This window comes from Patiria miniata, unplaced genomic scaffold (assembly GCF_015706575.1).
Source record: "Patiria miniata isolate m_02_andy unplaced genomic scaffold, ASM1570657v1 HiC_scaffold_17, whole genome shotgun sequence".
Lineage (NCBI taxonomy): Eukaryota > Metazoa > Echinodermata > Asteroidea > Valvatida > Asterinidae > Patiria > Patiria miniata.
The window spans coordinates 11,896,741-12,040,919 of NW_024037055.1; the positions used below are offsets into that span (position 1 = coordinate 11,896,741).

Here is a 144,179-nt window from a genome sequence, read left to right on the forward strand (position 1 = left end):
CTTCGTGAATTCGAAACGGAGCCTTTGCAACTGACGGGAGTTGAAAATTTACAAAAAAGATAAGTTTTACAGATTTTCCTACATTATTATGCTTTTCAACAAAAAAAGGGCGCCGCATTTATGGATGGGAATAAAAGAGTGATGAATGACACAGTCTTCGGCCGTTTCAAACCTTGCAGGGTCGTGGTCGTGATGACATGCAGGTCACAGGTCACGCAAAATCTATCCAATCAGAGCTCGTCAGCCCTTCCCAGTATCCTGTTTGCAGGGCGGGGGTACGAGTGGAAAAAAACGAACCTGTATACAATTCGGCCACTAGAGGGCGTTTTATACGAGCTAAAAGCACGGACATCATTGACATATGATAATTATATGATGGACATGCGGAAAACAACATGGCGCCCTGAAAACAGCTGTGAGTCAGTGTATAGGAAGCTATTGAATGTCCGTCCTCGGGTAGTGTTTTAGCAGCATAGAGCAGACGCATACAAGAACTTCACCGAACACCACACCATGTCTAAAGTCTCAGAGAAGTTCGAATTCACACAAGACCCTCAGGTAAGGCGCAACTCGCACAAAAAATGAAAATATATATAACGTTTAATATTTGATCCAGGCTCGGATTAAGTGTTTTGTATATGCCTATAGGCGCCAGTGTTCCGTACGCCGTACTCCGCCCGACACGAACGCTTAACTAAAGTACAAATCACTGTACAAATCAAGGCGGGTCAAACTGGTGTAGGTCCTAGCTCTAAAAGCCTGTTGGCACCAAGGGCGTCAATCGCTTCTCAAAAGTGGGGTTGGTACATGAACTAATCAGATCTAATGCGAGTGCGAAGCCCAAGTAGGGTTCGAGGCCCCATGATACAGAACAATACTTTAAACCCTGTTCAGACATTGCAAGCCAGGCTAGCTAGACGCGTTCAAATTTAAACAAAATGAAATTAATTCAATTTTTATAAAAACAATTTTTATGATTTTTGTTTGTTTAAGGAAATTTTGTAATGTGAGTATAAGTGTTTGTTATCTATTTCGTTTAGGTGATTTAGCAGATTTTTGTTAAATCTAGCAGATTTTTGTTAAATCTAGCAGATATTTGAAGTGCATCTAGCACAATTTTGCCATTACCTTACGGTAACACTGGTAATTGATGTGACGCACACAACGTGTATCGTACATTGACTGAAAACGACAGGAAAAACGTATGCGCATTACGTCGTGTCCGATTTAAACAACTGGTTTTTTTCTTTTTCTTCGGGAACGATAAGACCTTAGGTTAGTTTCTTTTCAACCGGACCTTTCAAAAATTAGTCCGAAATATCCCTTTAACACATTGGCTAAAAAAAAGAGAAGGTACCAGACAGGTGATTCCCCTCGTCCTCCCCGCTACCGCTAGGGAATATTGGAAAAGGAAACTTGAGAGTTACGGTCATGCATAATCCGGATATGGCTTCCTCTTTCCTGGAAGACGAGTATTTTAAAGGGCATTACGGCCTGAAATCCCCGAAAATTTCATGTTTTTGAATTGTTTACTTATACTATTTTAAAGGTCTAGTTTCAAGGGAACTAATCTAATGTCGTACCGTTCCTGAGAAAAGACGAAAAAAGCGGCCGGTTGTTTACATCGACGCGACGGAGTACGCGTAGTATTCCCTGTCGTTTCCATTCAATGTACGATACACGTCGTGTGTGTGTCACATAAGTTACACACATCACCCATACAGACATCACGCCACGCGATAAACACACATCGCGCTAGACTTGCTGACAAGTCGCTAGATAATCGTATTTTGTCCCTGAATTTCAGTCAAACTCCATCGGCACGGCTGGTATAGTAGTACGTAATCGATTAGTCTGGTTCCCAGACCTGACAATTATTCCCGACGCTTACGTTTGAATTGTTGGTCAGGCAGCCTCCGTGGCTACAAAATAAACATGATGACATCGATGGCCCTTTTTCAAAGCTCGGCTTCGTTTCCGATTTCGCTTTATCACTTTTAGCTTTTAATGCTCTGATCAAATTTTTAAATAAATCACTTGCTTCGTATTATCATACAGTTATGATAATACAGTTTGATGTTTCTGTCAGATAACATTGACTAATGTTGATCTGGAATCTTAAAATTAGGCATCCAAATAGCACTGTTAGCAGGCGGAGCCGAATGAAGACCGAGTTTGGGGAAATTTTGGTAACGGTCGTCAAATTCAAAATTGTTGCGGGCAGGTCCAATCGCGCACCGCTATGCAATACGTCGGGGGCATGTTTGTAGATCTGGCGACGTTTTAACGACCAATACATCAGCTAGGTCAGCATCATTTGGTCTGGGAACCAAATTACCGCATTGCATGCATGATGCAGCGATATATTTTGCGTGCGTGGATGGAGCCAGTATTACCGTACACAAAACAATTACCGACTTGGCACCAAGTCTAACATCGCGCCGCCGCATTAGTGACCATACCGCACCGTAAAAAACCACCGGCGTGTTAATCCTAGTAGTAGTTTCCATATCGAATTATAAAAACGCAAAGTGAAAAGCAATCAGGACCCAACTGCAAAGCAGACATAATGGAAACATTCCATCCGGAGGTATCGCCAACATCTCAGACAGACGCAAACTGCCTTGCATACGATCGACAAATTGAACCCATTTTTGGGGTGACCGTAAGGTCATTGCCAAATTCTGCTAAATGCAATTCAAAAATCTGTCAGATTTATCAAAAATCTGCCAAATTCCCCAGAATCACTCGAAAAGTCGAAATACACTATAAACACTTAAAATCATAAGCAGATGTTGTAGTATTGCTTTAATTAAGGTTCAAATTACATTATAAACGATGTATAGTCACATAAAGATGCTATGAAATCATCGAATAAATTTCCGGCAAAATGCGGTTGCGTCATGACGAAGTCCAGTTCCCTGTGAACCTTAACACGTACACCAGCCAACCTTTCCCATTTGTAAGAAGTTTTCGTGTATTTTCCCCCTTTTCGCGAAATGATATAGTCTCAAAAGTTTCTTCCAATAGCACTAACTGCATTTATCACAGAACCGGTCTTTGTTACTCTGTGCGCGTTATGTAACCGTTTTTTTGCAGCAAGCTTTTTCGGTAGTTGTGGGTTTTCTCTCCAGCAGCATTACAAAAGCCATGGTTGTGTGCAAATTAGGTGTTTGCAACACCTTTGGTGAATAATAGAATTCAGGTGTTTAAACAAAAGTTACTAGGGAGTTGCTTTGCCAACAGTGAAGGAACAGTGGAGTGATTGGGTGTGTGTGGGTTTCTGACGGAAAAGTGAGAGTGATCATGAAGGAATCAGATCAGAGCAGACCAGATCGTGGTAGAAAGCAGAGGTGATTTTGAAGAATTGTCTTGTGTGTGTCACTGCATGAACCTGAGCCAACAGGCATAGCAAAGCTATAGCAGGCAGTTTATGTTGAGTAGTTGAGAGCCTATTTGAGGCAGTAATATTTGGGCTTGAATTTCAAGGCCCCAGTGAGCAGTTTTGTGCTCAGTTAAACACACCAAGGAGATCTGGGATTTCAAGAAACCACACAACCATGGCTGTCTGGTGAAGGACAAGGGACGAGCTGTAGCCATTAGCCAAGGGCATCGAACTGGTGCGGCTGTAGGACACCCAACCCAGGAGGCGGTGTATCCAACGATCAACCGGCATCAGACGATTCAAGACAGTACCGTGGGCTGATATCCTTTAAACGCCTACTCCTCCCATTTAAAGACCCTTGTATAGAGTAAAATAATTTAAAGTAACTGCAGAGTGGAAGTTTGTTTAAAGATTAATTGCTATTGATTTAAAAGGAAACACGAAGGACATAATATGATCTAGAATGTGAATTAATGTAACAAGTGAAGAAATACCGGCCTACCACAGTTGTAAATAAGTGTAAATTGTTTGTAAATAGAACAGATATACTGAAGGAAAAGCTTATTGTGTTTAGTGTGTTTCTTTCGTTGTTGAGGAAATAAATAGTTGTAGACTATTGGACACGAATTTAGGGAATAATCCTAACACCATTATGCAATGATTTGTTTAAAAAGTTGTAGCATTTTTTCAACAAATGTACCATTTTTTTCAAATTTGCCAGAAATCTGCCAACAAAATCCATTCTGTCAAATTTTCTGTCAAACACGTTTTTTTTAACAAAACATCTGTCAAAGTTAGCCGAAAATCGGCTAAAACAGTCACCCTGCCCATTTCATCATTACATTCTTATTCGAAAAACAAGATTTGGACGTTATATTTTTCCATTTTCGCTGGGCACATTATTATTAGTGAAGTCGGTACAAGGGCGGATCCAGAACACTTTTTTTTTTTTGGGGGGGGCCCAAAAAAAATTTGGTCCCCCCAAAAAGTGGGTCAAAAAATTTCGGCGTGGGGTTCGGGGCCCGCTTAAGGGCCCCGAAATTGTTTTGGATTCTAGATGCTCTGTGGTGCGATCTGAGGCAATTTCTGACCACTTTAACCAATTTTTTTTGAGGAAAAGATGGTGGTGTACTCATTGCCTGCCTTTATTGCGATGTCACATTAAAAAAAATAAAAATTGGTTTCGTTTTTTTTTTTGGGGGGGGGGGGCATGGCCCCCTTTGTCCCCCCCCCCTGGATCCGCCCTTGAGTCGGTAGACCTGTCGGACGCATGCCGGATGTGAAACATATGGTGACACTGAAGGGCAAATATATATTGAAATATTTGCGATGTCGCAAATTTTATCACAAATATCTGTGCAAATATTTGTGATGTCCAAAATTTTTATATTTTGCACACTTTGTTGCAAAGAAAAAGACACTGTTTGCATGATTTGAGCCTGGCTATTTTTTCAAGAAAATGTGGGGTTCATAAAGTTGTTTGAGTTCCATGTGCATACGGGAGAGTAGTCGGGTACCGTACGTTATACGTACGTTTTGACGAAATGTTTTATGCATGATCAATAAAGTTTTTTGAGGTGAGAATAATTAAAAAAACCAAAGGATGCGGTTCTAAAAAGCATGCGGGCGGGGACGACAACTTATTTTGTTTAATTTGGCCTAGGAGTGTCACCGGCTGTACATGAAATATCCTGGTGTAAACGGTGCATACTGTGAGTTGGAATGCTGCGTGGATCAACGGCTCGACACCTTAGATGTCGAAAGGGTTGCAACAGGCCGTTTAGCTTATGATATCGGCTTGAGGTAAGAGACACGCTCATGGGCGTCGCTAGGATTTGTTGGGGGGGGGGGGGCGCTGGAAAAGTTGAAAAAGTCACAATGATAGTAGGCATAAATTCGTTAAGATCAGTGAAAGCTATAAAGTATACTCAGCTATATATCTCTTTTTTTTCATAATGTAGGCCACTAGGCCACGCGTAAATTTCAGCCGCAGGGCCAAATATGCCACTGCGCAATGAGGGCTGCCAATTTTACACCGACGCGAGGCGCTACTCAAATAGTTCCTTTGTATTTGTATCGTTTAGAGACCACTTTATTTGGAGCCATTGTTATTGTATCACTATATGTAGTTCAAACACTGTAGATTACGATTTTCCTAGAACGCGATCGTAGAAACGGTAATTTAATGAAACAACCATCTCAGTTTCTCAGATGTCGTTTGTTTACATTTGTTTCAGAGATTTCCTCGACATTCTTGTACCTAGCGGTAGAGGGGGGTATCAAGTAGTCAGATTTGTGGACACAAAGATCGTTGTATCTCTTGATTGAACGCGTTTGAATATTGTCCAAGAAGTGCTTTCAAAATATATTGAGAACGTAACTACGATCTGAGAAAATAAGTCAGCTTTGTTGAGGTCTGGTTTACCACGTATCGCAAGCAATACAAAACACTAACAATGTATACTAGTCAGATTTTAAAATTGCTCATTTTTATCAAAACAAACAAATTAATGTATTCTAAAGATCGCCTGGTGGGGTTTTATGTTCAGTATTGTATTGCTCCGTGATTTGTTTGCACCTAAGACCCCCTTTACACAGGCCTGCGACCTTTGGGCCTCCCTTGTGCGACCATAAAACTGGCCAGGTCGCTTTGAAGGCTCAACGGAGGCCGAATGGTTGCCTAGGTCGTTCAAAGGTGGTACACAGGATGTTCAGACATCGCCATGGTCGCCGTAAATTTTTGAACATGTTCAAAACAGTCGCACAAAGGTGAGGTTGGTTGCTCAAAGGTGGCTCAAATGAGGCAGAAGGGAGGCACAAGCATTGCCGTGGTTGCAGAATGGATGCACAATGGTCGGCCAATGGTCGCCACGTAATAGATCCGTTCTGTTGCAAAGTTTACCGTCAATCTGGGCGATGCTTCTGCCTCCCTTGTACCTCAAGGGTCGCCTAGGAGGCAGAAGCATGGCTGAATGGTCGACCAGTGATCGCCGTTAGTTGTCGTTGGTCGCCGATCATGGCACAGAAGAGGCACAGAGGAGGCTCAATGGTTGCCCAAACTTTGCTCGGGGTCGCCTATGTTGCCTATAATTGCGTTGGTTGCCATAGGTTGCACAGGGGAAGCACAGGGGAGGCAGGCAAGTGGCTCAGTGGACGCACAGGTCGCTCGTAGCTCGACATGAAAATGCCCGAAAATTGCAGTTTTGGTGGTTAGGCACAAGGATCGCTGGAGCAGTTACATAGAAACAGGATTTTCTGAGTTTAGGCGACCAGTGAGCGTCCTGGCCATGTTTTGGTCGCTCATAGGTGGTACAAAGGTCGCAGCCCTGTGTAAAAGGGGCCTTAGCAACCACCATTCAAGGGACAAATCACCACATGGATTTCCCCAAAATGAATTTCTAGCCATGGCTTGCTTAATACAAACACAAATATTTAAAGTAAATAATGATTTAAATTACGCGCGTAAAAACAGTTAAACTTGGCATCTAAGAGGAAGTGCCTGGTTGTCAGGGCGCATTTCGTATAGTTTCCCAGGGCCCAGTCAAGTTCCCGCCGCAGTTATATCTTATAAAAATCGTTCGTTCTATGGGAGTGAAAGGTACATGGCCTGCCGTCATTAAGCTTCAACTGAAATAGTTTTTGCATGCACACTAAACATATTGAGCAATAGGCCACGCATAACAAATTGTACGGCTAGAAATTCATTTCGCGGAAAAAATATGACAAAATAAACATAATTCGATGGTTTTCTGGTCACTGCAAGAAGTTGAGACAATTGCTGCCGTGTCATACGTAAACACACCGGGTTTGTGCAAAGAAACGGTGTTTGCAAAGTCGACCTTTGTTTTTTACTCTCTAACTGACGCTTAGTTTAACCACATTTGATAAACTACCACAAATATGCACAAAGACCACGAATTAAACCAAGTCATTGTCAGCTGACCGCCGGACCCCTCCCCCCCCCCAAAAAAAAGCAGTTGGAAAATAAATAGCTAGCCGGCACGGTCATTATAATCGTAACTTCGCCGGAGACAGAGAGCACAATGCAGCAACGCTTGCATTCTAACCATCATTATCATATGAAGTTCAACTGGTTCAGATTGACTGACCCTAACCCTAACCCTTATCCTATGGGGCGTCGGACCAATGGGACTTTGGACCAATGGGACTTTGGACCAATGGGACGTCGGACCAATGGGACGAATAGACCAATGGGACGTATAGAGCAATGGGCCGTCGGACCAATGGGGCGTACGACCAATGGACGTCGGACTAATGGTACGTTGGACTATAGAGACGTCCCCAATATGGTATACGGAGGGCTACTGATTCACATCCTCCCCCATTTTAGTTCCAGAGCTGGACGCCAAAAATGGGCAGTCATGACTGGCAATCTGATAACTTTAATACAGTCGCGAAGTCCTGCTTTAAGGTTTTAGCCAAGCCTTTTATACCCCTGAACGGATAAACTAAAGGGACCGACAATGATGGTTACTTTCCCTCTGCCTTATAGCAGAACAGAGGGGTTAGGCACTTTGCCCCCTCCCCTGGTGGATTTTTAAGAGATTTTTTTCACTATTTCCATAAATAGTCATAGAGCTCTGACATGAAAACAAAAGAAAACCCGCTCCCAATCCATTACAATGCGCCGTGAAAAATCAGCATATATTTTCTAGTATGCATAATAACGGTCAGTTTTGAAGAGCGCTCCCATTTGGAAGATGGGTACTAGCCCCCCCCCCTTGATTTTACGGAGGCCAAGTGACCGAAAAAAACCCATGTCTACATTTTGGCGCGGAAGTGGTGTTGCCCCCCCCCCCCCCACATCACATGAATGCTGGATACGCCACTGAAGCAATGTCAAATGCCGGCACAATTTGCCGACGGACCACTTCGTGCTTGAAGGTAGCCAGGGTTTTATCGATCACGCAACTGCTATGTTACGCTAGTATAGCTTTCGGTAACATAGCAATTGTTTCACTGTATTACAGGTGCCTATAAAATGCACAGGTAATCATTTTCTTTAACCAACTAAAATATCTTGCATTTGAGAACTGCCCATCCTGAGTTTTCTCTTTATAGGAATGGAGACATTCTACGTTCGATCAATCTCACTAAAGTGGAAAGAGTTAGTGTATCATCTATTGTGGAAACCATGCAATGGCTGGATGTGGACCGTCCCATTGTGATTGTAAGTAGGTCCATTTTAATATGAAAGAAATAACTCCAAATGTCCATTTTGTTCACAATTTGTTTCAAAGGATATTAATAAATAATTTGTCAAACTAATTCAAAAAAATATCACGGCAAAGAGCAAGCATAGCGCCATCATATACGCTACAGTCATGCACGTTCAGGCGGCAATAATCTGAAAGGTAATGTACAAGTTTACATATGTGAGTTTCGCAAGTTTACGAAATTGACCAAGTTTAGGGAAAGTAATTTACACCAGACATTGTTTAACTGATCTATTCAATGCTTCTTGTCCATTGGTGCTGGAAAAAACAAGACAAATGTTTATGTTTCTACCGTTAAATTGCAGCTTGCTGAATCTCTCGTGCGTAGAACCGAGGGTTGCAGACCAATAAATAGATTGCCATATAATAAACCTCAGTGATAATTGTACGCGCACTTCCCCAAATTATAGAAAATATTCACAACTCTACAAGGTCACCTTTTGAGACACACATCAAATTGAAGCTTATTTCATCATCTTTAATTAATTTCATTTAATTTGTTTTGGGTAAACCGATAATCAACCGTTGCAAAAGGGCCAACGCTCCATTGCAAAAAGGGGGCCATTTAAAGGACCGAATTTCACAGAAATACGAGCCGGTCGTTCTTTCGTTTTTTGTTTACAATTCCTCTCAATGCTCTTATACCGGATAATTTGAGGGCATGCAAATCGTGATTTGGCGCTGGCCGACGTAGACAATTTCGGGTCCCTTTACCTGCCTGCTCCCATAGATCATACGGCATACCGGCTGTGTAGTGTATGGGAAAACAAATCACAAAACAAACGGTACATACAGGCCTACCCTGCGCATGCATGAAGTGGCCGCAGCTAATCAGGAGATGTAGCATGAGTAACTTAAAACAAATCACAATACAAACAGTACATGCAGGCCTACCCTGCACATGCATGAAGTGGCCGCAGCTAATCAGGAGATGTAGCATGAGTAACTTAAAACAAATCACAATACAAACGGTACATGCAGGCCAACCCTGCACATGCACGAAGTGACTGCAGCTAATCAGGAGATGTAGCATGAGTAACTTAAAACAAATCACTATACAAACGGTACATGCAGGCCTACCCTGCACATGCACGAAGTGGCCGCAGCTAATCAGGAGATGTAGCATGAGTAACTTAAAACAAATCACTATACAAACGGTACATGCAGGCCTACCCTGCACATGCACGAAGTGGCCGCAGCTAATCAGGAGATGTAGCATGAGTAACTTAAAACAAATCACAATACAAACGGTGCATGCAGGCCAACCCTGCACATGCATGAAGTGGCCGCAGCTAATCAGGAGATGTAGCATGAGTAACTTAAAACAAATCACAATACAAACAGTACATGCAGGCCTACCCTGCACATGCATGAAGTGACTGCAGCTAATCAGGAGATGTAGCATGAGTAACTTAAAACAAATCACAATACAAACAGTACATGCAGGCCTACCCTGCACATGCATAAAGTGGCTGCAGCTAATCAGGAGATGTAGCATGAGTAACTTAAAACAAATCACTATACAAACGGTACATGCAGGCCTACCCTGCACATGCATGAAGTGGCCGCAGCTAATCAGGAGATGTAGCATGAGTAACTTAAAACAAATCACTATACAAACGGTACATGCAGGCCTACCCTGCACATGCATGAAGTGACTGTAGCTAATCAGGAGATGAAGCATGAGTAACTTAAAACAAATCACTATACAAACGGTCCATGCAGGCCTACTCTGCACATGCACGAAGTGGCTGCAGCTAATCAGGAGACGTAGCATGAGTAACTTGAAACAAATCACTATACAAACGGTACATGCAGGCCTACCCCGACATGCATGAAGCAGTGTTGTAGTCGAGACCGGATAGTCCGAGACCGAGACCAAGACCGAGACCTGAAGATTCGAGACCGAGACCGAGACCGAGACCAGCCCCTTCAAGGCGGACCGAGACCGAGACCAATATGGTCCGAGACCGAGACCGAGACCGAGACCGCTGATAATAAATAACAATGGTCGAAATTAAAAAAAAGACACGTTTTTATAGTTGAAAAATGTAACCTTTCTATTCACAAAGAATACAGACCAAAATTTTGACCAGTGGCAGTGTTGACAAATTGATACACATGGGCGTCGCCAGGATTTTTTTATAGAGGGGGGCAAAAAAAATGTTGCCAAAAAATGCTTGTATTTCTCAACACATTCTTGATTTATCAGTTTTAGAGGGGGGCAGGGACATTCCCCCCCCCCAACTCATTAAGTTTACACCACTTTGTCTTCGCGCCTCTTTTTCTTTTCTTTTTTTCTTTTCTTTTTCCTTCCTTTTTTTTGTGCTTTTCCAGGGGGGGGGGGGGCAAGTGCCCCCCCCTTGCCCCCTCCTCGCGACGCCCATGTTGATACATGACACCTTACTTGAGCAAAAAGTAGTTACACTTAAGAAATATGGGCTTTGACATGTTGTCTGCACCCAATCGTGACAAAAGTAAAAAGTTAAAGGTAGATGTTTCATCTGTTATAGGAACTCGGATCCTGAACTCCACAGTCACCCCTTGGTTTCAGCTATGACTTCTAACGGATATAAAAGATGCAATTTTAATTTTACATTGCCTCTTTTTTCCTAAAATAAATAAAGGACTTAACTTCTAACAAAATTTGTGTACTTGATTTTAAAATATGGGAGCTAGAAAATGTTGAATTAATTTTTAAATTTCTGTCATAGAATGTGGATTTGTACATGTAGACCCGCAAGTTGCGAGGTGATATGGATTTAAAAAAAAAAATTCTGAACGGGATTTTTATTTTTTAGGAATAATGGGGTACTTCAAAATGAGCAGCCAGGAAATGGGGTCTCATCATACACTCTCATGGCAACAGTGAGTGGTAACTGGTAAGAGTGTGTGAGTTCAAAGCTGGAAAATCAGGTAGAAAAATTGACTTTTTCTCCAAAATACTGTCCCAAATTAAAGAGAACATTGTGTGGGGTCAAAAATATAACTAATTTTAAGCACCTCATTTATTATCAGAATACAAAATGCAAGTGATTACGCCCACAGGGGTGGGCTAAACTACATCCCCGAAAATGGTTGACTCCTATTGCATAAATTGTTACAAGTTTATACTTTGCTTTATGTGGCCGACTCAACAGATAAATGCCGAACTTGTTCCAAATCGTTCAGTGACTGGTACTGCTGCAGCTTTACATGTACTTTGGGCACTTTCCAACGTGCAGTCGAGTCCAAACCGACCGCGATATATAACAAGCTTGATCTACGGGCTAGCAAATGTTTTAAATAACAACGGTACTGAACGAAGTGAACACAAAGTAATCGATCGAGCTGTAAAAGCTTCATATTGCCGGTCTCGACCCGAGACCAGCCAAAATATCGAGACCAAAGGGGACCGAGACCGAGACCAAGACCGAGACCACAGCTTCCGAGACCGAGACCGAGACCGAGACCAGCAAAAAGTGGTCTCGAGACCGGTCTCGAGACCGAGACCGGTCTCGAGACCTACAACACTGGCATGAAGTGGCCGCAGCTAATCAGGAGATGTAGCATGAGTAACTTAAAACAAATCACAATACAAACAGTACATGCAGGCCAACCCTGCACATGCATGAAGTGACTGTAGCTAATCAGGAGATGAAGCATGAGTAACTTAAAACAAATCGCAATACAAACGGTACATGCAGGCTTTGTACACCTTTCCCTCACCCATACACTTCGGCATTTTCGCTTACTATCCGCTCCGTTCACAAGTACCCCCTCACCGGCAAAGAGAGTACAGTTGGGGGTGACCGACCGACGCCATCTTGCCTGACTGCAATTCATTTGCCGCGCAGCGCGGCCACTGCGTGGACAAAGTGCAAATCCCCGGGTGTACGTGCGTCATACACAAGGAACGGTGCGCGTCAACCAGCGAAATGTCCCGCCCATGAGACGTCGTTGCTAGGTAAAAGGGCGCCCTCTTTTGTCGGCGCACGGAGCCCATAGGTAGAGCTCGCTTTTTGCCATCCAGACCTGAAGTATTAAAAGAGTATTAAGAGTTGTGTGAGGGCGCTATTTTGATTTGGGGCACATTTTCTTAATCGTACAACATGTACATTGTGTATAGACCTACACTAACCGTAGCCAAACAAGAGGGTTCTGCTTCCGATTACATGGCATATGAGGAAGTTCTTTTAATGGTCAGCCAACCAGATCATTGTAAAGTCATACAAAGTCGCATTTTTCTTGAAAATGACAGTCTGATGAGCACGACAGGTGCTTGTAATCATGGCAATGATTGTCAACTTTTAAGTCCTATCATGCAATTGGATTAATGCGTGGAAAATAATCACAATTTACTCTGCATTATACCTCACATTTAAGGGGCAAAATATTCCTGATTTTTAATCATTTCTTTTCTTGCATAGAAAAATGATAACCTGCCCTATAAAAGTACATCCAAAAGAGTAGCCTGTGGTTATGCAAAAACAAATTGAAGCCTCTCCGAACCGTGTTAAAACGAAGTTTAGGAAACTAGTTTACCTGAAGTTCGGCTTGTCTGATGACTTTAATGAGATTGCCACAATGTTGTCATCGCTTTCTTCTGTGGATAATGAGGAATGGTCATCAGAGGATATTTCTGGACCGCTATCCGCGAAAATTTCGTCGGGAATTTCAGAAGATGGTTTTCAGGTATCTGGTTTTTCTAACTTACGCCCGCGTGGGTTATCGTCCAATCAGAGGCCGATGTCAAAAATGAGGGCGCTGTTTACATTTCAGTTGCAGGTGTAATTGCCGTGTGCCATTTGGAGCTCTTGGCAACCAGAGAGTATTGAATTCGTAGGACAAAGGGTCAAATTGGTAAAGAAGCTACATGCCACTTTGAGCACAGGACTGGCACTCATGGGGCTGATGGGTGCAGGCCAGTAAATCGGTTCGAAATTGTCTAGGCCCAATCACGATTTGCATGCCCTCAAATTCTTTAGTATTAAAGCATTTTGAAGGCCGTGAACTTGATGATTTGTAAAAAAGAAGGTTAGTAAAAAAGGAGCTCGTATTTCTGTGAAATGGGGATGAGGTTAGGCCCTAAAATGGCTCTATTTTGCAATGGAGCGTAGGCGGTCATTTTCAAAATGGCGATGGGCTTCAGTACTGGTTTTAGGGGTGATCATCTTGATCATCTTTGGATGGGATTTTCTCCCAAAGGTCATGGGCTAACCTTCAGAAAATTGAACAGAAAATGAAAGATGATGATAGAAGCTTTAATTTGATGTACGTCTTGAACACCTCAGAGTGTTGTGAGTATTTTTCCTGATTTTTTTAAGCGGGGCCATTTACCATTGGGGTCTATGGAAATGTATTTTCTGGTCTGCAACCTGATGGGGTTAAGGGGAGAAATGCAATAATGGCGTGGGTCAGGGGTCAGTGGCAAAGGTGAGACGGTTCAGTCAGACCAATTAGGAGATCCATACTAAGAACAGCTGGGAACTACTGACTTCTATCCAAACTGGAGTGGTTGCTTCAAGCTGATTGGCTATTAACGCCCCTGGACGCAATTGATCCATCATCGTGGGTGCCCATATCGTCACGATAGATGTACATGCATACATAGTGCTGAGTTCAGGTTTTCCATTTCCCATAGTTATCAAATACTTTTTGGATTTTAGGAAGACTTAAGATAGGATTGCTGAAATCTTTTAGAATTCAATTCTTAATTAAGGGGTTAATTTGCTTTATTTTTTTATTTAAGGGAATAGAACGAAAACGCCAACAGCAAGTGGAGTTTTGGTGGTTTGTGTTCAAACTGGAAAACAAAGGTACGTTGAGATGCTTAAAGTCGATGAAGTCATGGGCGTCGCTAGTCCATTTTGAATGAATAGGGGGGTGTCATCATACAATGAAATTATCTCTTTAACTCCATTTCTAAATTCCTCCACAAATATATGAATGATAAGTTAAAAATTCAAAATTGAAATCGTCAAAATTTGGCCCTATCATATTGACCAGTTTTGGACATAAAAAAACTGCGTGTATACACGCTCAGTACGTGTGCTAATACCTTGTTTAGGCCCGTTTCCTGATCCCAGACTGGGAGAGAGGGAGGGTCTTTAAACCCTTGAAAAAAAAACTTTTTATTATGCGAGCGCAAGCGCAAAGCCCTGAAGGCGTGGTGCAATCTGAAGCATTTCCTTAACACTTTCACCTGACTTTTTGAATGAAATGTGCTCATGTTTAGGGAAATGGGGGTGGGTGATCAAAGTTGATATATTGCATCACAAACATCACATCAAAACTGTAGCTTGACACTCTTTAGCTTGATCCATAATTTTAAATCGTCACAAGAATCAGCTCAATTCGTAACTGCCTGCGAGGGAGTACGTGCTCGATTTCATGATTTTCTCTTTTTATTGGAAACCCGGTGGGAACATTTATGATTTTTACTCTACTATATTATTACCTTGTTTTAAAATGGCAGAAACACATACAATTATGCCTCGAATATCTTCAGTGAGGTCAACCATTGTCTGTAGAAAAAAATAAATGATTCACATTATTTCAGCGGCCCACATTGATTTGTGCAGAAATCAAAACAGTACGGTGACTTGTTTTTCCCACTTATAGGCCTGGGTAATGATTATCTTATTAAAACGGGGTTGCAAATTACGCAAGTCTTTATTTTGGAGTTCTAAATAAATAAAACTCAATCGCTATCCCCCAGTCACACAATTACACATTGCCATGATTGCCATCCAGCAATGAGTACTCAATCGCTATCCCCCAGTCACACAATTACACATAGCCATGATTGCCATTCAGCAATGAGTACTCAATCGCTATCTCCCAGTCACACAATTACACATAGCCATGATTGCCATTCAGCATTGAGTACTCAATCGCTTTCCCCCAGTCACACAATTACACATTGCCATGATTGCCGTCCAGCAATGAGTACTCAATCGCTTTCCCCCAGTCACACAATTACACATAGCCATGATTGCCATCCAGCAATGAGTACTCAATCGCTATCCCCAGTCACACAATTACACATAGCCATGATTGCCGTCCAGCAATGAGTACTCAATCGCTATACCCCAGTCACACAATTACACATAGCCATGATTGCCATCCAGCAATGAGTACTCAATCGCTTTCCCCCAGTCACACAATTACAAATAGCCATGATTGCCGTCCAGCAATGAGTACTCAATCGCTATCCCCCAGTCACACAATTACACATAGCCATGATTGCCGTCCAGCAGTGAGTACTCAATCGCTATCTCCCAGTCACACAATTACACATAGCCATGATTGCCGTCCAGCAATGAGTACTCAATCGCCATCACCCAGTCACACAATTACACAAAGCCATGATTGCCATTCAGCAATGAGTACTCAATCGCTATCTCCCAGTCACACAATTACACATAGCCATGATTGCCGTCCAGCAATGAGTACTCAATCGCTATCCCAAGTCACACAATTACACATTGCCATGATTGCCATTCAGCAATGAGTACTCAATCGCTATCTCCCAGCCACACAATTACACATAGCCATGATTGCCATTCAGCAATGAGTACTCAATCGCTATCTCCCAGTCACACAATTACACATAGCCATGATTGCCATCCAGCAATGAGTACTCAATCGCTATCTCCCAGTCACACAATTACACATAGCCATGATTGCCATTCAGCAACGAGTACTCAATCGCCATCACCCAGCCACACAATTACACATAGCCATGATTGCCATTCAGCAATGAGTACTCAATCGCTATCCCCCAGTCACACAAATACACATAGCCATGATTGCCGTCCAGCAATGAGTACTCAATCGCTATCCCCCAGTCACACAATTACACATAGCCATGATTGCCATTCAGCAGTGAGTACTCAATCGCTATCTCCCAGTCACACAATTACACATAGCCATGATTGCCGTCCAGCAATGAGTACTCAATCGCTTTCCCCCAGTCACACAATTACACATTGCCATGATTGCCATTCAGCAATGAGTACTCAATCGCTATCTCCCAGTCACACAATTACACATAGCCATGATTGCCATTCAGCAATGAGTACTCAATCGCTTTCCCCCAGTCACACAATTACACATAGCCATGATTGCCATTCAGCAATGAGTACTCAATCGCCATCACCCAGCCACACAATTACACATTGCCATGATTGCCATTCAGCAATGAGTACTCAATTGCTATCTCCCAGTAACAATTACACATAGCCATGATTGCCATCCAGCAATGAGTACTCAATCGCTTTCCCCCAGTCACACAATTACACATAGCCATGATTGCCGTCCAGCGATGAGTACTCAATCGCTTTCCCCCAGTCACACAATTACACATTGCCATGATTGCCATTCAGCAATGAGTACTCAATCGCTATCTCCCAGTCACACAATTACACATAGCCATGATTGCCGTCCAGCAATGAGTACTCAATCGCTTTCCCCCAGTCACACAATTACACATAGCCATGATTGCCATTCAGCAATGAGTACTCAATCGCCATCACCCAGCCACACAATTACACATTGCCATGATTGCCATTCAGCAATGAGTACTCAATCGCTATCTCCCAGTAACAATTACACATAGCCATGATTGCCATCCAGCAATGAGTACTCAATCGCTATCTCCCAGTCACACAATTACACATAGCCATGATTGCCGTCCAGCAATGAGTACTCAATCGCTTTCCCCCAGTCACACAATTACACATTGCCATGATTGCCATTCAGCAATGAGTACTCAATCGCTATCTCCCAGTCACACAATTACACATAGCCATGATTGCCGTCCAGCAATGAGTACTCAATCGCTTTCCCCCAGTCACACAATTACACATAGCCATGATTGCCATTCAGCAATGAGTACTCAATCGCTTTCCCCCGTCACACAATTACACATAGCCATGATTGCCATTCAGCAATGAGTACTCAATCGCTATCTCCCAGTCACACAATTACACATAGCCATGATTGCCATTCAGCAATGAGTACTCAATCGCTATCCCCAGTCACACAATTACACATAGCCATGATTGCCGTCCAGCAGTGAGTACTCAATCGCTATCCCCCAGTCACACAATTACACATAGCCATGATTGCCGTCCAGCAATGAGTACTCAATCGCTATCCCCAGTCACACAATTACACATAGCCATGATTGCCACCCAGCATTGAGTACTCAATCGCTATCCCCCAGTCACACAATTACACATAGCCATGATTGCCGTCCAGCAGTGAGTACTCAATCGCTATCCCCAGTCACACAATTACACATAGCCATGATTGCCGTCCAGCAATGAGTACTCAATCGCTTTCCCCCAGTCACACAATTACACATAGCCATGATTGCCATTCAGCAATGAGTACTCAATCGCTTTCCCCCAGTCACACAATTACACATAGCCATGATTGCCGTCCAGCATTGAGTACTCAATCGCTATCTCCCAGTCACACAATTACACATAGCCATGATTGCCGTCCAGCAATGAGTACTCAATCGCTTTCCCCCAGTCACACAATTACACATTGCCATGATTGCCATTCAGCAATGAGTACTCAATCGCTATCTCCCAGTCACACAATTACACATAGCCATGATTGCCGTCCAGCAATGAGTACTCAATCGCTTTCCCCCAGTCACACAATTACACATAGCCATGATTGCCATTCAGCAATGAGTACTCAATCGCTATCTCCCAGTAACAATTACACATAGCCATGATTGCCATTCAGCAATGAGTACTCAATCGCTTTCCCCCGTCACACAATTACACATAGCCATGATTGCCGTCCAGCAATGAGTAATCGGCGCCGTATAATAAGTCCGACGCCTCATAGGTCCGACACCTCATTAGTCCGAAATTTCGGACTTATGAGGCTTGGGGTAAGTCCCTTCAATTTATTTTTTTAAGAGAGCACTTTCCAGTTGCTACTTCTCAGGCTTCACGATGATACTTGAAAAAAATTGCAAATGAATATAATAATAGTAAGTCAAAAATGAGGATTTTTTTTTATTCATGCTGTCAAACAAGAAGTTATGATGAGTTGATACGATTTCCACTTCACAACCAACGAAGAGTTTTCTTTGCAAATTTCATTAGGAATGTTCACTGTTTCATATTGTTTTTAAATGGGAAAAACCACTAATAAATGCATTTAATATCACCTCTCATTATACAGCATACAAAAACTGCAATGAGGTATGCAGATTGATAATATTTTTTCCCTAAGGTAAATCATATTGAGCAACGTAGTGCCAATGTTTTTCAAGAGGAGTATCGGTTTCGACGCGGAAGTGCGCAGAGCGAGCTACATGTACTATGAAATGTGTAATTTGAAACACTTCAGGGACATCTTTCCGGTATTTCTTATGGGCAGGTTAATGTTAAAAACATTAGGTAAAAACTGTGCTTAACAAGGATTACCAGACCAGTACAAAACACCATAAATAAAGAAAATAGTAAAGAAAATAATAATATCGTCTGTATGCGGAAATATTAAATTCCCTTGCTAAACTGACATGTTTTCACCGTTCTCTTTTAGGAGGATATCCAGTGGTGGATGTCATTTTTAGCATTTCTAATGACTGTGGTGAAATTCCTGAATTTCAACAAGATTTCCAAACCGTTAGCACTTTTATGTACCAACCACCGCCGATAAAAATCAACATCGTACAAGCAACAAGTCAGCTATATCTGAGTGTTCAGAGTGGAAAGCTCGAGTTTCTCACTTTCAATCCATCTACAGGTAGGTATTCATTTGCCATGGTAACGCAAACGTGTTCTTCCAATCATTCCATTCCAAGCCCCCCAAAGTTAAAGTCAGATAACAGAGTGGTGGTAAACGATTTCTTTGTCACCTAATCATTCCTTGTTTTAAGATGAACGCAAAAGTAAAACTCGTCAGTACACGAAAAATAAGTTTTTTTTTTTTTTTGGGGGGGGGATTATTTTGCAATTCAAATATTTTTTCCCCTTTTCAGCCCAGTTTTACATGTACAGGTATGGTGGGTCAAATCCAGCAAGAGGAGTTCCAGTTGCACTGGTTCAGATGCCATTACAAGATGGCGAGTCTGATAGTTGTATCGAGACGGTCAGTTTGGACGAAGTTCAGCTTTCTTTAACTGTAAGGCCACTGGATTTTGGATTTTTTTGTCTTTACTGATATACTTTAAAGGACAATTTTGTACATAATTCTCCGCCGCCTTACATTGAATAACTAGATCTCTAAGCTTACAGAATCTGATTCAAGTGTGCATGTAACTGCGACATCATGATGATGTCTTAAGGTATTGATTTACAAGGAATTTCAAGACAAAAACCAAATGCAATCATTAATTACTAATGAAACAAATCAACTCTCAACGGTAGGCGGGCTCATCTTATTTAATGCATGTTTTGCAATAAGAGCCATTGTGGCTATAATTAGATCGTCCTCACATGATATCAAACTTTTAAGTCACGCGAAAGCTTAAATCACATCACACTATTTGAAACAACGCCATGTTGTTCTGCCTATTAAATCACGTCCCTTTCCATATAATATCTGAACCTTTCAAATCTCATCCCCGTCCCGTCCCGTCTCGTCCCATTCCGTCCCGTCCGGCCCGCCCCTCCCGCCCGCCCATCCCACCCGCCCCGCCCCGCCCCCCCCCCCCCGTCCCGTCCCGTCCCGTCCTGTCCCGTTCCGGCCCGTCCCGTCCCATCCCGCCCCATGTCATCACTAAGAGGAAAAGTAGTGTCTTTAACATGTTATCGTCTCTTGGATGGGAGAGCTAACCAACAGAAGGGAAACCCACCAGATGACTCAACTCTACAAGATCATCACTCACACCATTGACATCGATGCTTCAGACTATCTGCAACCAAAAATACAGAGATCTAAGAGAGGGAACAACAACCATTTCAACATATACTACAAACTTCCTGAACTGCATTCAAGAATCCATATTTCCAAGGACCATGAATTATTGAATGATCTGTCTCAGCACATGACTGACTCTGCGTCACACAAGACATTCATAGAGAATTAGTACAAACACATTGTAACCGAGACTTAAATGACCTCCTAGCCATAATCCCATAATCCCTCGCGACGCACATGAGGAGGAAACTCACTATAAAGTACCACGTAGTAGATCCCATCTCATCCAATCCCTTCCACCACATTCCAACCCGTTCATCCTATCCTTCCAATCCCATCCAAAACAATCCTATCCCATCCCATCAAATCCAATCAAATCCCATCTCATTGCATCCCATAGGCCTTATTCAGGAGTCAGCCATGTTGAATTGAAGGGGTAAAATCTTCATTTTTAGAACTTGCGAAGAGAAATGAAAACAAGTACATTGTACATTACTAAATAATTCAAATGTGTAATTAAACATTCCGTAAATGTTTTAAGCCAGATTTAAAAAGAAGTAAATTTAGGCTGCATAAAGCGCCATCCATTCAACAGTTAACAATTGATGAAATACATTCAGAGAACACGACAAAAAGGTCCATCCCATCCCGTCCCGTCCCGTCCCGTCCCGTCCCGTCCCGTCCCGTCCCGTCCCGTCCCGTCCCGTCCCGTCTCGTCCCGTCCCATCCCAAATCCCGTCCCATTTGAGAACCCTAAATGAAAAGGATGCCCTTACTAAACCCAAATAAGCAGGTTTCCTGTTAGATTATGCTTTAATTGAATTTGTCAATGATATCAATCTTTGGTGTCATTCTTCAATTTAAAATTCCAAGGATTTCCCACCCTTGTGTTCTGAGCAAGACAAAGCTAAAGAATCTCCCGTCCCGTCCCGTCCCGTCCCGTCCCGTCCCGTCCCGTCCCGTCCCGTCCCGTCCCAATCCCGTCCCGTCCCAATCCCAATCCCAAATCCCGTCCCAATCCCAAATCCCGTCCCACTTGAGAACCATAAATGAAAAGGATGCCCTTACTAAACCCAAATAAGCAGGTTTCCTGTTAGATTATGCTTTAATTGAATTTGTCATTGATATCAATCTTTGGTGTCATTCTTCAATTTAAATTCCAAGGATTTCCCACCCTTCATGACCAGTTCGCAACCCATCTTGAGCAACAGTAGATTCTTCTATCACCGGCAAGACGGTGACGGTTTCAGTTCGTTCGAAAGCGAATCTGAAAGTGGTGAGCTGTAGTAGTTACTTGTCACATTGTATTCATCAAGAGTATAATAAGGACTCAATGCAGGAGCTGTATGCTTTGCTATATCGCTATATCAAAGTACAAACATTTGCCTAATTTGTCCATATCTTACTACTTTAGATTTATTGTTGCAATCCCCCCTCGTTCAGCCGCTGACTAATTGTATAGTAAAATTGCACCAAAATAATAAATGGAATGCTGAAGTTCCTAAGTCTTTAATCGCCTTAAAATGCAGGAGATAGCGTAGTAGGCTGTTCCGGGGTTGGGGGTATGTCCCGGATCCCCTAATAAGGCCTTCGACACCACGTGACACTAGGGGACGCAGTTGACAGAACAAACGTACATGTACTAATGCTAACTTGCACGTTTATTTTACATACAAATTACCCAAAACATCAATCATCACTCTAGGTTGGGTTTTTGCAAGGATTACACGGTTGCTATATTTACAGTAAAACGTAAAAGATAGAAATCACCGTCTACAGTGTTTTTAACCGACGTTATTGAAAACAATGGTGTACTAGGATTGTAAGGTGTTATTGACTCAAAGTAGGTTCCCTACGCTATTTTCGACTTTCTTTCCGAAAATAAATTTCTTTTCTGAATTGCTATTTTTATATAGCAATACAAAAGTGGTTCCCTATTTGAATTTGACACCGACCGAAAATAATCGGCCCATGTGAAGTTGTTGAGTTCTTACTTTACAATTTGGAATAATTGGCCGCCAGACAATCATTCCGTTCTGATCTGGCGGGGTATGCTTGTTCCCACGCCACAATCAGTATCAATTCTCGATAATGTACGGACCGAGAGCCAGTCTACTCGCAAAACGAATGTGTTTGTTTGTCCCTCCCCCCCCCCCCCCTAAAAAAGGGGAGGGGGATAAGTTTTTTTGTTGTTTGAATTAGACATTAAAGTGGACAATTTATTAATAGAAAAACATCAAATTTGTTGAAGAGCACGGAGAACGCAAATTTAACTCGCTTGTTTAAATGGATCTGATGACGAAGAAAAGTAATCGTCATTTGCATATACGCAGGTTTATAGTTATGTGCAACATTTACAAGTTGCCTCAGTGATCTCTTCTTACCATCGTTACGCGTTATTTTGTTACTTTTATAATGACGTTAAAACGATACTGTTTTGTTAATAAATTTGACAATCATATTTTTTTTTTTTAATGATTTGGTGTCCATTGATTTATACAGGATATTACATCGCGAAGGATCCTGAAAGCGCAGACGCTATTGCTGAAAAACCGCCAACCAGCTGTTCAGCGATGCATGTCCATTCCGACGGACCAGCTATAAAACTTTAAGTGTTCAGCTGGGACACCTAGTTTGGGGTGTGCATCGTGGTGACGTCCATTCGCCTGCAGCACACGGGCGTTGTTCATACCGGTAACGATGGAAGAGCTTAAACTCGGGAACTTCTGTTGTTTGTGGAAAATATATGGTATATCCACAAACATAGTCAAGGTTTCTTATGCTTAAATTGATTGATATCTCAAACGGACTGAATCAGTGTAAAAGGAATGATTCAGGAAATCAATATCTGTTATAATAATATGTTAGTTTCATAAAATTAAAATTGTTGGATTATGAAATAATCACAGTGCTCCAGCTGGCAAAATGCAGATCCTAGGGCATACACATAATAGTCGTTGATATTTGTTCTTTTACTGTTGTTGTTGTTAAACTGCTATTTTTCTAGCAACAAAGGTTGTTCACTTTTATAAGTGAAACACCCACCGAAAACATGCACCTGCTGACGTTTAGTATACAATTAGTTAATTCAGTTCTTGCGGGACAGACTAATTTCCGCCCTCTTTCAGAATCGAAGTACATAGTATACTCACAGGGCGGATCTGTTAGTGCGTCAAAGCAATCCAAATAAAGAGGTTTTTTAAAGGATTTCAAACGTCCAAAACAGAAAAAAAGTTAAAATAAATATATCCAAGGTCAAAATTCCTTAAATAGGAGAAAAATAGTCAAATTTGTTTTAGTTTTAATTACATCTATAAACAAGTGGATGTAAAAAAGTGGAAGATGGTAAATGAAGCTGTAATTTTATCTCGTGGCTTGAACACCTTAGACAAGCATCCGTAATTGTTCAGATTTTTTTTTTTTGAATGAAGATAACATTTTCTGTGGCAATCACGAAGTAGCTTGCAACATTTACGGACATTCAGACCATGGCAATAACATGACTAATCGAATAGCTATCTGAATGTGAAGAATCGGCAACGTGAAAAGTCGTCGAGAGAGGGCCAGTATACCAGGCTATCGACTTTAAGTCCCTTTGTTGTTTACAATTGTTTACAACAATTATGGTAACGCTTTTAGGGATCAAAAACGAGAATCAGTCTTTCTTGGTAATTTCCATCTGCATTTTCCTTTCATTTTCAGTAAAAATTCGAAGTTAACTGGAAACCAGTGTTGCAGCACTCGGTACTCGTACTCGAATGTCAAAGTACGTACTCGAAATGACGGTACTCGTACTCGGGCAGCAAAGTACTCGTACTCGACATGTCGAAATTGTACTCAATCATCAAAGTACTCGTACTCGAATAGCAGTACTCGAAAAAATGGCATAGCTTTACTTCCGACTGCCTTATTAAATTTATCGATAATTTCACTTTGAAATGGTTTATTGGCTCGCGAGCAATCGACGTTTCCTGAGCCGTGAGTGGGTCTGAATAATCGGTCTGACTGGGCCTGGGCCAATTACGCACAATGAAACATTTGCCATATGGTCATGTTCGGAAATAGAAGTACTGGTACTCGTACTCGGGAGTACAAATGTACTCGTACTCGGGAGTACAAGTACTCGTATACTCGTACTCGGAAGTACAAGTACTCGTACTCCGGAAGTACAAGTATTCGCACTGGGAGACCTGAACTTGTACTCGGAAGTACAATTACTTGTACTCGTATTCGGTAACCTAAGTACTCAGCAGTACTCGGTACTCGGAAAAAAAGTACTCGACTACAACACTGCTGGTACTGCTTTGCGAGTGCACAGACTAACCGCCAACGGCATGGGCAAACAATGACATCACTATTGAACCTGGCCCCAATGCCATTCCTGATTGGATAGTTTTCCTTTGTATATAAACCGTACAAACATGCCGGGGTCGACAGCTCAATTTCTGATTTTTACTTCCGCTTCAACTTGTAAAATTCCACGTCATTGCTAGGCCATGATCACAGTCTATTTTGGAAGAAGTATAGCCAGACGCTATTGGATTCAATATCGCACCGCAGTGTTCATAACAGTGCCCATTTGCATTTTGATGTGCAGCAAGCCCATCGAAGCCAACATGACTCGCTTGTCTCATGTGTTTGTTGCTGTCCTGTTTTACTGCGGTCAGTATGTTTAAAACATAACAAACAATCAGTGACTTTTCCTGCTCTCCTGCATATCCCTATATAAACACTGTACAAGTTGTCATTGTGCAGACTTGCTCACATATCCTTGCTGTAATTGATTGGTACAGTTGTAATTGATTTTGTAAGTGTTAAATTCCCCTTTAACAGAAACGTGTTTATTTACATTAATTTGGTTGTAAATGTTTGATTTTTAAAATTAACTCGGCAAGAGTTACATGTGAATATACATTTATTGACGTTAAAATGCACGAAAAAGTGATTATTTATCAACAGTTTGTTTCATGTGCTAAAACAAAATCATGTCTATGTTGACCATAGTGAAAACAGAAGCAGATTGCACAGTGTTTGTAAAAGCACATCATTGTATGCCTGTTTTAGTGTGTATTTCACAGATTTATTCACCTATTGACGAAAAACATTCAAATCACACTTACTTTAAGGCAACATAATGACCGTTGACACAAAACAGCAGAATAGTTTTGTTACAATGTAAATAACAAAATACCGGACACACGGTCCATTTCCTTTACTTTTGTTTTGCAGCATTTTATACTAGCTGTTATTGCTTGAACCGTCCCAAGAAAGTTGTGTGAACTTTTCAAACAATTTCTGGCACACTCACTGCAGCACTTCTTTGGAAGCTATAATGGTCTGATAAAATAGGTTTTCCCGCCCAATTTCCTGAAATGTTCATTCACTTCCGAAAATAGGTCATTCGTTTTCGTCTGAATTTGAATGCGCGTCTTTAATCCCATTTCAATGCAACGAAAGTTCAATCGTTTTCATTGTCCGTGCATTCGGTTTTGAGAAACAGACGGCCAATTACGCTACCTGTGCATTCATTTACGCAAGCAAAGTGAACTAGAGGTTCGCCTTTGTTGAGTTACAAAAGCAGAGTGGTCGGGTAGGCAATTATTCCATTAAACACTGCCGAGATAAGTTATGAATATATTTATGTACGAACAAAAGATCACGAAATTAAATCCTTTCCATTACAATCAATTAAATGTATCTTTAAAGATGGGATAAATTTCAGTAAACATTCCATGTACACATACAAGTTATTTCTTGCTTGATGACGTCATTATTCAAAAACGGGAAGTGATACTGATTTGTGGATAAATATTCATTGTGAAGTTAAATAACGCATGAAAAAAGTGGAAAATATAAGTGTATGTATTCATAACACCTAACTTCCGGTTTGATGACATCACAGTATTTGGAAGCAAAAGGTGAACATTGTAATGGATATCGTTATTTGGGCTACGAAGATATACAACATGGATCAAATGATAGAATTTAATTCAAAATATGATCATTTTCAAATTCTCATAGAAGTAACTTCCGGCCTGATTACGTCATGAATTTGAAACCTTGCCAAGTTATCTGTGGTCAATCAGAGAATATCAAGGGGCGACTTGGTAAAATTTGAACGGATGGTTTTAAAATTAAAGAAAGCAAACAATATTGTATGTGCCGCTTGGGGCGCCCTTTTGAATGATGACGTCATCACACTGTTTTTTGTGACAGGCATTTCTCACTTAATACTTTCATAATTTATATGTGTGCAGTAAAATGCTTCCGCTTTTGAGTTATATTGTAATCGAATGCTATAGTAGCGAATATGAAACGCGTGTTCAGAGCGATTCTCAAATTCAGACGAAAATGAATGACCGATTTTCAGAAGTGAATGAACATTGTAAGAAATTGGCCGGTAAAACCTATATTAGCCTATTAACAATGCATATATATGTTTTTAAAACAATTTTACGTAAATAATTTATGTGAGTATTCCATGATAATTTATTATCAAAATGTAATCCAAGGAATTAAGTGGAATCTGTTGCCAAACTTTATTATGATCAAAGAGTTCAGAGAATAACTAAACATAAATGAGAAAGACGAATGAGAAAGACGAATGGTCCAAGAATGGATCCTTGGGGACCACACATGTTAATGATTGTATAAAGGCTCTAGAAAAATCAAGAAAAAAATCCAATTGTATGTTCAAAACGATCAAAACCAGGTGGAGTATACAGCAGGCGCAGTAAAGTGTTTTGCACGAAAGCCGAACCGAGCATTTAACAAGATTTGCGCAAGAAACTAAAAGTCCGAGCATGAACAATTCTTTCCAAATTTATTTTAGAAACAAGGTACTATTGAAGTTGGTCTATAATTGTTTACCTTGTCAGTTTATGAGCTCTAATGAATTGGAATGACTTTTGCTATCTTTAAGTTGTCTGGTACAACACCTGTTGACAAAATATGTCGATAACATATCGATAACATATGAAAGAGGTTCTAAGATATTAGGGAGCGTCTTGTTTCTGTACAAAAGCAGTAATATCGTCGAAGCCACTGATTGTTTTATTTGGTAACTTCTTGACAACATTATGGACTTCGTTTGAAGTGGCTTGCTCAGGGTATATAAAAAAAACGAAACCGAGATATTATTGGTAATAGGAACAGGAGTAGGGCATTGTGAATCAAAGGGAGATATTCTCTGTTAGGGTGGAATCTTCTCACCTTGACACCCTGATCATGTCATTACATTCAGGGTTTACTGAGCAGTGACCAATTTTATGGAAGGGTCTATTTAGAGAATTGCGCCACTTTTCATGGTGTAATCTCTTTTTTCCCCACCTGCCTTGATTGGCAACAATAGCCTCTCACTCTGTTACAAATGACACCACAAAAAACCCACAATTGATCAGCAGAGCCAGTATTCGACTTCAGCCTGCGACGACACCCTCGCCTCCTGTGTTGACACCGGTCAGATCCGTCGAGAGGACGACGGATGTTGGTGTCAGGGTGAAGGAGGCAAGGCTGGAGGAAGTGGATGAGATAGAGGATAACCAACGGGGAATGGTGACGGCTCAGGAACCTTTCCTGCATGCAGAAGGGAACAGTTGGGGAGTTGGCGGCACCTAGAGTCGGCACAGCAGAGTCTTCTCATCAGACAAAGTTCATGACAACACCAATGACATGGGAACCGGATCGGTAGAGCAACCTGTCTATCGGAGTTTAACAGATTTGGGCGATGTAGAACCAGCGAAGGTTCAGCGGCAGAGACCTACAGGAACAAGCGATGTTCTGGCGGAGTCTGGATGGCCTTCTGCCCGGCCAGGAATGCAAACTCCAGAGGAAATGCCGGGTAACTTCAAACCCCAGTCTGGGCGTATGATGTCAGGTGTAATCTGCAGCCGCAGATGGAGAGGCGCCTGGACATCAGACGTGTACAGCATCACTGCGGGTGGTGGAAGAAGTCAGGAGCACAGGGCAGCACCTGCAGAAACCAGTGGATCTGGGAGAAAAAGAATCAGTAGACAAGAAAACTCTGGCTAATTCACAAGGGCACGATCCACCCAAGAGTGCAGCGACTGGGGCGGAAGGAGCCAGCAGAATTCGTCGAAAACCAAGCCTCGTTCCTGATCGATTCGCCGGAGATGTACTATGGCGAGACTACAAGTCTCATTTTGAGTCCAGTTCAGTTATCAATGGCTGGACGGCAGAGGACAAAGAGCTTACTTCCTTGCAGCTAGTCTCAAGGGTCTAGCACAGCAAGTGCTGGGAGACAGGTGTACGGGAGAAGTGCTGACCTATGCGGAGCCCACAGCAAGTTATGGGCCTGGCGAGCAAGCCGAAACGTACCTAGCCGACCTGAGGAGCAGAACAAGGACAGAGAATGAAAGTCTGCAAGCGCTTGGGCAGGAAATACGTCGACTCATAGGGCTGGCGTATCCTGAACTGCCCAGAGATAGCAGAGAGCGTCTGGCACGTGGCTATCTGGTGGATGCCATACTTGATGCAGATTTTAAAGCGGGGATCTTCAGAAATCATCCAACGACGCTAAATGAGGCAATTAGAGCGGCGCTGGAGACCGAGTCTTTCTTGAAAGGCAAAGGCAGCGAAAAAACCAGGGTGGTCTGCCAGACAGAAATAACGGAGTAATGATACAAGTGGAGATAGTCTCAAGAGACGAGTTTGATCAGCATACATGGGCAGTGTCCGAGCAACTGATCTTGGTGAGTGGAAGCCACAACAGCCAACTTGCTTCAAGTGTGGAAAGACGGGACACTTCAGACGACAGTGCCCCGAATCCATGAGCAATATGTCGTCAGGAAATGAACCTAGACCAGCACAGCGGATTGTGGGGAAGGTTAATTGCGACTTCACAATCCAGCATAGAGCAGTTCGGGTCCATCAGAATGCCTATACGCTCTCTCGCATGCCATGCAAGCAGTGTAGAAGGGGTATGGCACGACGGGAAAATGACCAGTTGGAGATGGCTGGAAATGGTACAGGTTATTCTTCAGAGTATTCTTCAGTTGGAGATCCTCGGACTGAGGGAAAGCGGGGGAAGGCAGACGGGGGAGACCTTTGCCAGCAAAACGCACTAGAGGCAGGGGAAACAGCAGATCACGGCACGAGACTGATAATTCTCTCACTGAAGGAACTGAGGGAGAAACAGTTAGATGATCCTTCGACTGGGCCTATCTTGCGAGCTAAGGAGAAAGGAGGGAACAGACCAGAGTGGAAATCTCTCCACCGAGTCAGCACCAAGCAAAACTTATTGGGCCCTGTGGCAGCAGCTGAAGATACACTTTCAAAAAGATATGTAAAAATAAATAGGTCAAAAGGGTTATTTAATATAAAACACAATTTCGGTAAAATTCGCCGGAAAAAGTACCTTGAAAACACGTAAATTGTAAAATACATATTGAATAAGTAAAGCAGTCAGTTTACCATAATTATGTAAAAACGTACTGCAATTAGGTAAAACGTACTAAAACAAGGTAAAAGCGTACACGCGGTGACGCGATGCAGCACAGCACAGCACAGCATTAGTGAAGAGTACACCGTGATGTCTGTTACAACGTACGAAGGGGGTATGCCACAGCTAATTTTGGTCTAATTTTCTAAGCTCTTGTGATTGTGATACCGTCCCCAAGCCCAAGAAATGACTGGACACTTTGCACGGTCAAATAAAACAGGATATTCTTAAAGGGAATATACATCATTTGCTTTTGCTGTAATTTTCAGAAATGGATGGAATTGGGGGGTTGGAAATATATATCAAATATAGTTAGACTGACTTTTTTGAGGTTTTGGGTTCGAAAATGCTATAAAAACCAAGAAAAACAATCATTTTCCTGTAGTCTGGTTCCCTGACTCTATTTAAGAAGAAACAGAGCAGTTTACATATATTGGGGAATTGTAAGGTCAGGGAATCAGTCTAGCTGGCTTGTACCCGTTCATAGGTGTATAATCGATTGCCAACAAGTGCGATGGTCAACTGGGGCCAGTATTTGAAAAAAAAGCCAGTTTTTTTCCAACGCTGATCGGCCGATCAGCGTTGGAAATTGATACAAAAATACCACTTTTCTTGAAAATGACAGTACACCAGGTGCCATGATTTTACAGGATGCTTTACACTGTCATTCACTTACAGTCCAGCAAGGTATTTCAAAATGATTTGGTAGTTTTATTTTTTGATGTTTGCAAATGATGTATTTTCCCTTTAACATTAGTAGTGTATAACTCGGCCACTGCGCGTATGCATGCCACACGTACGTAGGCTTCCAACCAGTCCAGAATCAGCTGCCAATCGTCGGCGATTAAACACCATTATTCCTTGTTACATAACGCTTCTCTAAAGCCCTCGACATCATAAAAATGCATAACAGAGTGAGAGCGCCATCCTATGATATTGGTCCGATCTCGTTTGGGAAAAAAATCGCAAGCGAAGAAGAGATATGGAAATCAACCTCTTGCCCGGACTTGGGGCTTCCAATTCTGATCATTTTGGATGCTATTGGGCTCGAAAAGTGGCGTTATTTTGCCATGTTGTGGAGGGATCGTTTTTCAAGATGCTACTTTTCCACTTTGGGGAAAATTGGGGTCGTCTTCTTCCGTTGAGAATATCTCGAAAAGTCAATGTCAACCCACCAAAAAGATAAAAAGAAAATGAAAGATGACATGTTGATCGTCATCATTCTGTGCAGCTTGAATACCCGTGAGAGTTTTGATTATTTTAAAAGAATTTTGAAGTATGGGTATTGTTTATGGGAATTTTATTGCAGGGTTGCACCCTGTATAACAAAATGGCCGCGCCGCACATGCGCTATGCCGCGGCAGTAGTATTTTTCAGTGGGCGGAACCTATGGGGAGGGGGCAAAAGTATTTTAAAGGTATCAACAAGGGCTGTCCGGCAACGGATGCTCCCAAATCGTAAGGGAGCAGTAGGCTATCAGCCGATTACAGAAATTGCGAGTTGAAAAGGGGGGGGGGGATTTTGAGCTTCAAAGTAGCTGAAACTCAATATATTTTTGTTCGGGCGCTCTACAGATAGCCGGCGCAAAAAAGGCATGATTTGTGGGCCTAATATCGACCTCGGATAATTTTTTTCTTTAATTTGCTTTCAAAATAATGACCTTGGAGATATTCTGCTATTCCTGAATGTGGTTTTGTGTTAAAATGTGAAAGTTGCCTGCTATTAAAGGGTGCACGCCTGTAAATAGGCTTAAAGTCCGTCCGCCAAGCCAATGAATAAAAGTTATAACCTCAAAATATTCTATTTTAGAGATATCTGAGAGCCATAAATTTGGGGAATTGAAGAGATATGGTAATCAATCTCTGCATCTGGCCCGGACTTGGGACTTCCAATTCTGAGAATTTTGGATGCTATTGGGCACGAAAGGGCCATGTTGTAGAGGGATCATTTTTTTCAAGATGGCTACTTTTCCACTTTTGGGAAGATAGGGGTCGTCTTCTTCGGGTGAGAATATCTCGAAAAGTAAATGTCAACCCACCAAGAAATGAAAAGAAAATGAAAGATGACATGTTGATCATCATTATTTTGTGCAGCTTGAATACTTGTCAGAGTTTTGAGTATTTTAAAAGAATTTTGAAGTATGGGCATTTAGCACTAGTGTCTGTGGGAATTTTATTGCAGGGTTGCACCCCGAACCCCACGCCGTATTTTATTGGGACATACTTTTCGTGTTGCCCCCCCCCCCCCCCCGATGGAAACGTTCCCACATTCACAGGGTATCTTGCAGTAAACGCCACAAAACGTCCATATAAAAACGAAAAAAAAATATAGGCTAATTCTTAAGACTTTTGCTCAGAATAAAAAGGGCTCAATAGCGGCCATCAATTTTGCTTCAGCAGTTCTGTGGCACTAAATTGTGATGCTAAATCTGTGATGCTAAATCTGTGATGCTAAATCTGTGATGCTAAATTAAGTGCAGTAGTTCAGTTCGCGACTGGTGCTCTTGACGTTTTTGCGAAGTTTCGGTATTCAAGGAATGTGAAGCACAAAACACGTTTCACATCAAACAAGGCACCGGATACTGCAAAATTCTTTTTTACAAAAGCCAATTTTTGTAGGTTTTGATCTGACGTGTCACCGTCGGCATGTTAAGCTGTTTCTGAATACTCTGTAGACTTTTCCTGGTATTCATATCCTCATTGTACGGCTTTGACTGTGCCGGTACCATGCATGCATATGCAACTGAATTATTCAACCACATACAGCTTTCCGACTTTTCACTTCACCTGAAATTTGTGAAATGGAGAGCTTTCACATTTTTGATACTATAGAAGTGGTGCCCTTGCACGCTGAAAACTTGCCACAATACCATTGCTTCCTTGAGGCCGTTATAAGGCTATATAAGTAGACAGTCCGTTACTTTTCGTTTTTTTATCCTTGGAATCCTGTATCTTTTTCATTTGTCTTGAATATCATATAAAAACATGAAATTGTGAGTTGGAAATATGTGAGACAAAGTATTCAGTTTTTATGTTGGCTTGTGATATGCTGAAATTAATACTTTTAAACTTGAAGGTTATTTCTATGTTTGGCTGTTAATTAATAATATTAAATGGTTTTCTTCTGATATTGTTTGAAATCATGTAAAAACATTATTTTGTTCGAAAACAAAATAACGTTTCAGCTAATAAGGCCAAAAAAAAAACCGTCTCCGGTTTGTGGTATGGAGCTTGCCCAAACGTGGTGCGGCGACGCGGTTTGTTTTTTTACCTGTTTTTTTTTTGCTTCAAATTTCGGCTGATGACTGCAAATGGTGCCCGACTAAACTTAGTGCAAATATATGGGAGTCCAGAGAGGCCACATAAAGCTTATTCTTGATCATAACCCCATCTAAAAACACGTTAAAATTTTGTAGCAGCAGGATTCCAGTCAAACCAGTGAGTTTGGCGGTTTTGAGACATCATCTTTTATTGAAAAAAAACCCTTTTTCATTTTGCCGACGCGCATGGCTACGGCGACGCGCGCGCATACCAGAAACCGGAGACTTTTTTTGGGGCCTAATATTCCTTTTTTTTTAAGAATCGCATCGAGAGTTTTTGTTCAACACTGTAGGTTTCGAAAAGTACAACAGATTTATTTGGTGCTCTATTCAAGCACAATTCACGATAGTTGGACGACACCTTTAAAAGGTCATAGGTGAGCCATTGAAATGGTGCAGTGACTGGTACAATGAAATACTCTGGCTGATTAACATCACAATGGAGCAAACGTTTTATTGAGTTCAAAAACGACGCGATAATGCTGTATTAAAAAGAGTGTACTTCCATTTTCAAGGTTTAGTTTACTTTACTGTGTGAGGAGAGCAGTAAGCTATTTGCATTCAGCATTGCCACTCGTGAATCCAACAGTACGATTCTTCATATTACGTTCTTCGTGAACTTATGTGTCCGTCTCCAGAAGAAGAAAAGATCATCCTATATAGACTAACCACCGTTATTCCATCTGCTGGTAACTATCATGAAGCCCGGTGAAGCTGTGCCTCTGGTATTACTGACTGTTTTCGGTAAATTACTCCCATTTTTTTGCCCTTTGGTTGTGCATATATGTTTGGCATGTTTAAGAAACACATGTCTTGATATTTCGCTGGGTGTACATGATAACATTTATCCAAGGTCTGAGTCAAGAAAAAATAACATGATCCTTATTTGCAGCCGAGTAACAGCCACCATTTGTCATAATTCACACAAAATGAATAGTAAAGAAATATATTAGGTAAAGAAAGATTTGTGAAAAAACCGGACAATATAGCTAAATGTTCCCAAAAGAATCTACAGTGTAGCTTTACGTTTTTGTGTAGCTTGAAAAGAACATTGTAAAAATGTAATGACATACAGTTACACGAGTTATGTAAACCGGTTCGAGGTTTTACTTTCCAATTGTAAACTTTACAAAGTTGAAGCATAGGTTGAAGTGAAAGTTTTTATCCAGTCTGTAAAGATTACTGACTGCGGGTAAAGCCCGCCATGCGCGAGCAGAATGAATGTGTCTGCTGCGTACTTATCAGCAACAACGACAAGAGGATTGAGATAATGCAAACCAACTTGGGCCTTCAGCCTAAGAATCACATGTGTTCAAATGTTCTGATGGCTATCTCCTATCCGATACAAACGGCGGTAGGGATCACAGTAAGTCATTGATTTGGTTTGGCACAACCATCCCACGTGATGGCAGAAAGAGGACGTGGGGTAATCTCAATCTGTGTGGCGGTGAAAAGAAGACAGCAGCAACGCCCCCAAGTATTGTAAAAGGAATGAATTACATCCTCATGAAAGTACCGCATTCGGTAACTTTGCTTCAGATGTCTATAATCTACATTCCGATACAACATGGACAATTTGCCGGCTCCCATTTTTTAATATAGGTTTTTCCGGCTATTTTAAAAAGTTTCATTCCAAATCACCAATCATAATATTCAAATTCGTCCGAAAATAATTTCACATGCTTTCAATAAAATCAATTTAGTAATTTATCATTAAATTTTAAAGTTTAGTCAACTTTTTCAAGTACTTGGCCAAGAATTAGTCTCAATACAATTTCAACTGTCTCAACTATCCGCTCCGTTCACAAGTACCCTCTCACCGGCAAAGAAACTATAGTTGGGGTCGCGACGCCATCTTGCCTGACTGCAATTTTGCCGCGACGCGCGGCAGTACCACTGCGTGTACATAGTACAAATCCTCTGGTGTACGTGCGTCACTCACAAGGTACGGTGCGTGCCAACCAGCGAAATGTCCCGCCCTTAGGACATCGTTGCTAGGTAAAATGGCTCCTTCTTTCTTTGGCGCACGGAGCCCATTTCCCAATGACAGCATTCAGAGATCAGATGCGTTTTACATCCATTTAAAACATTATTTTGTGTGTGCCTTAAATTGTATGTTTATATGAAAGAAGATACATCAAAAGAAACAAACAATACATTGTAAAGAAACAAGGAAATAACAAAGTGAATCAGGATATAGGATTCAATTGTGTGGCATAAGACGAAATTGTTTTCTGAATAATAACGTTCGTCGTATACGTGACGAAATCGAATACTCCTTGACGAATAATGTGCTCATGGTTTTAATTTGCTTGAACTAAAATTGAAGTTGAATGAAAAAGGACGAAATTAGACATCGGATGTGCACTAAATCGATTTTGCCCGACGAATTTGAATATTAGACTGGTTGCATTAGAAAGGGAAACAAAAAGGAACATAGCCGACAAACCTTAAAATTACACAGTGTAACATAATGGAACATTTTTTTCAACGGATCGGGAACTACCCCCCCCCCCCCACACACACACCCCAGACACACACACGCTTACATAGGCATAGAAGTGGGGTACTTCCTTTGTTCTCGTGTACTAAAATTTTGCAACGTCGCACACTTATGTCAAAATGCTCTTATTTTAACCATAGTTAATTTCCTGGGCTGAAATTCGGACCTAATATCCCTTTTCTAAAACTCTTCCATTTGCGACAAATCAACCCACCTTGGAAATTCCTAGTTTTTGAGTAAAATCCATATATCTATTTGTGAAAAAAACTTGCGGGGTACCAAAACGGTACCCCGCAAGTCGGTGGGCATTCCTTGTGGGATACCTCCCATTGTTCCGGTACCCCATAAGGCAGTGTTTCTACACGCACCCACCCAAACACACCAACACGCACGCACAGTTTATGGTGTAAATCGAGGATTTTCTTTTGTTCCTCTTCCCTTTCCCTTTGTTTGTACTAACTTTTTGCAACAACCTTCACACGTTTTCTAATCGAGGTCGTCCTCGATTTAGTTCCTGTCCTCGATTCACTGATGATGTTGCATGTGTGTGTCCTCGATTTACACCATAAACAAACGCTTAATACGCACACACACAAAACACTGTTTGCATTTTCAGAGTTGGAATAAAATTCGGGTAAGTTTTGAAACACCGTTTTATGCCATCCCCAAATCACTTTTGCTGCACTTGTATCACTTTATGTGAAGAGGGTATGTTCGTTTTGTTAGAATAACAAATAATGATTTCCATATTATGACAGGATTCTGCTTGGCTGCCGCTGATGTTGCAACCACTACCCCGACAACAACCGGCACGCAAGTAACAGATAATGCCATGACAACAGTGCCGCCTTCACTTGTTACAACAGTGCCAGTTGATACTACCAAAGCGATCAAGGCAACTACCGGCAATTCGATGCTCCCAACAAATGCGACGCTGACATCCACTGCTATTACTTCTGCTGCACCTGATATTACCTCCCCAATTGCTACAACCATGCCAACTACTGCTCCTGCAACAACCCCTCCTCCTTCACGGGACAACAATTGGAATGTGACTGGAAAAAATGGCCTCATGTGTCAATCCATGCAATTTTGTGCTAACGTCACTGTTCCTTATTACAACACGTCTAATTTGGTAAGAAGTATTGATGACTTATTTACATGTAGGGAATATACTTACTCGTCTGGAACTCTTAAATTTATTTCTTTGTGTTTTAAAAAAGTAATGTTCAGATTTCGGAGTTTTAAAATGTCTTTGATGGTTTCGCTTGCGTGGTTTGAAACATTGGGAATCATCAAAGACATTGAACCATCAAAGACATTTTAAGATTGAAAATGACACTATGACAAACAAGTTCACCTTATTGATTTCACATTATTGTATTATATGAATTGTCTGTACAGCCCGATAGTGTAACAGTGTCTGTCCCTTCCTCGTCAAATGCCAATGGCACCTGTTCAATGAAGGAGAGAGAGTTTATCTTGGACTTCATTCCTGATGGTGGCAATGAAACCTGGACTCTCAAATTCGTCTTCACGGCCAATACTTCCAGTTACCAGTTGACATCCCTGAATGTTAAATTCAGTTATGAAGACGTCTTCTTTAACACAAAGAAACGAGGTTCGCTTTTGTCATTTTTTTGTCACTTGATTTAGTGGACGTTGTGTTTTTTTATTTTATATGTTGCACCATGTACGTTCAAAGGTACCAAATGAAGCATATCAAACTCGGAAGCACTCAGCAGAGAACACACACTTCCGCCAAGGCTAAACAATTCCCGCCATTACACACAGCACCAAATGAATGCGCAAATGTGCTTTCTCTAAAACAAATCCTTAAACTCAAACATTTGGTAGTTTACACGTATGTGCCTGTGTTGCCACTCCCCCATTGTATAAAATGGTCTAGTCCACTGACCTGTGTTGTTAAATTACAGCTTACCGGTGTCACGGTCTCACTTCTCCGGCGTGCTAGCTTCTCCGGGTGGATTACATAAGCACGATTCATGCTCATGTGTCCGCTGTGCTTACTTTTCCTCGGGCTGTATTCTGAATGTGTTATGGAACACTTCCTGTGGGTCAAGTCATTCCATGGTCTTGCAAGAATTCTCATTTGTGTTCCCAGCGTCATGCATGTGTGTGTTCATGGAGGAATAATTAAGAACGAACTCCTTGGTCCGTGTTCCTTTTTCCTTGCTCGTTCGTGGTCCATTTTGTCCTTATTTTTGCAACACGGCTTAAAATAAATGCACATTTCAAGTCTTATTGGGAGTTAATAGTGCGCGCCACGAAAATTCTGGATTGGACTGGTACCCTGTAACCATGCATACAAATATCTTAAGATCTTACGTACACAAGTACAAGTACAGCCCCGAAGAACTCAGCACACTAATACAGTGACGAAAATGTACACTACTGCACTGCGCAATTTTGTGCATGCTTGTTGAAGCGAAATTTCCATTTTGGAGAAGCTAGCACGCCGGAAAAGTGAGACCGTGACACCGGGTTAGTGCCAAGCACACGAAGCTGGTCCACACACTAGGGTGTCAGTTTTCCATATGATTGGTGAAACTCATTAGAAAAATCCTGCATCAAGACGCAGATCAAGATCACTTTCAAAATCTAATCGATTTGTAAAATCATGAAATCCATCCATAACCTTTTTGAGTTATCCTGTTCACAGGCAAGGCAAAACACTGTTTTCTTTAATTGATTAAAAACTGCATCTTATTTTTTACTGCAATTGCGTTCAATACCATCACTTTTAAGAATACAGTTACGTTTGTTTATTTGACATGCATTTCGTTTATATTGCCTTCCAGGTCAACAAAGTTCCACTTATATCTCGATGGATGGTCCATTGGCTGGACTCACTGCGCCCCTGGGATGCCCCTGTGAACGTGACACCGTGTTAATCCAGTCAACAGACAAACAGCAATTACATGCCGTGTTTTCCGACCTCAACATACAGCCATTTTATGACAAGGAACACCGTAAGTATAGACAGCAGTCAAGATATGGAAGTTTCAATGTGGAAATGCATGGAATGGTATTGGACAAACGTCATCTGCAATGTGGCCCAAAAAAATTTCGATGAAGTTCAGATTTATGAAAAGACCATAAAAATGCTACACCATTCTCCTTTTGGAAGGCGGTGTCCTGAATGATCTGTAAATCTATATTAACAAACGACTTACAGCCAGCTGAGTTATACAGTTTCATGTTACACAAAATCGTTTATATACAGCGCGTCCCAAATACCCATTTTTTTTGCGCGGCTCTAGCGTCGCCGCGGTACGGAAACACGTACCGCCATTATTTTAATAGCATTTCAAAGTTTGGAATCTTAACTTTATTCCTGGTAGGTGTGGGTTTGATTTTCAAAAGGGTTTTTAAATTATTCGAGTAAAGGCATGTCAAAAACAAACTAAACTGATTTCAAGGAAAATAAATCGTGCACATATTTTTTTCAATGGGGAAATGCTTTATCATGTTCATGATGTGACGATCTCGTTGCCTTTTACTTTCTGTGTTTCCTTTTCCTTCAATCCACCTAGACTACACCTTAAAAAATCACAATGGTGTTCTTAGTTTCAAGTTCAATGTGTCTTTCATATAAAGCAACTGTTTTGTGTGTGTTATTTCAACAGCTTGTTGATTGAGTTTGCGTCTGATGTCTCTGATGTACTGACTCATCGATTTTAAAATCGGTTATATTTGTTTTCGACTGCCTTTATTTGAAAACAAATTATTTAAAAACTCTTTTTAATATCAAACCAATACTCGTCAGGGATAAACTTGTGTATATATATTTCTAATTTCTGGTTATTTTCTTTTTAATTCCTGTTTTGTAGCGAAAATATGTCAACCACCCAAAACACCCAGTGATTCGCCTTCCAACGTGTGGAGGTCCGTGGGAGTCGCGTTCATCATCATGTTTGTTGTACTTCTGCTGGCGTCTGCTTTATACTGCTTTTATGTCAAAAAGAAAAAAACAACATACACCGGCGATCAAATTGATCTCGTGGACCCGGACCAATACTAAAACTAAAAAAAGGCGCAGAAGGGTCCTTCCATCCTATTGTCATTTAATACAGGCGCCATTTTCAGGTTGATTTGTTTGGTCGGGTTCAGGTCGTTGTTTTCATATTTAATCAGCAGCGTATCTTCGGTATAAGAGCATTTTGTGGGCCATGAACGTCAGGGTTTGTAAAATAGAAGGATGGAAGCCGTGCACAGGACTGTGATCTTGTAACTCGGTGACATTTGAATGAAAAAGGCGCTCTATTTTGCAATGGAGCGTAGGCATCGTTTTTCAAAATGACGATGGGCTTCAGGGCTATTTTTAGTGGTGATCATTTTCGGATTAAAATTTCTCGCAAATGTCATAAGATTACCTCAAAAATTGAACAAAAGATAAAAGATGATGAAAAAAGCTTTAGTTTGATGCATGTCTTGAACAACTCAGAGAGTTGTGAGTATTTGTAATAATTTTGGGAAATGCGCGTAATGCAGTATATATTTACCGGTCTGCACCCTGAACAGCGCCGCCGATGAGGGGCTCCGTGCGTGACCGGCGAAATTTGCCTAGCCTTCTTTGATGGGATGGTGGGACCACACACGCACACGAACGTGTGTTCACCGTCTATCGTGGACGTCCTATTGTCCCTCTTTTGTTTGAACTTAAACTTTTTAGGAAGACTCCCATAGGTTTTGTACACGACCCCAATCGCAGACGTATGCTGGGAATCGTTGTTCTCTTTTGTTCTCTGGTATTTTTCGTCTACGGTTTGAAAAGATGAACACGTACATACATTCCATGCACAGTGTGTGGATGGCGGTACAGTTATAGTCGCGAAGCAAGATGACGCCCGATTGAAAATCTTTCCAACCAGTGATGTACTTATGCACAAAGCGGTTCCTAAGTTGGAATCCACCCTCCTTCTCCACTTTTTGATTCCTGACTACCTTCCAGCAAATTACCTTCTGTCGGCAAATTCGTTTTCGCATCCCCGGACCGCATTCAAATTGGTCTGGGGATGCCCCACAGTGACCAAATTCTGGATAAGCTGTGTATAATAATTTTTCAAATCCGACGACTATAAACAATATATTACAGAATAGTGTAGAAATACCCCGTCACACTGTTTGGCTCTGACAACATTCTGTCTACAAGCGGACGTTATTAACAGTATAATTATCACGATTTGTTTAGATGTCAGAGCGGGGGTGGGGGTGGGGGGGCTGGGGGAGGGGGGGGAGGGGGAGGGGGAGGGGATGTCACATTTTCTTTCATGTATTTCCATGCAAAACGAACAATTGAGACACACACCCCCCCCCCCCCCCCCCCCGAGATCCGCGCCTGTGTTACCATGTTTTCATGAGGCTTTCTGTAGCATTTTCTTACAACACTGTTCATGTTCGCTGCATTTAAAAAGTTATTATCCTTGTTTGTAATCTTACCCTTAGATATTATAGGTTTTCCCGGTTATTTTAGCACTTGTATCACACATATTCCTCAAATCGATACTTTAAATTCGTCCCCAAACATGGCCAAGCTCAATTCTCGATTTGAATTTCAGAAGGCCACCACTAGATTTCATTTAAAGTTCAGTATAATTCAAATTTTTAGCACACCGATTCGTCCTAAAAATATGAAATTCGTCTCGTGTAGCACTCGGCGTTGAATTGAAAAAGCAAATTCGTTTTTTGTCATTCGTTTTAATGTTGTTGTCATTACATTTCGTTTCTGGCGACTTAAAACGTATACGATTAGAAAATGCGCCCAATCTTTAGACTTATTAATTTTGAAGAATTGTGCGAATTAAAACAATGATAATTTAACATATATTTCCTTATATGTACATGTACAAATATCAGTAGTTAGCTGCTAGGTTTGAATTTTTATTTCTGTGTTTCACAATTAACTTCGGAGTCAAGAATAGACATTTCACAATATGCACTTTACTTATGACATGGACACTAAGCATTAAGGTCAAACACCTTCTTAATGTTGCTCTTTGATAGACATATACCTTATTTCTGTTGTTTTATTCATATACATATATCAAAGAGCAACATTACGCAAGTGTTTGATCTTAATGCTTAATTTCCATATACTAATCAAAGAGCATATTGTGAAAGTTCTATTCCTGATTCTAATGTTAATTTTGATAGAAAAAAAAAATCAAAATTTACAGCTAGCTTCTTTCATTTATAAGGAAATATTTGTTGAAAATTAGAATTTAATTAATGCGCACAATTCTTTAAATAAGTCTAAAGATTGGGCACATTTTTAATCGTGACGTTTTAAGTCACCAGAGTCGAAATGTAATGACAAAAACATTAAAGCGAATGACAAAAAACGAATTTGCTTTTTCAATCCAACGCCGATTGCTACACGAGACGAATTTCACAAATTTAGGACGAATTGATATGCTAAAAATTTGAATTATACTGAACCTTAGATGAAATCTAGTGGTGGCTTTCTGAAATTCAAATGGAGAATTGAGCTTGGCGACGTTCGGGGATGAAATTAAAGTATGGATGTAAGGAATTCGTGTGATACAAGTGTTAAAATAACCGGGAAAACCTATATAATCATATAAGATTCATTGCTCATTCATGGCCGATGGCCAATATTTGGGTAATGGACTTCTGCCGGTGTGATGACTTCATTAAACACACATGGTAAGGCCCCTCATTTTAATTCAATCCATTACAGTATATTGTATATTGTACGAAGAAGACAGCGTATCAATTTGAAAACAAATTAGATATTCTCGTGTACTTTCAATGGATTTTTTTTTTTTTAAAGCAAAACCAGGTTTTCGAAAAACACAAACCTCCAATTGTGTTTTTTCGAAAAACACAATGGACATCTTGTCCAGGCTAAATACTGCATTTGTTAAGTGAACCTCAAACAAATTGTAACATATTTTTTTTTCACCATGGTGCATTTCTATGAGGTCCCTAGAATGACAAACTAAAAGTAAAAAAGAATGCAAGTGGTGGAAATTTGCCTAATTTTGCATAAATTGTTAATACACGTCGTGTAATGTATTTATTCCCATTTGGGTATATTTTCATTTTTCATTTTTTTGAATAGCTTTATTTTTGGGTGATTCTACTTTCACATGCTCACTTCAATGACATTTCCTAAAGCATATAAGTGACTGAATAATTATGAGGACATAGTAACGATTCAAAATGGCTACTATATAACCCTAAAAGTTAAGCGCATTTACCGTACCTTGTCTCCAGATATCATCAAATAGTCTTGCCAAACCTCATCATTGATGAGTTTCGACTTCGTAAAGTTCCACACTGACACAGTTTACCTAGCTGTTAGAACTTTACGGAAAGTCATGTTAATAATGACATTATTGTGATATTTAGCCCAGAAAACAGAAACGGGGACAAAATGAGGTGTCCGTAAATTGGGCTAAAAAGTAGGTGAAGGTTTGCGAAACGTGGGAGACTTGAACAAGTTCAAGAAAATTCCCAATTAAAGTAAGTGTAAGTAATTAAAGTGTAAGTAAAATCACCAAAATAAACTTTTCTAAAAATACAAAATAAAATATACCCAAATATGGGGACAAATATATTACACGACAGGTATTAACGATTTATGCAAATTGGGCGTATTTCCACTACTTGGATTTTTAAATTTTTTTAGTACGTCATTCTACGGACATTATGGAAAGGCCTATGCACTGTGGGGAAAAATTCTGTTGCACTTTGTGTCAGGTCAGACCTGATTTTGCCTGGACAAATTAGGAACTCGAATGAGCTATTATCTTGATACCAATCAATGGCTGGAATAGTATGTTTCACTTGTAAATAGGAGAACATGGGCGAAAATTTGAATTTCTTTGAAATTACTTTGTTTGCCATGTAGATAATAGTCGTCTTTAGGTAATGCTATGCATAAAACCATGTATCTCCTTGAGAATATAACATTAAAAGGGCAGCGGCATTTTATTTTTCTTTAACTCTAAGATATCGTACATCCAGGAAATGAATTAGATATCCTTCATTTAAATGTAGGCGCAGCATCGCCTTGACAATTGTATTTTCCTGAGTCTCAATGCGAACACATTCAGTAGCGGATCTGGCGGGGGGGGGGGGGGGTCGCACCGCTGACTTATGTTATGAAACTAGTAAAAGTGGGCCAAAATAATATATGGAATGGTAAAGATCCTAATTTTATTCTCGGATAAAATGCCAGAGAGAGCATCGTCGATCTCAAAATATTTCCCGGCCCCCTAGCAAGCACGCCTTTACGCCCCCCCCTTTCCTGAAAGCTAGATCCGCCCTTGACATTTTATTCTGACTTTAGGTTAAGTTGTTAAGGTCCATATAATACCATAAAGCTGTGATAATACCGGGCTCGTAGCCAGTGGGAGAGTTGGAAATTTGACATGTGTTCATTTTGTAACTGCATGGTTAGTTGTTAAACTTGTCAAAGTAAAATAATACATGTCTATATATATTGTGTTCTAATTGAAATTCTAGTAAGTCTTAATGTGTCATTTTATTTGATATACAATATCTAAACAAATCTAGACTTTCTTTAAAACTGAAGAAAGTGTAGCAAGAAAGGAGTCATTCGTGACGTCAGGGTGGCTTCTGGCCAACCATGCCCTGTACTTTAAATCAAGGAAACACACAGATGAGGCTTTTGTACTTAAAACTCGAATTAATCTTTTTAATGTTCGTTTACTCAGTATTTACAATGCTTTAAATTGCGCAGTAGTTAACATATTTTCCTCGCCGAATAAAGACAACATCATTTTTGCAAGTGAAATTAAAGCTGTAATGTTTAATTTTTTTCATTTGAGTGTGTTTTCCGAGGATAAATGAAATGAATTGATAAATAAAAATAAAGCATTGACAATGGCAATAACGAGTGTCCGGTCAGGACTATGTTCGAAAACCTGAACATTTTTAAATGCTGCATTTTAGCCGAAGGAACTACTCCATATCATCCCCAACAAATAAACAAATACGATAAACTAACAATACACACAATCACTCATGATATATAGATATCGTGACTGGAACTAATTTTTTTTCGGACAATTTGTACAATTGAGAGGTGTACCCCTTTCCTTGGTTCTTGTGTATTCATACAGGAGACTGTTTACATTAGCAGCAGTGGTAACTCTCACATGCACCTTTCGTCAAGTTCATTTCTTGACACTTCGGCAGGAGGAATTAACAATAAGCTACGAGCGGGTGGAGGGCTTGAGTAATATCACCCGACTACAGGAAGAAAGCAATCATTGGAGGTTGTTGATTAAAGATATAATTATGTTAAAGACGTATACCCTGATGTGCACTTACAACACAAATTATTTTTACGTAATTTTAATTTTTATGTTTTGTTTAACTGGGAAAAGAATAAGATTCCGATTTTGGGCGTCTGCAACCCTCTAAATTGGCGGTTCGTTTTGTGCACAATCCGCCCTGCGAGATCCAAATTATTGTCTGGCAGCCAATAATCAAACTTTTGTAAAGAACTTGTGATTCAACAACTAAACATCGCTGAAAAAGTAGCAACTGAAGAAAAAAATGTCGATGGAAACTCGACAACAGCAGGACGGAGAACGCATCTTTAAATACCGCAAAGACACGTCCAATAATTATGGGACGTTGGTGTCCAGAGTGCTGATTGTGGACTACATACCTACTATATGAACAGACAACATTTCAAATATGAATCACACTAGCAACGGCATGGTCAACCAAAATCTTTAGCTAATAGCAGGGAGCCATTTCAGATCAACAGACATGAGATGAGGAAGAGGATGTGGCTGGAGTGCACTGCACTCAGTTTGAATTTAAGGGTCATTTGCAAGATCACAAAGTTCAAAATGTGACGAAATCCTGGAAAAGTAATTCTTAAAGGACAAAGTTCTACGTGTTAGCTCCCCAAATCGGAAACATTTCCTTACCTAAACATTTCAGATTACTAGAAACGATATCGAATGACAACATCATCAAATTATTGAGCATCATCAAAACGAACTTACTTTTTTCAATACAACGCCGATCGCGCCAGATGAGACGAATTTACCCAAATTAGGAAGAATTAGAATGGTACAAATTTGAATTATACTGCACCTTAAATTAAATCCATTGGTGGTTTTTGAAATTGAAATTCAGAATTGAGCTCGACGATATACGGAGACGAAATTAATGAATCGTTTGAGGGAGTTTATGTTATGTTAGTGTTAAAGTATCTTGGAAAAGCTATACAGGCCTCAAAGGCGCAGTCACACATCCAAGACCAAGACCAAGATCCCGCCAAGACCATGAGATTTTGAAATGTCTTGAAAATCGTACCAAAATACCTATAGGCGCCAAATTCAAAATTCGTCTTCTGAGCTCCAGTCTGCAGACCATGATCAGAATGTGCTACGATGTCGTCCCGAATACTATGACTCTGAAACGACCTCAAACCGAATATAACGACTTCGCTACAGCTTGGATCCGTTCAATTGATTTTTTTCACGACTGAGTCCCGATCTCGTCACAAAAGAACGAGAACCGATGCCGAAACGACAGAGTGACGTAATCTTCGGAATTTCACGTCGTGATTGTCGTATCAAAGTCGGCTAAAAAATGTGGCGACCATGTACGACCTGTGCCGATCTCGTACAAACTATTGCAATTTCGTTACGACTTCGTTACAACACAACCGTTTGAATACAGAAAGAGAACAGACTCTGATCCGTTTTGGATTTTTTTTGCTGAGCATCACGATATGTTTCAATTGTTGAAACTAATCGAGGCTGCACTGCCGACCATGCACGATTTGAACAGCGCCCCCATCGTAAGTATGGTACAAGCCCCCCCCCCCCAACCTATTGATTTTTTTGAGGCCAAGTGTCCGGAGAAAAAAACCTGTCTACATTTCAGATTTTTTTGCCGATGAAAAAAAAACCCTCCCCTGCGAAAAATCCAGGATCCGCTCCTGGTCGTCGAGTCTTGCGTCTCCCATTTTGTTAGATGTGTATTAAATTAATAGCAAAGATGTCTTCAAACCTCCTTGTGTGTGTAAAAAGGCACAATTTCATCGGAAAAAATATGACTGTGGCGAACCCCAGACGATGCGCCACATGATCAATGACTGCCCACTCTCTCGCCTTACTGGTGGCATCGCAGTCCTTCACGTCACTCGGCCGAGGACCAAGCGAGACACTGGCTAATACTAGGGTCACACATTCCCGAATTATTGCCACGAATACCCCGATCTCTCCCGGATAAAAATTCTTGATGGCATCGGGAGAAATTAGCCCCGATTCGCTGTTTGTTAGAATAACTTAAAAATGAAACAGAAATAATCAAGATCTACAGGTACGAATTGGAAGCCGAATCAGATCGAACCAAGCGGAATGATTGCGATTTAGTGCAGAATAAAACCGAATTGTAGCGATTTTGCCAATAATAACTTACGAATAACTCAAGAATCATGACCCAGAATTATGCATAGTGTATTCGTAAGTTATTCTTATCATATTCGTACATTTCTTGATAATTGGAAGCCGAATCAGATCGAACCAAGCGGAATGATTGCGATTTAGTGCAGAATAAAACCGAATTGTAGCGATTTTGCCAATAATAACTTACGAATAACTCAAGAATCATGACCCAGAATTATGCATAGTGTATTCGTAAGTTATTCTTATCATATTCGTACATTTCTTGATACATTCATAATGATTCGGCATAATTATCAGGACTGTTTAACACCAAAAATCACTCTGCGAAACTTGTAAGGATGCTGTAAGAACATCCAGGAAACTGTAAGAATATCCAGAATAAGTTATAGTCCAGCGGATATGTGACAAAATTGTGCACTTTTGCATAAAAGCGTGAAACTTGGCACAGATGTTTATATTCATGCGAGAAAATGTTTTAGATATGGAGCCATCGCAAATTTACCCTTTTAGGGGCGTGGCATCCATTTAAAAAAAGGGGGGGCGGGACTTGTCATGCCCGCAGTAAAAATGTTTTTTCCCACTTGTTACAAAAGCAGGAAACTTCACAAAGACATAATTATATAGATTATTAGTGTTTTCCAGATTCGGAGCCACCACAAAAGTACCTTTTTAGGGGCGTGGCAGCCATTAAAAGAAAAGGGGGGGGTAATATTATGCCCACTTTGGAAAACATTGTGCCCATATTTCATGAAAGAATAAAACGTCCCACAGACGTTTATATTCATGAGAAAAAAAATTCCAGATGTGGAGCCATCTCGAATACACCCTTTTAGGGGCGTGGCAACCATATAGGAAAAAAAGGGGGGCGGGTTTTTTATTATGCCCACCCTGGAAATATTGTTCCCACATTCATAGAGAAATGGAACTTTCCACAGACATTGACATTCGTGAGAAAAACAATTCCAGATGTGGAGCCATCGCGACCACACCCTTTTAGGGGCGTGGCAGCCATATTGAAAAAAAGGGGGGCGGGGTTCTCATTATGCCCAACATGGGAAAAAATGTGCCAACATCTCATAAACGAATAAAGCTAATTCCCACAGATATTAAAATTCAAGAGAAAAAAAAAGTCACACATGAAGCCATCGTAAACACACCCTTTTAGGGGCGTGGCAGCCATAGTAAAATAGGGGGGGATAGTCATGATGCCCCTATAAAAGAAAGTTCTTATGTAGAGCCACAGCAAACTCATCCTTTTAGAGGTGTGAGGGGCCTATTCACTGTGCCCACAATTGCAATTTTTATATTTTGTTGTTGATTTCTTATAATGTTGATTGGCCCATAACCTATATTATTTGGTAATACAATGACTTACCCCAAAGAGCATGAGTAAGTACCGGTAGGCTAACCCGTGTTATATTGTTCAATGTGTGTACTTGCACCTATATTATCATGCACATCTAAATTCCAGAGTGATTTCATAATTACAAATACGCAGCACACAATGGCAGCCCTAAACTCTAACATTTAACATTAAAGGGCCATGGAAATCCTTTTTTTTACGGGGGGGAGGAGTATAAAATCCCCCTACCCCCTACCCGTTGCGCCCCATTGACAGCAGATTGGGTAACAACACGATGTTCTCGCCTCACAAAGTGGTGGACACGTCTACTATGACTTCACATTCAATGAATCTGTGTACCCCCACCACACAACACCTCTGTTCTCTTAAAAATGGTATATCAAGCTCTTATGAGTGTTTTTTCTTTACCCCGACCAAATCCATTAAAAAAAATTATACGTTATACAGGTGCGACACTGCATATGCCTTTTGGTTTGTCAGAAAAAAAGGCAGGGGAAACAATGTATTTGAAGAAGTAACACTAGTCTTTCCAGGACTAACTGAGGTACCCCAGTTTATACCCCTAATTCAGATATTGATGCAGTTGAAAGGTTATCAATAATTCTACAGACGAAAGAACCAGTAACTGGGTTAATATAGATGAGGCAAGAATGCATAGTGTAAGAAAACAAAGGGTTTGTCAACAGTAAATTCCAACTATAAAGGCGGCCCTACTCCAACACATTAAACAGCTATCTGAGGTGGATTTTATTATATGAAACGCGGTCAAAATTTTCCACGTTGTGCATATTGAGTACCCCCCCCCTTTTAGAAATGGATGCCGCACCTCTAAAAGGGTAGGTTTGTGATGGCCTCACATTAAAAAAACAACATTTTTATGAATATATTGTCCGAGTGGAATTTAATCCATTTATGAAAGGAAGGCACAAAGTTCTTTTATAGGGGCATCATGACTACACCCCCCCATTTTATTATAGCTGCCACGCCCCTAAAAGGGTGTGTTTGCGATTGCTCCACGTATGATTTTTATATCGTGAGTATTAATGTCTGTGGAAATTAGCTTCATTCGTTTATGAGATGTGGGCACATTTTTCCCATGTTGGGCATAATGAGAACCCCGCCCCCCTTTTTTTCAATATGGCTGCCACGCCCCTAAAAGGGTGTGGTCGCGATGGCTCCACATCTGGAATTGTTTTTCTCACGAATGTCAATGTCTGTGGAAAGTTCCATTTCTCTATGAATGTGGGAACAATATTTCCAGGGTGGGCATAATGAAAACCCCGCCCCCCCTTTATTTCCTTATATGGTTGCCACGCCCCTAAAAGGGTGTGTTCGAGATGGCTCCACATCTGGAATTTGTTTTCTCATGAATGTCAATGTTTGTGGAAAGTTCCATTTCTCTCTGAGTGTGGGAAAAATATTTCCAGGGTGGGCATAATGAAAACCCCGCCCCCTTTTTTTTCCTATATGGTTGCCACGCCCCTAAAAGGGTGTATTCGAGATGGCTCCACATCTGGAATTTTTTTCTCATGAATATAAACGTCTGTGGGACGTTTTATTCGTTCATGAAATATGGGCACAATGTTTTCCAAAGTGGGCATAATATTACCCCCCCCCTTTTCTTTTAATGGCTGCCACGCCCCTAAAAAGGTATTTTTGTGGTGGCTCCGAATCTGGAAAACACTAATAATCTATATAATTATGTCTTTGTGAAGTTTCCTGCTTTTGTAACAAGTGGGAAAACCATTTTTACTGCGGGCATGACAAGTCCCGCCCCCTTTTTTTTAAATGGTGCCACGCCCCTAAAAGGGTAAATTTGCGATGGCTCCACATCTAAAACATTTTCTCGCATGAATATAAACATCTGTGCCAAGTTTCACGCTTTTATGCAAAAGTGCACAATTCATCGATATTTTGTCACATATCCGCTGGACTATTATGAATACAACAAGAACAAACCAAGAATTATTGAAATTGGTTCCCGAAAAACCCCGACAATTTTGAACATGTCCAATATTGTCGGGTGCTTCCCGATCTTTAACGATCTTTCACCGAACTAACGGAATCATCCCGAGGCAGCCATTCCCCGATTTACTCAAGAATTGCTATTCGCGGCGGTTCGGCTTAAAAATCGGGAATGTGTGAACCTAGCATTACGGACAATGCAACGAGATCGCCATAGCACACGACATAATCATCGGGAAATTGACTCCCAAAATACCGCCAGGAAACAAAGGAAACAAATTGGATCGTGTTTTAGAGAAATAAATTATGTTTTGGCGGCTGTACTGATAATTAAAGTGCACTACGTTTAATTCCAAGCGGTCGTGTGCTAACTCTACTGCTGCATCTCATGTACGTACGTTGGGTGACCTTCCGTTGTTTATTAACTTATTATGGTGGGTAAAGTTCCAAATGGTATGTAGAGAATACGGTGCTAAAATTAATCCATTTTGAACTTTTTGGTGAAATTGGTAGCTGTACACAAATACGTAACAACCAGTGGCACAACCTTCCGTGAGGACCGGTCGGGGTTTAGGCCCTATTTGCCAATTAGACCACAAAGCTGTGGCTACACTTATGTCTCGTTTTGTTGGGTTGGGTCGCGTAGTAGGGGCAGTGACAATTTAAAGATTATGCATTATTTTATACCTAATTTGATGGAACTATCCATTAAATAGCTGTTGTTATCATGTGGATACACCTACTTTTTTTTTTTTTTTTTTAATAATAAGTTCCTATAAGTTCCTATCCTCAATTCATCGATGATGTTGCACGTGTGTGTCCTCGATTTACATCTAAACCTACTCAAGTGCATTGTGTAAACATCCTTTTGGTATGTTGACCCCCCCCCCCCCATTTTGTTTTATTTCATATCACAATTCGCCAATCATGATGTTTTCATGTCTACAAATATAGAAGGGAAGAGTTTCAAAGATACTTATGGTGCACGCAAAATAAGTTCATTATGTTTGTAGGCCTACATGTAGGAAGCCTAGGCCTACATAGTTCATATAAAATTCATACACATGTATTTCCATTATGAACACTACAATGAGTCAGATGGTTACCCATATTCTCCCTTTCCGAATTCATCTTCACGCCACCTCCATGAAACAAACTGGCCGTCGTTTATAAAAAAAAAAAAAAAAAAACCATTATGAACAGCCAACTGCATGACTGCAAAAAGCAACAGGCATGCACTTGTCGAATTGTCAATAACACAACGGTGGAAAGTCCAAAATCCATAGATAACTAGATCAATATACACAATCAAAACGGGCGTAATCCTCATGTGACTAGCTGATGAAATCCAGATTGCTGTAGCTTAAGCACAAAAACACCATTTTGCTGTTCGTGTTTGTAAAGTGCTAACAAGAACGTGTTTCATCATGGCCAAGTTACTTCTCTGCGTTCTTCTGCTTGCTTGTAGTCCTTGTAAGTTTCAAGTGTGAAACATAAACTGTCTTGGGGTAATTGGCTAAATATTTGGAACAGACTCTGAACATTTACCACCCTGTCTTTCGATTGTAATTTTCATTTGTTTTATCTACGTGTCACTATATATTTGGGTATATCAATATCGTCATGTTATCGCCGTCGCTTCAATATTGTCATAAATTATTGCATTTCGATGCAATTTTAGGATCACTGTGAGTTTTCTTTTCGATTTCAGTTCCCTATTTACAGATAGTGCTACGTCTAAATGGAACATTTAAAGAATGACAGATGAATAATTTTTGTCCCATATTATCTTTTTTTTCTACAGGAAAAGTTTTACTCTGTCTATCAAAATGTGCTACCCGCGACACAAGTTGTAACATGAGCAACTGATTTTACTTAGACAAAAAAAATCAACTGTACAGAAAACATGATGTTGTCCTTCAAAGTTAGGTTTTGTGTCTTCGTTTTAATCATTTGACACACTCAAACATGCCAAGTCTCTTATTAATGATGCGCACACATCACCAAAAGTTTAATAAAGAGACTTGTAAAAAGTAGAGATGTTGTTCCAAACTAAATTTCTTGTAGGTTTTAGACCTGGAATGTCAGCTACTACCGATGCACCTACCGATGCAACAAGTGAAGCATCAACTGCCCAAACAACTGGACAAGTATCTACTAAAGCTGGAGGGACAACAGTTAAGTCCACAGCTACCTCTGGTTCCACCGCATTTATTACAACACCCGCTACAGACGAAATGACAAATGCGACCATGGAACAGACAACGATGACAACGGAGATAACAACGGATAACACTACAACTGATAACACTACAAATGAACCGACCACAATGGCAATCACGACCCCTCCAGTTACAACATTGCCTCCTCCTGGAAAGTACGTATCAAAACGCAAGGTTATCATCACAATGTTGCAATTTTGATATCACAATTATTTGAAACTTCACATCTCACATTTGTCTCAATTATACTTTTCTCACAACGTTACAGATATGTAGTGAACGGTTCTGATGGAACATGCATCTTGATGCAGTTTTATCTCCAAGTCATGATTACTTACAAGAAAACAGATGGAGAGGTAGGTTATTTGATTACCGTTTCATAGTGATTTGGAAATATCTCTCGACGATCACTCCCACGATCATCGACCATCGATCGTGCACGACCATCTCAACAACAATCACCTGTTTTCGAACACGTGTTAAAAATATATCTACATCGCTGTGATCACAATCTCAGTTTTTATTCTCGCATCAGAACGGTTTGAACTCGTGCCCATCACTCTGAACAACAAAGCGTTTTTAAACGTTTAATCAGACGGACGAGGAAAGGCCACGATTTCCAAGCGTCCCTTTGCAAAACAAAATCCGTATAGTAGCAGCAATTATTGCATCGTTATATCGGAGGTGCGCCGGGCTCGGCGAACACGAGCATACCAATGACCAGAGAATTAGACTCCAGAACTGAGCCAAATCACTTGTCTAGACCCTTATTTAAAAAGGCGAGAAGAGGCATGTTTTAGTATAAGTTGGTAACATGGCTAATTTACCTAATCAGGGGTGCTGAGTCCGAATTGATGGATACAATGTGATTCATAAGATTAAAGGGTATTATCATCAAATCATAAATGGTCTATGTTCTGAGGACCAATCGAAAATATACGCATGCTGCCTCATGTATATTGCTAAAAACTGGAATGATTAATGCTAAGCAGGGTTTTGAGATTAAAGGTGTAATTTTATTTTTTAGAGTAAATGAGCAGTTATCATCTAACCAGAACAATACATGTAAATTGATTTATTTTCACAAGCATATTTTTTTATAGCAAATCATACCACAGATTGGAAGATGAGTCCTTATGTTTGTTACGAAGTTCAGATTAAAGGGGTGTTTGAGATTAAAGAGGCATTACTTCCTTACGTAAATAATTTGATTTTAACACTTAAAAACAGTGTAACAGTATTCAGGTTTGGCAATATTTAAGTATTTATCAGAAAATTTGATGGGACTGTTAAAGATACACTTTCGTTTGGAGATCCCCCCAAACCCCAAAGGTACTGTATTTTCAGATCCAAAAAGGCTCCGATTTCTTTTATGCGCGCGCGTCGCCGTAGCCATGCGCGTCGACAAAATAAAAAAAGGGTTTTTTTTCAATGTAAGATGATGTCTCAAAACTGGTTTGAATAGAATCCTGCTACTGCACAATTTTAACATGTTTTAGATGGGGTTACGATCGAGTATAAGCTTTATGCGGCCTCTCTGGGCCAGGCGCGGTTCTACGGGGGGGGGGGGGGGGCTAGGGGGGCTGTAGCCCCCCCAAAATTTTGTCTAGCCCCCCAAAAATAAATTCCTTAAAAAAAAAAAAATTGCATTAGCAAAAAGAAGGATTGTGATGTACATGCGAACAGTCTCCCCCTAAAGAAGAAATAGCCGTCGACAAGGGTGCATTAGTTAATATAGTGTGAATGATTTAGGATTGTATTGGCGCTCCCCATTGAAAATATGGCAACTCGTCGTCGCACCACTTTTGGGGCAAGCTCCATACCCGAAACCGGGGTGTTTTTGGCCTTACTCATAGGGAACAGACTTCCCCCGCATTTTCAATAGTTTGAGTGACTGAAAAGCCACCTAATATCTCACATAGAGAATACTAAAAATACTCGTCTGTTTAAAATGAAATCATCGAATTTTTTTTCAACCAAACTGTCAACATAATCCTGGTGCTTCATAACATGCATATCACGTATAGTGGCAATTCACTGTGATATCATATCCCATGCTCCCGCGCTCATAAATCGAGCTGGAGAGCTAGTCGTCATTCCAGTCATATAATTAAGTGGGCCCCGAATCCCACGCCGTAATTTTTTGACCCACTTTTTGGGGGACCAAAAGGGGTTTTTTTTGGTCCTAAAGAAATTGTGTTCTGGATCCGCTCTTGGCGTACATAGTGATCATTGTGCGTTTGATGCCATTCTCTGATAAGAAATGATTATGTCACTTGAAATCCGACGTTTATGAACACTATATCACAGAATAATGTACATATGCCCCGTAGCAAAGCTGGCTTTGTACGTATTTTGTGCAAGGCGGACATTATTATACTAGCATAAAACATTTGGGTGTCGGAGCAGGAGGGGGGGGGGGGGTTCGCATTTTTTTCAGGAATTTTTATGGAAAAAAACTTTGGCAGAGCTGAGTGGGGTTTTGACCCTCAACCCCCCCCCCCCCCGGATCCGCGCCTGCATTTTCGGTTTTATATGTACATGTTCATGTATTGTCCTTCAGTGGGACATAAACTAAGCTAAACCTAAAGTTTTTCGCGCCCTGTTTATGTTAACAGTTTGGTTGAAAAGTCGATGGTTATATTATCTTGCCGCCTTCATTACGCAAACAGCCAGGCCTTTTAAAACATTATCTCCATGAATGCAAGACATACATTTTCTGTGACAAAGACCACAGTTGTATATGGCTAGTAAATAATATGGAACGCTACATTTTGGCGATTTACGGACGAAAATTCAACTTGACATTTCCACCATGCATGAGTCCCACGCCAATGCAAGGAGTCCAGGGTGGACATGGTTCAGTGTGCTTAGGACCACCCTCGGCCGGATAGAAACAAATAAATTCGCCGATTCTGGAGGATTGTCATAGAAATAGTTGCAGCACGTAGTACATATTCCCTTTAATACACGAAATATTATGATGCATTTTTTTCCACATAGGTAGCTACAACATCTGTCGTTTTCCCGGATACCTCTGTTCCTACGGGAAATTGTACCGATAACAGCCGGTATTTCTCCCTGGCATACCCGGCGCACGATGACTGGCACCTCAGGTTGGACTTCAACGTCGAGGAGAAGATGTACGAGATGACTTCCCTCACTCTCCAGTGGAAATATGAGGAGCCTTTTTTCTCTGATACTGATCAAATGGGTAAGATGCAGCTATAGGTATACTGATATCCTTTACCAGAGTTGTAGTACTCGGAACTATTACTCGAATGTCAAAGTACTCGTACTCGAAATGACGGTACTCGATCGTGCTCGGGCAGCATAGTTCTCGTACTCGACATGTCGAAATTGTACTCGAACATCAAAGTACTTGTACTCGAGCAGTACTCGAAAAAGAAAAAAAAGGTATAGCTTGACTTACCACAGCCTTGTTTTATCGATGCTTTCAGTTTGAAATGGTTGATTGGCTTGCGGAGAAATCGAAGTTTCCTGATTTTCCTCTGTGCACGTCCCGACGCGGTATTTTTATTTGCAGCACATTATCATCAATGGATCATGATTATTCATTAGAAAATAACAATTATGCACAATGAACCATTTGCCGTATGGCCGTATTCGGAAAAAGAAGTTGTCGTACTCGTACTCGAACGTAAAAGTACTCGTAGTCCTACTCGTACTCGGTAACCTAAGTACACGGCAGAACTCGGTACTCGGAAAAAGTACTCGACTAAAACACTGGCATTTCCCTTCACGGATTCACGCAAAATAAGAAAAGACGGAGTGAGTGGGGTGGGGGGGGGGGGGGGGGGGGGTGGGGGGAGGAGAGAACTCCTCGACAAATATGGTTCAGTGCCCCCCCCCCCCCCCCCCCCCCCCCCCCCCCCCACTTTTCGAATTTCCGAGGGCCGGCCGAGGTCGGTCAGCTTCTAATGACAAATAGTGCGTCACAGTAAAATTGCTTCTAAAACTACACTGAAAAAAACCCCTCGGTGCTTAGCAAATAAATGCAATTGAACATTGATGTTTAGGACTTGAATACACAATGTTTAGCTTCTAAACATGTTTACAAAGTGATATAGCAATAATTGCTAAGCACAGTTTTTTGGAGTGTACATTTATCCTCGGACTTTAAATTTAGGCGATTTTTTTTGTTGTTTTCAAGATTTGTCTAAAGTCTATTTGTTAGTCATAGTCTTCGCACTTGTTTTCTCCTTGAAGGTGACACGGACGACATCAAATTCGATGACCCTAAGAGCCTGAACGTTCGAGCCGATACTGGCATGACCTTTGAGTGTAAAATACGGAAACTACAAGCAGAGTCAGTTAATATAACGCTGGAAGAGATCAAGTTTCAGCCATATGCTCAGCAGTCAGATGACAAGGGCGACTTTGGTAAATGTAAGTCGTCGTGGGGTGGGCGTCCCCATCTTTGTACGTTCTTGTTGGTTTTGGCAATTCAAATGTTTTAGACGGCCAGTTATTAAATTGGTTATTAAACGCTTTTATCAAAGATCATAGACTTTACAGTGCTATAGGTTTTCCCGGACAATTTCGGAAAATGTGCACATGAATTTGTAAAAGAAGCATTCTTTTTCGTGCGAAATAGAATGAACGTTCCAAATCCCTGTTTCTATTTAACAAATGATAATTCTATTTCCATGAAGGTGCATTCAGTCGTAAAAAAAATCAGCGTACAGTTTCCCGAATGTGCACTGGATTTGGTGTATTGACATTTCATTTTAGCGCGAAATCAAAGGTATATCCGCAATCCTGTATTCCATTTAATTTATCATCAATCTATTTCGCTAAATGTGCAGCCGATTTCTTGCGCAGCGTTATTTAACGTATGCCTGGTCAAGCATTGGAATTCATTAATGTGTTCACAAAAGTAACATGAGGAATGTTTGATTGAATGATTGAATATTCATGATGATTGAACTAAACTAGGTGGTGTATCTTTTGAAACATACAATACAATAAATCCCACATAAAAGCCTAAGCTGAAGACAATCGTTCTTTTTTTTTGCTCAGCATTTGCCACAAACGCATCATATAACTAAGCAATCGAACTGATAAAATGAGAAAGAACTTTAAGAAATACAGGAAGATATTAAAATACAATTAAGACAAAGAACCAACAAGAAAAGTATCCAGATCCCATGTAACATGACACGTGATGTTTCCCTTTACCGTCCCAATAATAGCATACAAGACTGTTTTGATTGATTTTATTTTGGTAAGATTTATATCTTTCTAACATTTCATTTGTCTATTTCAAATAGGCCTTTATGTACATAACAACAAACACATTAATGATCAATTAGGCCTACAATACAATCAAAGCTGTATCATGATTTATACAGGCTGTATAATCTATTTAGATTGAATGCAGACTTTGCGAATTTAAATTATGACAAATGAAAAAGAATGTACAATTCAGCCCCTGTCACAATAACAAATCGATTTTCTGCGAATTGGATTGCACATTTGTAATAATCAGCAACGCATCCGTCGAACCGGAAGCCTAATTACGTATTTGTAATCCTTTAAATTAAACGTTATGTACATTCATTTATTTGAATGATGCAAAATGAAATCGAATGCTAGTTATTGCCAAAATGAAACCCGGATAAACGTCGTTCTCAAAATCAGGGCCAAATTGAATTTATGTTTTACAAATTCAAATGCACATTTTCCAACATTGTCCGGGAAAACCTATATTATCTTTAGCGCATTGGATTATTATCACCATTTTCCCCCAAAAACTTTCTGGAATGATATCAAACAAGGATTTTAACATAACGTGCTTCTTTTTTTGACAGCGGAACTCTGTGATGAAGATAAACCAACTAAAAAACCACAAGGCCCAGCAGATGACACCGGCATGATAGTGGGAATTGTCCTCGGATCTGTTGCTGGTGTTATTCTTATCATTGGAGGACTGTACTTTTTTATGAGGCACAGGCGCCAGCGTGAATCATACAAAAGTCTGGATTAAAACCTACAACTGGGAGGCTCTGACAGTATCCTAAGTCAGAATTTGTTTTTTTTCGAAAACAGGAGAAAAGCTATTGGTAGCTTTATCTTGAAAAATTAATTCTCAGACATTTCTTTTTAAAAACTTAAAAGTCGGTAAATCACATACCCGGTAACCTTTGGGAGTTGGGGGTTGGGTGAAGAGGTGGGATAGAGTGCTACTTGGCATGACAACAAACGGATCCATAAGGTCACTGACTAAGTCGAAATGGACTAAATCCGGCCCATTGCGATGACCAGAATGCAAGAAATTACTTCCAGTTAAATAGTCAATCTGATTCAATTGTTAATGCGTGCGCTCGGGGACCATCTTAACTTGGTTCGATTTGTCTTGTAAATATAGTGAACTATGTACCTCTCACCGCACTTTTCAAGTTGTGTTTCCAAATCAATACTAAAAATTATCAGAAATATAAATAATACACAGCAGTCGAATAAAATTCAATCCAAACGGCTTGATATTCAAGCATTTATTTCTTTCTCTTTCGCGAAAAGATATCACATGCATGAAAGGCTGGTTATGTTGCACTTAGTCGATAACGGGTACTAGCCAATCGATGAGATTATTGAGCAACGATCATGCAAACATGATTTCGATAAATAGTAGATTGAACTATTCAAGGTGTCATATATTACAGCTGCATTGTTTGTGATTTATACGATACATTGTTTTGCTATGTTTCTATCAATTTTACTTTTAGCAAATATAAACTTGGGACTATATATGTGAAGAAAAAAACCAAGACGGGAAAATCCACTCTTTGTCTTGATTTAACCCATGTCGGTATCCATAGGCCATTATACAATTATCAACACGGTTTAAGGAAAGCAGTGGAAGGTATAACAACGTGGGACAACAACTTGTGCTTCTTAGACGTGTTGGAACCGATTTAATGAAGTGCATTTGTCCAAAAATATATATGACGTGATGCAATCCAATAAATCACACCTATACAGATATATCAAATTCGTAATTATATAAATATGATCACATTCTAATAAATTATCATTACTCGTCATAAACGTATTAAAAAAAAGTTACAAGTGGCAATTTATTTTAACACTATGTCATTGCCAGTGGCATGCCCTCCGCTTAGAATTTGGGCAAGGCAGATTTAGCTGTTTTATTGTTAACAATACAAGTGCCCATTCTAAGTAGGACCCCAGTTACGCCGCTGGTTGTTGCATATCGTTGCTGTAAATTCAAAGGCGATTGTGGATTATTATGGCACATAATCCTATATATTCTTCCTATTAGCATAACAGCTGTTAATTTGCTATCATGAGATAAAATAGCCACCAAAAAAATCTGTTTCAATGTGTGACGATGTATTATTTATTTGATACCTGTTCGGCTAGGATTTCTACGGAAGAGTTAAAGGGACATAATACAAGTTAAAGAAAAGATTAAGTCATGCATAATTATGACTTTTATCTCATCATTATTTTAAAGTCATATTTATGACTTATATCTTATAATAATGATTTAATATTAAGTCATAATTTTGAGATATCCTAAGTCATAATTACGACTTATTCTCAGACTGATATAATATACAAGTTAGTAGTTACAAAACACAAACAAGTTTTGTAATTATGCCACAGCTCTTCTTTATTCAACACAACATTGCATTTGCCAGAAACCATAGGCAAACTGGCAAATAAAAACAATGTAGTGGGGTACACCAGACCCTCTGGGTTGATCAGACCCAGCCATGAATAGGTCCCACCGGACCCACTACATATAGGTCACACCATACCTTGATAATTAGGGCATACTAGACCCTGGTACATAGGGCACCAGACCCTGTCAAAATAAGGGCACACCAGACCCTGACAGAATTAGGGCACACCAGACCCCGATACATAGGGCATACCAGACCCTGATACATGGGGCATACCAGACCCTGATACATGGGGCATACCAGACCCTGATACATGGGGCATACCAGACCCTGATACATGGGGCATACCAGACCCTGATACATGGGCATACCAGACCCTGATACATGGGGCATACCAGACCCTGATACATGGGGCATACCAGACCCTGATACATGGGGCATACCAGACCCTGATACATGGGGCATACCAGACCCTGATTATAATTCTAAGATATGTCATAATTATTACTTAATACTAATTCGTTATTATAAGATATAAGTTGTAATTATGACTTAATAATAAGTCATTATTATATATGTCATAAATATTATTTAATAATTAGTCATAAATATGAGCTATAAGTCATAAGTATGATTTAACAATTACTAAATCGTAATAATGATTTAATACTAAGTCATTATTATAAGATATAAGTCATAACTATAACTTGATAATAAGTCTTAATTATGAGGTATATAAGTCATAATTATGATTTAACAATTTGTGTTTAGTTTATATTATGTTCCTTTAACGCTTCCGTAGATTTCGGTCCAGATTGCTCTATCGGTTGGTCAATCTGTCGTTCGATTCGTCAGTCCGTTGTTTTACCAGGCAGTTGTGATTATATCTGTGTATGACTTTGGGACATAAAGGAAACGTTCATTGGCGTATCATCATCAGTTCTAAATTGGAAATGCAACCATAATCCACGAACACAATGCAGCTGAGTTGATTTGCGCATTTTGTTATGTCAATACTGTCAGGTCAGTCAAAGTCCATGATTCTGCTAAAAGGTATACATGAATACAGAAGCCAGGTAATTAACAATGCCTATATCTTATGATTGTTGGACAGAAATACCGACCATCGCTTGCTGCTTCACAGACTTACAAATTTCGACCTGAACAAATTCATGTCTTTAAACAGTGATCATACCCACACCGTCGAGTCATGGACACTCGGAAAACTGCTATAATGATAAAGGTTATCATCCTTGTTCTGCTCGGAGCAATTGGTAAGTAATGTCCAATGTCCAAGCAACACTTAATAATCCACAGATAAATATAGTGTGAAAACTGTTCACATTGATCCTTGGTTCCTACTCAATAAACAGATATAATAAGATAACTATTAGTTAATGAATAGTTATCTTATTTGTTTATAGAGCAGGTCTCGTTTAGTTGTTGGGAAAAAGCAAGCGACCAAGTTGGTTGGTGTTGGCTAGTCTTAAGGCTCCCTGGTGACGGACCACGAAGGGAGGGATGTCAGTCAATAGCATGAGAAATAGGGCTGACAGTACATAATGCTGAGTGCGGTTATTATTTATTTATATTATTTATTTTACATCTTTTGACATTAAAATATGCTAATATGAACAGGGGATGTCAAGGAAAAAAACAAAAGTATAAAACTGTCATCAAAATCATGTGTTCATCCAGACCCCTGTTTAAAAAATATATATATATATATATATATATATATATATGTAGATGCATATATATGTTTCAACAACTGTCAACAACTTTAGTACACAATATATTTATTAACATTCCACTTTTCTTTTTAAAAGACGGGCCTTCAAAAGGACTTTGTTGAATATGTTTAACTTTCGCTGGTGACGTTTGAAGACAATTGCGACGACGATTCTCGAAATCGCATTTTTGGACGAAAGAGGTTTTGGGGGTCATCGTTTTTAAATGGGGATATACTTTGAACGGATTGAGGAAGTAATTTTTTTCATCTAAAAGTAGTTCATGAACTTTGCTTTCCAGTCATTATTATTTTTGGTGCTACATATTTTTTAAATATAAAATATACTTTTTGAGGTTTGGGTTCCGCTTTTTTTGACTCACCCTGTATATATATTTTTTAGATTTAAACATAAAAGTTGCTATGCTGTCTGCTTAACTGGTCCATTGCAGCTAAAAAAAAAATCCCAAAAATATATTAAAAAAAATTAAGACACTCAAGACTTAGGCAAGACTGTTGAATAATGTAAATCAAGTTCAGAAGGCTTGTACGCGGTTACTAAGCAACAAACAAACACAATGAGATCCTGGAAGTCCGATGGACATTATTAAGAGCGGCATTGTATACTTTTATGCCGTGCTAACGAACATTACTCAGATGAATCTGAGGGAATTATTGTGGCTACAAATGGAGGTTATCGAAATAGGAATAATGGATATACCCAAATTACGTAAAAGTTGTCGACATTTCAACATCCCGGTTGTAGCACCCTAGCTTTTCATTGTTCACCACTATATACACTCAAAAATGATGCCGTCGATGAAGTCATGGCGAATTGGACATAGACACACTTCCGAGTTTAAACCCCTAAAATTTCAAGGTTCGAATTAAAATATTTTTCGACGAGGAGCTGTTTCGGTATAGCATCCCAGATCTAAAGGCTTCAAACGTCTCTTGTTTTTGGATATGATCTATGCGTACATGATTCGGTGGAATTGATGAAAACTATTTCATTTCAACGTGTGGACCAATCTAACGGCAAAATATCTGTTTTAAGGAGGTTTAAAGACGAAAGGAATAGAGGGAGAGAATGTTCTGATTCCCTAACTCATGTAAAAGGTATGATATTGTCATTCTTGTTTTCATTAAGGTCGGAGTGATGGTACTACTGTAGCCACGACGGAGCAACAGCCAACTGTTGAAGCTGGTACCACTATCCATTGGACGAGTGTGGGGAATACAACCCAATCCCCTCTTACACAAACCACTTAAGCTATCATCATTCCAAGGTTTCAATTTATGCATATTTAATGTGACAACCACTGACAAGGTTTACATGAAAAAGGGGGCCCTGTTTGAAATAATTCGTGTGACCACGAATACTATGACGTAGTTTGACTATCATTGTTTTGGGGCTTGAGTCAGGAATCAGTGGCTAACACTTCATTTTTTTTACACGATCCTTGATTTTGGATGGAATAAGTCTTTAAAACGCTGTTAATGAATGCAATCGTTACTATTTTGACCCACTGTCCCATTCAATTACAAAATATATATGACAATAAAGAGTAAAGGAGATTTTTTTTCGAAAAGTCGAAATGTCTTTTTCTTTTCACATATTTGGCAAAATGTTGCTGCTTGTTTGAAACACAGTTAGGGAAACTTTACTTTTTTGGTATGGTTTATTTGATCTCAATCCGGCCAAAGCGGCGCGTGATTTGATATATTTAAAGATAACTAAACCACAAAGGGAACTGAGTGGTAAACAACTTCTGCCGATAAAAGGGAAGAAAACTGACTGAACAACTAATCTTGAAACAAAGATTTAGATTAAATTGTTACAACATAATGCTTGCAGGTATGTCGTAAAGAATACTGACGGAAAGACGTGTATATTAATGGAGTTTACCTGGAAACTGCTGATTCAGTTTACAACTCTTTCTGGGCAGGTAAGAACACTTGGCTTATATCTGATTTCCATATTCATGTTTATTATAATGTGTTACTACATAAATAATAATGGCAACAGCTTTTTGATGCGTGACTTTATTCTAAGGAATTTGAAGAAAGGTGTACGTTTGTCCCCTTAGCACTGTGTTTTTCCTGAGACCTTATTTATAGCTATTGCAAATCGTTGCAATCTCTCAACTGCCTTATCCAAGAGCGTTGGTGACCTACACTGATTCATTGGAGGTCTCATTGGTTTCTTTTTGTATAGCTAATGACCCGATGTGATATACTGACCTGAAGTCTGCGCGCACATTGCAAGTGACCTATCCGTCAGCTGTTTACATGTTGTTGCTATAGGGGCAAGAATAAAGTGTTACATTATAATTATTATTACGTTGTAACACTTTATGCGCACTTGGATGAAGTCTTGGTCTGAGACTGGATTTGAAACAGAGACGGTCCCGATGCCTGGCGCTAATATAGCGGGCGCTAGCAACAGCTAGATGAACCATTTTAGTCTTTGAAACGATATGACACTCGGATCGTAATATTCTGAATGAACCTCGCGCACGCGCAGTAGCTTGAAAATTGTGAGCGTTACTACCTCGATAAGGCGGCTGGACAAGCGAACATGGAACATCTCATAATCAAAACATTCAGCGGCACTTTCAACTCTAAAAGAGCATGTTAAAAACATTTCAAAAACTTCGGCTTAAGTTAAAGTTATACTTTTTTGTCACATGAAGTTATTGTTTACTTCAACTTGCCTTTGCCATATGGGCCGGGTTAAGGTAAGAACAGGCCTCGGCCAAAAGAACGCAGCCCTACTCAACATGACAAACATGATTCTTGCGAGTGGAATTGCTCATGCCTGTGAAATTATTGAATTAATGAACTTGTTAATCGGATTGTGAAGTAATTTTGCAGGAGGATCTTAGTGTTTATGGGAAACCCTGAGTGTCGGGACCCATGGGACCGTGTCTTAATCAGCTGTTGCTTGCCAATCATCTTAACACAAGTTGTTGAAAGGGGAGGGGTAAACTTCGTTTTTTTCTGCAAAAGACGTATAAAATGCCTACTTATTTACTTTGTTGCCCATAGCAAGGTCAAAGTGAGGTTCTGTATTCAGTGCTAGGTCCAGCAGACGCGACAGGCAATTGTACAAGTGACGAAAGAACCTTCCAACTCGATTACCAAAACCACAGTGAATGGAAACTTCAAATGGACTTTGACATGTATCCGCACGAAAGCCAGAATATGTTCCTGGTGACCCAAACAGTCATCCAATGGAAATACGAGGTACCTTTTTCCCCAGATGACGTTCAGAATAAAGGTGAAAGCAAGAGGGGAAAGCGAACTAGAAGCTGCGAGGTAATAATAATCGGTAGATCAATTTAAGAAAAAGTAAATATCAAATGTACATTAAAAGACAATACCGTTGAACACTTCGTAGTTGAGGGCCTTTGCGGCTACGCCCATTGGTTGGTTTCTCAGATAGTTTGGTCTGCCATAATTATGGTTGATTGGTTGCTTATAAATAACAAAATGAATATGAATGTCTTGTGACTTTTCGAAGGTGACATCGAGACCGTTGTTCTTGACTATAATACTCTGGACATTCGCGCGACGGTAGGAAACACATTTAAATGTGACAGCGTGTCTGGAACCAACCTACCCACCACATTCACCATGGAAAACATGATGATACAGCCTTATGCTCAGGAATCCAAGGACAAAGAAGATTTTTGCGAACGTAAGTATTATTTCATTCATGGCTCATTTTTTTCTGCCTCTCTTCATTTGCATAACAGTGTTTAAATACACTTACATATTTTCTACCTGACTATTAGTGGAAGAGTGTTCTCAACCTCAACCCACACTTCCCCCAGCACGGTCAACATCGAGGGCGCCCTCTATCTCCACAAGTGGGATTGTCGGCATTGTTGTCGGTGTATTGGCAGCTTTCGTCATCGTCGTCGGTGGTGCTTTTTATTACAAAAATCAGAAGAGGTTAAGTTACTCTGGTCTTTGAAAACTATGGTAAGGATATTTCTTTTTTAAACAGACGTTTGAAAGTTATGAAAGCCGATGTCAAAATTCATGTTATAGACAAAGGTAATACACCACAATTTTATATAAATCTAAACCAGGTGTGGCGCTTCTTTTATTATATTCTTTTTATCGGTTCTTATTGCCAAATAAGAACCGATTGTCCCACCATGATGTCCCATCATGATTAAATCATTCTGTAATTTGTATTCAGCTCTTTTCTACGCATTTTCAATTACACTTAGAGAATGATTACAGTTTGGAGGGAAACAGTGATGGTTCAGGTTTTTTTGAAAATCTTATATCTTAAGCCGTGTTCGCATTGGACTTAGTTTGCTGAAACTAGGTTGAGTCCTTTATATACTCTTGTGTATCGTAGCAATAAGTTGATATAATATACTCAATATTCAAGAAATGAATTGAATCACTGCCGTGTAACCTTGGGACAACTGTAAGCTTTCTTGAGACTGACAGGTTGACAGGTGCTCGAGCATGGGCGTCGCCAGGATTTTTTCTAGAGGGGGGCAAAACATATTTTTCCAAAAAAATCCTGTATTTCAACATATTCTCGATTTATAAGTTTCACTGGGGGGGGGGGCATTTTGCGCCTCTTTTTCTTTTCTTTTTTTTTTCTCTTTTTTTGTCTTCCTTTTGTCTTTTCTTTTTTTGCTTTCCCGGGTGGGGGGGGGGGGGGGGAGGAAGCGCCCTCCTTGCCCCCCCCCCTCGCGACGCCCATGCATGCAGGCCCCTTCACACGTACCTTCACGCGCGTTTACTATACGCAACGTGATACAACGGCGTATCCATGGTCCCCGCCCCCATTAAATATGGCGACCGGTAGCTATAGTTCCCATTTAACGCCATTGATTGGATCACCTCCGCGCGTGGGCAGCAATGTTTTTTTGATTAAAAAAACTATGTTCGTACCTTTGTGCATGGATGACACTTGAACACATGGCTATCAAAAAACTTACTCTTAAGCCCGGTTCATACTTCATGCGAATGCAAATGCGAAGCGAATTTGACGTCATGAAACATTCGCTGCGAAATTCGCCCGAGTTGAAATGTGTTCAACTTTTGCGAATTCGCAGCGCGAATACTTGCCATGACGTCACAGATTCGCGTTCGCTTTCGCTTTCGCATGAAATATGAACCGGGCTTTACCTTAACCAGGACGCAAAATCGCCAGTGTTTCCACGAAGACAACTTTCAAGCATTTCCACTGCATAAAAGTAGTGCCCCTCACTTTATTGATAGTTGTCCGAGACACTTGCGAATTCTGCGAAAAGCGAAGCTCATCGCCATATAAACTGCACATTTAGTGGTAAACATTGTTGCCATTTTGCAACAGGCTGGTTCTGCGCTAAAATTATATTATGTGATTTTGTATTCAGGAGGCGGCGGCGGGGGGGGGGGGTGTTACATTGGGGACGCCCAGTTTCTGTTAAACCCGTTAACCATGCTCACTATAGGACTTACACATTTCCAGTGGTTGGGTGACGTGGGGGGGGGGGGGGTTCAACGATTTTTGTATGGGTGGGGAAGGGAACATCCCCCCCCGGCTGAATGCAGGAAGGTAAGCGTTGGAAACATCACACGTAGACTAAAGTGTAAAATATTTTATGTAAAACAGTACATTAAGGAATTAAATGATTAAAAGAGAGTAATTAATGAAAATGTGAATTGTTTGTTGTGCATTGTACATGTAGTTTGATGGTAATGCAAATGGCGACGGGTTTGGGGAAATAGCGCCCTCAACAGTGGTAATATCTGAAACGTGAAGTGGCAAGGTGAGCGCAGAAGAATGTAAAAGACTTGCCAAGATTTTAGGATGAGCTATAGGAATAATTGTAGGGATCCTGTCTAAGTTACAAATATAAAGTGTAGCCTGCAGGAAAACGTTGCAATAAAAATGTGGAGCATGCTTAATTTTGGGTGTGCACAAATTGATACAAGGTGTAATTCTAACTAAGAGAAGGTAAACTTCTCATGGTTCGGTTCACATGTGAAGATTTGTGGCAGTGGAAAATGTCTTGCATTGGCATGTTGGCATAGAACAATAGAGTACTGGAGGGTGCATATATTAAATCTTGATCTAGAAAAAATGTTGGAGTGTTTTTATATATTGAGCAGAAGTTGATGTCATTGTAAGATTTCGAGTTCAATATTTGGTATCGGGTTGTACATGTAGGCCTATAGTGAATCATTTCAACATTAATGAAGGGGCATTATGGCCTACAATTTTACGTTTTGGATTATTTACTGATACTATTTCAAAGGAATGGTTGAAAGGAAACAAAGCTAATGTCTAACCGTTCCCGAGAAAAGACGAAAAAAAAAACCCCGGCTGTTTACATCAGACGCGACGGACATTCTGTGGCATACCCATATGTCTTTCAAGTCGGTTCCTATTTATGTACGCTACACGTTGTGTGTGCGGTACATAATACACACAGCACCAATACACAAATGTTGTTTCTTATACGTTCGCAGAAAGCAAACCACTGTGCGTCTGGATCACAACTAGCTCGATTTTTCGGGGACAAAATTGTGACCCGTTCTCGCAAGAATAACACAAAACACCCAGTGTTTAAAGGATGGTTGTGCCGACGTTTATATTCTACTTTGAAAGGCTCTGTCTTTTTAACATCGTTTCATTAAAACGCGTTTAGTAGCCTCCGTCTTTTTCATGGAGATCGTATGCAGCATGAGCACAGCAAAATATACGCTTAACCCCGGAGGAAAAAATGTGCTTAAATCAGTGACGTAAAAATAGAAATCCCAATGCACGCAATAGTTAAACAGTGCCATGAAACTGGGCCCTGTCGTTATTTTGTGTTTTTGTCACTCTAGTGCGCTTTCTTAGTAGTTGGTTTATGTTTTGTCAATTATACAGCCATCAACTTGCCAATGAGTGCTAATACAAATTGTTGGTTAATGAAGGGGGATGCGAGGCAGATTTTGTTTTGAAATTCTAAAGAGAGTTTAAAAGGAGTACCTGTGCTTTGCAATCAAATATTTATTTTCTTCAAATAAATTTAGACTTGTGAGTGTTTATTAAACAGTAACAAATGTTCTTATCTTGGTAATATGTTGTTCGAAATGATTTGAAAAAAATATTTATTACTGGGGGTTACATTTTGCAAATAAAAAGAGCTTTATGACATGCAAGTACATTGAGACTTGTGATTGTTTCATAAAACAGTAAAAATGATCTCATATTGGTTAGTTGTTCGAAATGATTTGATAATAAATGTCATTAGGGGTTGCATTTTGTACATGAAAATGTGTCTTGCGGCTAGCGATCACACTGATTTTAGTTTTTACAGGATTATACCAGTGTGTCTCGTGATAATAAGAAATTATGTAGTAATTATTCCATTATTATCCTTAGCCAAGGCAAGGACACAAATAGAAAAATGAAAAAAGTATGGAAATTAAACAAGGCCCATATAACTTATGGAAACGTGATTAATTTGTGTACCAAATCGTGACTTATAAAACTGTAGGTAGAGGAAAACGTGGTTTTTAATGGGTGATGAAATTGTTATAAGGATCAGGAATCTTGTAGTTGTGACTGGAAAGTATAGGTGAATAGTCTTCTTCGTCTTTGAGATTCTTGATTTCGGTACTGGTTGGAGCAGGTAGTATGATGTGGATGTCATCAGGAGTCCTGTGTAAGAGAGTACAGACGTGTGAAGAATGAGTTGCAAAGCTGCTGGGGGGACTCAAACTATTTGAAAAAAAGAGAGATCAGTTTCTAAAGCGAACAAAAAATTGAACAAAAATCAAATAAAGTACAATGCGAACACATGGAAGTCACGTGGTCCTACCGTCATTTTACACAGCAGTGCCGTCCGCCCGGGACTTGACAGTGCAGTAAAACTACCAATCGACAGTCGACACTTTGTAATTTTTGTAGTTTATCAGCTGTCCACACTAGACTTAATTTGGTCAAGTTCACAACAGTTTCTGTAAAGTTAACAACAGTCTCCGTACGTTGGTCTAACACCACCCGGCCCCTAAAATAAAGTACAATGCAAACACTGCTTACATGTTGTTGTAATACTGCTCAGTGGGTTATCAAGTATGATTGGGTCTATCATGTAGATCTTGTTCAATATCACCTACTTTACATGTAATCTTTCAAATTGCCTTTTCTTACTTTGCAGAACTGTAAATATGAATATGAAAACCTGTACACCCTCTTCACGCAGTGTTGGTTAGGCTACACCCTCTTGCTTTTGGTATGGTGTGGTTTATTTCTTTGAGAATGTTACCTGTGCCTTTGCCTAGTAAAGCTGGTCCAAGAGCCAACTCAATTATATTCAAATTGGCATAATAGGATAAGCTGTAGCCATACCGTGATGGAAATATGAAGATGGAGACTTGACTTATCGCCTACATATGTATCATGAAAGTACACGCGGCGCCCGACTATTCACATGTGGGGTAGACACTACAAGACAAGTCTCGAAAAGCATATCCCAGACCTGTTCATGATACTATTAGTCGATTGGTCGGTCGGTCGGTCGGTCGGTCGGTCGGTCGGTCGGTCATTTTGATGAGAGCCACCGATTGACCGACCGACCGACCGGCCGGTCGGTCGGCCGGCCGGCCGGCCGGTCGGTCGCTCGGTCGGTCGGTCAATCGGTGGCTCTCATCAAAATGATTCGCGTCATGCTTACATGTCCGATTGATACGAGGGCCACCTATTAGAATATTGAATTCACCGTTTGAAATGTGAGGTCCACACAACATGCGCTACGAGAATGGAGACTAAATAGGTTTGTATTAGCGTTCAAGTTCTTTTAATTTCAAAAATAAGGGCTGTTCGGCTACATAGTGATATTCCACGATCGAAGAAACAAATGTAGTTGAGTGTCATGCTCAGCTATAATAATTATAGCAACGTACACCACGGCCACAATCACCATCACCTTTAATACATTTCATGTAATGTGATGCAGATTCCTTCATCGACAATCAGCCTCGCGGAGGACCAATGGTATGGCATTCATTGTTAATTTGGGGATGTAAGTGACCTAATGAGGGTTCTTAATGGAGAATAAAACATTGTGCCAGGTGTAAGCGAACCAGCTTGTGTACAGCAGACGGTTGGTCTGAGAGAGTGTGTGCCATGACATTGCCTGTACCCCCTCTTTACACCCAATTAACCAAGACAGCGTACGCGGTGAACTCGGCAATAGCCCCGATTGGATAGTTAGGGTTGGATATCTTCCTAGCTAGGCCTTGTCTGCACGTGATACAATCGAACCGGTCCGAGACCGAGGGCCGGAAATTAAACCGGCTGCGAACGATAGCAGGCCCAATGCAGCTGGTACAAAGCAAGCTCCATTTTCGACGACTGTTGAGCGAAAAAGTGTAGAAAAATATTTTCAATACTTAAAAGTGTACGTTGGCCCAGAGAATGCCAAAATCTACTGTTTGAGGACTATTACTTACTACTTCTCAAAGGTCTGGTTCACAAGAAAGTCACATACCTTACATGTTTTGGAGAAAATAGAACAAATTCTGTTTCTTTATATCGGACGAGGAGTCTTTTTTCGAATCATAAGTCGCCTTCTTTTGGTAAAATGTCAATATGTTTTGAGTATAAAAACCTTGTACCATATTAAGAGACCTCAAAACATCGACAGCCAATACTTTTCAAGCAACGTTTTGGAAAAAGAAACGTGTGGACGGCGCTCCAATGGCTGCTTTGTGTGGACCAAAGTTTTTGTATCCCGAAATATCACAAAACCCGCCAAAATTTAGGCTGAAGCTGTGTGCATTCTACCTTGTAATGATCTTTCCATCTGTATATTCTCACTTAAAATTAACAATTAGCCTGGATCGAAATGAGAAATGACAGAAAAAATATATAGTTAGTTAGTCTAATTATTAACATTTTGGAGATATATCGAGGATGATAGGAGGGCCTTGTTCTGGGCAAACCTGGCGAATACAAAAGCATCCACCCACTTCCAATTGCCATCTTTTAGTGCGTCCACCAAAGTTTCGCAAAGGTTTCTTAAAAAAAAAATGCGACCCATCCTATTTTCATTATCTAATAGTGTTGGAGCAAAGATATCGCTTGAATCTGGTTGGGACATCGTACCGATACGATTTTCCACTCCAGTCTGTCTCTTCGTTCCACCTGAAAATAGTGAACGAACTCATGGTCTTCGTTCGTTTGCTGATCTGGATTAATTGATATCAATTCTAATGAAATTAAGTACCCTCGTACATAAAACAGCCGTCTAATTTCGAATCTGCTGCACCTGGGAAGAGACGAGCAGACACGTTGGATGTATGAAAATTCATTATTTGCCCGTGTTATATGGCTCGTTGCTAATAGGTCACAGCTAGCAGGCTATGGGGTTGCACCCCGCAGTCATCTGGCTCTGTAATACAAAGTTCGTAGTGGTAGTGGACAGAGTTTCTCCAGCAGCACGTGTCAGTTTCGTTAGGGGAAGGCACGGCTGATAGAAGGTGTTAATACATGGTTGCCCACCCTTACATGCGTACAATTTATTTGCTGACCTGAAACAAATGAAATACAGTGGTAAAAGAGGCTAAAACACAGTTTGCAATGAACTGAGACGTATACAAGGTTGCGAAATATGGGGAAAACCTTCAAACACCATCCAAAAGTTAAAGTTTCCTCCAGTAAATCTAAGGTTATAGGTAAGCAAAGGCAACACAGTTGCAGCCTTGTTTTGAGATATACCGTATTATTATTTATTTATTTTCTAGTCTCAGGAAATCGTTATGAGTTAGCTTTTAACTAACAACGAAAACCTCTACAAAGAACGATTCGTGCACCCAGAACAAGATGGAATTTTGCAATTATCATAAGCGTTGAAGATTGAGCGTAAAAACGTTAATGTTTATCGTTTCATGACCTGCATCATACCAATCTTGTGAACACTGGAAGGTTTACTTTGTTTTCTGACTATAGGTGATAAGCATTTACATATAGCGTTGAAAGGGCGAAAGGGCGACAACAATCTCAGGCGTCTGTGAACAGTGCAATATTTGCCATCATATTGTAAAATTTCAATTTGAATTCTAAAGTATGGTATACATGTATTAATATAAACCGTACAAAACTATTTCAAAGTTTTATTCTAAAAATTAATATAGGTTTTCCTGACAAATTTCGCAATTTGTTCATTCAATCAGACAAAATGTACATACCAGTTTATGAGGTTTTGGGAGTCGGTACGAATGTTAATTTATAATTTGCAGTTGCAACATTTGATTTCGTCGGTTGATGCAGGACAAGGTTTTTCCCCCACTTTCATTCTTTCTTCGTTTGTTTAGCCATTGAATATTCTCGGAGAGTTTTGCAGATATAATTATTAAGTGAACGTCTTTGTGACAATTCTGAGAGCTAGAGGGAGAAGACATTGACGAATTTTCCGTTTTAGGGGAAGGGGGAACTCCGATATAACAATTGAATTAGTAGGGATGGGAAAGCCAATCCATGTCAGCCAAGATAGGATTCCAACTCGGGTCACAGGGGTAAAGGGTATGTTAGCCTACTTGATTTGTGTTTAATTTCTAAATGATTATGACAAGCCGTAATTATGTTGAAGCACTTGCTGCCTCCCAAACCATTTGCGAGTACACACATTTCGACTCAATGCCTTTCTGCTCTTGATCAATTCCCACAGCAAGGCAGTTAGGGTTTTGCTCCACTCGCTCAAAACTAAAGCTAGCACGGCCATTTAGCTCGCCAGCGGGAAACCGTCTGTGCCCAGCAATAATGGTAGAGTGCCGCGTTGTAGACCGCTGGCTCACCACTCCACTCCTAGACGGGCGGAAACCGCCGATCGGCCGGGGCAGTCGTGCATGAGGATCGCACAGCCAGCCAAATTTAACCAAATTACGGCCAGCGGGAACGTCTCACGATATTAGCGCTCGCACCATCGATAACAGCAAGAAGGTGGAGTGGTCGTGCAAGAGCTTGTTACATGAGGACACCAAGCCGCTGGCGTAGAGAGTAGCAATGGGAATATCGGAGACGTGATGGTAAGGATGAGGAGATTGTATGATAACAACAAAGGTGCTCAACCAAGCGAGGACCAGGCGCCCGTGCTTCATGAGGGAGACTTCACAGGGCGATCCGGCCAACAGATCAATGCCTTAATTGTAAGGCGACCGCTTATTAAACGACTATTAAGTTTTTTATTTATGAAATCTGTGACTTTTGCGTTCTTGTTTCGATTTTTAAAATGAGATAACACACACAAATTGGAAAGGATTTATTGTGGAGAGAACAAAGTCCCTTGGACGTTCAAAGTGACTGAGCGTGGTATACATTGACAATCTACTGATAACCGAATATGACAATGAAACTTGGGTGAACAGCAGGCATCGTAATTTTTAGGATAGGCCTATATGGCAAATTCATACAGAACAGATTACTTTGCATTGAAGATATCGCTGTCTTGTATCTTTAAAAACACAGCAGTCAGTGTTTTTTCTTAATTAATACGTCAAACAATACAGATTTTCCTCCATACTTTTTTATTGACCCTTGCATCTTTGGAGCTATAAATGGCTCAAGTTTGGTGTGAACAAGCTTCGCACGCAGCCAGACCGTGTGCGCATGGACAATTAATTTATTGAATGACGTTATTTATTCCAAACCTTCACAGATTCAGAATTGTTTTTATAAAATACAAATGATTGAGAAACAATACAAATAATGAATGATGAAAAATAATGAACAGGGGCTGTCTTGGAAAAGACAAAACTATCATAACTGCCATACAGACCCCTATTACAATAATAATGTAAATTAATAAGGATAACAGTAATGACAATGAGTCTAAACAGAAAAAAAAACAGGTTAACAGACCGCCAGGAAAATACAGCGAGAGAGGAGAACGAAAAAGGCAAAGAGACCAAGTAACACGATCAGGTAAACTATCAACATACAGATAATAAAATTCTCCATTTGGATGATTTTGGTGATCTTTCGCCGTGTTTTGCTTAATACTCAGCAAACGACTGAATATAGTCAAAAGCCGATATCGCAATTCGTTTGTAGGGTGACATTTAAACATTTCAGCATCTTGACTTAGTCTTCACACAATGAAGTAAGATACATCAGGGCTGGCCTTTCTTTTCGGTAGCAGATAATATGGGGAACACAGTTTGAGACAAAATATAACCCCCAAAATTGTAATAGGCCTACATGAAAATGTCTTTAAGTGGCAACTTTTAAAGAATCATTTGTCTCCGAAACTCTGTTCAATGTTCAACCTGTTCATATTTTAAATCCTATCGCCATTTAACGTAAACCATTCGACATAGTAAACTCATATGTCACATTGCACATAAATGTCAATGATTCTAAAGCTTTTGTGTTAAAAAGTGGTATAACTTCTGTTGAAATATCCCGGCAAATAAGTTTTCGTTTTCGTTATTTTTTTAAAGGAACATCATGAGCTATTATTCATGATGCACCGAAACTCTGGAAACTCATATTGATATTATACGGTCATGCCTCGTGTGGTAAGACTACGCGTACTACTGATTCGAAGTTGATTGCCAAAGCGTTTTTTAGCGATCGGTGTCGTTGACTGTTTCCGCTTGCCGCTCACGTCAAATTAAACCTGCATCCTTCATGTCGGCATCAGCAACATTAATATACCGGCAGTCTCTGGCCCAGAGAGATCGTGAGCTTATTTATACCGGCTGACTGCGCTATAAACACATTGCCCAATGACACGGAATAAGATATCAACCTATACCGCAGCCAGTCCCGGACGGTCAAAATGTTCAAGTAGTTTAACCCAGTTTAGATTCTGAAACCACGTATGTTTGATTGAAGCAGCATTCAGGCCTCCAGATACCCAAAAGTAACAGTGTATCATGTCGCTGAAGTTATAAAATTCAGCACAATTTTCGTATTAATTTTTGAAGCCATATTCGACGGCAAATCCATTAACAGTAAGAAAGACCTGGTTAATTTGAAGTAGTGTGTGTTCATTGTACTTTCGTAAAAAAAAATCGCACAATTTTGAAAACAATGCATCTCCAAAGAAACTCATGACCAACACCATTGTTTTGCTGGATCAGGATGGGATGATAATATTGTTAGGTAATACGATGTAATTCATTTATTGATAAACTTAAAGGATATTACTCAATATCAATATTTTTTGTTTGTCTAGGCTGGGTATCATGTCTTGGCTTATCTTGAGTTCTCTTAAGTCATCAATTTAATATTAAAAGGGATTTGAGTGAACCAATCCTATATAAGCTCAGCCACTCACATCGCCTATGCCTGTATCCAGACCCTAGCCCAAGGTGAATTCAGGCGAGAGACCACTCTACCACTCACAATCCGTCGGGAAATCACATCTGACAGACTCGAGTTCAAAAATTAAACTTCATTCGCTCAGGTTTTCTCGTTCGTGCGGAAAAGAAATCACCATAATTGTAACATAATGCCTAGGCGAGTCGCATTTTGGAAAGGAGACGTATAATGCTCGAATGTTGATGGGATTCATCATCGTAACGATCAGCTTTTAAACCCAAGTTCAGTGGTAATTTTTGATTTACATTTACAAGGCGATCTACGTAACGGTTCTTCTTGCATTCGTAATAATCATGTTTTAACATGCCGCATTAATTCCTAGTGTAATTTATTAACGAACTTCCCCCCCCCCCCACATAATACAGCTCTTTTTGGAAATTATGAACGGCCGCACAATAGAAGAGAAATATGATGGTGTGTGTAAATATAGGTTAAGGGACAGCGTGTAAACGAGGAAATCTCAATGGCGCTCTCAAATGTTGTACTTAACTCCACTATGTAGAAGGAACTCCTTCAATAGGGCTACACAATTGCTAGGCAATCTGCTGTCTTTGTCTTGTGAGAAGATTCTTTGTTTTGCTTATGCATCTCAGTAACGTCAAACTCTCGGATTCATTTTCATACCACGTCTGCACGGCACTTGTCAGGACACGGCAGTCTCACTACGCTGTCGATAATTCGCAGCGGGAGACCAGGACGGAAAATTGCATTGACTTTGGCGTTCGTAGCTTTTTAGGTTCGTTTGGGGAGATGACAATGATACATACAAGCATCCAATTAAGGGGATGCGATCCACAGGAGAAAACGGGGGAAAAAATCGAAGACAACGAAATGAATTACGGAGAAACTCAAGGTCAAGCAAAAGTTTAATTTTTCTTCCCGAAGATGGCAAGGTATGGTATTGTATCGTAATTTCTTTAATTGGTTAGCATGGTGCGCATTATAAGATATTCCACAGCGACATCAAAGTAGCTTGCGACGACTCTGGGGAAATCCAATTACGCTGATAACCTTTCAGTTTGTATCCCATCATTGGGGGACAGTGCTTTTTACATAATGAACATTATAAATACAGTCGAAACGCTGCTTGATTGTCTCTAAAAGGGGACTAAAATTTCACGACTTCTGCAAACAAATACTTCATGACTGAAAAAAAAACCCCACAAAAGCAAAATCTTCGTAAGGAAGACTACTGAATTGTGATTCTCATCATGAAAACGCTTGCATAAATGTAACTATAGTGATCATGAGTAGTCGGGATAAATCAATGTTAATAATACATAGTATGTGTATGACCAGGTTACAGAGGACGCATATAGAAATTATTCAAAAATAAAGAGAATTTTGCAAAGCTGTTATATTTCTGTATTCCTGGTGGAGTAATATGCACCTTTCTGTGGCCATTCATATCAAAACGGTTCTGCTTTTGCAAAAATGGGCAAATTCTTACCCCAAGGAAAAATCGACAATACAAGTAAGCTCCCTCTCAAGAAACGTTTACTCTGAGAAGAAGAGCGTACTTGAAAGGTAACTAAAGGCTCAATCCGTAGAGAATAGGGATGATTTCTTGAAAAGTCGCTGGAATCCTAAGTGAGTCGGTTTACACGGGGATCTCTCTTGCGACTTGAGTAGTTAAAAGCTCCGTGCAATCTTTCTTAATGGAGCGATAGGGATACAGCAGAAGTCCCTAAAGACTCAAGTCGTGGCATCATACCGTGAGCTCCAGCGTCCTTTCTGCCTGAGTTTCCATCAGTTCTACGCTTGGTTATTTACCGAGACATCCCGACGTTGTTCGCCATTAAGATGATTACAGCGGTCGAGGTTTTGCATCCACCCACAACCAGCAGTGAGAGAGGGGGAGAAATCGGAAAAGAAGGAACAAATTGGATAAAGCAGACTCACATTAGACATATTTAGCTTGAAATTACAGCACCTCATTGCCACGCAAACCCGATATCGCCCAGGCTTGCATGCAAGTTACATTATGATGAAATTAACAAGACTCTACGGTATGGAAGTACAGAGTCATGTTATTTACCCAGGGAATCTGCAGATAGTTCTCAGTTCTGACTTGACAGGCAAAGACCGGGATGTTTTTTTATCAACATGCAATCTGCATTTTCCTCCTTGGCATTGTTCCGTTCCAGCTTGGTGCAGTATGGGGCTTTGTGTGGGTTTTTGCCAATTAGATTTACTTACAATTGACCAGGAGACTTCATTTGTTTCTCGTCAAGCTCATGCCCTTGACTACCTTCGTACATACATGCCCCAGGCAGCTGATCCTTTTCATCCTCCACAAATATGATTTTCCAATTTCCCAGACCTTTTTCTTTGGATGTGAATTCCTCCGTGGTGAATCATAATTAAATAAACTTAAATTTTTCCCCTGCTCACCGGCGAATCAATAGTAATCTTTCTATTCTAATTTGTGTTCCCATACAAATGCATGTCCTTCTGTACTTTACCAAAAAAGTCAAAGCATGTCACAATTTCCCCCGTGTTCAAGTTCACGTTCAATACTTTGCAAACGTTTAATTTCATTTTATCTTCGGAGTAAATAGACACATAAAAGTCCAGTAGGAGCTCTGTTTATAGAAACAGGAAATAGAGCTAAGGAGTACAAAATGTCAATAACGGCAATTAAAGTAGTTGGGCTTTTTTTAACACAATGGCATACACGGGTTGAATGTTATGAATTTAAAACAATCTGTTGCCCTTTTACATAACAACAACAAAACTTTTCTAAAAGTAACAATTTCCTAACATTTTGAATTCCCTGATTAAGAACAAACACCTGAAGACCATTCCGTTGGCAATTTTTAGCATCATCTACAAATGCACATCAAAATCTAACTAATGATATGATAAAAAGTTAATTCAGTGCAGACCTTCGTATGTTGTTAACTGATATACACATAAGGTGTGCTTCAATTAAGTCATTATTCGTAAATAATTTCATGATGTACAAAAACAAGATTGCTCCTGTAGTTGTACGTTGAATAATGGTGATCCATTCATTAGACACAACTGCTGTAAATTTAGTGGATGAATTGATCAACTTAGACTTCTCCCTGTAGTAAATTCCGCTTTGATGACGTCATCAATTTGGAACTCCACAATCTTATTTGATATTGTTTACATATCAAATATGTTAAATTTGATAACATTTAGACTTACGGTTTTGAAATGAGCAATTGTTATTTTAAACTAGCCGCTAGAGGGCGCCATGTACTTGATGATGTCATAATGTCTCTTGTTGAATACGATGCTCCAAGGCCGTGTCAGATTTACTTGGCTACGGCTGGAATAAATCACGTGCCTATGGACGTGGCTGCAGCCGCGCCCACTATATATTCCACAAAGGATTCACACGCCGCCTTACTGTATTTTAAAGTAATTTAATTGGCTGAAATTAAGGCTGCGATCGAGTGTGCCACTCTCGATACTTTCGTGAGTAGGGAACTGTTGCATGCGCATTGCACTTGGGTCACACGATTCTTTCGACACATGATATCCTTAGACATGCATAAAATGGCTTCCTGACTCATTTTTGGTTTCTTTCCACATGGTGTTATCCGCAAACATTATAATTCATCGTGCTAATTTGCACCCAGATGCCAAAAAAAGTTCCGAAGTTCAAATCTACCAGAGCAGAAAATAAGATCACGGTATCTGATTGTTCGTTAGTTCTAGCTTAAGCATTTTGTCAATTTTAAACATTCATTATCAACTAGGATTTGGTAACGTCATAATGACGACATAAAACATATACTTGTAATGTTCGTACATGGTCTCATATTCATCCTAAACACTGCTTGCCAGAAAGAAGTATACATTACTTTTACGCGTAATTTTGCATTTGAAACTAATTTCCAAAATTAAATTTGAGTAAAGTCGAACAACTCAATTCCCGCATTTTTTTTTATTATCACATTGTAAGTTATGTTCTATCAGAGACCAAAATATGAACAAGATAATTGATTGGTTTATTAGTTATCATAAATGAGTGAAGTTTTGCACAGATTTTACTAAGACATGAATGGCAAATTACAAAGTCCATGGACAGGAAAAAAGTCACACTTTGGAACACAAATTTAAAAATTGACCCACAAAGTCTTATAATTCAAGGGCTTCGCCCAAACTTCCATGACTCCCTGCTGGTTTTACGGGGCAAACCTCTGTCACACCTAAAGAAAAAAGGACTAAATTTCGAAGTTCCTATGTTTCCAAAGTCACACAAAAGGCGACAACGATCTTATAGGTAAACCCTATTTTCTACCGTAAGTTTTGACTATTACCTTCGCGTAGCTCCCATACATCAAAGCTACCTACTCTTTATGTGAGAAATACATGTGGCAGTATACATTTATGGAAATTAGCTTGGTGTAGGATAAGTGATATGCATTCTTGTGAAACATAATGTTTTTAACGTTTGATATAAATATTTCAGCATTTTTCTCTTGAAATTTTTCATTTTGGTATTGATGTTCTGGTTCAACCCTAAATTATCAAGAATGAATTAATCAACTAGGTTCGCCCTTAAACGAAACCAAATATATATTTTTTACAAAATCTACCTATTATGATGGGTTGCGTCGGGAATAAATTAATAAGGGAATAACAGTGTGAGGATCCGGTCTTCACTGCGTGATAATGACCGGGTGTGGGGGTGACCGCTGTTAATGGACCGAGACGAAGTCGAGGTCCATTAACAGCGGTCACCCCCACACCCGGTCATTATCACGCAGTGAAGACCGGATCCTCACACTGTTATTCCCATTAATAAATACCTTTATAACGAAATAAACAGTTAAAATGCTCCAATTTTGTGACTTTTTTTCGGCGATATTTCCAGACTTTTTTGTGTTCATGTTCATGGGCCATATTTTAGCTTAACAGCTATAACGACGTAAACTCAACAGAAACTGCTGCCGTAGCGAAACAAATTAGAACAATGTTTTCATATCTTTACCTGATGGAGGAAGCTGAAATCTCGTTTACACATTCCTTGTGTCCGGAATTACAAAGATGCTTGGTTTAGGAAAGGTAAATATGTCGGTGGGTGAAGTGTTTCAAAAGAAAATAAATCGTTAGTGTGACGTCACCTCCAGCACTTTCTGCACGATTGGAACCGGAAGTTAACGCAGCTTGAGCGTTTGTAGCCAATGGGCGCTATTAATCAGCGGTGCGCGTGCGTGTATGACGTTTTTACTAACGAACCGGATACTGCACTGCTGTACGATGTCGTTTCAAAACTTCCTTACGCGCGCGCACGCACGCATCCCTAGCAACTGTGTTGCGTACGCGCGCGTCAGTCTCACGCGATGGGGGTTGAGCGCATGTGCAGTGCTCAATTGTTAAAAGCTACCGCAGGACTGTTACTATATTTTGACCAATCATTGGCTTGCATGGGGCTTAACGGGGCTTGATCAATGCTGGTTCAGGGGCCATTTATTCGCTTGATCTTTGAAGCCGGTCCATTATCACCGTTAATGACCGGCCACGTGATCGAGTCTCGACCAATCAGAAACCATCAACTCTCCAAGGTATTTATTAATATTCATTTAAACATTTGGTTTTGCTCTTCACAGATATTATTTTGAACACTGGAATATTCAGTGCATTCTGAGCGATTGCGAGAACAAAATGTAAGTAGATCATTGGCTGCCCGGTTTAAATCTGATAAAGCAGTGGGGACCTTAACAAGTATAGGCCTAGTTTACAGAGATATCAAAGTTTAACTTTGAGCGTCGCCCATTACATTCGTCAGTGTAGTATTGGACATCAAATGGAGTACCATCATAGTAGATTGACGTTTTCTTTTATGCGAACCTGTAAATAGGAATGGTTCCTCTGAAAATATTTTGCATTTGAGGTTCATGTTTCATTTAAAGGAATCAGTTCTCAGATGCCATAAACACATCGGCGCACGCCGCTAAAATGATTCTTACCAAGTTTATTCCCCTGTAACACCGTTATCATAGTCAGTTTGGTTTACTTGGCAACTCAACTGGCGCCGTAACTTACTGAAACACGAAGTTTTAGTTGAAGCCTTTGTTTCTCAGCGACTATACAGGGTATTCTAGGCCTTATTGTCCAGGTCGGTTCATCATACATGGCGGTGCGGTAGGTATGGTAACTCGTTGAGTTGAACGTGCGCCGTGACGGCTAAGAACCACGTGCCATGTAGGAAATTTAACCGATGGACAAATACGGCAATTAATCAAGAAGATAACGTCCAACGTGCTTCTATTCGTTTAGCCGTATCCGTACTGAAATTAAATCTGAGAGGGGGAGATTACATTGTGGAGATAATTGCCAACAATACAATCTTCCCCATCCGTCAATCAAAAAGATAGGAATATTTGTTTGGTAGTTTAATTAATGAAAGCAAAATATTTATTTGTTTAGCACACATTTCGGAGTGAAGAGAGGGGGCTGCGGTGTATTTAAGAACATTCTTTTGGTCAATCTCTTACATTGATCAATACCATCCCCCAAAAATTAAATTGAAACTACCGAGCTCTGTAGTAACGGTACATTGCATATACATGTACATGTATTGTAGGTGGTTTAAAGGCAAAGTTAACAATGGTTTAATTCTTGTAAGACATTTGAACGAAGAAGTGACATTAGGAAAACATTGCGTTTCAAATACCACTGTTACATAAATAACTTGTATACCATTGTTCATCTTTCCAACTTTTGAAATTATTAAAGGTACATTAATAGTAACTGTTGAACTGTTCAAGTTCACTTTCTGTTAATGAGCTTTGAAGATATGTGAGCTCAATAATAATTGTAGGTAAATAATCATTCCAATGCAAATTTCATGTACATGTATGTCTAATATAAAACGCAGCTTTACCACAGTGTTGTCAAATATGTTATAATAAGAGCAAGTACATTATTTTGAACACAAATATAATAACATGCAGGAGTGACCAACACTTTGTCGGTGTATTTTCTTCCTCGGTTCAAAGAAAGCTACCCACGAGCCGTTTTTTACATCGTGTTTTGATGTCCAACAAGCTGCCGTTCGGATTTTGGAGTGATGTTGCAGAAGCAGCATTCTTCTGAAAGTCTGTGTGTGTGTGTATATATGGGTAAAGGGGAATTTTTTGACTAAACTTTTGTCAAGGTTTTATCCTCAGTTTTCCGGCTGGGCACTACTGGACAATTGGTGGCGCTGTTCATACAGACTGCGTGTATGCACAGATGTTAACAATGCGATAGGTCCTTTTCAATTCTCTATAGCCATATATTTTTCGTGGGAATCGGAAAGTTGGAAGGAGGTGGCAACATTTAATGTTCCTCCCCCCCCCCGCGTTGCGATGAACTAGACAACAAGTGGCAGGCCTAGCCTACGTGTCAGCAGATGAGAAAGTTCTGATTGTTGATGATAAAGTGCGAAAACACCATTAACGAGACACCCCTGCTTTTGTGAATAGTAACGGTACATGTATCAAAGAAACGATACAGTTTTACAATTAGGCACGAATTTACATGTTGAATGTTAACCGATGTATCTACCATGTTATTGGAATGGGATAAGTAAATATTATATTCATAGTCTTCACGTTGTCTTAATCCCCCCGCATTGGGTTATTCGGGAGGTTGTCTCATGTATATAGCCCAGATATCACTCGATCATTGCACAACAAAATGATTAAAATGGTGTTTTAAATTCAACGTTATAAGGACCCTGCTCATGCGCAATGCTTTCAGCAGCCTGAGATATTTTTGAACAAACAACTTTGCATATATGCTTTCGGGACACAATATGTATAGTGGTGACTGATACAGCATTGCAGGTGTGAGATTCTCAGGATATATTGCAGTTTAGATTACAGTAGGCCTATCCTCACCTCAAATTATCCAGCCCATCTTACAATATCGGCTTAATTCTTTCCAAAAGGTTCTTCATCGTCGGGTCAGAGGTGGCATGGAGGGCCGCGTGTATCTTTGATGATAATTATAATAACAATAATTTTACTAACAGCTATAATAGGGCGACAGATTTTGCTAACTCCGTACACAATAGGGCGACACACCTTATTAAGGCGACATAATCTGTCGCCCTTTTGTAAAAACGACCTTAGGACAAGGAATTTTGCCGTCGCAAACCGTCTAGATCGATTCCTCGTGGTCCAGTTAGTAATAATATCGAATTTCGTGGAAAAAAGGATAAGGTAAACTTGGGTTAGGTGACAGTTTAGGTTTGTGCACAAGTCTATGGAAAAGTCGCCCTATTGCAGCAAAAAGAGTAATTATTATAACTAGAGCTTCGCGTTTGTTTAGTTATAAACGCTTAGTTATATACTGCCGAGACAAGTTATAAATTTGTTTATGTAAGAACAAAGATGACGTCACAGTATTTGGAAGCAAAAAGTGAACATTGTAATGATTATCAATATTTGGGCTACGAAGATATTAGACAGGGATCAAATGATGGAATTAAATTGATGATGGTTTTAAGTTTAATATAGAAAGCAAACACTATTTTTTGTGCTGCTAGGGCGCGCCCTTTTGGATGATGACGTCATCACACTGGTTTTTTTTGCGTCTGGCATTCCTCACTTAACACATTCATAATATATGTCTGTAATAAAATGCTTCCGCTTTTGAGTTATATTCAGTTTTTATTGCGCTTCCGGTAACACCGGAAGTAAAGGTCAAGCGGTTTTGTGTCCGGGAACAAGAAATGTCTCTCAAGGCAATGTCTACATTCTCACGAAAAAAACCGAACACGATACTCTATTTAGTTCAAAAGATATAGCGCAAACAATTTTGTCAAAATTTGCCCTTAAATCTTTTGTAATTTAATACCTGATGACGTCATGATGATGTATTTTTTTTTATAACATCTTGGTAACATGGTACGGGTTCACACTAGATTTTATGATCATACCGTAAACCGTTCGGAAGAAATTGTGTTTTGTTTGATATCAGGCTAACAGCTTCAGATCACAAAATACAAACACTATTGATTATTTTGTGCAAGAGTTATAGGTGAAAGTAATTGGTCACTTTTTTCAGCTAAAATCGCTTGTAATTTGACACCCGATAACGTCATCATGACGTCAGAGTAATATGCACCACTAGGCATGAGGGTCGATATATATTGAAAGTTACAAGTTCATATCATGAACCGTTTAGGAGAAAAGCCGCGGAGAAGTATTGTCCGGAAAAGAAAGAAAGATTTACCAGAACAATAACAGAGAGTGGTGGGGTTGTGCCCGACCACTCAACTAAAGGTTCGCGTTTGTTGTTACAAATGTAGAGTGGTCGGGCAGGCAATCTGTTCATTAAACCCTGCCAAGTTGAGTTATGAATATGTTTATGTAAGAACAAAGAATCAAGAAGTAAATCCTTCCCAGTTCAATCAATTATTTTGTTTCAAAAAAATGCATCTTTAACGGTGTGATTAATTTTAGTAAACATTCTCTGTACTCATACAAGTTATTTCTGGCTTGATGATGTCATTATTCAAAAACACGGGGAAGTGGATACCGATTTAGTTCGGAGTGGATAAATGTTCATTGTGAAGCTAAATAACGTATGGAATTATGGAAAATATAATTGTATGTATTCGTAACACCTGACGTCCGGTTTGATGACGTCACAGTATTTGGAAGCAAAACGTGAACATTGTAAGGGATATCGTTATTTGGGCTACGAAGATATATACAACATGAATCAAATGATAGAATTAAATTTAAAATATTATCGTTTTCAAATTCTCATAGAAGTAACTTCCGGTCCGATGACGTCATGAATTTGGAACCTTGCCAAAGTATCTGTTGCTAATCAAAGAATATCAAGGGGCGATTTGGTAAAATTTGAGCTTATCGTTTTCAAATTAAAAAAAGCAAACACTATTGTATGTGCCGCTGGGGGCGCCCTTTCGAATGATGACGTCATCACACTGTTTTTTGCGTCTAACATTCCTCACTGAACACTTTCATAATTTATATGTGTGTAGTAAAAAGCTCCCACTTTTGAGTTATATGACGTTTTTATTGCACTTCCGGTAACACCGAAAGTGAAGGTCAAGCGGTTTTATGTGTGGGTACACGAAATGTTTCTCACGGCATAGTCTACAACATCACGAAAAACGAACACGATACTCTATTTGGTTCAAAAGATATAGCGCAAACTATTTTGTCAAAATTTTCCCTTAAATCGCTTGTAATTTGGTACCTGATGACGTCATGATAACGTAACAAAATTTATAACATTTTCGTACCATGGTACAAGTTCACACTATGTTTTATGATCATACCATAAACCGTTCGGAAGAAAGTTTGCTTTGTTTTGATTTCAAGCTAACTTCTTCATTTTGAATTCACCTAACTTTGACCTTCCGGTAGCCCCGGAAGGAAAGGTCAAGCGACTTTGACTTTAAATCAAAACCGTTTATCAAGGTATTGTTCATCAGATCACAAAATATGAGCGTGATCGTTCATTTTGTTCATGAGTTATAATTGACGGAAAATTGTCATATTTTGACCAAAAATCGCTTATAATTTGACACCCAAAGACGTCATCGTGACGTCAGAGTAATATGCACCACTTCGGATGAGGGTCGATATATATTGAAAGTTACAAGTTCATATCATATACCGTTTGAGAATACCGCGGAGAATTATTGTCCGGGAAAAAAAAGAAACACAGAAGATTAATCGCAACAAATCCAAATAGTGGTCGGGTTGTGCCCGACCACTCAAAGAAAGAAAGAAGATTTTTGAGAACAAATCCAGACAGTGGTCGGGTTGTGCCCGACCACTCAATTAATAATAATAACGGGTTCTTATAATCATAGAGCTTTTAACTAAGATCACAGAGCTTCACATCATTGTTACCCCTGTTCATTTGGCCAATTAAACATACCAAATACATCTCAGGATTTTTACTTTTATTCTGGCACTTGTTATCAACTTCAAATTGTCGTTCAAATATTGTTGTGATAGATGCAAAATAGCGTAGCACCCGCCCACGACTTAATGGTTTAAAACAACAGGCCTTTCCGAATGTAAAGCTTGCTCTGAATCACATGAGAAAGCAACACTCAGTCAAGGAATTTGAATTGGAACTTAAAAATATATAATTGATTTTAAAAATCAGTATTAGTCATTTAAATTTAATTTGCCAATGGGTTATTGTTTTCTGCGAACTTTTAAAAGGGTTTCTTGTAGTCCATCTGTATTTCAGTCTCAATAACGCAGGATGACCTTCGGTGACATCCTTAATTAACCAGCTTGATTGTTTTAATTAGTATCGAAACAAGGACGACACAATTTCAGAAGTCGGGTCCAATATTTCGGAAGAACTGTTTCTGAATAGTAGGCCGGGAATTACGCCACGGCTTCTCAGTGTGACGTTGTTTTATAACACATTACAAAAACTAAGTTCCCCGAATGGTTTTGCTTTTTAATGGGAAAAATTTACTTTTTGATATTATATTTGTAAAGACTGTTTAGGCATCCTTTCTGACGGATACTGAGCCGTTATTCGTTCTCTTACTTTGTTCACATATTCGGATGGTTTTTTTTTTTCGTTTATGCAAGTCTAAAAGAAGACCACGTGTGCTTCAAAATATAATCGTTAAACACTATACAAAACATAATTTACCACGTCTGTTGGATGAATTTAATATTTAGGGTTGCGTTCCACGTGCTCATCAACAAATTCGATATTTTTTCCATTAATAAATTTTTAATTTGTATGTTTCATTCCAGCAAAAACACCTCATTTTCCCATTATTTTTTATTTCGTCTGCAACCCTTTGAAAAAAGGGTTTTGTTTTGGGTTCAAAACAGATCCGCTTTGAGCAGACTGGTTCCCGGTCCGTACATCATCGATACTGATTGTTGGGCGGGAACCAGCCTACCCGCACGAACGGAATTATTGTTTGGCGGCCAATAATTATAAAATGTGGAAAGTTTAATTCAATATCTAAACATGGGCCGATTTTGTTTTTCGGTCGATGTCGCATTCAAAATTGAATAACTAGTGTAATGCTAGAAGGAAAAAAAAGCAATTTAGAAAAGAATCTATTTCGGGATGAAACTGGTAATAGCACGGGGAATGAACTTTTTCGCAAACATTATGATATAATTGATGGAACATTTTACCTTTTTTGCAAGTTTGATGTAACAATACTCATGTGAAGTTTTCCCCCCAAAAATAGGGATACGAATGGTTATGTAATGTGCAATTTTGTTGTTGTTCTCCTTTGGGGGGGGGGGGGGAGGGGGAACTTGTTTGTTTCGTTTAGGCCTATGTGTTATTCGAAAAATCAAAATTAACATTTCAGCTTAAATGAGTTTCCTATGGGCATGAATGACACGAATAAAGGTTTGCACCTTGGAAAACAATGGAAATGTTTAACGAGATGTGGTCGCTGCTACTGTGCCAGTTGAGAGAATCACTATAGGGAACCTGTGATGGCAAGTAACACCTCTGCCTATAGTAAGAGGCATTCACTACTATTCACCTAGGTCATAGTACTTCTACGCTGTTGACAGTCACGTCAGGATAGCTACTCACTGTTTACACTGCTTCGCTCCAAGTCCATGCGTCTGTTAGGGCAACCCTGTCTACTCTTGCGAAGGTAAACACGCCGTCACTGCCGGCCCACTAACAATGTGGCACGTTCGGTACAGGGCCAGCCGGGCTAGGCTGATTCAAGCCTAGGCACGGACTAACACATCTGTGTGCTACCTTTTCTAGAAATGCAAATGAAATTGATATTTCTTGCTTGTAAAGGTTTTGCTCTCGTTTTCTGGGGCCTGAGCAATAAGCAGTAGTTATACTGAATATGTTGATTCGGTTACTAAATAGGTTGAACGGACCGCCAGAGAAAGACAGATCGCGGTATAAGTAGGAACGTTTCACAGATGCAATAAGAATGAGATATCGGGAAGGCACGATCACCTTACATTAGGGTATAAAAAAGAAGTACATGTAGTAGGCATCCCAAAGGAAAACGTTTAGCATTCCGTAAGGTTTTGAGTGGTGTGTGGTCCTTATTCCAGCATTCTGTTGTTGCGCTTGAACGCCGTTTTAATATGTGAAAGATATTCAAATGTTGCATTTAACACTTTCACGTCTAAAAAACGTAACAGGTGCAAAACCTATTTTCTCAACAAAAAAGAAAGAAATCGATATAGTATTTTGATTTCCGTGGTCTTTTTCAACAACTTGCATCTATTCAATTTTTTTTTTTAATAAAATGTAATAATGCAATAACATTTTTGTATTTATAAACATTTGCACAGCTTAGAAATATTTTAGTAGGGGTCGTCATCATTTTACATCAGCGAAGATCAAGCATTCCCGTTGTTATGAAGAATAGTTCATGACACAAACTCCGGTAGAAAGCTTGGTAAAACGGATACACTCAAGTCTCAATCGACAAGAACGTACGGGACACCAATCTAAGTCACAGCAATTTGATAGTTTGACAATCACAACTGAACGGACATGGAGCCATAATTCTTTTCTATCGAACATTATGGTGAGATAGCTACATATTTTTGTAGCCTCACTAATAAAAAAAATACAGGCTCACCATCAATAAACGGGAACAATTAGAGAATCCCTTTAAATCTTAATCATCGTGTGCCTCTGTATCAGTATAAGCACACTTCAGAAATGATTACTTTGTAGGGAGTTTGATGATGGGTCGCTTTCCCGGTTCAAGCTCGGCCTGGCTACACGCCAACGATTGCAGGCCGTCCGATCCGTCGGCTCGCGGGTAGTGCCACAACCAATTAGACATGGAGCACGTACAGCAAACTTCTCCTTCTTAATCATTGAATAGTTGCTCGATTTAAAGGATCCCTTATGACCGACCAAGCCGCCATAACTTTCAAGCACGCATGCAGAGACTAGTGACGAGGACTGATTTAGCGAGATTTGAAGCTAAACGATGAGAATTAGATACATCTTTATTAGGTCGTTTAGACCTGTATTTGGCTGATTTTCATTTCTTATGGAAGTTGTTGTAACCCATCGTCCTATCATTGTAACATGATGGCTGCATATATATAATTATTATGATTTTGGCAGACAAGGTTAAGTTTGAATTTGGGATTTCTTGAAATACGAGTTCCTGTGAATGCGCTTGTCTCACTGACAATACGCAGCACGATGAGAATGGCATGCGATTCCATGTACGTATTGGCGTCGCCAGCAAGCATAAGTCAAGTACGAATGAATAGTTCTCCGATAGGTTAACAAACCGATGGACGTATGGTAGTATGTGCTATATCCGTGCTCATTCCACCACTAAGAATTAACCCGTAAAAGGAAGAAAATCAAGTACTGGAATCGATGGTTACGGTGTCCAACTCATGTGCAATTGAATGGGGGGAAACCCTGATGGAAACCATTCATTTGTTTATTGGATTTTAATTCTTTCTGGTAATGCAATGTAGCTTGGAAGCCTGAAGGTAATTCAGAAGACGATGAGGAAATGAAGAAATGTTATTAACAACTGGAAGAAGGAAAACCGACGAACACAACCTAGGAAGTCAGGTATTGGGACTGAAAACCCAATTCATTTGTCGCCCTAGATGGGATTCAAACACCTGTCACGAGATGAAAAGCGAGGATAGGTATCTCTACGCTACTCTGACTTCCCTCAATGATAATGCTCGTGTTCGTGGGCATAGTACTTCACAATCACCTCTCTCCACCCAGGACTATAAAATGGGTACCTATATCAGTGTATAGAGAACAATACTGAGCTGATTTCTAGATGCTGCGGAAAACTAATCCCATGCCTGTCGAACAGGAAGAATAATTGTGAAGCGCTACTTTCGAATCACATTGGTATTAAGCTCTACAAAGCGTCAGAATTTCAATTACAATCGTTATTAAAAAAATAATAATACAAGACAATATAAATGCATAACAAGCAAAACAAGCCAAAAGTTAATCCTCATCATTAGTTCCGGGTGCGACCAGTACACAAGTTTAGCTGAAATACTTAAATACCAACATTTAACCCCCAAATTGGTGAGCCATGAGCCACATGCTGATTTCCGGGTAAGATTCTTGATGGTTAAGATTATTCGGAGTAACGGACAAGTTTGAATGCAATGTCCTCATATATAGTTCACGTGTTCTGATATTGACTATAATTAGTGCCAATCAAGATTTAGGTCTAAGAATCAATTCGACAAAATTTGCACTCTCCCCCGTGCAATCCGTTCTGGGCCTAACCCAATATTGCTATTGATTTTGCGGCATGCCAATAACAATAAAGACGGGCTTAATATCTAATAATGTGGTATCAATGGTGTAGGTCGTAGCGAGGCTGAGGTGGCAGGGCGAACAGCGCTGCAAACTATAAGGATATACCACGATACAGTATCAACTCACCGTTACCATGGAAACGTCAAGAGAGAAACGGGAAGGCAATATGGCCGTTTGGAGGGTCTCCCTCCCGAATGTCATAATGGCTGTCGTATCAGATTCCGTATATCCCCGGTGTCTACGCTGCAAGATATCGACCGGGCCCACGCTGCTTTCTTCGCCAGTAAAGGTCGCGCGGGTGCTGGCACAATGCCGGGAAATTTCCCCCATTCAAAGGGGCTGTCGATCGCAACAGATACGGGTGTTATTGGACAAATAAGTCCGGGCGATTTACTTGATCGCAAGTGAGAGACGATACCAACGGGGAAACGCCAGTTGATTTGCCGCTCTCATTCGTCTGAATACAGCCGGTATTTATCTATCCCTGAGCTATTAATACAACCCCCGAGTTCTCCGCTGGCTGATGCTCTCTTCATCAACACCATGAATTCCTGGCTACAGTCTGTCAAACAATGGGTTCATTGGACTTATTTCTTTCATAGATTTGTTATTCTTGCTATTTCCATATGATTTATTTTTCGCTCAGGCTGTCGATTTTTTTTATTATATAGAAACATAACATGAACTGAAGACTTTCTTCTTCGAAAGTTAGAAGGAAAATTAAAGAGTTGGTAGCCATTTCTCGAAACCCCTTCTTTGACTCCCTTTCATCGTCAGTGATATGTGGTTTTATATAAGTTAGTATGTCTCAGTTTTGTGAAAACAAAATCGACCGACATGGAACTTGCTCGGAACAGTGGCGCAACTAAGGGGGTACAGGGGGCATAAGCCCTTTCCCCCACTCCCTGTGCCACCCCCGGCCCCACCCTCTTCCGGCTCAGAATTATGGGAGGGTAAAAATGAGTTCTCTTTATCGTCCATTCATTGTCATGAGACTTGTCGGCGAGAGTGGACGTCAACCTACGCAACATATACCGTGTCATGCTCATTTTAGTCCTACCGAAGAATATTTATTGTGCACTTCATGAGTCGCCCTGTCGATTAGTGTACATCATTAGACCACGTAAATACAATAAGCTAGGGCGACCAGGGTTCGGTCGAACCCCTCGACAGCCCCTCCCGGCCCGCGGGCTAAACTGGTCAGGCATTTACACAAATTGGACATGCTTAAAATTGGTATATGTCGAATCGGAAAAAAACAGATTGAAAAACAGCTTTAGCGTTAGAGGGCCGCATTATTGTTAATCGCATTACGGTTACTCGCATTGCAATGCAATCGTCCATATTGATTGTAAACAAATGGACATTTTACTTACAAAATTCTGATCTAATGTGAAACTGCTCTCATTTGTCAATATTGTAAAAACACAATAAATCGATCGTAAAGCGATGAGGAAGTTAAGGAATGATTTCAACTTGAGGTCATCTCTCTGTTATCATGGAATGGCGCATAGGGTTTTCTCCAAAAGTCGTTTAAAAAGGATAATGAGTTAATAGCCATTTCCTGATAGCAAATTTGGATCCTTGCCAATATTCTGAGGTATCAGACATTACATTTACCTCCAACATCTTAACTTTTTAGGAGATTCCGCGGAGGATACACATTTATTGATAGGCAAGATATATGCCCTCTGTACTGAAGAGGATGTACTCGTCATTTTATTTTTGACAATGTCCTTTTTGTTGTACAGTATATTAAACACGCTATGGTGTTTGAAAACCATGGTGTGGTATTTGAAAATCTTCGTGAATTATAATTTTTGTTTTGGAATGATGGCCAACCATACTTTACCAACCACTCGCAAAGTTACGACTGTGACGTTACAAAAGAAAGGTCTAATTCAGTATGCTTGTTGCCTGAGAAGAATGACGAATTCGGGAAACCAAAAATGACTTAGGTTAAGCTTAAAATTTAGATCGACATCTAAAATTAATTTATCATTTTACGAAGACGTAATTGAGGCGTTTCAAATTTGCCTTTTTGTTACTGCACTTTTTGTTACTGCACTTTTTCGTAATTTTGTTATGCCTTGTTCTATTTTTCCCGCATTGGGCAATGAACAACACAGCAATCTACTGAAGGTGACATGAACTTTTTTTATCAACTGATAGAGTATACAGACAAGAACTCCAATCTTTCTTAGTTAAAGGTCGTAATTATTAGGAGGCAGCCCCCTGGTGGCTGGGTTCGCATGAGTCTCCAAATATTGCACACGGCTTGGATATCGAACACGTGTTGGCATACTCTCCTGCCTCAATAAAGACTGCTTATCATCCCTGACGACGGTCCATACATCCTGCATACCGCCTGATGAAGCCAATGTACCGTAGGCATACCCTACTTACATGAGAGCGAGAGAACTACATTAGTGCTTTAAGTAAATAAATATCAAATGCTGGAAATGTATGTACTCCAAAACAATGTACTGCAACCTTAATGAACAGGAGATACACGTATTTACTGCCTCACTGTCGCATGAACCGTTCACAAACTCATGCAACTTTTGTTCTAAAACTGAAAACCTGGAGCCTGTTTTTTTTTAATTGTTGACGAAACACTTACGTAAATATTCAAAGTGTGCAGAAAAACAATGTATTATGCATTCAAAATTGGATGTTTGACACAGGTGAAATAAATATAGTTTTGAGCGAGTAAAAATTTGAACTGAATACTGAATGTTGAGATAAAACAACCTAATGCAGCAGTAGGGTAAACCGGGTGACAGTGGGCTAAACGGTTTGTCAGTCCTCGTTTTAATTACTAACACATATAGAAATTTAAGGCATTGTTATTTGACCTACATTCATTTTAATTCTTTTGTCCTCTGTCGTCACAGAATTTACAAAATATCCACTTCTGAAATCGTCTTAACATTTGTCATTTGTATATTTATTTTCTTTCCTTCGTTTGTTATCATGTTAGCTTTTTTTCGCCATTCACTCCATAGACAGGTTCGCTATTAAATTGAAATTGATGAGCGCACGCGCAGAACCTTAACCAAGCATCGAGGCAATTTTGTCCATTTCTTCAACGTGTTTTCTATATATACTTTGATTCTAGAGGCGTTTCATCCTTCAAACGACGAAACGCCAACAGAATTCGAAATATTCGACAGAAATGTTCGTACTCCCAAGCATTGCCTATGTACTGCTTGGGTTTCTTGCATTCGATGCTTGCTTCAGCGCATTTGCGAATTAACTTGTCTACTCCAGTAGCTCATGACATTTTTGACGTCCAAAAATCTTTCTGCAGTCTTCACAGCTCATCATCATCCGCTGGGTATTTGGCCTGATTGCCACACGATCTCCCCCGTGTCCTTTAGTTCGTGAATACCCCAAGTATCTGCTCCTAGTAGATTGTATCTCTTGATGGTCATTCCTCTATACCGTTATCCTTCTCTGCTTCTTCGTAATATCGTTTTGATGATGGCCTCTCAAAATGAAAAGAAGCAGGAGGACATGATATTTGATTTATGGTGGCAAACTCCTAATTGTCACCTCCCGCAAGCACGAAGCAGCGCTTGTCCGCTGGCCAGGGACGGGAGAAACGTGTCATTCCCCTGGGTAACGTATCCATTGTTTGTTCCGAGTTTGCCGCCTCTAGGCGGAGAGAAATTCAATATTTCTATGATCAGAGTCCAAATTCAGCAAGATCCAGTTCCGCTTGATATATCTATGCTCTGCTAATATACACAGGGGTCCAGGATCACCAAGCTTCTCCCGAGGCTCATTGTGCACACTGTAAGGTCTTTTTAATTAAATAGTGTTTATGAAAGTGTGGTTTTATTGAGATGCAAGATTGAACCCCTTTCTATACGGTCTTTCTACAAACATATTAAAAACTTTGGATTGGTTTCAGTAAATATTCTGAAATTCGTAGAAGATACAGTCAAAATTAAAATGTCTCGACTAATTTCATTTTAATTTTAACTGGACATCACGGTATACTTGGTATCAGCCATTAATGCCGATTTCAATATGAACATTTTACAGTTCAGTTTTGTGTTCGTTGTGTACCGTAGGGTTACAACGAAGAGTTTGCCTAAATATCTGAAAACCTACAAAAAAGGCGATTTTTAAAAATAAATTATATCGACAAGGACAAAGCACCAATCTGACAAGCCGTTGGTGACTTTAAAATTCACTGATTAACAATCAGGATCAGCAAATTAAAAATTCTTTTCATGGCAAGTTGTCATATATGCCTATACACTGGATTTCCAGCAAAACAATTAACATTTTTTTGAGAAAAAATAACTCTGAAAAAAATTCCTTGTCTAAAGATCCCAAAACCACTCATGAATTAGTCCCATCCACGTTTTCCGTCAGTATTAAATGACTTGTTGATAGGAATATTTCGGTGGTGAACTAACCATGCATTTAGACAAAGATTTGTTTTCCGAAAAGAGAGGCAGCCGGAGCAGTTTTATTCTTCGCCTTCTACATCTACTGACACGCTTCCCCAGTTGGACACAACCAAAAGCTTTGGTCTCCAATCTCTACTTTAATCACATCCGGAATTTTCCTTAGAAAAGCCGTTTTCTTGGGATTTCTTAGGTCTCATTCCTTACCTCTTCGAGCATAATTGCCCATAATTTAAAACCCTAGATACGGGAGAAACAAAACCATCTGAATTCTTGAATCGTTCGACTTCTGTCATGTTGTCAAGATTAATTTATCTTGCACAACACGGGACGAACCTGAACGATTAAAGTAATTAATTTAACTCGTTGTGGACTCGCTTCAATAGCAAACTTTATCTCAAATAAATTCCAAGCCAAGATAAAAAAAACCCTTACAGTTTGCTTATGTACATATTATTAATTAACGTCTGATTTTCAAGCGCCGGTAATTTCAACTGTTTTCTCACAGCTCTCCTTTGCCAGTCGGAGACCTCAGAACGTTCTTTTTTTTCCTGGCACACGACACTGCACACTTTTTGTCAGATAATAAAATCGAATTTTATTTTTCATAAAATGCTTTTCTTTACCAACCTTAACAAATCGCGAGATTATTGTTTTGTTTTCAGCGCGATAAGAAATTGCGCATCGAAACGCACTACAACAAGTTCTATCAAAATAACAGCCTCTAGACAAATACAACAGTATGGTTTATCATCTATTTGAAGTATATCTGTCTGCATGCACACGAGTCAATGGGTTGCTAGGAATAGCTCTTGGAGGGAAGCAGTGAGTATGATAAGCCATCCATCTATTCATAAGAGTTATTCAAACAAGAGGTGATAACGATTTCGTTGGGGAAGTCTTTGAATTGGCTTTTATTGGCTACAATTGTTTTGTAGATTGTACACAATTAGCGGTTTTCATGAGGCCCTTTTGAAATTTGACACGCCAGCGGGTGGTTATTGTTGTATACAATCGGTATTGAAAAACTCCAAAAGGCTAGGTATAAACGGCATGTGTGCTCTTTCCGACAAACCCTGACACATTATAGTAGGCCAGCCAAATGTGGAAAAGTACCCTGGAGAATAATTTCACGGCATTTTTTGGTAATAGCTGGCATCCATGCTAGATCATTTCTTTATATTTTGATTTTTAAAAATTTTGTTTTGGTGATTCTACTTCACATCCTTACTTCAATAACATTTTCTAACACATATAAGCGACTGAATTATTATTAGGATATAGTAACGATCCAAAACGGCTCCTAGTATACCCAAAAGTTGGGCGACTTTTACTTTGTCTCCAGATATCTTCAAGTAGTCTTGCCAAACATCAGTATATGAGCTTCAAATTCACCAAGTTGCTTACTGGCACAGTTACCCTATTAAAACCTTACGGAAAATCATGTGAACAATGATAACATTGTGACATTTAGCCCAGCAAACAAAAACGGCAAAACGAGGTGTCTGTTAATTGGCCTAATTAGTGAAGGGTTGCCTAATGTGAGAGACTTGAAAAAAGTTCAAGGAAATTCTCTAAATGATTAGAAAGAAAATTAACGGGAAAGAAAACATTTTGACCCTGACATAATTATTACAAACATGTTTTTTTTTTTTTTTTTTGGGGGGGGGGGTGTGTTTCCTTGAACTTATTCAAGTATCCCATGTTAGGCGACCCTTCTTTTAATTTAAGCCCAGTTTACGAACAGCAAGCTCGTTTTCCCCCGTTTTTGTTTGCTGAGCCAAATATCACAATGTTATCATTGTTCACATGCTTTCCCATAAGGTTTTAATAGGGCAACTGTGGCAGTAAGCAACTTGGTGAATTTGAAGCTCATCAATACTGAGGTTTGGCAAGACTACTTGGTGATATCTGGAGACAAAGTAAAATGCGCGCAAGTTTGGGTATAATAGTAGTCATTTTGGATGTTACTATGTCCTCGTGATTATTATGTCACTTACATGCTTAAGAAAATAACATTTAAGTAAGGGGGTGTAACTAGAATCACCAAAATAAACTTTTCAAAAAATAAAAAAATAAAGAATATACCCAAATATGGGAATAAATGTATTACACTGCAGGGATTAACAATTTATGCAAATTAGGTATATTTAGGGTCAAAATTAAGGGTGGCATCCACCTGCATTTTCTTCTCCACCCTTTGACTGATTGATCTGACATGGTTGCCTGCTATTACCAAAATATGCCGTCCTCTATATTAGCAAGTAACGAAAGTTACACGAATGAATACAGCAAAGGACAGGGAAAAAAAGGAAACGTTTGTTTTATGAGTGAATATCCACCTATAAATGAAGTTAGCACGCTCTACTTCACCTCTTAATGCAACAAATCGGGGTGAAAACAAATGGTGATAGGAACCTTGCAGTTTTCGTGCATAAAGATCATCAGTTTTCCGTCAACTTTTGCTTAAGCACAGCTCTCATGATTTTATTCAATACAAAACAGTTTCTTCTTTGTATTAAAAGGATGATACTCCTGAGATTCTTATCAATTTCGTAGAAATTATTGTTACGATTGAACATCATGACCTGCATAGTAAATCTTCAGTCACAACTATAATCAACAATTTAGTTTCTTTCCACCAACCAACCGCGAAATGCTTCAGTCAACATTTTAAAATGCACGGGATGGACTACTGATAAAAATAAGTAAACGCAATATAAAGTTGTGAAAAGTCTGTCATCTGGAGGAGACAATGGATATAAATACATGTTTAGATTTGTGGCATATACTCCACCTCAACAGAAATACTCTTCTGTTTAATACAACCTATATTCCCTCGGGGTCCAGGAGCCCTTCATTGTCTATTTATCACTAATAATATTTTATATTATTTTTTGTATTGCATTTTGAAATAGTTGTTAAATTGTTTGGAAGAAAAAGGCTCTGGAAATATGCCATGTTTTCAAAAACAAAGTTGCGAAAATGAACACGCACCTGATACCATTTAGTCACTCTCGGGATGAATTCAAATAATTGCCTTTTAGTTTATAACCAATTGTAAATTAAAAAAAACCCTTCAATTAAACTGAAGCATTAAAAAATCAAAATATAATTATTTAAATGTAACCTTGTTAACAAACATATTTTGATAGAATCATTGCCCTTCCAGATTATAAGCTGTGATATACTATAGCGTTGGAGTGGGTGTTTGTGAAGGGAAAACACGCCAGAGAAGTACCAGAAAGCATGTCTCCAAAGCGGAGTAAAAAAGATTGCTGGAGTGGCGATGGGTTAAATAATGAAAAGTTGCCTTTTTCTCCCTATAATATTGTGAAATACAGAGCAATTCACTGCTGTCTGTGTATGTATTCGTGTCCAAACTTTCCACAAATGAACACCAGCTGTTTACGTGGTCAGTGTGACATATAGACTGAGTGAACAACCACATTTGAGATCGTTAAAAATTGCCAGATATCGTGCGTCCATAGCCCGACAAACTACGTTTGGTCGACAAGTACTTGCTCTGCCAGATTAATCAACCGGCGGTATCTTCTCTAATCAATCACCAAGTTGGGTATTACATTTTGGCGGGGTAACACTTTTTCTTTGTACAGCCGCCATTAAAGTCAGACAACTGTTTTTCGTTTCAACGAGTTATACAGTCAACTAAAGATAATTCAATCGATTCATGAAAATAAGAAATTTGAATGTCCGCTGAGGGAACGAATGTATTAATTAGAAAATGACAATAACGTTTTCAGGAGTACCCAATTCTTAAACGGATTAATTTAGTTAGTATCTTATCGCAACATTTACAATTGTCTTTAGTGCTAAACCATCCTAATGTTAGTACCCAGCGAGATGATGATGTTCATCATAATTGTTAATGTGTATCTTTTCTATGATGGCAGATACTGGATTGCAAGGGATGCAAAAGCACTCAGTCACCGCCTATACATACTATTTGAGAAAGTCAAGCCACAGCGTAATGTCTTGTGAGATTCCGGCAGTGTTGCTAACACTGATGACTGAGGAGTTAACGTCTTCGTCTTCAACCTGTCATAGCAGAAAAACAACAACAAAAGAAACCAACGTTAACACCGTTCATCGTCCACTCAATATCATAAGCCATGGAGAATGTGCATACATGTTGTATATTGTTTGAACCATAACACAAACAAAATGAGTATCAGAGAGACAACAAAGAAAGTGAATACACTTAATTAATAGCATAGCATAGTTACCCCCCCCCCCCCACACCAAAAAAATGGTCAATGTTAAAAAAAACCTAAATTGTTCATGTTCCCTAAACCACGACAGTTCACTTCCACCATCAGGCCGCTTACGAAATGCTCTTCCTGTTATGCAGTACTGCTATGAGACCAAAGGGAAGCTGTAGCAATGAGGTTAATCGCTATCTGGGTGGTAAGTTGTCGGCAGTCTACAAAATGATAGTTTCGTATTGCTAATGCCCAGATATCGCCTTGCTAATAGATAATTAAGAATAGTGTCAACACTCAATACTGCAAATCTGGATTCACTACTTCAGGCAGTTGATATTTAAAAATGCATTGACTGCAACGCCTCATCCACCCCCCCCCCGCCCGATAGTCACCCCTTTGGATATTCCTGGATCCGCTACTAAGCATGTACTTTAAGGGCGTGCGTTCAAAGAATTTTCTTAAAGGTTTCCACGGCCTGATCACTGCTTGCTTGATCACAGCTGTGATTTTGACAGAATAGTTTTTGAAAATTTATACAGCAACGTATTGGGAGATGCCATAACAGTTAAATATTAGATCCCGTAATTATGTTGGCACGCAACCAAGTGAGAACAGGGTTCATCCTCCGTCCGTGACCCAGGATGGTGGTAAACTAACCCATTCTATGCAGGAACAGCTTGTTTGTTCCAGGCTTCGCCTCACAGCACTTTCATATCACCGCATCGCGCATGGACGCTCACGCACAAAACCCAAATTTAAACGAAAACCATTTTTCAGAGTATAAAGGAAACCGGGAAATAATAGGGAGTTTTTTTCTGTTAGCCGCCTGGATGAAGGGTAGTCAGTAGACCGAATAAATCAACCCAGTTTCTTGTTTGTTAACCAAAAAACTGTGCTTAAACCAGGAACTGAAATTGAAAATTCTAGTGTGGACGTGACATTTTCTGAATTCCATGTGAATCAATCATATTTCCTCGTCAATTTAGTTCACAGCTTTTACATTATTTTGCTTAGCGTCATCGAATGGATAGTGATTTTGCTAATTAAATTCCTCATTATATACGGTGAAACTCCCCTTTTCCATTGAAAATATAGTTTCCAGTCTAAATTCTTCCAGATCTCACTATCATTCCTGCAAACATTTTGATATTTTTCCTTTACAAAAAAATCCCAATTATTGACTTAATTTTGTATTATTTTTCTCTTATTCCAAACGACGCTTCCTCGCATGTCGTTTACTAATTTTCATTCCGTTATGAAATCTTGCACTTCGAGCAACGGTGTATGAGAAATTGGAGTTGTTGGTATATATCTCTTCCTGTTTCAAATGTGCAACTTATTCTACTCTATTATCAGAGGGGCAGGGTTACAAGGGTCTATCAGCTACAAAGCATGCCGTCAAAATGAGCAAAAGAAAACTATGGTGGCGCTCTATAAATCAGACCACCACTATAGCACAACTGTATAATACAGAAGTAATGCAAGAAAGGCCATTATTATTTTAAATACTTGCATCATTTGGAAGCAATAATAGTATTCAAAAGTTTCTTGGAAACCTTTTAATTATGGTAAAAATTGTACAGAAAAAACTATCATGAAGAAACGGATGAAATTAAAACCGCCCTCAGACGGCAGCACGAGATATATATTGTTAAGTCTTGGTTTTTTTCACTGGTTGTTCTTCTAGTACCTTCGTTAAATTTAAAAATATGTTTTTTTTTTCCTTGCTGGATCTACGAATAAATTTCAATTTTTTTTTATAACTTGCACTGCCGCTTTTCAACAACCATTCGGTTTTTACCTTCATTGTGTGGTTTCCAAGTTCTTCATTATTCCCCTGTCAATAGCCCGCAGCTATAGGAGAATCGCTTAGTTGGATTTTTGAATTCTTTTCAGAACTCCCCAGAGGTCATGACCTTAGCGACTGACCTAGCCTCGCCTCAGGCGTTCTACCCACTCCGACCACTGCTACCAGTACCAGAATGAAAGGACCCGAATACCGGATTTGATGAAATGACAAAGCGGCTGGTTCCAGCATGTCTGGTACAAGGGCATTTCTTTGGCAGGATAATTGATATTGGGAGTATTTGCATGGCGTTCGGGTATTTATTCGGGGTCGCAACTCAACCACATGATGGATTTATAAAGTCTAGCGAGTGAGTTGGTACACCGAATACTTTGAAAAGGCGATACGGTCCATAGCGTGCTACTGGCGGTATGCTTCATACATTTTATTACACCAACGTAAGAGTTCCATTGCATGGTTGTAGTCACAATTAGCACACATAAAGTTAAATAAAAGTAGATGAGAAACATTGACACAGCACAAACATGTAATTGTGATACTTACTCGGCAAGCTTTATATATCACGTGTCACTGAAGACAAAATCCAGGACAATGTGTTTATTATTCGCGTTAAATACAGGATGAAAAATAAACACGCCCGGTTCTGTTTATGTCCTATAAGCCGATAAACGAAAGTTCAATGTTATAAACCCGTATAAGAGTTCATCTAATTTTTCCGGACAGTTTGAAACTTTAAAAAGAGACGAATGTTGACCTGTCTTCCTTCGGCGTTATGCATGGAATATTCATAATGTTTCATACAGGGTTGGTTTTGTTATCACGTATAAATGATAACAAATAATTGAAAAGATTATTGAAACACATGAATCTTCGACTGTTAATCGCATGGTAATCTTTCCACTTAACGATAATTGTCTATTTGAACATTAATTTAATAGTAGGATGGATATTACATTGATCCCTTGATACATGCGATGCGGTGTATAAAAATACATTGTGAACATTGTACTCGAGGAATTCATAATATAAACATGTCTGAAACTCTGAATACTTCAAACTATATTCAAAGAAACGGTTGATTTTCAATCCTTATCAACTCTCAGAGACTAGCAAAATACACTGTATCTCGAATGTGGAAGGTTCGCAGAGTAGTAGATGTTGATCGAGCAGCCCGGGAACAGGCAGGCATAGGCCTACGTGGTTATTGACCGGATGTCCACGCTCCGGCCCCGGGCCCGTGCCTTTCAATCAGCAGGCTTCGTGATTCCATACTTCTGCGGAGACGTTTTTTTTTCTCAAAAATAACGAAATCTCCTCCAAAACACATTTTTCACGAAAGGAACGGTTTCGAGGGTTACAATGAATATCACATATTTAACACACCTCCCTTAAAGTTTACAAATTATCTCCAGGATTTATGAATTCGTCCGATTCTCAAAGCGACTTGCATTGCGTTTTAACTATACATACTGAAAACCTCCGTCCCGGGCCATGCACATTACACTAATTTAGATGAACTTTATTCAAAAATAAAGAGCTAATTCGTCATTATGTGGCGCCCATAGTACGTGATCACGTGTGATAAATCGATGTGACATCACAATGGGGTTAAGCATTGAAGACAAAATATCGAATAACAATAAGCTTTAAATGGTTAGGCCGTTAAGAAGATGCTGGTTAATGGCACACCTTTTTGTAATGCGGATGCGGGCTCGTATTGACTGTTGTGGAGTGAACTGTCTTTTTTGTTGCTTTTCCGTTAAGTTCATAAAAGGTTAAAACATACTTTCAGAAGTTTCCATCATTATTATACAATTTAATTGCGTCAGCGGTGTGAGTGAACAAAGCTTACTCGTTTATCAAACTTTTTGTTTGTTGAACTCGTTAACCTTTTCCTTCGAAGCTGCAACATATAATTTTGGCTCTGAATCTTCGACAGATTCTCACGTGAAAATGACACCAACATGGAAACAATTCTCTTTACAACAAAAATGCATTTGCTGACGAGCATATACACTGCAAAGGCGTCCCTAAATGTAATAACAATACACAATCATATGACAACGTTATCAGACCAAGGAAACAATCGATTGCCTTGCGTGCTTCAATTGCAAAGCTCTGTATATTATGAATTTGTCGATGATCCATTTGGTTAAGTTATCAATCCTTTCAAACCCTTGACGGCCAGCCAGCAACACCGCCATAAACCTTCCCAAGCAACAGTTACATAACGCCCAACTGATGCATTCTGGTATCAAAGAGGCATTTTAATTACCCAAGGTGCCAAAAGCCACCCAACCAATACAATCTTTTTCCAACCACAGTAGAAAGAGAAAATGTTCCTTTCTTCCCTGTGGGGGGTACCGTCGAATGGGAAATGTTATGAAGCGTGGGATGTATAGCCACCACACAATAGCAAACGAGCCATCAAACTTTGGCCATTAAACACTGCCATCACGCCCTGATGGATTCATTTTATCTTCGTCCATCCACTTTTTTTCAAGGAACTGGATATGCTCCTTCACGGCTTAATGATTGCCTCTTTATGGCGTCAGTCGGTCATTCTATTCAAATTCGGGGAATGACGGGCCCATGAAGCACCTATTATAACACTTCTAAGCCTTAAACCACTACCCTAAGTGCTGAGATTGCAAAATACTATTTATGCATTGTGTGATCTAAAACCGTGGAGTGATTGGATTTCCACCATAAAGTTCTGTATCCCCAGGGCCTTACTTCAATGTAAATACTTTCGGTTGGTTTCCATCAGCGAAAGCTTGCTGCTATATATCCTCCTGTCATCCCTATTAATTTACACGTTCCACATACATAATATATGTATTCTAACACGAGATACGTTATCAACATTTATTCGATAATAACATAATCTCTGGCATGATTTTGAGTTGCTTTAGGTTTCATTAAAAGAGCAAATTTTATTTAAAAAAAAACACCTCTCCTTTCCGTTATTCTGATTCGTTCTCAAAGTTTTACTCGAAAAGAAACAATCTTGTATGTATGATCGCGATTACTCTACATGATGATGTTCCGAGACAGAAAAATAAGCTTTGGCGCTACATTCTTGTGATTTCTCATCAGGATTATCAACCTTAACACTGCACAAGAATTCAAGTCATCGCAACAGTCAAAAGTTTTACTACTGGATGGCCTGAATTGATTGCCAACAACCTGTCCATCACAAGGACATAAGCGGCGTGATTTCGGACATTGCTGGTTACACGGTCTAGTCTGGCCGAGTCCTTTCTCCATGCATTCAGTATGCTGGACATAATCCATGGCTGGATTCACAACCAGCGAAATGCCAAAATCAGTCTGTTCCACTAAAGTATAAATTATTGGATGGTTAATGAAAACAATATACAAATGTATTGCTCAAAACTAACAAATAACTGTTTGATGAGGTGACTGCATGGGCGATTCTTTATTAATTAAAGGATGGAAATTACATTCTTCTTTAAAGGACCCACACAATCATAGTCATGTTGATAACTACATGTACATAACCCACTCAATCATAGTCATGTTGATAACAAGGGGGCCTACAGAACCTCCGCAGCGAGCGGAAGTCGAAAGTGAACCACAATAACAACTCTCTCAATGTATATTTGTCAATTGCAAATGGGTGAAAAACTTCTTCGTTTTTCTTCAGAATTCCAATTTACACACTGGATTCCCCTACACAGTATATACTCAACTTTGAGCACTGGTGTCAAGAGTTTGTATCCTCTCATGACAGACTAATCCACAGACGTACGACAGATAATGCATTTCGGCTATGACGAGTTCTAAACAAGGACACAAAAGACCCCGATCGATAAGTTCTGAAAACCTTAGTGGACCTCCAATGCTTTTCACCCATCACTCCCGTCACAAATTCCTCGGTGGTCGTGGATTAGAACCAACGATGAACCCAGTGGAAACATTTCGGTCATCTTAATTTATCATCGCTTGAGTTGATCTATAAGTACCTTGGATGTTTATTACTCATGGAGAAAGAGAGAGAATATCCTTCGGAAACAAATTCGAGAACAGAGATGTTGAGAAACTACCGTAAAGGTGACCTGTCACCGTGTATTACAATTGCATTTGCGTATTCCACTTATTACTAGGCCATGTACCATTGAGGCAGAAAAAGGTACTAAAATAAAATAAAAACTTGTCTCCCCACCGAAGCATTTCCACAAACAATCGTTGTTTCCATTTCTATTACTATTACAGAACTGAATATTTTGATGTGAATTTAAGCAGCAGCGTCCTGCAAAGATGAAATCTTCAATCTCAATTTTCTCTTGCTAATAGCGTGACTTAGCTTTGCACTTTTGCGAGAGTGTCTTTGGAGACATAACAAGGAACCATCAATGCGCTTTCAGTGGTCTTAATAGAAGGCTGGGTTTTAGTTTCGGTGACTATTGTTTGGTCCTCTTAAAAAAGGAACAAATTGTCCGAAAATCTACGGTAACAAATCACAGACGTAGACTTCGCTATGTATTTCCTACACTGCTCCCTCCGTTGAGGGCTACATAACAGGATACTGTGCGTCAATGGAATCTACTCTTCTATCCTACTCGCTTTTCAAGGCTTTGAGGACAATACGACAAAACCGAAGAAGAAATCCCCATAGAATACTCGCTAATGAATGGATTAGGGTCTACATTTTCAAAGGCCTATTTCTGTTTCACTGTGTTTGTCAAGGTAGTCGCTCTCATTCAAGTCATAAACTTGCCAAGGTGACTAATAGTTGTCCAGCAAATTTTCACACTTTTTGGGTCTAAAAAATATCTCAACTGATGTAGTAGGCTAATGATCGGCTTTACAGAAAACCCTATATTGGCAACAGCAAATTAAAAAAAAAAGAGCTCAAGCAGCTGCAACACTGTTTTAGTAGTGATTATGGAAATTGGCACGAAATGCAAAATTCTAACTGGATTTATGTTTTTCGATAACCAACGTCAGCGAGGGTCAGTGCATGGTCGTTCAGTTGAGTTCCCCTTGTGAATTTTAGCAAGAAAAACACCCCTGAATGGGTGGATAAACAACTTTGTTAGCCTTCCTGGTTCTGTGTATCGCCCTCGGATCGGGTTGATGGGAGTTAGTATTAACGCCAGTAGGGCGAGTGACCCGTACAAAATGCGCCTGAACCAGCTTGGATTGAAACTAAATTCTCCTGGGTACCATCCAAGAGGAATAAAGTGCTTGTGCAGGGAGGCAGAAGCCTTACAAATCACACACACACACCACGGGGAAGTCTACATGCTTGCAGCTCAGGGTAAAATCAGCTCATTTCTTTTTATCCTGCGGCGAAAAATAAAACCTTTTGTTCGTGAAGTACGCTGGCCCGAGGTCAATGAAACTTGTTTGCCGAAAAGTTCATGCGAGAGAATGAAATAGTGGTCTAGTTTGGTAGTGTCTCGTATATAATGCGTTACTTGTCATCATCGCTTTAGTAATTTAAATGCCTTCTGTGTAACACTTTTATGCTTGTCTATCTGAACGACAGTAGGAGTTGTTTTCACTCAATGCAGAACGTTGTCAAACGCGAACGTGCATTGTTTAGCAATAACGTCCAAAATAGAGAGATAACTCCAACGGAGGAGGTGGTTCAGCATTACGGTATAGTCTACGTACTTGACGTACGAGTGTTGTAATCACAGACAGCGCCCCGAGGGTCAGATGGTGTCCAGCCCCAAACTACATGTGGATACCATGTTTCTTATGCTTATTAACCTACGGATATACTCCTTACATTGCAGAAATTAAATTAAAATACTGAAGGTTTTTTAACGTGTGGTATCGTTCAATATTGCCAACTAATGACCTCAGGTACAAAATGTGTATAATAAGCGAGGCACATATGTGGGCCACAAAGAAGAGATTAAATTAGGGAAAATGTGGGATATTTGGAACGTGACATAAATACGAAACAATTTCCTGTTTTAGTTTACGTCACAAACTTCCTCATACGTTCAAGCTGTCAAATGGCACATATCAAATTTCATTGCTTGGTTCAAACCTATCATCACCAATGTTAAACAATGCAGTCCTGTAGCAAAGTATCAGCTTTTCGACTAGTATTTTGGCAAGAAATCGCCTTATGCACATCTAAGTGTTGACGGAAGAGATAATCACAAAATGACGAGGGTAGAGGCAGGGACATTTTGGATATAATGTAGCCCCAATGTTGTTGTACAACTGAACAAATTATATTCAAATACCCGTTTTGAATTACAATGTATATTGTAAGTTAACACGCTTTTATCAATTTGAATTTTGTACGAAGGTAAGTCGAATAGGCCTACGTTTTTTTGTGATAGATGTTGGTCGTTATGATCGTACATACTTGTATATGTACAGGATGCGAACACAAATCTGAGTTTGTTGGTCTATTGCGTGATGTGCGTGCTGGCCCTTATGGCCTGGTATTGTTTTTATTTTTAATGAATTCATCGTGAAATCATAACCACCTCCGGTCAAGATCAGTTGTCAAACAACGTAACATCTTTGCCCCAGACAGGCTTCATTCCCTATTCAATCGGCCGTTTGAGTCCGTTACCGAGCGTAGTGCATCCCGCTTACGGGCCAAGCGACCCCAGTTTCCCCCCGTCTAGCGATGCATTGAGTCTTCCCACCGACAGTCGATAAACCTTAAGCAAACTCGGCTGCCGATCAATACCTGGCAATACCCGGCGGGGACCGGGGTTTGAAGTCTGCCGACACAATTTCATTTCCCGGTTATTCCATTTTTGGGTTTATCCCCTTCGCCCACCTCAAAAAGGAGACAGCGGGCTAAAAGGTGCAGGGATGTAGTGCGTGGATGTGGTGTCTTATGAAAGATAGCAGACATCTGATGGAATAAAGACACTGTAATACTGCAGTGTATTATCAGAGGTTGGAATCATTCTTGTTGCCCCAAAAGGCAACGTATCGACTCAAAAAGAGAGCAAGGGGTAGCTGCTAGCCTCATGTGGTGAGTCACATGTGCTCCGCGTTCAATTACACATTTAGAATACATCAAAGTTTTCTGATAACACAAACATAACCCGAAGCAGCTATACTATACGTCAGACATTTCTGGCTATTTTGCTTATCTATTTTTGCTTGTTATCTTCTAAAGATTATTACTTAGAATGTTGGAATTCTGAAACAACTTTTCACAACTTCATTACTCTGACATCAGGGCCGTAGCTAGGGTTTGGCCGGGTGGGGTTGTAATATGGCTCTGGTTTTGTTTTGGCTATCCACTTTTAATAATATTCACCGTCAAAAGATTGTTTTCATGATTAGATATCGTGTGTTCTAACAGAACTATCAAGTTTAGTTTAAAAGAGTCCATCACGAAAAGGTCGATTTGTTAAAACTCAGCTCCAATGCCACTGTTTGCCAACCCTTCATATCCAATTCGTTAACCATGGTATGATGCATGTAAATTGTGTCATGATCTTTTCATGAATGCATAAACAATTACCTTATAAGTAAAGTTTTAACTGACTGCATTTAAAGAGTGTGTAAATGACACAATGAATCATGAATGTAGAAAGTGATTGTTTAGTCTCTTTGTCCATGCTCTTTAACAAATTTGATATTTTTTCTTACGAATTTTTGACATTTAAATGTTTCATTTCAACGGAAAAAAAATTGGAAGTGACTTAACGCACGGAAGAGATGCTTACATCGTTAAAGGCAGGAGCGGACGGGGTTCGTGTGTGCATGAGTACGGCCGGCTGACTGTGTCAAGCCACATCGTCTATTGTACCCTTATACCCGTACCAAGTATCCGGTTTGTCCGATGACAGGTATAATAGTTACAGTTTCATGCAGCTTGTACTTCAGTATACAGGGTGAGTAAAAATAAAAAGGAAACCCAAATGGCATGACCATTTTCTTAATAAAGTTCTGCATGAAGCACATGCACATGTGAATTGTTTTCGTTTTGCTGAAAGAACACTAAATGCCTGTTTGTGATCCGTGGACAAAACTTTAAAACGGTGGTTGTGTTTAAAATTCCATACTTTGAAAAGCACATGAGTGATTTGAATGATTGATGTACTAGAAGAAAGCTTAGTAATTGGACTTTCATATCCTAGATTTTGATAGTGCTACATCCGAAATTCATTAACAAATTGGTCCTGCCATTTGGTTTCTTTTTTTTAATCAACCTGTATGGCAACAATTTCGATTGCTAGATTTACTATGAAATTATGTTGGAAATCGTTCAAACAATAATGAACATTGTTCGTCCATTCGGTGCTGACTGTGATTCTTCCTATTTCCCTTCCATTTGCTTTTGAAACTTCGCACTGTCATTTACAAAACCTAATTTTGGTGTGCTATTGTATACCAATACCATTATAAATGCTTTTGTTGAAACATAAGTGAAAGATAGGTACAATAACATAAGTGGTATTTTCCGTTGAAACATTTTTAAAATGTGTACAACTTATAGAGCGAAGACCGGACAAAAAGTGTTTTTATTTGGATGATGGACAGCTGAAGAAAGTAATATTGTGATGATCCTTTATTGACTTGTCAAACACCAATAGCATGTAATGATGTCAAGGAACCAACCGTCTGAATGAAAGCAAGACAGTGACTATCACATAGGAGAAAGCCCCTGCATATTAATTTGCCTTCATCATCTGTAAATGAGCAACAAATAAGTACATTTACACGTCCACCATACGTCGTCTCCTGGGTTTTCGATTACCTCAATTTCATTACGATTATTCATGGCAGGTCTGTTGTAGTGTTGTTAGTAGCACTACGTTGTGCTGATGTCGCTATGGGCAAACCCCTGGGAGATATTATGATCCAACCCAAGGCCTGCAATGATTAGGCTTACTAGCGTCATCCTCGCTGGCTCATTTTGTAGGCACACTATTTTAATTGATAACACGAAGGATTGACTTGACGTCTATCTCCATATTCAAACCCCACACCAAGATTCCAATCACCCTTGGATATCAGATTCAGACTAAAACCACCCGTCAAATATTTATTTCATTTTTAACAATAGTCATTTTAAAACGGTCTTTTCACACTGGTGCACGAAATACCAATCGAAATACCATTTTATTGACTTACCGGGTATATGAAACAAAAGATTTTCAAGAAGAGTTTATGCAACAACATGATTTTGTTTGGATTTAATACAACAAACACATATTTGAAAGGCTGCTTTTTGGGGATCCGGCTGTGTAAGGCAAAATAGACCTATGAACAGAGGTATTATACTGAACTTACTATGGTCTAATTCAATCGCTACAATAACAAACCGAAAGCAAAACCTCTCATTGCATGGGATCATTTAACATCAGGCTAATTGCCAGAATTTAACATAATACAATTTCGTAATCGATTTCACATGTACTCCCATAGAATCTGAAATGATAGAATCTGAAAAACATTACCTTGATTTCATGAATGATGAGGCAGTCGAACTCGTCCTAAGACGACATGTTGTTTCCCTCAAATTCATCTGTAAGGAAAAAAAGTGTACACTTACTCAACCGAATATCCAGCACATGACACGCTCCCGAACTGTTTTGTAAGAGACTTATTGACGATACTGTGCAAAAACTATCACCATTTGTGTTCCATACTGAACCGTATTTGTCAAGTGATTCAATATTGCTACAACCTGATGTTGATTTTATGACGAAGTTTTAGTGAGCGCATTGAAAGGTGGTTCGAACCGCCAATATAGCCCAAATACAAAATTGAGGAAAACAAGTACGATCTTAGCTTTCCATGAACTTTTCAATTTGTAAATGCATCACCATTACTGAAACATAAACATCTAACCTACATTAATAAGGATAAAAATAACACCCCAACAAGAAGAATTTACTGAACAAACAGCAAAAGTGTGTTCTAAAACACTTCTCACATATTATTCACATGCAGTTACTGTAAACTTATTGTAAATACTAAGAAGTCGTCAATATACCAGAATAAACCATACTTATAGTTCTCTCTGAAAATCTGAACACAAAAAAATTGCTAAAACCGTCACAGTGTTGTACGTAACTCTTGAAAACTTGATAGAAATAAAAATAAAAAATCGTTTCAATAATACCACTCTTTAAAGTCACATCATTAGACCATTACAGAAGAGTTACATCTGTCATTCGAAACACATGTTGCCTCTTCAGTGTAATTTTACGAGAAATCATTTTCAATATTAAATATCTTGAAATTCGTTGATCCAATTCTTTGTCAATTTCAAGTTGAAATAGTTTGGGATTTATCTGATGCAAACTTCACGTGGTAGGTGGCACTCTAACTGTTTGCTAGGAATTGGGGTTGGAATATCAGCTATTCGGGGATTCTTTACATAGTTTTCAAGACTAAGCACATTATTATAGGCTCATAACGGAACGTAATAAACAACCTTAAATGACAAGATACGAAGGTACAACCTAAGAAAAACAAATGTTGAACCATTCCTAACCACTTTACAGCTCATGAACACGCAACAGTGATATTCGTCATCCCTCTTGCAACTCAAAGAATTTCCTTGTGACACATGTATGTCGGTCTGGGGTAGCAGTCAACTTTGGAAAGATTCCCATATCTGGCCATCACTAATTTTTTCCTTCAGTGACCTAACAGCCATCAGAAAGTGATAATATGCCCTAAAAAGTAAAATTTAGCTGGGAAAATATTGAAGTTTTTACTAAGAAAACACTTAGAAATGTCAGACCAGTCCCATAGGGTTTGTGCACAGGGTGACAAGTGATGGCTAGATATGGGAATCTTTCCTCAACTTTACCTGAGTAGGTCTACAAGTAATCATTTATACCCTCGATAAGTGTGGTAAGTTCAGAGACAAAAGTTAAAGTCTGAGGTTATAATGTCTGAAGCAAAGATGAATAATCATTCTTCCCATATTATTCTTTTACATTAAACGCTTAGTTTTTTGTCAGCGCTTCGTTTGATGAGATATGTGTATGTTTCAAACTCTAATTAGAACTAAATACTCAACAAGTATTCAAACATATACGCACATTACCCAAAAGCCTGTCCACGCGATTTGTTTCACAACTTAAATCGTTGTATAAATCAAATAAATACCAATGAGGCGTGTCTTAAGATAAAAAAAAACAACACATTTTCATGAAAAAGGATATTGCGACGCATAAAAGTATCAGTTGCATGCGCAAATAAATCATCCACCTACTAGGCTAAGCAACACGAATTCGTATGATATTTAACTATGCGTAACAAAAGGAGGCAAACAATCCTATTTTGTTTGAAAATACGTTGAAATATTGCATGTTTTTCATGCAAACAGGGGTAGTTTCAGCGCACGAATAATGACAGCAACTTTGTCGAATAAAATGGCGACTGCACGCTGGAATGGTCTCCCCTTACCTCATAGTACGATACGTGCTACAAAACAGTACACACGTACAGGGACTGTTGCGAACCACCTAGTGACGTCAGGTCATCGGCACACCCTCATTAGTAAACCGACCAGGAACCTTCCCCATTCCGCCTAAACCGTAGCCAGTCATTCCCATGAAATGCTACCCAGGCCAACACGGCAAAAACAGCACTCAAATTCCTGCTGGTCAACTTGATTTCTCTCGTACCGTACAGGCGAGAAGTATCGTCCGCATAGATCCATGGCTGACGACCACACTGGGAAGCCTACGGAACAAGCGTTCGGTTAATAATGCTTTAGTTCGAAGGGAAAAGAAACACGATTTGAAAAGAGAATAACGAATAAAGACTCGATCGTTGCAAGTTATTCAACGAAAATAAAGCCCGCCATGGCTATGCTTTGTGAGAATTATCCCCACGTATTGACCCTAGCCCATACAATATCGCAGCGTGTATAGCGCATTCACACAACCAAGCACACAGAACCTTGCGGAGAAAACCCGGTATTATTGGCTTTGCGCGCCCGATACAAAAAATACTTTTCTTCATTTGTCGTCAAAAAACCATAGAGGGGTTGAGGCTGAAAGGATTTTTTGAGGTGGCGAAATAAAGCGAAGAAAGGACCATATTGAGTCTTTTCGAGCAAGCTAATTCAATGTACATGTATATGTATTCAGCCCGGAACGAAAAGACATACAAATCGAATCTTAAGAATAGGAGGTAGCGTGTTCTGAGATAAAGACTGTGCCTTCGGCTGGCTTAATATTAATAATGAAAGAGTACTCTGCTGTTGAGACTATGCTCTTATCCGTGAAAACATCTCTTTTGTTCACGCCAATTACATTCTATTCAAGATATTCATTATTCCATACAAGATTCGATTCATTTCAGACCTCTCAATATGATGGAAATTAATTACACGTTCTTATGTTGTTGGGTTGTGTACTTCAAATTAGATTTGCATAATTGAATTTAGCATTACATTGTTTATGTAATTGCTGGTACATTTGAAGTACTTACAGTACAGTAAACCTCCGCCAGACACACCGTACAACAACTTACTGACAATTTATTAATTTCTTCACCCCATATTTGATATTTTATTGTGAATATTTAATCGTGAACACCAACCACTTCAAATTCTACAGACCATGACAAACTTGTAGCATATTAATAAAGTACAAAACTACTACACACAATTTGAGTTGAGTTTCAAAAAAAGAAAAGAATGTGTGGTATTACTGGAGGCAGTTCATCAAACTATATCTATTATTAGTTGTCTTTGTTTAAATCTATTATTTATAAGACTTTGATGGTAACAATTTCACCATGGTTCATAACAGTTTTAAAGCAAGTCCAGGTTCAGTTTCCATGTAAAACGTAGATCAATTAAAGACGTTAAGCACACGACTTCGCAAAAAAAAATCTACACGAAACTCAAACACCCACCCCTCCCAGTTAATAATACAAGATGAACAGACGGCAACTTAATATATAAACAGTGCTGAAAACAATGATTATCTCAACGAACAACAAACATTCCCATGATCGTGTATAACCATGGAGGAAGGAATAGATTATTTGACAATGTTGAACCCCTTCATCTGTTCAAACCAACGACCAAGACAAGGCAAGCCTTGCACCGCTGGTCCCATACTAGTCTGTAATTCTTTCCAATTGATCCAGAAAGGCTATTCTTTGAAAGTCTTTTCCTGCATGTTGTCTACACAATTGACCGGATTTATTGGCGTTACGTGGTAATCCTGTATGAAAGCACTGCCCGGGTCTCTCTCAACAGCCTACAAACAGTTTGAAGTCACAAGTGACAGTCAGTCAGTGGGATAGGTACAGAGAGGACACTTAGCTGGGGCCCCTGGAACCTGCCAAAATCCATTCCCTGAAAATGGGTAAAGGTAGACTGTGATGTTATCATCTACAGAATGAATGATGGAACAGCTCCCTCTGTTGATGAAACAACGAAGTCTTCGAAAAGGGTAGACTTTGAGCGGACATCTTTAAGGGTGAACTAAACAGGGTGAAACCTCGGGAAAAAAACGACAATTAAGAAGGCGTACGTTACATTTATTCATGCGTTTCCACTTTTACATGCATGTGCTTGCATTTGAGTTGAATTTTTTTTTTATGAGGGTTGTCTAGAGAAGAGACATCGAAATCAGTGATCATGCAGACTGATTATGGGCGTATCATACGATTTGATGTCCGTGTGTGATTATCAACATATAATTAAAACAAAGTTCAAGGTGCCAAGTATAATTATTGACAAAAATAACCGCCTGTCTCCTTACTTCTGCATTGTACAAAATATTGATGCCCTTTGACTGGGGGTTCTGTGGTGTTGATGTCATATTAGACAAATCATGCATGGTCTAAGCATGGGCGTCGCCAGGATTTTTTCCGGGGGGGAAACAAATTTTCCCCAAAAAATTCTTAACTTTTTCATTATATTCTCAATTTATCATTTTTCCGAGCGTGAGCAGGGGAGCATTTGCCTTACCCTCCCCCATCAAATAAACAGCAATATGGCTTCGCATCTCTTTTTCCTTTTCCCCCTCCCCCCCTCTTTTTTCCCCGTTTTCCAGGGGGGGGGGAGGGGCCCTTGCCCCCCCCCGACCCGCAAAGCCCATGAGTCTCAGTAGTCGTCTTATTGATTTCTGAGACGTTACATGATTCGGAAACCAAGAAATATGGAAACAACTTCATTCTTACAACATTAGGGCAATTCCACGGAGAATTGGACATGGCTGAAAAGTGAAAAAATTATACAAGCACACTCACTGCAGCACTCTACAAACTATGATGTGGCATCAAATTATGACCTTTCATTTTGATTGCTTTGTCAGTGAGATGGATTGTAGTTAAGTGTGGATTTTTTTGTCCAAACTCCTGTTTTGGCTAAAATTATGTATATTCGGAGGTCATTTTGGCGACTTGTTTTAACATGCGAAATGCAAGTGTTATTGTGGGTTTGTGTTTTTAAGGCAGAGAGAAGGTACATATTCTATGTCAAAAGAGCTTTTTTGTTTGGCTATTAGTTTCTCATATGTTTGAACTTGTGCGAGCGATGGGCGGACAAACTGCAAAGTAACGTAAATACATGTAGTACCCAAGATTTTTTTGGCAATGCTTTATCAATCTCCTCTATTCGTTTTGTTTGTAAATAATATTCCACATCAATCGTAACCTTATTTAAATATCCTATATCACTGTTGGTTGGTTGATTTATCATGTCTGTTCATATAAGCAAAAAGTGACAGTGATTGTTGCGTACATATTTTTATAGCAATAAAAAAAGAGAGTATAAGGCTCAAATAAGTTAAGTTCTTATATAAATCAAACCCCTTTTGAAAAGCGTAACCCATAAGTTCCCTTTTTTTTCAAACCTATATGTACATGTACAATGTTGATCCCCTGACAAACGTGAGGTGGGATACGTGGTATAGTACGAGACCCCCCCCCCCCATCACACCATAGCGTAGATGACACACCTTACTTCCTTTGATCGCAGCCGGTAATTCACCTTGCGGTAGGCAACCCACTGGGTGCAATTTCTCCCCTCTATTTTTCACTCTTCCACGATAATCAGCTTTACTCCAGGACCCCCAAAGGGCCACAAAGACCGATGCAACAAAGCAAGCTTTGGGGATCCCAAAGCCCCCTTTTCAGGGTCTTGGAGCGTCGTTTGCGCCTATTGTTATGGGTTCTTCTAATTATCTCCGGGACAAAAGGGGATCTGGAAGTAGGGTCAGAACACTCTTGTTTGTTAAGCAAAAAAGAGGGGAAAAAATTCACCCTTACAGTGCCGGTAGCTAGCTACCAGGGTCTCCCAACCCCACCAAGTTGGTTGGCTGAAGTGTCCCGACACCCACGCACTCAAGCCTAATTCGATTTCTACATACTGAGTCCGCGGTCGAATCTCATTATCACCCGTGGATTGGAGAAATTTGACAGTGCAATTATCCAGCACCGAAAACATCATTTACGACGGCGGCGGAACAGCGTTATTGTTCTGCTGTGAATGGGGCGATAATTTCGTTTGGGACTCTTCGCAAATATACAAGTGCACTATCAGAATGCCGGAGTCGCCAGCAGACCTCACTTATTGTATTCGTAAATTCCAGCACACTGCTTTAAAAAATCCTGCGTTTGGAACCAAACATATGACGAGATAACTAAAACTAATTATACTTCTCGTTTTAAAACTATTCAGTCAGTAATTAAATATGCATCGATGAGAATATAAAACGCAAAGAATACAGAAGACGGCTGAAGTTGGCCTGTCCCTATACCATCAATTTTGTCCGAGGTCTGACAGGGCGTAACGTTTTCCAATTGGAAAACACACCAGAACTATAAGCCTTACCTGGAGCAATTAAAGGCACGTAGGGACATTGGTAATTACCCGGAAACGTACATAAACCAATTTAACGAGAAATCCCAACTCAAAGAGAAAATAGGACTGGTACCAAATAGCATGTGAAATTATTCCGCCTGAAATGGTATCATTCGGAAGAAAACAATCATTGAAGATGGTTTAAGAAAATGTGTCCGCCGGCACAGTTTTATTAACTTGCGTTTAGATAGCAACAGAATCCAGTTACGAGACCCCAAAATTACTGTGCATATATTTATCTGTTTTCTCAAAATGTACATGGTATCCATTGAGCTGAACTTTCAGCAAGTTAATAATTATGCACCCTTCTTAAGAGCAATTTTGTTTCTTCAAACGAAAAAAATGCACAAAACGCAAATGATCCTAGGCCTACGCCTATGTAGGAAATGACAAGTAATACTAAAAGAAATAAGTCTGAATGCTGCACATTTGAAACAAATCACCCAAACAACGGTCGCTTTTGACGAAGAGCCTTTCCCCTCTGAGCACGAATGAGGGCGGGCCAATAGCGGCGGAAACTGGAACCGGATCACTATCCCATATCGGATTCGCTTTCCGTGCTCAGTGGAACTTGGCCAAAATGGGAAAATAATGGAACTATCATTGTTTCAAATTGTAGACACTCTGACCGAAAAAAAATATTCAATCATATACGGTTCACTCTACGTAAGACATCACATTATTCACAATTCTCATAAGTCAGTGTACCATAGAGCTGTTTGTCCCGGACAGACAATATTAGTCGAGCAACGTACAAGCACAAAACGGAATCTTCCTGCCCCCCACCTTCAAACTGAAGTTCAACCCCAGTCCAACTCGTCTTTTACGATTTTAGGCCAGTATCTCACCGTAAAATGAAACTCGCCTATATCCTTGATTTGAGAAAGAGGCAGGTATTCTCTCTGGTTCTAGAAATCATTTGCCCTTTTTCAGTCCATAGCCGTCGTCTGATTTCATGAGGCTAGGCAATGATTCTCTATATCCGATTTGTTGCCCTGTATGGGGAGCCACCGAACTTCCAGTCCACGTTATACGTTTAAGTGAATGTCAAGATAAACTAAAAACACTATTTTGTAACGAAGAATTGGCTGCACAATCTGAATAAACATAACCCTGCTACACGGCAAGGCATAATTGGCAAATGACAGAGATACGTGCACATAATTCAGGTTGGATATCTGCTTGTTACGCACACGAAGGGGTTGCTTCGATTTAACGTCCTCTTTGCAATCAGAATTCAAAATATAGGATTATCAACATGAAGAGTAACATATAGGTAAGTTCATACATGGGGCAATTTCATTTACTTTGTTAATTGAATTTTAATGCATGACATTGTCTCTCCCATTGTTAAAAAAGCAGGTTCCTTGAGTGAAAAAGACCTCTTAGAAATTCTAAGCTCCGCCTTGGGTTACTAAGCCCATGTGCCCTGCGTGTCTGGTTTTAACAAAAGGGGTCTACCCTGACCTACCAAAATACGGGCGTCCCGGCCGTATTCCAATCAAGTCACGACCGCAACCAACAAAGCCGCAAGCCAAATTCTTCAATTCGTGGTGAAGTTGAAGCTTTTCATACAGGGATTCTCCTCCATTCAACCGTACTCAGGTCCTTCTAATCCTCATCGAAACCATTCAACCTGGGTCATCGCTCAATACCGGCTGTACTATGTTGTTACCAACAATGAATATTTCTGGTGAAACAAATCATTAATATGTTAATCAGATGAAGGTCTCGACTAGCGTCTTAATGACTGTATTGTCATATTTCTTGGGAACAGCACAGAGTGACGTCAGTTAAATCCACTCATTTTAAACCGGAAACTGCTTGACACGAAAATACACAGTTTTGAAACTTATCTTTCTATTCCGCTATACCGTGTTACTTTGAAAGACGAAAAAGTCTTAAATAAATATACGTGACTATGGTGAGTTATAAGCATTTTTAACAAAACTACGACTTGCCAAAATAAGTTCACTTTCAAAAAGTAATTGTTGAGACACTCTGTCCACAGAGAAAAAATAATCCGAAGTACACATGTTCATAAGATACAACAACGTTCGATAGAAATCACACGATAATGTTGGAGATTTGGAGACGAACTGAAAATCTGTTAGTAATCACACTTTGCATTGACCGAACGAATACAGGTATTGGAACCTAAGCCAGCATGTGTTTTTAAATCCCTTGAGATTTCCTTTCGATGGATTCGGTATTCAGATTTCATCTGCCACAGTCCTTGCTGTACTGAGAGCGATGAAAACTACAACGCAGCCGTGGACTATGAAAGATCTAGCAGACCTTAACGAGATTTACATGTTGTTGTGCTATTCTGTTTGTCCTAATACCTTTCACATTGGATGTTTTAGTGATGCGTAATAATGTGTTAGTTGGATATCGATACAAAAACCCACTGGCCATGAACAATTAATACAAAACAAATTGTATTGGGGGAAATTCCCCTTAAATTCTTCCTAGAAATAAATATATCATGCCCTTAGTTAAACATGATATACTTCAATCCGCCTTCAAAGAACGTCCCTAAAACGTTCCAAGTTGGGGAAAAACCAGAAAAGTGGCTATTCTAATGGAGTGATCAGTGTTTACGTTAGTACGTGACGCGTTTATAGAAGAGTTTCCATGCATACGACTTACTTGTAAAAGATGTGCAATATCTTGGTATTATCATACAACGTATGAATGTTATCAAATTCAGACACATCAGTCTGGACCAAAGTAACATTCAATTCACACGTACATTTTATCATAGGCCTAGATATTGTAACTCCGAAATGACACTCTTTGAACCTCAACCTATTAACCACAACTACGTTTCTTACCAGAATCGGTTCCATAGATCAAATGCGCATTTTCTCAGAAAGCTGCCCACAAAATACGAAGAAAACAATGCACATTGAAATCGTGATAGTATTCACGATGGGTCTTGAGCCCCCCCCCCCAGGATGTTGTAAATTTCTTTTTAGTCCAACGATTTGACCGTGGTAAAATGTATGTGGCCTATTTTCGAGTAGTATAATAGGGGTGTAAATGGCGCCATCAACGTCAAAATAGTCTGCCCCTCCCTCCAATTTTTTTTCTGCGGCCAAATATTTTGGCAACATTTTTTGAAAAAAATCAAACTTCTAAAAACTTTGAAAAAAAAATTGTGAGCCCCACAAGCCAAATTCTGGGTGCGCCACTGTAAACACGTACACAGTTACCCATTTTAACAAGGTTCTGTACGCGTAGTTTGTGGCTTTGAAATTTGCTGAAAGATAAAAGTTAAACCATTTAAAAAAAAATATATATATATATACATGTATAACTAATACGAACCTAAACAGCAGTTCCCTTCTTTTTGTAACAGAACAAAAACTGAACAATGACCGTTAACATAATCCATCCGTCTATACACGGTCCTGAGGGAGTCCATGTTAACTCTATCAGCAATAGTTGTGATTGTGTGCTCTATTTTCCACGTCGTTACGTCGGCAATTTAGCCAATCAATTCATAAAGAAATTAGGGCTCTGACCCCATTTTCTCTGTCATTGAAGCGTTTATTTCATTAACTCGAGGTCAAAGTCATTTGTGACTGTGTTTCTGGTCGGTTTTATTGATCATGACCCAATAGATAAAAGCTCTGATGATGTCGCCTGCAACCAGAACCAAAACTTGTCGTCGTACTCAAGAAAACCTACACATTTACATTTGTAGCCAGTATTAAAATAAAGGGTACTCTTTCAATCGATTTTACTATCTTAACTCTCCAGCATCCTTATTTTGGCATCTTACACACACACATTATGTTTCTTTCTTCAAGCTGGTTGTTGACTACAGTCAACATTCTCAGTCATCTTCATTGTCGTCATCATTGTCACAGCCATGTTATCGACACATCATTCGCAGACATCTTTATCACAATCGCGGTCATCTTTGGTATCCATGTCATCAAATTTGTCATGTTTGTGATCTTTTCATAATGCTTTTGATCCTTTTCCGACGTGTTGTCATGGTCGTCATCATTATAAATGTCATCATAAACATCACCACCATCAAATTATCAAAATCCTCACCATCATAGTCATCGTCACGACTTTCACCTCCATGCACTATTCTCAATTACCATTATCGATATTTTATCATTACACTTCTTTTCAAGATCAAGAATTACCATTGCCTCCACCACTAATTTCAATTATCGTCTTATATTTTGATATTTAATCGTCGCCATCGTTTGATCGTCACCATTGGTTTCATGTCATCAGAGTCACTGCTTTTCATCCCCATTCATTGGCACCATTAGAATTGTTAATTTTCCCCTCTCATGTGTAAAAGTTCCTGACATACTTAAACATTTATTGCTTTACCACTGCGACATCTTTGCGACCATAAACAGTTCTAAATGATAACTCATCTTTTCAAAGTTAACGGCTTGTAGAAACAAATTCCAACTAATATGCATATTTCCGATGACTGTTACTGTGTGAATGGTGAGGATGGAAGCAGATCTCTGGTTTCTTATCAGACAAAAAAAGATTACGGACACGCAAAAAACGTTCCTATATCTCACCCTAAGTATTCATTTTCGAACCATTCAGTTCTTAACTTTTAAGTTTTATAACTAAACAAGAAAAAGATATAACGCTAAGAAAATATGTCTTACCACAGCAGGCTATTTTTTCTAATATGCTTAACGTTTTCAGTAGGCATCGACGATACCTATACGTGTAAAGTAACAAGCCAAACTATACAACATCGTTGGTGGTATTTTTCTATTTTTCGTTGAAGAAGCAGGACGCCTCTTTGATTGATAAAGCACTTATTACCACAGCCGCACATATCAAAATCTTTACTGCAATTTAATTAGACATATATTAATGAGCAAGGCATGTATAGGTAGTGGACGTTCTGTCAAACTGCAGAAGACTTAATCGCATGCCTGACTCTCTAGAGAGTGTTTAAGAAGGCCAGATTTTCTTTTCAAAATGCTTCTTCTCATCTGAGCTAATCCGTCAACTTGATAAACAGGGATTAGGACTCAGTAGCGCTGATAGATTCCCGAAAACAACAACAACCAGACAAATGTGTCGGAACGGCAACAGAGAAAAGGGATGGGATATATAGAAGCCCAGTATTCTCGCATGACTGGGGTTGTTCCATGCAGGCTAACTATTGTACAGAAAGCCCGTCACCGCTTCCATGCATTTTGAGGGAATTTAGGATAGCCCTAGGGTTGAAGCCACAGTCCCAAAAGTGTGATGTCCTTGTTTGTATTAGCCTACCCCTAAAATAAATGGAAGGTGCTCAAACATGTTGTTACATATGTTCGAACAGTCTAAAACCGCAATATTGAGCATTAATTGAAAATGATTAACATTTGCCAAAAAACAATGCAACCTACATTCAGAGTGCAGGATGCCAGTTGAACTTACGTAGCCGAGTTAAACAACTTTTTGAGTATAGGCCTAGCCATACAACACGTAGTGCCGCATCAGTATTATATCAATGAATGCAATGACATTTTTTTCGTAAATCAATTGACGAATAAAGACGAATGTGAAGGGTGCATAACTACTCAATTAAGAATCTTAAATGGTTTTCATTCATATGCAATGTTCACAAGATATGCGACTGCGAATATTTCATAAACCACGGACAAATAATTGAATCGTATTTGCGGATAATGCGCGGATAAGATATCCCCAAAAAGGAGTCTTTTCATCAAACCTTCTTTAGTAATGTATCTCTAGTTGCCAAAACCCAATGTACGGTTGGCAGTGAAAGAATGTCCCTATAAACCTGGCACGTTATCAACATGACAGCCATCATAGCAGGCAGCATAACAGCACGGCTAGTCGACGGTGGCACGTTGTGGTGAGATCGATGGGTTTTCCAGTGTGTTTGGCAGGTCGTGTGGAAAGCCTGCCGGTTTCTCTCGGCCTAAATTCACTAGTGTGCCGTGCAAGACGGCACTCGCTCCCCGACCTGCAGGCTCTGTTACCAGCCAACACACCCGGTTGAACTCGGTAAATTGGACCCCGAACTGTATCGTTCAATATGGTTTCATGACTCCCTCGCGGCATATTAGGGTGTCTTAGCCGTGCTTGAGTACGCTTCCTGGAGCCACTACGTCAACTTGCTTAGGTTATGAGACCCGGAGAAGGTTATCAACGGATCCTGCCACATATCACTGCCAAATTAACCATAAAACCTCCACGTTTGTAGAAAAATTGGAGAAACTGGTTCTGTCAACCAGACCTGTTTGCAAGGAGAAACCGATAATTAAAAGGAAATTCGGCGTAACGTTGGCTCGTGAATAGGATAGGGGACTAGCTTTATTGATATGAGCTCGGGCGATTTACCCTGCGGGATAAGATCCCCACCTGTCCGGTACCGAAATGATGGCTGGTGCGCTCCGATCCACTAGCACATTTGGAATGTCGCCGTTTTATTCCAGACGAGCCTTCGCCTCGCCCGCTTCGAGGGTGATTCGCCCGCTGCGCAGGCGTGTCGCCCACTTCGAGCCCCCGCTTTGTATGTACATGTAAACCTTTTCCGCTTTATGTGGCGAGAAGAGTTCAGAATGTTGGTTGTGTCCAATAACTCAATGTTGATCATAATACAAATCCTAAAAACAAATTGATTCCTCTAAACACGTCATTGTTGAACTAAATGACATTTTCACAGCATCACTTTATTTTTTCAAGAACAGGCCAATCGACGAATGGAATAAGTAGACACATCAATATCTGGGCTCATCGGGTAGCGCGAGTAACAGCAAATTAGATTAATGAATGACAATAAAAGGTTTGCTGCTTGACAAAGCAGACTAATTTAGGCAATTGTACGGGCATTACCGTATGGAAACTCGCTATAATGTGTTTTCATAATGGTTATTAATTGTGTATTATCTGGGGGTTTTTAAGTCCAAATATAAATTTGATTACATGTCGACATATTCTGGATGAATTTATGTATTTTCCACTGTGCCACATTGAAATGTGAATCCTGGAACGAGAAACTAAAGACTCGTGGGATGCCAAGTGTATATATCCTGTCATCTCGATTTGAGAGATAAAACATGAGGATTGTGCTGAATGCTGACACATATATTTACCCAATAAGCCCATGAGCATACGCAAGGACCATTAACATGTAAGACAGTGAACCCATACTAAATGTGGGTACCCGCATGACCAGAATATGGGATTATATAAAACATGCTGACAGTTTACGCGTTCTGGTCGTATATTTATACTGACATTGTTTAATGAAGAAAAAAATTGGTCATAAACTTTTTTTTGAAACTGCCTAAGGGATTTCTCAAGGGGGGACTTTGTTATGGAATAAACCAAGAACCAGCATGATCTGAAAAGATGATTATTTTTGGTTCAGAGTATTTGGAGATTGGCCAGTGTTTTGTTCGGAAGCATTTGAACAATCCACAGGCCTACCGATTGCCAATTTTTTTCATGTTTAGCATTAAGTTTCAAACATAGCATTTTGAAATTACTGGTCCCATTATTCATGGCTACGTAAAATTATACTTGTTATCGGAAATCAAAGCGTTAGTTAATTAAGTCCATTATCCTGAGAAGAACTGTGTATTTATCCATAGCAGCTATCAGGTACACTACCGTTGTCGGCCTTGTGTAAAGGATGTGGAAACGCACGTACAAGGCATGGATATCAAGTATACGCGGATGAATGCACCTGACCATTCTATTTGATGTTGAAAAGTGCTAAAATCCTTTCGACGCACCCCTTCTCTTCCCCGGGTACGGACCAGAGGTATTCGTTTCGTGTTATACCTTCTTTCTTCTTCTTCTTCTTCTTCTTCTTCTTCTTCTTCTTCTTCCAGATATAGTGCAAGCTTCATGAATGAAGATAAACGCGCTGTTGGTTGGATGCGCGCGCAGTCATAATACCTTCAACAGCGTGTCACGACCCATGAGCCAGGTTTAGTTTTCGTCGCCGCATTCTCACGACAGTGGAACTCAAGTTCAACAATTTTGCTCAAAGGGGTACTTAGACATAATTCCCCTTTGATTCTGGAGACACATTATCCTATAAAGCTTCCCTTAATCTTGGCTATAACGCTCCTCTTAAACTGGCTTTGAGCCGAAGAAAGACGCGGGATACAGTTTTTTTTTTTACCGCAACCAGCAAATCCCCCAAGCCTTGGATAACAACGAAATAGTCACAGTATTATACTGTTGTAATTTTGCAGTCCCTCATTTTAGAGTTAAGTACCAGCAGAGCGGCAGCCTAACTCTGAATGCAAGGCACTGTTAATTGTTGAAGAACTTGAAATGATTTGTAAACTATTCAATATTATCACAAGTACTGCATACAACACTTATATATCTAGGAGGAAATAAAGGATGCATAGGTTAATCATATTTGGCTTTGTGACGCCGAACCAAAAAGTGCGTTTCCTCTTGAATTGTACCACCAGACCTCCTATCATGATGTCTCGTTCATTACAGCAAGCACTACTATTGTATCATTTTGATATCTAATTTCCTTTTCCTTATATTGCAATTTGTCCGTGGCTAGAGGCTCTCATTTACAACAATTTCCTCTTTTGATTGTGTGGACCAAGTGCCAGTTATGTTTCCATCAAAAGCCAATGTCGTCTTGCACACACGAGAAAAGATCAAATACAATGAAATGGCAAAATGAAGGAAATTCCGACAATATGCCATTTCGTGATATAAGAAATAAAAGTAATGGAATAGCAAAGCGCATGGCAAACGAAAACATAATCTATGTGCCTTTTACGTTCCCAATGTACATGGATTTTTTCATCAGAAAAAGGCTCAATCAGAAGACAGATTTTTCTGGTTTTTAAATGTAGGCCCCTATTGATTATCCAGCGCGGATAGACAGTTCGTGCTTTAATGTTTCAATCTTTGTACATGTATTAATGTAAAGATTGTTTTCACTGTGGAAAATAATACAGTTGTATGGCATCCAATATGATTGTAGCCGTTTGCAATATTCAACCTGATCGGATTGTAGCCTAATTACGCAAATTAGGCCAATATAATCTAAGAGAACGGTGAATAAAGTCATATAGTTGAGTTTCCTGAATTGGCGTGCTTCGTCTTTTCCCCAACTTCTCAATTAGCGTTGCCAAACATTCTTGTTGACGAGTTTCAAATTTTGTTAAATATTAGTACATTAAGTTATTAAAAATTGGTATGAAACTCATGGGAACAATTTTAGTATCTTAAAATTTAGTCCGAAACCCAAAAAGGTTGTATCCGAAAATTAGGTAATAAATTGGGTAACATATGTTGCCTAGCGTGGCGCCTTTGATAATGATATTTAATTATATCTCAATTCAACTAACTTCATTTTGTCACATAATTAGCCTTCTTTTATTACTAGGGGCATTTTAAAAGGGTACACTGCACACTGAGACATTTTGGAAAATTTCGTCAAACGACATTTCGCTCATAGTAACGGGTCGGTAAACTCAAGATTTATAAAATAAAAAAAAGATGTTAAAAACTGTATTTAACTTTCTGTGCTATTTGAAGTACATGTAAAAGTAGGTCAGGTACGGCGCTACGCGACAATCAAAGCTCTGCACATTCGGGGACACGCCGTAAGGTGCCACCAATACATTATCATAGTAAGAATTCCGAACGCAGTCCTATCCATGATTTCACAATCGAATACACATGAGGGTTCTACAGTCGGGATGGGCAGTAAAAACCCTGTTTCCACAGAATGACTGACACCATTTCATCATTATACACACCAGTAGTAACACGTCGGACTTCACAGGTACTATACTCGTGTCTAATTAGGGAGGGGGGGGGGGGTGCGCATTGCAGCTGCTAGTCAAACGGATGACGAATACTGCCTCGTGATGCAGTGATATTGAAAACAATGGCAATTTTAAGATATGTATGCACATGTACTCATGCTATAGCACAATTTATTTACTCCTATATATTCCCATCCATCCGCGTGTATCTTTATTCGTATGAAAATATTAGTTTCTTGTACTGATACTCTCTATAGTAAATTTGCTCGAGCTTTCTCAGAAGAAAATCAACCTACACATTAAATTGAAAATATATCCTATCAAATTTATTACAGTAAATTGGCAGGCATTCATGTTTTGAATTACATTAAATAAGGAAAATTTTCCCAAAAATTCATTTTCACCATTAATTTACAAATTGGGACTCCATGCCTTAGACATATTTTTTTTTTTAAACCTTTTATAACTCCTCTCTATAGGGTGAATGTTTCGGAAAGACAACACTATAGGAAAGAATTGCCAATCATGTTCTTGCCCATCATTTCACATTCACCGTTGGGTTTCGTTGAGATGCAGCAAATGGAAAGGGATAAAAGAAGTTGAAAGGAGATTATACATAGGCAGTGAGTATCTAGCCCGCCCGCTTCCAAACCATTCCTATAAGGCCGGTTGGGAAAAGTCCATTTTGCCAATAAACAGCCGTAATCTATTAGCTGTGTCGATCCAATGCGTCAACTCATTCATATCCCTGCATAAATGCACCCTGAAGACCTCCAATAACAATGAAAAGGAACATCGCTCAAGCATATCGCTTGGCTCCATCGGTGAAACCTGTCCCATTCTCGTCTACCTGTTGATGGGGAATCATGGCGGTGGTACGCATCATCAGTCAAGTCGAACGATTAAACGAGGAAGCTGTCAAACCGAAGATGATCCATATATCCCTGATGGTTTGACCATTAATTTACGATGTACATGATCTCAGGGTGAATTTAAGTTGACTGGATGAAGTCTCTCCTTTGACGCATGAAAAGAAGGGGAAACTTTGATTTTAAAACTACACGCTGTTGTTTTCTTTGAGGATTTTTTTGTTTTGGTTCTTTATTTATTTATGTATTTTAAGATGTACTGTAAACAAATTCGATTTTTTTTTGTGTCCTGAAAAACTTGAGTACGTTATTGTACTGATCCAAATACTTGTTTACTACGGTTGTGTTTCTGCTATCCTCTGAAAGGGGCGTGCAGTTTGGGTTGCCTTTACGCACAAACAAATCCGCCATGTGAGACTGGTTCCTAATCCTTACGTTATCAACTCTGATGTGGGGCGGTAACCAGTCTACCCTGCGAGAAATGCATTATTGTCGGCCCACAAACAATTAGAAATGTGTTGAATAGTTATCCCATAACTATGGGGCCGATTTTGTTTTCATTTAGTTTTCATCTCATTCAAAAGTGAATAACTTGAAAAATGCTGAAACAATAGCTATTGTTCAGGGGTAAAACTCGGAAATAGGACGCTTTAAAGAGACATTTAAACCTTTGAAAAGTTATCCCACAAAACTAGTACTCAAGGAAAGAAACAATATTAACACAAATAATGAAAATGATGCACAAAACAACATTTATTCTTCACAAATAATGTACTTTAAGCAGAGTTAAAGTTCTAGTCCATCAACTATGGTATTAAGTCAACAGCACTGACACTCATCAACACTGGAAACTGAGTTGGAATCACGAGTCCGCTATAGGTCTATGCAGAGGTAAATAACCTTGTGCACAACGTACTTGGCTGTTACTCCTGGAAGGTTCTTGTACCGTTTGGGGATGGAAAACCATAGGCAAGAAAACGCTGGAGATTCTAGGCAATGTCATGGGTTTCGGTACGAAATAAACTAAGTTATTCATGAGCACGGAGAAACCGGCTGTAGGCAAAGCCCTGGTTTCTGGTTCCACCGACCAGGGCCGTTTGTCTCTACCATCTGCCTTTGTTTTGCTTGTGGATCGCCTCTGTCTTGACAGTATCATATTTCCGCGGGCTTGATTGTTGGAGAGAGCAGCAATGGCCTACGGTATCACCCTACTCGCAATTCCAAATCAATAGCAGTTGTATTAGCTATTCCATAGAATGTGCCTTAAGTTGTGTGTCCCGCTGCCCTTCGTCTGCACGGCAGTGTTGTTTTTCCAACAGCGTTGATCGGCAAAAAGCGTTGAGGCAAAAAGCGCACCCGGCCAAAAAGGTGACATCCGTGTAATATAAAGTTGCAAGTGTATATCCGCTCTTACTTAATGACGGCAAAGAGAGCAATTTAACTGTCATTTACAACAGATACAATGTCACAATCATAACAAGGATTTTTGTAGGCCGACGATGACCTCCATTACAATCATCATACGAGAGATAGGCTACATATAAATTGAAACGAGCCTGGTTGAACTTTAACAACATTCCATTAATTCCACTCATTCAAAGAAAGTGCACATATTCGAGTTCAATAAGATCATGGGAAAAATGGATCAATATTAATTAATTGACTTATCACTGGACGGCCAAAAAATGAAATAGTAACATTAAATAAGTGACCTCAAAAACGGTAGAATTACATGTAAACATTTTGATTTCTTAATCAGTTACACGACTTTAAAACAGAGAGCGCTCACAACACGGCTGAACCAAACCCAACGCCAGGTGCTACTGGTTTTACGCAAGGGGCTACCGGTCTTACACATACTCTAAGCACACATAAACACCGGCGTGAATCCTATAGGCCTATTGCGCGTGCGCAGATATAACAGCTGACGACTCCAAAATAAAAAGTGAAATACCAATGTATATTGGCCGTCTCTAAATATGCACAACATTGTCTGTGCGTTTTATGTATGCTCTCAATTTTTTTCTTAAGATTTTTTAAATCATTGAAAATACAGAAAATGATTGTTAGATCTAAATTGAGGAATTAAGGTGAAAATGGGCCCCCAAAATAATTGCTATTTGTAGAGTCGATTTTGTTTTGTATTGAATTTCACGTGTTTCAATAATTGCGTTGTGTTGCTTTTACACAACATAATACTAGACATGATTTTAATATTCAACAAATTATTCACTTTTTTGAGCATTTATCATGAACGTTTTTGTCCTCTTTTGTTTGTTTGGATGTTATTTTGTCGTTAATTATTATTTCCCTCCATCTAGTGGTCAATAAACATTACCAAGCAGTATGTTAGGCTCTGATATTTAACAATTAGCAAAATAACTTAGTATGAGTAATGATGTTATACCAATGTAATCTATACTGTTGCTCCAAAATTTGGTCAGTCTCCTAATTTTCCTGCACACTGTCGGTGTGTCATATATACTCCTCCATTTCAAAAGAAAAACCAGCACATAGCCTAGCAATGTTCCCACTTGTTTGGCCCCTGAAACAGCTTGCAGTATTCACATAGCCAATACCGTCCATCGGTGCCGCCTTTAGGTGCAGTTAACCACAAGTGGGGCACCTGCTACGGAGCTACCAAGGTCGAGTTCCTGCATTGGTCTGCTACATTACGGTACAAATAGCACGCAACTCCGTACACAACGTGTCACAAATTGCCCATCTCACTCAGGGCTAAACATTATGCGTATCAAGCGTGTTGATTAATTTCCCTCGAAAAAAAAAACAATAAGCGTTCGTGCGTATTGGTGAAAAATATGGACACGTTTAAATGCTGACAGGGGAAGGCTCATGGTTATCACATAAGGCACTGACAGAAACACTCTTGGTTTCATTCCTATTTGCTATCAAATTCTTGGAGCACTTTTGATGATTTTATTGACATATCTTGAAAATCATTCTGTACCCAGGATTTTCTCTTTAAATTAGGCCTACATTCATTTTTTGGCGATATTTACATGTATGCACAAAATAGTAAAATAATGACACTTCAAATTAATATTTTACATGGTCTTTGGATTATTTTCACTTTAATAGAGTGACCATCCAAATGTGGCGGCTACGCAATATTGCTTTATGATTTCAAGCTTTTCATAGGATGTAGGCCTATCTCTTGGTTTTCACTCTCTCTCTTTTCTCTACTCAGATTTAAAACTCAAGAGTGGTTCCCGTGTCAACATGTAACAACAATGCTAACCAGAGTTCGGGTGGTTGGTAGAGATGATCACCAAAATAATGAGTCTGTGAATGTAGTACCACCATCTTGTAATGAGTTCTAAGATGGATTTATATTTGCCAAAAACTGTTTCCATGAACAATAAATGAAGATACCTGGAGCCATTGGGAGTGTGTCTAGTGGGGCCAGTTATCAGAGGGTCAGGGGTTGGGATCCAGCTGTTGTGTCCTTGGGAAGGGCCACTTCACCTGAAGTTGCCTCTTTCCACACAGGAATATAAATGGGTACCGGCATTAGCTGGGGAGTAACCTGCGATGAACTGGCATCCTATCCAGGGGACATAGAAATATTCCCAGTGATTTTATAAGGAAAAACCGGAGATAGAGACCGGCTTTCTGAGCCAAAGGGACAGGAGACGGACTATTTTACTACTTCACAGCCGAGCTCTACGCTTGCTATACTTCCCAATAATCGGCAAAGCAACTTCGTGGTTTTTGGATTTAGATTTGCATCCGAGCTGTGTTAATCGAACCTGCAATTTAATGCTAATGTGTGGAATAGATGTGCAGAAACAATTTCTTCAAAAGGGGAAGACCATTTCCATTAATATATTTTTTGCCTTCAATTAAAGTTTCAACACAAGTGGCTCTGGTGAATGTATTAAGAATTACAGTCGAACTAGATGGACAGCAATCTAACCCATCACAATTGGAAGGCAATCGACGTATCTATATTTATTCTTTTGCTTACGGTGATGAAACGAAACAGGTGATACGACACGTGAAACACATGTAGTTCTCTTCAAAAGATGAAATTATCAATCTGACAGTCACGTTATGTCAAAAGTCACGCCATATCATCGTAAGAAGGAGCTCTCTAAAATGAGAAGTGATCCAGGGGATTTATCGATCTACTGCTCAGCGGTAATAACCCGAGAGAAAACGGCCGATGATCAGCGTCTTATCCCGCTACCGGGCTTCGGATGTCCTGAACTTTAGCATCACTCAGGCGATGGTTTAGTGTGTCTGATTTCCCGCCCGACATACAGGCTATTAAAAGCTAGTCCCGTTTACCCAACAAGGGATATTTCTTGTGAAGCACCTACTTGAATTTTAATGGGGAAAATGCGATTTTGGATTCCGTCAAACTGTCTGTTTCCGTCGTCTAAATGGAATTTAAAAGTCGCCAGACTACAGTATCATCATAAAGCTTACATTCCATTTGATTATTAATCGGTTGTCCGATTTTCAAATAAGAGTTCAAAAGTCCAGAGAGAGTTAATCAAATTAACCGCAAAGTAAAAACTATACAGAATGAATCCATGCACTTAGAAAACGCGGATAATAACCATGAAATAAAACATTTGAAATCAGTGACTTGATTCAACCCAAAGATAGTATAGGGTTCGTATACGTAATGGATACAAACTACTCTCTACCTCAATCATTATCGCTATCACCAACATTACAACTGCTGCCTTTGCGCCGGTCGTACTGTCTTTGTTTCTGTCCAGTGATACATGCTTCATTACTTCACGCTTCTAAACACCACACGGTGTCCGTATGGGAGGCAGGAACGACAACATGTTGGACTGGCGACCTAACTGGCCGGACGGCCTGGCATCCAGCTATCATCCGGCAGGTGGGACCATGGAGCCGAGCGGAGCGCTGCCAAGCAGACGGCTGATATATAATCGTGCATGGACTATGCACATTTCTAAACCTACATTAAAGTGCAAGGAGCAAGTGACAACAGAAAGCTCATCTGACAGAGACATAACTTAACTTTAAAATATTTTCCAGTTTCGTTTCAGATAAACGACAATTGCTTGTTAAAGTAGTTTTTTTTTGCATTTGCTTTCTCGTGCTTTCTCACACTACTTTAACGTACATGTTTCATTGTTTAAAATCAAGAAACCCATGATTTCATAGAGTTTAAAAATAATATAATGTACTACATAAAACAGGCGTCGGAACATTTTACGTAAGAGCAGGTGATGCTGTCTCGACGCGTTTTCCGAATAAAGTACCGCATTTTACGATATGTTTTTGCTAGCGTTGTCCGAGCCTTAAGGTGGTGACGTCATTAAAACAACAGTTTTCTTTCCAGAATGATCACATAGATTCCGCACTACATTTAGTCCCTTGGGTCTAACTTAGTTTGCAGTAGACTGCACATCGCCAAAGTTTGTTTGTGCAATTCGGTTTATAATGATAACGCCACGGGTTAGTATTTTTAGCCACAAGATAATTTTCTTGAGTGGGTCAACAGTTATTTCCAAGCAGCAACTTCGCAGTATGATACAGTGATTGATGCGCTTAAATTGTGATTGTTATAGACAGCTGCACACTATGTGTAACATGTACTATTTCTACAAACAACCACCATTGACATGAAATTTTCCAATTTTTGTTTAAAAACAATCATGAAGATCAAACAATGCAAATTTACAATAAGCAATTCCGACGGTTAGGTACGTTTTCAATCCCTATTCTCATCCATATATACCATTCACTTGTCCCTTGATAGCCCTTTCATCATCTCTCATCTTTGACTGCTTCCATTTCCCTCTTCATCTCCTGCTACTACCTCACGCTCCCCAGAGGTCCATCTCCCCCGCCGAGACCTCCCGGAAATGAAAAATGAGGAAGCGTTTTTAATGAACTAATGAAGACTGGCATTTCGCTGAGGGTAGGCGTGTCTGGCTTGTTGTCAAGACGACCACTTTTAACGGAAAAATAATCAATGTGCATTCTTGAAATATGCGAGAATCTGGCAATGGTGTAATCCTTTGTCGTAGCGATGTACGAACAAATCAGCTGTGGTTTTGCGGCCCAGATGATCGTTAATAACCACGAATGCCATTCCACAATTAGGCCTACGGAGTCACGAACGTTCAAATATTTCTTGAGCTAATAACAGGAACAAGTCATGACAACTAATTACGGGTCAATTTTTACTGAGACATAAGCAAAAGAAGTATATATTTACATTTATCCAAAATATGATTTCACTTCATGGCTCCTTCACGTCATCGATTTCGCGCCGAATTCGTTCCAGTGGCGGAATTTCCAAACACCGTGCAGCATATTGTTGCCTACCATGCATGAATCCATATCAGATCCCAATGGGAAAACAGACAACAAGAAACCACATCCTTTGAAAACTGAATAGATTTGGTGGAAAATCATTCCATTGCTAGAAATGTAACTATTTACTGGATAATAATTGCATTACAAAAACTACAGGGAAATCATCACCAACGTGAAAAATAACTTTACATTTAACGATGATCACACAAATACACCATGTCATAGGTCTCTCCCACGGGCCTCAAAAATAGGAAAATCGTGCAGAAAAAAGTCCCATGACTGCTTCCCTTTCCCCTTGACAGCTACCCCTTCCATGACACCCCTCCCCTTGACAGCGACTCCTCCCCCTTGACACCTACCCCTCCCCCTTCACAGCCAGCCCTCCCCTTGAAGCTATCCCTCCCCTTGACACCTACCCTCTCCCCTTGACAGCTACCCCCTCCCTCCCCCTTGACAGCTAACCTCTCCCCCTGACAGCTAACCCCTCCCCCTTGACAGCTACCCCTCCCCTTAGACAGCTACCCCTCCCCTGGACACCAACCCCCTCCCCATGGACAGCAACCCCCTCCCCCTTGACGGCTACCCCTCCCCCTTGACCCCCTCGACCTTGAGACAAACCTGAACCCGTCCCTGGTAATTGACAAGTGTTCAGTAACTGCATTTTGTTTATATATATGCAGGGATTTCAAGTTTTAGTTCATTTTACAACCACAATCATTTAATTTTTACTGATATTTCTTCACACACTGGCAATGTCAGTTAAGATTAGAATTTTCGGCTCGTTCGGTTATGCATCAATAATGATTACGTAGCTTTGAAATGCTTGGTGATTAAATCACATATTAAGGCCATCTTCTAGATTTTATTGTTTCCATCGCGCGACGCATTTAATCTTAATGAAATTCTAAGAAACAAAAATGTCAATACTGATTTAATACATCAAATCAATTACGTTATTTTGTAGGCTAAATGAGATGTGTTGGGAGCGAGCAACATGGTTCGGTCTGATGAGATATTTCAAACATATATTTTGCAATTCTTCAAGCTTTTGCTTCAAACTGCATTAATCAACAGACCTATAACCGGACCAAAGAGTAAATGGTGAATGTGTTCCATCAGTGACACGCATGAAGCATTTCTCGGTTCCTAATAGGAAGAGTTTAAGGTTACTAGTAGAAATCACAAGAAACTGCTAATTCTATGGGATGAATGCGATGTTTTATATTGCCTATATTGATGGTTTACTTTCATTATGTATGTTGATCAAGGCGCGTATTAATAGCAAATGACTGATTGCGGAGATACAAACCCAAACGACTGTTGTATGTACTGTTAAAATAAATCGAACAAATTGTTGTCTCAGACCAATTTACCAAGAACTGTTATTTATTAAATTGGGAAGAAAACCTAAAATGTTCAGCGGTAAGATCACATTGGATTATTTGTCTTCGATTTCACAACCTTTTCTATTAATTGCTCTAAATGAGCGAGTTTGTTTCTATTTAGATCTTCGTCGGCTTTCCTTCCATTTACACATTAAGTTAAGTTGAATTATTTATCGGTAAAGAGTCGTCGAACTGTGTTTGTTGTGGCGGAAGTCGCCCGCTTATAAGAAAAATCGAAATGTGCGGTTCGTTTGAATAATTTATTGCAAAACCAGGCACCAATCGCTTCGCCGTGTATCATTGTCTTCACCAGACCACTGAGGATAAGCATGAACAGAATGTCTAAGAAAGGACGATTGCATTTTTAAAACTTAATTGCTCTCCATTCACATATGATATTTTATAATTCTATCGATATAGAAAATAAGAATGCTTAACGAAATCCTAAAGCTATTCTGCCTTCGTGTGATCCCTATACAGCATATATCTGTTAATTACATGCACAAAAATCCTAAGGACCTGGTCATAATGGGCCGATGATATCAATGATCTTCTGTCCGTTCATGTGTAAGTTTTATTTGCATTGGTAAAACAATATTGGCAAGCTTTCTAATCATGGAACTTACACCAGAATTATTCAGCGACAGAATAACTTATCAAAGGATGCATCAATGCTACATGGACAGCTGAACTTGGATTAATATGATTCAAATTGTGACTACAGCTGGGAGGGTTTTATACGTGATCCCAGTCAATCCGTTGCAGCATAGTTAGTCCGTATATCGGACTTGCAGTAGTTTTTGATGCCGTCATCCTACGTGTCAGTAATTACTGGCAATTAGATGCCAGTATCAACCAAAAACACATAATTTGAGCCACGGTGGAGGTCCACATTGTAAACTCGGCAGCAAGCGTTGCGTATTGATTGCGTGATGCTGCACAGCTAATTAAGTCTTTTGCTACAGGTTGGCCGCACGTGTTAGCGCAATATGTATGCATATTGCATTGCCTGACACGGGGTGTATGTGATGAAGCTGCAATGTTTACGTTATGTAGACAGCCTGTTGCTCTGGTACAAATCATCACCGGCAATTATTATTAGGGGCAATTATATGTTGGTATTATTTTTCTGTGTGCTCGGCTTTTATCAATTATTTCAGGCACTTTACCAAGAATGTATATATAGGGCCTATAGGCGTGTGCTTGAAAAGGAGTTTGCCTTGTAATCGTGTTTTATGGACGAAATAGGTTGAGAACCATTTACAGTATTTCAAAAATTACAATATGTCTTTATTTAAGACGAGTTGTGTTTAATTAGAATAAACACTGTTAAAAGGATACAAATAGGCCCACATTCATTTGCTTTTGCTTCATACACGATGCGCTCTTATGAGGAGCACTTAGGCCAAAGGTGAACACCGAATTGAGAAAACAGTCTTCGGTGTCATTAGCATTATGTAAGCAAACAAAACAAAACAAAAACAGCAATCTCTGTTTCAAGGACACAAGTGACACAAATTTGCAGAATCAAACAAAGCGGCAAAGATGGATTATATTAATACAATATTATTCTTCCAAACCTCCGAAACTCGGTAACTGAAATGTACATGTACGATGAAATTCATTCAGTATTAAATTAAATAATAATAACAATATTTTCACATCATAACACGTGCTGGTTAGGAAGTTTATAATACTGTACAGCAAATTTAAGTTATTTTACACAAGTTCGTAAAATAATCTTCACCGTTATGATTTAGCGAATCCAAACGCAGCCATACTCATCAAAAAAAAAAAAAAACTAACAGGGTGATTTAAAATGCATCAAAAGTTGTCCACGTTACTATCGTTGGTACAACACTACTTGATTGTCTTCATAGTGAAAGAAAACGACATCTTTTTTTTTCATGAACAATTTTCATTCATTTTTAAAAACATTTTCTACTGTAAAAAAAAATCATTGGTGGAAATCCACAAGTAAACGATAGTTTACTCACCATTCGAAATTAGGGACAACTTGGTTCGCCCGTCATGTAGACATGTGGGCACAACACGACATATGCATGGGACAAACACAGAGTTACTTCATGTTGCATCGTAATAATTTGGAGTTTATCATCCATATGCATCCTTCGGAAAATCAAAGACTTCAATGCTGCATCGGGGAGGGATACAACACAAGCCGATTGTGACTGCGTGTTGCGTGTTGACTTGCTAGTAGAGAACTAGTCTCGACCGACGCCCGTCAGGCACTGTTATTCCTAATCAAAGAATTGAGCTTCATCGAGAGAAAAGAACAAAATCCAACTAATATGAGCCATACACAATACGCACATAATGCCGAGCGCAGGGTTTCTGTGTGTGCCACAACAATATAGAGTAAGAAGAAAAAAATAACTATTGAATATGGCTGGCTCGTGTATGTGTGCATGCACATTCCCTTGAATTTCCATAAAAATAGACTCATTTGAAGCTCTTAAAATGGAACAATAATGGCCTTCGTAATAGAAAGCGTGTAACAATATTGAGCGGGTGTTATTGAAATTAAAGCGGATATTGTGGAGAATGGAGCGCGGTGAGGCGACCGGAATGGCCCAGCAGAACTGCCACCTAGTTTTAATTGTTTGCCTTACTTGATATGGAATAATGGCTGGAGGGATTCTCTCTCCATTTTGACCCAATAACGTCAACAAATTCAACCACCGTGTCAAATACCCAGCTGATCATTATACAGCGTTCTTCTTTGACTGATAGTCTTTTATATTTATAAATCGTGGCTCAGAATATTGATTAAATCCAACGACTGTTTCGAAGTGGTAATGCAATAAATTGTTAAGCTAGTTTAATTTCTCCGACAGAAAAAACACAAGATTCAAAGACAAAAATGACATCATATTTTTCAGAAAATTCATTACGAAGATATTGGATTTTTAGGCAAAACAAAATACTTACGATACATACTGAACACGGCATTGAAACATTATAACTGAATAAATAATTAATCAAATCATTATTTAGGTTCTCAAAATGTACATCTTAAATGTTTAAATACTAGCGATGCCTATCGATTGATGATGAAAGGATAATTACACGGGTTCCGATTTCAAATCACGAAATCCTTATATATTTCAGTTATCAGGTTGGCATAAAACACATCAGTTATTACTCATTCCTTTTTGGATGTCTTCCTCTTCAATATTGTACCAATGACACTTATATAACATTTCCATTGTGATTATGACCCATCCACGGTTTAATATTTTGATTTAAATAGATCAAATTAATACCATTACATTTTTTGTGACAAATAATATTCATGTACTTAATCGTTTGATTTGAAATGTGGTTCGCATTTGTTAAATTCCTCATTTGAGCACAAGATTTATCGTATAATTGATTTTCATTAAAACAGTTCGTTGTTTTATCGCAGACAATTTCCGTTAGCAGACAACGGCCTTGAAGTGGAGAGCACTTGTAGCATGTTTGGGGAGAAATTGGCGCTAGCGTGAAAGACTACTCTCATCCCTCTCAAGCTAGTCGCGCCAAACATAACGGCAAAATATGGACTCTTTGGAAATATTTCCGATCCGCTATTATGATTTAATTGAAAGGTTGGCAATGTTGCCCAAGGGATTGTTCAGTCTGAGGGAACTAAGCCAATTTCTGGAGCGATATAATTACAGAACATGTGTTGAGTTTGAAAGCAAACGACAAAACGTCACGCAGAAAGGCAAAGAATCGAATGCATGTTTGGTCACGCAAGATAATGATTCCATTAATTTAATCAGTCTGGTTACTGACTTCAGAATAATGCACTTAATCCCGTACACACTGAAAAAGCCAATCCCGGCTCCATTATTGATGGAGCGTGAAAATACCTTTGAGTAATTTTACTCGTTTATTGAAGAAAATACATTGAAAGCTGCACACAAAAACAATCAATGGGTACTTTTGTTAGTAAGTTGTTTGGCAGCTTTGTTTGAGTTACACTCACAGGAATGAAAACAATACAAAACAGAACCAATAAAATAATATGCTTTAAAAGCATCTCAAGTAAAGTGAAGTAATATATTACACTTGCCATTCCCAGCTTCATTATGTTGTATTTACGTTTATACAATTAGGCCTACAACAACACTGAAATAGCAGTACAAATAAACAAACGTCCTCGTGGTATCGAAGAACCAATATTTAAATTTGATTGTGGTGATAATGCCATTGCAGTTCTATTTGTTTAAAAACTACATAATATTGGTTTGTGTTACTAATTGAAATAAGTGATAATTTAAGTTCCAGTAGTTCGAATTATTCCATGTCATATTATAGCAAAATCATGGATCAAAGGATATTATTATGCCAATATTTAATTTTCTGTAGAAAACTGGTGTCATCACATCCCGAAGCATGTGATAACACTGCAAAATCGAAAATTTGCAGATTATTATTTTTTTGGGGAGAGATCTATTCTACTTTATTTAATTTAACGTTTTTATATAAACACATATTTTTGTAAACATATTTTTTTCAAGTTTCTTTGTAATAAACAGTAAAATAACGACTTACCAAAGTCAATTCTGAGAGCAACGTCATGTAATGATTCTCGTCATAAGGCTGAGAACTAAGAGCAAACGTCTTACGTTTTCGTTATACGCCAATGAAGTGTGCATGGCTGCAAACGAGCTCTGAAATGAAGCAAATGTTAGTAAAATATTCAGCTTATAGCCAAGCGGAACAATAGATCCATTGTGACGGAAGAGTAACAACAGCAACCGTCATTGTAGGGGAGGGGGTTAGGACAAAAGCCGACGGCCTTGAGAGTGGGCACGGTGCCCAGCCATAATAGCTCCTCGGCACGCTAATCACCAATATTAATTACCTGTGTGTCTTGATATTAAAGGGCCGAACACCTTGCAAGGCAACGAGCGTCTATACAATCATATGTTGTTTGGTCTTGGTAGTTTCCCTATTACGCATACATTTAACTAAATGTTAACTTCTCTCTGGAATCCTTAGACTGTATTCCATGTCATCGATTGAAACACGGAGGAAATTACATCAGTCGGTTTGAGAATCATGATTTCATTCTATTATTATGTGAGTTGCCGAGCCGCGTGAAGTCTACAGGTGTTTCTATTTGAAATAAGATTAAAAGACGCCTCATTGTTTTAATTTGGAAACCAAACATGAATAAATAGCTCTGAGGTCATCATTGCACGTCTCAGTACACTGAAACAACGAGAACAAACAGTAAAGTAGCAAGGTTGTAGTCCACTGCAAGAGTTAAATGATTTTTTTTGTGTCCAAATTCTACCTAACAGCGCTTTATGCCTTCACATTTCTACGCATAAGATACTGTTTGAAGCGCATTTATCTACCAAAGAAACACATCTGCCCCTATAATTAATTCTGGAGCTACAACTTATTTGAGGAATTTATTCCAGACCCAACCCTCCATCGCGAAATAAACATTGAACAGTTCTTAAGTAAGTGCATTGAGATCATAATCGAATGGCGAAGCAGACTGAGTTTAATATTCATTTGCCCTCAAGTTTTATAATAAGTTAACTTTGATTTTAAACCGAGGGTTTTACGCGTTGCAGATGGCTTGCCGGATAGGGTGGGTCCGGAGGTAAAAGCAAAATAGGAAAAAGTGAACCCCCCCCCTTTCGCCAGGTTAAAAAAGGGATGGCGTGAGGTAAGTTTCAACGAAAGGGTGCGCTTTGAAAAGTTTTCCCCCTCAAGAAGCATGAATTTCACCGTCCGGGACTGCAACGCGGGGCAGTTCCCGCAAGTTTCGATTCTTAGTAGCTCAAGTTCAAGTAGCTGACTACCCCTCTATATAACCCGAACGAGGTCTCCTGCCCGCGTTTCGGTGCTTTGAAAAAATATGTGTAGTCATACACACGGGCATTCACAATGTTCCATCTATCCGCTCGTTTAGTATTTTGGTACCCAGAAAAATGGCAATAGTTCAATATCGGGTCACATATACGCATGATGTACTGAGATTCGTCTCAATATGCTTAACATACATACCAGAGTTGTCAAGTCCATCGCAAGTCCATGCAGTCACAAATCATATCACCATACAACACAAGTAAAGTTGCCACCATTCAACTCGAGACCAACCTGGATGACTAGTGATTGACCTGTGAGGAATTGACTGCATATGGACATGTACTCAACAGTTCGTGCATCCACTACTTGTTTCGTCATCATTGTATACAATATCAAATTCGTCAGTTCTACTCCAAGAATTATATGGTATACCGATTCACAATGCTGTTTTATAATTGGTCTTACGAAAATGTATTTTTCATTTGGAGTTCCATGACACCGGGAAAGAATATTACATGATTACACCACCATGATTATTGCGATACTTATACCGAGACAGCCGCTAGGCATGACACCGATTTCTAACTGAATTAATCTGTAATCTTGATATAAATGATCAGGGGATACAGAATTTGATCTGAAAAACTGTTTCCGGGAAATATCACTTCTTTAAATGCATAAATATTGGTATGACAGAATTTAAAAAATAAAGTGTCACCCGTATGTGTTCATGTGCGCTCACACAAATTGCCGCACGTGTATGGGCTTACACCAAGGAGTGAAATAGGATTGTGACTACTACATGTACATGTATATGTCTATGCCTCAAATAAAAACCAGTTTAATTTTTTTTGGCGGGGGGGGGGGGAGCAGTGGAGAATGTGACGAATGTGTGTTGTTAGATTCTCAATTATCATCTGCCAGGAACTAAGCCTCTGCGGTCCTTTGTTCTCAAAGTAGTCAATATTTGTCGATGCTTTGAAGAAATAATTATTTTGATCTGGTAAACGCAAATTAACACAGAAGGTTTCTTTAGAATTTCCATACATAAAATAATTGGTTTTCTGTGCTTCGGGCAAATACGCATTGAACACATGTTGCACAGAAAAAACAACAACAGCGGCTTGCATAATCACACCCTTCGGTTGCACCATGGGTTCAGTTGTGGATGCATGTACATGTACATGTGCTTTACATGTACAATACTGTACATGTACATTTCCTTTCGAGAAGCCGTGCCAACAATAATGCTTAAGCAAAATAAATAAGTGGACGACCTATATGTAAATGTATTGTTTGTAGAACACATTTAACTGTGTACGTACAAACAAAATGGGTCGGTAAACAATGAAGCGGGATCAGCTAACGCCTTGAGTTCAACGATCCGTCTACGCGCCAAATACGCTAAGTTTGCACCACAGTTGAAGTGTACAAACCCCTAAAATTAGGGCAACGCTCATTGAGATGAGCAAATCCCGGGCAAACTGCGCTCTCAGCCCCGGGCAGTGTCGACTCATCTTCCCGTTGTCAAGGGTCCAAATCCCAGTGCACTGGCAAATTAACGCGATGTCCCCGAAACAACTAAATCAATAAAATCATCATCAATCCTTTGGTTTCGAAGGGTGCAGTTTCACTCTTGAGTGTAGCGAGATAATTTTGGACAGCGGGAAACACATCGAGGTTTCAATCCAGGAGGGCAAGAGGTTTCTCTCTGCACAGCTTTAATAAGAAAACCTTAAAACTAATGTTAACAGTGGATTATCGTATTAAAGTGATATGAAGAACGAAGTTTTTTTTCGACCGCATCTCCATTTCTTCGTCAAACTCGCAAGTGTTACTCTTTAATGAACCTTTCAAATTGAAAGCGATTGCATTTCTCGATGGTTATATTATTTGACTTTATGTAGGGTAGATTATAA

General features: G+C 39.6%; 3 protein-coding genes and 1 long non-coding RNA gene across 5 annotated transcripts; 3 read left to right on the forward strand and 1 right to left on the reverse strand.

Moving 5' to 3' along the window:
- The first annotated feature begins 389 nt into the window (after positions 1 to 389).
- LOC119723835 lies at positions 390 to 24,313 on the forward strand. Its single transcript, XM_038194714.1, has 8 exons — positions 390 to 558; positions 5,049 to 5,188; positions 8,468 to 8,576; positions 14,354 to 14,420; positions 19,180 to 19,383; positions 19,619 to 19,761; positions 21,664 to 21,775; positions 23,002 to 24,313. Exons 1-8 carry the CDS (start codon positions 514 to 516, stop codon positions 23,109 to 23,111), a joined length of 930 nt encoding a protein of 309 aa, XP_038050642.1. The 5' UTR covers positions 390 to 513; the 3' UTR covers positions 23,112 to 24,313.
- A 12,078-nt stretch (positions 24,314 to 36,391) lies between these two features.
- On the forward strand, positions 36,392 to 40,434 carry LOC119723836. The gene is made up of 4 exons (XM_038194716.1): positions 36,392 to 36,916; positions 37,186 to 37,402; positions 38,604 to 38,774; positions 39,636 to 40,434. Exons 1-4 carry the CDS (start codon positions 36,533 to 36,535, stop codon positions 39,824 to 39,826), a joined length of 963 nt encoding a protein of 320 aa, XP_038050644.1. The 5' UTR covers positions 36,392 to 36,532; the 3' UTR covers positions 39,827 to 40,434.
- Positions 40,435 to 51,879: 11,445 nt separating this feature from the next.
- LOC119723837 (lysosome-associated membrane glycoprotein 1-like) lies at positions 51,880 to 60,141 on the forward strand. The gene is made up of 6 exons (XM_038194717.1): positions 51,880 to 52,032; positions 52,627 to 52,936; positions 53,050 to 53,137; positions 55,785 to 55,995; positions 57,012 to 57,191; positions 58,616 to 60,141. Exons 1-6 carry the CDS (start codon positions 51,987 to 51,989, stop codon positions 58,789 to 58,791), a joined length of 1,011 nt encoding a protein of 336 aa, XP_038050645.1. The 5' UTR covers positions 51,880 to 51,986; the 3' UTR covers positions 58,792 to 60,141.
- A 38,378-nt stretch (positions 60,142 to 98,519) lies between these two features.
- Positions 98,520 to 138,773, reverse strand: LOC119723838. Of its 2 annotated transcripts, XR_005270587.1 has the most exons (5): positions 138,420 to 138,773; positions 119,531 to 119,749; positions 113,637 to 113,915; positions 111,671 to 111,738; positions 98,520 to 100,271 (listed from the first exon to the last, which is right to left on the reverse strand). It is a non-coding gene; the product is annotated as an uncharacterized LOC119723838 (long non-coding RNA). The 2 variants fall into 2 exon arrangements; XR_005270586.1 differs by lacking the exons at positions 119,531 to 119,749; positions 138,420 to 138,773 and having other exon boundaries at positions 113,637 to 114,085.
- Between the last annotated feature and the right edge of the window lie 5,406 nt (positions 138,774 to 144,179).

Bases quoted from the DNA above. Each gene is read 5' to 3' on its own strand.
- LOC119723835 (XM_038194714.1), top strand. From the start codon at position 514: ATGTCTAAAGTCTCAGAGAAGTTCGAATTCACACAAGACCCTCAG. The intron at 559-5,048 runs GTAAGGCGCAAC...AATTTGGCCTAG, and splicing joins AATTCACACAAGACCCTCAG to GAGTGTCACCGGCTGTACAT. The intron at 21,776-23,001 runs GTGAGCTGTAGT...TGATTTATACAG, and splicing joins CGAAAGCGAATCTGAAAGTG to GATATTACATCGCGAAGGAT.
- LOC119723836 (XM_038194716.1), top strand. From the start codon at position 36,533: ATGACAGGATTCTGCTTGGCTGCCGCTGATGTTGCAACCACTACCCCG. The intron at 36,917-37,185 runs GTAAGAAGTATT...TTGTCTGTACAG, and splicing joins ATTACAACACGTCTAATTTG to CCCGATAGTGTAACAGTGTC. The intron at 37,403-38,603 runs GTTCGCTTTTGT...ATTGCCTTCCAG, and splicing joins CTTTAACACAAAGAAACGAG to GTCAACAAAGTTCCACTTAT.
- LOC119723837 (XM_038194717.1), top strand. From the start codon at position 51,987: ATGGCCAAGTTACTTCTCTGCGTTCTTCTGCTTGCTTGTAGTCCTT. The intron at 52,033-52,626 runs GTAAGTTTCAAG...AATTTCTTGTAG, and splicing joins TCTGCTTGCTTGTAGTCCTT to GTTTTAGACCTGGAATGTCA. The intron at 57,192-58,615 runs GTAAGTCGTCGT...TTTTTTTGACAG, and splicing joins CAAGGGCGACTTTGGTAAAT to CGGAACTCTGTGATGAAGAT.